This window comes from Triticum urartu, chromosome 2A (genome assembly GCF_056163025.1).
Source record: "Triticum urartu cultivar PI428250 chromosome 2A, HENAU_Tu73, whole genome shotgun sequence".
NCBI classification, from domain to species: Eukaryota; Viridiplantae; Streptophyta; class Magnoliopsida; order Poales; family Poaceae; genus Triticum; species Triticum urartu.
This window is the reverse complement of record NC_141874.1, coordinates 700985036-701110315: the sequence shown is the minus strand read 5'-3', so window position 1 is coordinate 701110315 and position 125280 is coordinate 700985036. Positions and strand designations below refer to the sequence as shown.

At 48.6% G+C, this 125280-nt stretch overlaps 5 protein-coding genes and 1 pseudogene across 5 annotated transcripts; 3 read left to right on the top strand and 3 right to left on the bottom strand.

Annotated features, from left to right (window-relative positions):
• Nucleotides 1-444: 444 nt before the first annotated feature.
• On the bottom strand, nucleotides 445-3172 carry LOC125530241 (organic cation/carnitine transporter 4). The gene is made up of 3 exons (XM_087540201.1): nucleotides 2753-3172; nucleotides 987-1812; nucleotides 445-898 (listed from the first exon to the last, which is right to left on the bottom strand). Exons 1-3 carry the CDS (start codon nucleotides 3123-3125, stop codon nucleotides 547-549), a joined length of 1551 nt encoding a protein of 516 aa, XP_087396327.1. The 5' UTR covers nucleotides 3126-3172; the 3' UTR covers nucleotides 445-546.
• A 55102-nt stretch (nucleotides 3173-58274) lies between these two features.
• Nucleotides 58275-88646, top strand: LOC147986927 (uncharacterized; annotated as a pseudogene).
• Nucleotides 88647-89268: 622 nt separating this feature from the next.
• LOC147986926 (uncharacterized) lies at nucleotides 89269-90321 on the top strand. Its single transcript, XM_087542208.1, has one exon. It carries the CDS (start codon nucleotides 89416-89418, stop codon nucleotides 90319-90321), a length of 906 nt encoding a protein of 301 aa, XP_087398334.1. The 5' UTR covers nucleotides 89269-89415.
• Nucleotides 90322-90494: 173 nt separating this feature from the next.
• LOC147986925 (organic cation/carnitine transporter 4-like) lies at nucleotides 90495-92468 on the bottom strand. Its single transcript, XM_087540200.1, has 3 exons — nucleotides 92057-92468; nucleotides 91130-91985; nucleotides 90495-91046 (listed from the first exon to the last, which is right to left on the bottom strand). Exons 1-3 carry the CDS (start codon nucleotides 92430-92432, stop codon nucleotides 90695-90697), a joined length of 1584 nt encoding a protein of 527 aa, XP_087396326.1. The 5' UTR covers nucleotides 92433-92468; the 3' UTR covers nucleotides 90495-90694.
• Nucleotides 92469-104598: 12130 nt separating this feature from the next.
• On the bottom strand, nucleotides 104599-108873 carry LOC147986924 (organic cation/carnitine transporter 4-like). Its single transcript, XM_087544995.1, has 3 exons — nucleotides 108293-108873; nucleotides 105235-106081; nucleotides 104599-105146 (listed from the first exon to the last, which is right to left on the bottom strand). The coding sequence occupies exons 1-3, from the start codon at nucleotides 108825-108827 to the stop codon at nucleotides 104828-104830; spliced, it is 1701 nt and encodes a 566-aa protein (XP_087401121.1). The 5' UTR covers nucleotides 108828-108873; the 3' UTR covers nucleotides 104599-104827.
• A 12678-nt stretch (nucleotides 108874-121551) lies between these two features.
• On the top strand, nucleotides 121552-122788 carry LOC147986923 (uncharacterized). The gene is made up of 2 exons (XM_087540199.1): nucleotides 121552-122031; nucleotides 122132-122788. The coding sequence occupies exons 1-2, from the start codon at nucleotides 121552-121554 to the stop codon at nucleotides 122786-122788; spliced, it is 1137 nt and encodes a 378-aa protein (XP_087396325.1).
• Nucleotides 122789-125280: the final 2492 nt, after the last annotated feature.

The following is a 125280-nucleotide window of genomic DNA, read 5'->3' as shown; positions in this document are numbered from 1 at the left end:
GAAGTGTGCGGCAAATTCAAGCCAAAATGGCCTCCGAAGATTAGTATGGAATAAAGTATGTTTTTAGTCATCACAAGTATCCTTTGGTTAATTGATAACATCTTGAAAATTTGTATCACAAATAAGCGCATAGACAAGTGAAGGCATCATGACATTCGTTTGACATGTATTATGTAGACAATAGACCTAAGAAGATTTATTTTTTGTTATTTGACAAATCGAATGATTTTACTCTTGAACTTGTATGTTAGTGCTAGGCAGATTTGGAAGCTAGCCTTTTCCAACAACAAACTTGTGTGGGGTGATGTTAGGACACAAAAAAAAGACCCACAAAAATAGCTTGTGCGGGCACACAAAAGTATAAACATACTACAAATAGAAACCCTCTACTAAAATCTTTAAAAGTAAGAGTATATCTGCTAGCACATGCAAAAATAGTAATGCAGATGAGAAAACCAACACGCTCGCTCTTTGTGTGCAACATGATTCCATTGGTAATATCTTGGGTCCAACAATACTTATGGAGAAAGTTCTTATGAAAACTGGTCAAATTTCGGAGTTTCCTCTTATAATTTCCCCTTTAGTTACAAATTCTCCCTCTCCTTTCTCCAATCCGAACATGGTATCATATAATGGCTTATGCATAGTCTCTGGGAGGCAGAACACGAGTAGCCCACCGATGATACCCAACATGCCAAACACTGCAAATGGCATCCGCTCCCCAAGTAACACTACCATGGGTGCTAGTATGGCACCCATCTTGGAAGCTTGTAACGTACATCCCATCGCCGCGGTACGCACCGTCGTAGGGAACAACTCTGCTGTGTATACAACCAATAGGTTGTATGTCGCGGCCATTCCGAAGATTCCTACCACCCCACATGCCATCCTCACCGCCCTACAATGAGACGCAATTGTCTGCAGTTAAAGAAAATCTTCTAACCCATCATGTCACGTACATGCAAAAACAAGAAGGATTTAATTACCTCATGGCACCAACGCCGGTAATAAGACTGGCAGATGTACAGAAAACACCGCTGAGAAGCATCGAGCCAATGGCGAGTGGCTTCCGACCCAAGTGTTGGAGGAGCATCGTAGTGAGAAGAAATGCGGGCATCTCGGCGAGAGAGTTAACAGCCACACTGATGTAAAGGTTAATCTTTAGATTGACCACATTGAGACTCAGCCCGTAGTATACCACCGAACAAAGGAAACTGATGAGCACTGAGAGCACCAGCCTGCCCCGCGTCGTTCGTGACCAAAACACATCTAGGATCGACGACGATGACTCCTCGGTCTTCTTGTTGATGTCATCCTCATCGTCGATCTTGAGTGTGATGCCATCTGGGATGCTCTTTCCATTGGTGGACGCAATGTCTCGTACGACATGCATTGCATCCTCTGCGCGCCTCCGCACAAGGTACCAACGTGGGGATTCAGAGACAAACGGCATGACGGTGAGCATGAAGGCGAGGGAGGGCATGGAGGTGACGACATAGAGGAGGCGCCAGGAGGACTGGAACATCGCGGCGATGCCGGCGAGGATCGCGATGCCGCCGGAGAAGAAATAACACGTGGACATGCCAACAACGCCACGATAGGAGGGCCCTACGGGCTCTGTGGCAAGGATGAAGGAGCAAAGGCAAATGCTGCCGGCGCTGAAGCCTGTGAGGATGCGCAAGGCCACGTAGACCCAATAGTTGGGAGAGAGCGCGGTGAAGAGGCCGAAAATGGCATTGAGGGAGCACACCACAAAGAGGGATCCCTTCCGACCCAGAGAAGAGTCCGATAAGTGACCAAAGACGCCAGCGCCTGCAACAAGCCAACCATATGGTCAAGTACATGAAACAAGAATGCCAAATAAATTGATAAATAAATAAACAGTTTGATCAAACTTTTTTCAACAAAGTGTGTTTTTATTGACTCATAATGTAGCATCGAGCGATACAAGCACAATGAGTACACACACGGCCTTTGCATAATTAAGATGCACACAAGCAACACTATGCACACACACGCAAGAATCACGCCGGCAAAACAGTTTGACCAAACTAGATTTTGGATTGTAATCTAGCTCTTTCTTTGAATGAAGAGAGCTCAAATTGGTGCAAAGTATAAGCCAATGCTCAGATTATTAGTACTAATAATTGTGTGGATGTAAACACAAAATAAAATCGTCATTACTTGCTCCACATACTAGAAACACACATGTTACTACTCTAGTTGCGGTTTACATTATTTTAGAGAAAAGATATATGCCTGACTTCAAAATTAAGCCACCGAACAGAGTATAACAGACGCTAAAGCAACCACGAAAAGGGTCGAGCAAATAGAGTATCAGGCCATCAACCTAGAAACGCAGGCCAACATAGTTCACGGCACGCAGGCCAGAGAAGGAACGATAAACAGACACGTAGGTCAACAACTTACTACCAAAAGAAGAAACGCTTCTAAGATTGAGCTTGGGCGTCCGAGTTTTGCGGTGATAAGGAAACGGCAGAGGCTCAAACCATCCCAATCAGCACCTCCAGAGCATCGCGATCGGCAACTTTGCTAGTGGAGAGGGAGCCAGCGAGAGTCAAATGCAACTACAACTATCCTCTTGAACTAGTAATGCGTCGATCCAGTGATTCGAATGATGGAGGCAGACAGCATGTGATGTAGAGTAACGGCTATACGGGAGCATCAAAACGGCGGAATCATCCACATAATAGATCACCGACGGGAGCACAGCACTATCGCATGTACGTACCGATCATGGCGCTGGCGAAATAGAGAGCATGGACGAGGCCGACCTTGTAGCTCTCGCCGCAGACGAGGCCCCACTCCGCCACCGTCGACGAGCCGCTCCCCTGGTCCCACTGCCACCCGGCCGCGGCGCCCGCGCAGCGGTCGCCGCACCGCCCGTCCCCCGCGGGGCACGACATGGCCGGCTCGCGGTCGGCGAAGATCATGACCATGGTGTGCATCGCCTCCAGAATCCACGCCGCCGTCACCAGCAGGAAGTGCCGTAGCTGCCACCGCCCGAACTCCCCCGCGTGCAGCGCCAGCGCGTCGTCGATGCTCAGGCGCTCGCCGCCGCCGACACTGCCCGGGCCGGCGAGGAGCACCTCGGTATTGGACATCGCGGCGCGTGCGTCGTGGAGCGAGCGTGGTATGGGCAATACTTAATTCCCTTGGCGCTCGTGGTGAGCTTGACCGCGTGCTACTTATAGGCGGAGCGAGGCATCTGCGTTCATCAACCGCCAAACAGTACACACCTAATCCACTGTAGCGCCCACCGAGTGAATCATGCGTATCAAATCAAATTGAAAAATGGAGATGTGCATCCGCATGGCAAGTACTTTTGGCATCCGTATCGACGACTGAATTGATTACGCTAGCTGCACAGATGTGATTTGCCGCATGCAGGCATCACGAGACAGCTACTCCATTTCCATGATCTGTGCGTGGAATCGACTGGCGTATTGGCAGGTCCTGCACTATGCTGTACCATGCCCAACCACAAACATCTAACAAATTTTATACTATGCCACCCGAGCTTCGCTACACTTACGTATTTATTTTTTACTTAAGCACCTTACGAAAACATCATGGCACCTGGCGAATAATATATTTTTTGAAACTTTGGCATCTGGCGATTACGTTACATGCCCGTAGGTGTAGAATTATTGATGCGACCACCAGTGTTTTTTTTCCTAAAAAAAACCCTACTAGTGTTTTCTCCGTACAACCACTGTTCCTGAATTAATGAAGCTTTACCTAATAGAGTACTACATCGAAGAGGCATTAATTTCTCTCTCACATTCAGATCTGCGATCTGCTGCAACGCGGTCCAGCCTGCTGCCGTCGAATCCACTCAGCGTAGTACTTCTGCATTATAAGGAAGCAAGTCCACCCGATCCAAGATGCGTCACCAGATCGGGCAAACTGCCATGCACGACACCTCTTCGCTGCTGACTGTTTAGGGCGTCTACAACCATAATTTTCAAATTTGACACCTCAAATGTCCGAGGTCGTGTCCGGGCCTATGCGTTTCAAGCCTTCATTTTGTGCATGCATGCAAGCATGTCTTCTACCCTGTTCCCAAATTTCCCGATCAAATGCATGTGATTAATGAAGATGGAGAGAGAGGGGTGGAAAAGAAAGAGAAAAGATTGTCCGAGGTGGCCACATCTTGCATGGAGGACTGCCCGGCCACACCCAGACATCCACATATCCTCCCAATATATGTTGTGGATATGGGGATTTGCCGACATCCCGTGCATATGGGACAAAGTGGGGTGTGGGGGGGGGGGGGGGGTCTGGTTGGGTAATTTTTTTTCTCTCTCCTGTCCGGGCTGTGATCGGGCTGTCCCCCGAACGCCTAGGGAGGATATGAGTGGTCCGGTTGTAGATTCTCTTATGGCCCAACCGACTCCTCCTGCAAAGATGCTTTCGTCGCCGGGCTCATAAATCGAAAGCCGCCTTGTGTCTGTGTGTGTGTGTGGGGGGGGGGGGGGGGTCTTGACTGCCTCTGGAGACTTCAATCAAATCTATCGTACGAGGGACAAGAATAAGAGAAATGTGAACCAGAGTCGGATCAACCATTTTCTTGCAACGCAGCAAAACCGTGAGCTAAAAGAAATCTACCTTTCAAAATAGGTGGTTCACATGGAGCAACGAGAGGGAAACCCCTACTTTGTGCAAGCTCGACTCGTTCTTTTGAAACGATGAGTAGTACATCATCTTCAACACACATGTACTTCATGCCCTCTCTTCCTCCCCCTATCCGACCATTTCCGGTCTTGCTTGCCGACGACAAGGTGCCTAGGAGGCCTAGGACTTTCAAGTTTGAGAACTTTTGGGCATCAATGCCCGGCTTTGATGAGATGGTCCAGAAGGCGTGGAACGAGCATGTTGACAACACTGAGCCATACCAAATTTTATTCCACAAACTCAAAAAGGTGGCGCTTCCCCTCACCAAATGGAGTAGGGGCCTTTTTCTAAGGCAAAGATGTGATCTCCATGCCGCTCTCTTGGTGATCCTATGCCTTGACATTGCCCAAGAAGACCGGCATCTCTCCTACGATAAACACGATCTTCGGGCTAGGGTAAAGGGGAGGGTCATAAGTTTGGTCATGCTTGAGAGGGCTAACAAGAAGCAATGTGCAAGAATATCCAGCCTTAAAGAAGGCGATGCTAGTAAAAAATTCTTCCACCGCCAGATCAATGCAAGAAGGAGAAAGAATCACACATTCATAGAATCAAGCATGAGCAAGGTTGGGCCACCGAGCTGTTGAGGAACGTAGTAATTTCAAAAAAATTCCTACGTACACGCAAGATCATGGTGATGCATAGCAACGAGAGGGGAGAGTGTGTCCACGTACCCTCGTAGACCGAAAGCGGAAGCGTAGCACAACGACGTTGATGTAGTCGTACGTCTTCACGATCCGACCGATCAAGCACCGAACGCACGGCACCTCCGAGTTCTGCACACGTTCAACTCGATGACGTCCCTCGAACTCCAATCCAGCCGAGCTTTGAGGGAGAGTTCCGTCAGTATGACGGCGTGGTGACGATGATGATGTTCTGCCGACGCAGGGCTTCGCCTAAGCACCGCTACGATATGACCGAGGTGGATTATGGTGGAGGGGGGCACCGCACACGGCTAAGAGATCCAAGAGATCAGTTGTTGTGTCTCTAGGGGTGCCCCCTGCCCCCGTATATAAAGGATCAAGGGGGAGGAGGCGGCCGGACAGGGAGAGGCGCACCAAGGGGAGTCCTACTCCCACCGGGAGTAGGATTCCCCCTTTCCAACTTGGAGTATGAGAGGGAAGGAAGAGGAAGGAGGGAGGAAGGAAAGGGGGGCCGGCCCCCTCCCAATTCGGATTGGGCTTGGGGGGGCGCCACCTCCCTTGCTCCTTTACCCTCCTTTCCACTAGAGCCCAATAAGGCCCATATACCTCCCGGGGGGTTCCGATAACCTTTCGGTGCTCCGGTATATTCCCGATCTCACCAGAACCATTCCGGTTTCCAAATATAGTCGTCCAATATATCGATCTTTATGTCTCGACCATTTCGAGACTCCTTGTCATGTCCGTGATCACATCCGGGACTCCAAACTACCTTCGGTACATCAAAACACAAAAACTCATAATATAATTGTCATCGAAACTTTAAGCGTGCGGACCCTACGGGTTCGAGAACTATGTAGACATGACAGAGACATGTCTCCGGTAAATAACCAACAGCGGAACCTGGATGCTCATATTGGCTCCTACATATTCTATGAAGATCTTTATCGGTCAAACCGCATAACAACATACGTTGCTCCCTTTGTCATTGGTATGTTACTTGCCCGAGATTTGATCGTCGGTATCTCAATACCTAGTTCAATCTCATTACCGGCAAGTCTCTTTACTCGTTCTATAATACATCACCCCGCAACTAACTCATTAGTTACAATGCTTGCAAGTCTTATAGTGATGTGCATTACCGAGTGGGCCCAGAGATACCTCTCCGACAATCGGAGTGACAAATCCTAATCTCGAAATACGTCAACCCAACAAGTACCTTTGCAGACACCTGCAGAGCTCCTTTATAATCACCCAGTTACGTTGTGACGTTTGGTAGCACACAAAGTGTTCCTCCGGTAAACGGGAGTTGCATAATCTCATAGTCATAGGAACATGTATAAGTCATGAAGAAAGCAATAGTAGAATACTAAACGATCAAGTGCTAAGCTAACGGAATGGGTCAAGTCAATCACATCATTCTCCTAATGATGTGATCCCGTTAATCAAATGACAACTCATGTCTATGGCTAGGAAACATAACCATCTTTGATCAACGAGATAGTCAAGTAGAGGCATACTAGTGACACTATGTTTGTCTATGTATTCACACATGTATTATGTTTCCGGTTAATACAATTCTATCATGAATAATAAACATTTATCATGAAATAAGGAAATAAATAATAACTTTATTATTGCCTCTAGGGCATATTTCCTTCAGTCTCCCACTTGCACTAGAGTCAATAATCTAGTTCACATCGTCTTGCGATTTAACATCAATAGTTCACATCTTTATGTGATTAGTTCACATCTCCATGTGACTAACACCCAAAGGGTTAATAGAGTCAATAATCTAGTTCACATCACTATGTTATTTACACCCAAAGAGTGATCATGTTTTGCATGCGAGAAATTTAGTCAACGGGTCTGCCACATTCAGAGCCGTATGTATTTTGCAAATTTTTCTATGTCTACAATGCTTTGCACAGAGCTACTCTAGCTAATTGCTCCCACTTTCAATATGTATCTAGATCGAGACTTAGAGTCATCTAGATCGGTGTCAAAAGATTGTATCGACGTAACTCTTTACGACAAACTCTTTTATCACCTCCATATCCGAGAAATATTTCCTTAGTCCTCTAAGCATAATTTTGACCGATGTCCAGTGATCTACTCCTAGATCACTATCGTACTCATTTGCCAAACTCAGGTCAGTGTATACAATAGGTCTGGTACATAGCATGACATACTTTATAGAACCTATGACTGAGGCATAGGGAATGACTTTTCATTCTCTTTCTATTTTCTGCCGTGGTCGGATTTTGAGTCTTTACTCAACTTTACACCTTGCAACACATGCAAGAACTCCTTCTTTGACAGTTCCATTTTGAACTACTTCAAAATCTTGTCAAGGTATGTACTTATTGACTTATCTAGCGTCTTGATCTATCTCTATAGATATTGATGCTCAATGTGTAAGCAGCTTCATCGAGGTCTTTCTTTGAAAAACCTTTTTCAAACACTCATTTATGCTTTCCAAAAAATTCTACATTATTTCCGATCAACAATATGTCATACACACATTCTTATCAGAAATGTTGTAGTGCTCCCACTCATTTTCTTGTAAATACAGGCTTCACCGCAAGTCTTTATAAAACCATATGCTTTGATCACTTTATCAAATCATATATTCCAACTCCGAGATGCTTGCACCAGTCCATAGATGGATCGCTGGAGCTTGCTCACTTTGTTAGCACCTTTAGGATCGACAAAACCTTCAGGTTGCATCATATACAACTCTTCTTCCAGAAATCCATTCAGGAATGCAGTCTTTACATCTATTTGCCAAATTTCATAATCATAAAATGCGGCAATTGCTAACATGATTCAGACGGACTTAAGCATTGATACGAGTGAGAAAATCTCATCGTAGTCAACACCTCGAACTTGTCGAAAACATTTTGCGACAATTCGAGCTTTGTAGATAGCAACACTACTATCAGCGTTCGTCTTCCTCTTGAAGATCCATTTATTCTTAATGACTCACCGATCATCGGGCAAGTCAATCAAAGTCCATACTTTGTTCTCATACATGGATCTCATATTAGATTTCATGGCCTCAAGCCATTTCGTGGAATCTGGGCTCATCGTCGCTTCCTCATAGTTCGTAGGTTCGTCATGGTCTAGTAACATGACTTCCAGAAAGGGTTTCCGTACCACTCTGGTGCAGATCTCACTCTAGTTTACACTACTAGGAAAAGGGCTATAGATGGAATTGACAGTAATGGCGCACCAGACATGTGGTGCGCCATTACTATATACTAATGGCGCACCATCTGTTGGTGCGCCATTAGTGTGGAAGACACTAATGGCGCACCAGGCACACGGTGCGCCACTAGTAACAAAATGTTTTTTATTTTTTCAAACATACTAATGGCGCATCCGGGCAGAGTGCGCCATTAGTAGTTAGAACTACTAATGGCGCACCAGCCATAGAGTGCGCCACTACTGTATTTTTTTATTACTTTTTTGCAAAACTACTAATGGCGCACCGTGGCACAGTGCGCCATTACTAGTTTGAACTAGTAATGGCGCACTGTGCCACGGTGCGCCATTAGTATAGAATTTTTTTTACTTTTTTTACAAAACTACTAATGGCGCATGTCTATGTGGTGCGCCATTAGTATGTTGGGTTAGTAATGGCGCATGTCTCTGTAGTGCACCATTAGCACCCCCCGCACCCTCCCCCGCTCCACCGCCGCCGACGACCCCCGGGCCCGCACCCTCTCCCCCGCTCCATCGCCGCCGACGACCCACCGCACCCTCCCCCGCTCCACCGCCGCCGAGGACACCCCCGCACCCTCCCCCGCTCCACCGCCGCCGACGACCCCCCACACCCTCCCCCGCTCCACTGCCGCCGCCGACCCCCCGCACCCTCCCCCGCTCCACCGTCACAAATGAATGCAACTAAAAATCCAAAAAAACAAATTTGACTATATTTTCAAATAACAAATTTGATGATATTTTTTAAAAAATTATTATTGTTTTTATACAAAATTATTACTGTTTCATATTCATATTCATTTTCTAAAAAAATATTAGATGCAACAAAAAAAAATTACTTATGGCGCACCGCTGGCTGGTGCGCCATTACTATCTAAAAAAGATTACTTATGGCGCACCGCTCGGGGGTGCGCCATTGCTATAAAAAACATACTAATGGCGCACCGCCAGGGGGTGCGCCATTAGTAATCTTCCCCCTAGTTATTCGCCCAATCCCTTCGTCCCTCCCTCGCCAGATCCACTCCCCCCCTCACCACACCATCACGCCCCCTCCTTCCGCTCCGACAACCCCCGCGCCCCGCCTCGCCGTCTCGGTCCTCGCCGCCGACGGCCTGCCGCCACGACTGCCAGCCCGACACCGCGGCGCACCCAGCCGTCCGAAGCCTCCGCTGCCCCGCAGCCGGCATAGGAGCCCAGCAGCGCCTCCCTCCATCAAGCAGCCGCTCCCACCAGCAGCGCCTCCCGCCTAGTAACGCCTCCTCCCGGAGCTACGCCGGCGACCAATCCATAGGCAGGTAGCCACCACTCCTACGTCCCCCCTTCTTCCTCCTCCCTCTTCCCTCACCCCTCCCTCCTTCCTCTTGCATCCTCTGTCTGTTCATTTTCCCCCTGATTTTTGCATTGGATGAGTACGTGCGCTAGATTGGGTATTGTGAGAATATAACGATGGCCATTTCCTGATGAATACTTGCTGCACGATTTTTTTCCGGTGCATGTTAAAGTTTACTTGTGAAAGGATTTTGCATGATAGGTGTTTGTGATAATGCTTCAGATGAGCAAATGTTTTGGTTTAAACATGTTAGCAGTGAAACGTGCAATGACTGGTGATATATGAAAGGAAAAAGGTTAAGTTGTTTTATCTGCACCGTCTTGACCTGAAATCAAAGCTTAGCAGTAACATTCAGTTTGAGAGAGCAGGAGCTTTGTCTTGGTTATACACTTATACTGGCCGAAATTTGTTAACACATTAGTACTGCTGGCCGTCTTGATGCAGGAGCTCAAGAACCTGCGGCCGCAGCTCTACTCCGCCTCCGAGTACTGCGAGAAGTCCTACCTCAACACCCACCAGAAGCAGATGTGAGTAGCCACCTCTGCTGTTCCTCCTCTCCTCCATTAGAAGTAGTCGCAAAGTTATTGAGTGGACGGACAAGCTTAGATAGGCCTGGAAGACAGGAAGAACATTTAACTTGAAATGGTCATGAATTGGAACTAAGTGTGTGTAGAACAACAATGACTTACTCTAGTTTTGTAGCCTCCAACAAGTTTACGAGCAAACATAATTTTCCTTCTCTTTTAGAAATATGCAGGCAGCTCCCTGATCAGTGTTGTTGTTGGTTGCTGTAAAAAACTAGTTACCAGTGCACAAATGAGTCTGAGACATGCCAAGCTAAGCTACTCACCATTTGAACTTTTTGCGCCATCATGAGTTATCTGGATGTTAGAGTACTTTAGTACAGTACTCCTATTTGTATGGTAAATTTGGTGAATGAACAGTCAACAGTGTAGTGAATGAACAGTTAACAGTGTAGTGATTTAAGGAGGAAAGTTATCCGGTTGGATTTTCTTCTTCTTAAAAGCTTCAACTTCAAAGTATAGTTTTACAAGCTTCTACAACTTTTTCTTAACTGCTGCTGCTGCTGTTATGCCTGTATTCACTGCTGCTGCTGCTTCTGTACTTGTGATGATGTTGTACTTGTGACGATGCTACTTGTGATCTTCTGAAATGACCCATTGGCGACTTCATTATGCGGGGATAATGATTTTACAGGTACACCGAGAGGCCCTTGAGTTTGCCGGAATGTCGATTAACTTCCGTTCCGGCAAATTCGGGTACTCCATATGTCCTATTTTCAGCAAAGGTCATGCTGAAATTTTCCGTGAATTTTAGCATGACTTTGCTAAAAATAGGACATATGGGGTACTTGCGACTAATGCATGGGCCGGGGTATCTTAGTACTTAGTTAAGTAGGATCAACTACCCCGCCATTCTTGTTGCATTAAACCATAGGTGGCAATAGAGCCAAGTGATTAGGCCCAACTTAGAATTCTCCTTAGCATCGATAAACCCTAGATGATAAACCCAACATAGGTGGCAATAGAGCCAAGTGATTAGTGCCAAGTGATTAGGCCCAACCTAGGGTGCCTCGGCATCGATAAACCCTAAATGATGAAAACTTAACTTGGCTTCTATAGGGTGCCTCGGTGTCGATGAGAACCTAAATGATGTACGCTTAGGCTTTTAGGGTGCCTCGGCGTCGACAAACCCTAAATGATAAAAGCTTAGCTTTTAGGATGCCTCGGTGTCGACAAACCCTAAATGATGAGACCATGATCTTGTTCCTTGACAATAACCAACTTTTTTGACCAAACTTTTTTCCTATTTAGAGCGAAACATGGCCCACAACGATGAGGCCGGCGGTTCGGGCGGCAAGCAATTCTGGGAGCTGTCCCAGGAGTTGGAGGAAGACACCGATCCTGACTACACAACCCCTAGTGGCGTCGGGGATGACACCATTGATGATGGCGGCGCACGCACAGATGGCATCCAACCGAAGAGGCAACGGAAGGACCGGCGCCCGAACATGCTCGGCACCGTCAGGGAGGAATTTACTAAAGTGAACTCCGACGGGCATCCGATGGCACCCAAACACATAGTCAAGGGGTACTCGATTCAGCTCAGGTGCATTCTCCGGAGCACCGCCTCGATCAACACCGAGAACCTAAGGCATAAGGACCGAGGGAATTTGCGCAGCCTCCTCTTCACGAAGCTGCACGAACGATACAAGTTCCCCACTGAGTTCGCAAACACACGCCTCTCGGGTAATAAAGTGAACGGTGCCGCCCTCACAACGATGAGCACGACCCTGTCTACTTGGAAAAGCACGGTGAAGGCAATGATTGACAAAGGTGATAGTTATGAGAAGATCAACGTGAAATATCCTTTGATTAGCGAAGATGACTACAAGGAGTTCAAGATCAAGTGCAAGAGCCTCGCAACCTCCGAATCAAGTCAGTGGGGGAAAGAAATGCGGCAGTTGAACATAGGGGTCCACCAACTCGGTCCCGACGGTTACAGAGTGGCGGAGCCTGTATGGGACAAGGAGGACGCGGAGCGTGCCGAGCAAGGCCTACCGCCCCGCTTCGAGAAATTCAGAGACAAGCAGACCAGGAACTTTCTCAGGGCCCGGTACAAGGAGGACCCGGTAACAAAGGAGCATACCACGGATCCGAAGACCAAGGAGCTTGAGCTTGTTCTGGTAAGGAATACACCCCCACGTAATTAGCTCCATATTGTTGCATTCTAATTAATCTCCAATATTTCTAAATGGTTCACGTTCCTTCCACAGGACAAAGAAAGCAGTAGCGCGGGGTCGTCTCAGAGCTCCCCTTTCGACACCCCTTTGAATAGGGCGTTGAACGTAATGAAAAACAGGGATAAGCTCAATAAGCCGACGTCAGCTGGTCGTGTGGCCGGCAAAGGCTTGTCCACAAAATGGTCGTCATACTATGCCGCTGGTGGGCGAAAGGAGAAAAAGACCAGCTCGGAAAGCCAGTCGCGCGAGGTTGAAGCACTCAAGGCGCAAGTGGCGCGGATTCTGGAGATGGTCCAAGAGCAAGTGAACAACAACTGGGGTCGACGCTCACCGGCATTATGCCTACCCTGATTCATGGGATAACGACGTGGATAGCGGGTGGCCAACAGGGGCCGCCCCCGATTCCCAGCTTCACGGCCAGCAACTCGCACAACGCGCAGGCGGCGCCATTGGTGTCTCCGGCGGCGGCTGTATTGGTGTCTCCTGTGGCGGCGGTATTGGTGTCTCCGACGCCGGCATTGGAGCTTAATGCACCCGGGTGTACGCCGGCCGGCACCTCGCCAGCAAGCGGCCCCTCCGTCAGTTGCACGCCCGCCGTTGGCGGTGCCTCGACATTAGCCGAGCTCGACGGCATCACGGTAACTAAGCCTCTCGGCCGAGGACTTCATCTCCTTGCCTTTGACTGGGCATCCCTGACGCCCTACATGTTTTCTCAGGGCGCCGCCGACGTTCCTTGCACTCTCCTGCACTTCGTGGACGGCGAGTTGGTCGATGTCGCCAAGGGCAGAATCGTTCAACCGGGCAACCCCGTGTTCCATGGTAATCCGATGCCACCCACAATGTATAGGGTTGAAGTGGTTCGGGTGCTGCCAGGCTGCGACGAGCTATTACCTCCGATTCGACCCGCTGGGGCCGACAAAGAAGATGAGATGACCCTCAGCGCCTGCGTAAGCTGGCCCCTGCTTTGGCCGAAGAGCCAGATTCGTTTGGGGGCGGGGGACACCACCCCACAGACAAGACCGCCAGTCGTGCCGGCGCCAAGCCATGGCAAAAACGCCGCAACGCTACCGGACATGCCGGACATCCCTATGGCGCAGGATCCGGACATGCATATGGCACAGGATCCGGACGACGACGACAACGATGATGGTACATTTACCAACGTCGATAAGTACTTTGCCGAACATGGGTATGGTGACGAGTTCTGCGGGCCTCCTTCTCAAGAACCCAAACAAGACGACCGCGATCTAGCTGGTACGACGGAGAAACCCAATTGCAACAGGGGTCGTCTGGCGTTCAGTTCTCAGGAGACGCCTCCAGCTGCCGCCTTCACCGAGCCTCAGATAGCGGAGGTGCCAAATATTATCAGCCCCAACACGCTCAAGAAGGCGGTCTGTGAGCAGAACTCGGTCCCATTACAACAGATCAAGAAGAAGGGCCGGAAACGGCAGACTAAAAAGGCCGCCGGTGCGAGCCAGCCGGCACCGAGTACGATCCGTGCTCAGGACGGGCCACCTTCACCTAAGGATATCTCGAGGAGGGTGCATGTGGCGGGTAGGGCGATGCTACCGACAAATATGCTCAATGCTGCAACCGGTGGTATGCGGAGTCTGCACAACAGTGTTCTTTCTTTGGAGAAGCGGCGTCTCAGAGAGAATGATGTGGCATACCCGGTTTTCGTGGCCAAGGTGCCAGAGGGCAAGGGCTTTGTGGATGGCGCCATCGGGGGTACATCGTCCTGCGGTTTGATGACATCTTTGCTATGTTCAACCTTCATCCGCTGCACTACACCTTCGTTCGGCTGTTTTCGCTGAGTATGGAGATGCGGATCATTAGAGACAAGACCCCGGACATCGTGATCGTCGACCCCTTCTACATGCGTGCCAAGCTCTTGAGCAGCGCTGGGGACCGCCAAGTCGCGAGTTCACACCTCGAAGACGTCATTCTGGCAAACCCAGATAAGGATAACTTCCTTGTGGCTTACTTTCCCGAGTAAGTCATCCCTTAACCGCCCCGTAACATATGATTTCTTAGATTTCGATCGTTCTTTTTTTTCTAACATTCCGTGTTCTGTGCAGTGACACACATTGCACACTCATCCTCTTAAGCCCGAAATATTCCATGGCCACGTATTTCGACCCGAACCGTAACTCCAAGATAGACTACACAAATATCAAGAAAGTTCTTGATGATGTTCTCCCCGTCTACGCCAAATCTGGAGGCACCTTCACCAGGGCAGTTTGTAAGTACGGCAAGCACGTGTTCGCCCACAATACGACGTTCTGCTGCGTCAAGCAGCCGCCTGGCGGTCAGAAGGATGCCTACTACGCCCTCCATCACATGCGGGCGATCGTAAGGGACCATCATCACCTTCTGCTACCAAATAATCTCAAAGATTGGGCCGCGAGCTTGTCGGCAATCCAGGACGCGGACATCAGACAAGAATTCTTTCGCATCCGGTCGGAGTTTGCGGACATCATCCATCAAGATGTCCTTCATACCTCGGGGCAGTTCTTCCTTAGATATCAACCGTCCAACATTGAGATAGACGGAATGCTACAAATGCAGGCTGACACGCCCGCGATTTCATGACCATCGCGACAGACGGCGGCTTCATCCACGCTCCTGTCCATGAGTCGATTTGAAAGTAGTGATGTGTAGTTCTGAAACATTGATTGGCTCATGTTGTAATTAAACTTCAATGAATTGTATGTCTCTTTGGTTTGGACAGTCGTTCAACTTAGATGTAATCGATGCTATTTATTAGTAGGACCATGAATCGTGCTATTAATGTCTTGCTTTTCTCTTCCGATCCTTTTGTTGCATACTTATATATTGCTTATGTATGTATTGTCTGTTGTTTGGCTTGTGCATAGAGATGCCGTCGTATGTCGTGTACAAGGGTAAGGTTCCCGGAGTCTACGACGACTGGGAGGAGTGTCGGAGACAGGTTCACCGTTTCAGCGATAACAGTTACAAAGGGTACACCACTAGGGTGGAGGCGGAATCTATATACGCCCGCTATCTAGCGGGAGAGAGGAGGGAGCGTTGGAGGAACCGGATGAAGACCAGTTTCATTGCGATGATGCTCATCATGATGACCACAGCTCTCTTCTATGTGATGGTAGTTTATATGATCGATATCGACTTGTAATGTGAAGACAAACTCGATACTCGCGGTCTCGAGACTTGTAATGTTTTATCTTTGTTCGGTCTTTTGAATTCGGAGACTAATATGATGAATTGTATTCGGAGACTAATCTTCTATTGTATTCGATGAATCTGCTGTTGCTGTGTGCTACTGTCTATATTCTGCCAAATAATATATTTTGTAACCTATGCAAAAATCAGAGAAGTAAAAAAAACCTAATATTCATACTAATGGCGCATCACTACAGAGTGCGCCATTAGTATGCCAAAGTATACTAATGGCGCATCACCAAAGAGTGCGCCATTAGTATGCCAAGTATACTAATGGCGCATCCATCCGCAGTGCGCCATTAGTATGCCAAGTATACTAATGGCGCATCCATCCGCAGTGCGCCATTAGTGTGCCAAAGCACATGGTTAAATATGGCCCCTGGGAGGCATACTAATGGCGCATGGTGTTATATACTAATGGCGCACTGTGTGGTGTGCCATTATTATACCAGATACTAATGGTGCACCAGTGGTGCGCCATTAGTAAAAAATACTAGTGACGTGATACTAATGGCGCACCAGTGATGCGCCATTAGTAGGCAAAACTGGTGCGCCATTAGTAGGCCTTTTCCTAGTAGTGTTACCTACGAGGTTCGGTAGTAACTTGATCTGAAGTTACATGATCATCATCATTAGCTTCCTCACTAATTGGTGTAAGAGTCACAGGAACAGATTTCTATGATGAACTACTTTCCAATAAGGGAGCAGGTACAGTTACCTCATCAAGTTCTACTTTCCTCCCACTCACTTGTTTCGAGAGAAACTCCTTCTCTAGAAAGGATCCATTCTTAGCAACGAATGTCTTGCCTTCGGATCTGTGATAGAAGGTGTACCCAACTGTCTCCTTTGGGTATCCTATGAAGACGCACTTTTCCGATTTAGGTTTGTGCTTATCTAGCTGAAACTTTTCACATAAGCATCACAACCCCAAACTTTAAGAAACGACAGCTTAGGTTTCTAGCCAAACCATAGTTTATACGGTGTCGTCTCAACGGATTAGACGGTGCCCTATATAAGTGAATGTAACTATCTCTAATGCATAACCCCAAAACGATAGTGGCAAATCGGTAAGAGACATCATAGATTGCACTATATCTAATAAAGCACGGTTACGATGTTCGGACACACCATTACGTTGTGGTGTTCCAGGTGGCGTGAGTTGCGAAAACTATTCCGCATTGTTTCAACTGAAGGCCAAACTCGTAACTCAAATATTCTTCTCCACGATCAGATCGTAGAAACTTTATTTTCTTTTAACGATGATTTTCCACTTCACTCTGAAATTATATGAACTTTTCAAATGTTTCAGACTTATGTTTCATCAAGTAGATATACCCATATCTACGCAAATCATTTGTGAAGCTCAGAAAATAACGATACTCGCCGCGAGCCTCAATATTCACCGGACCACATACATCAGTATGTATGATTTCCAACAAATCTGTTGCTCACTCCATTGTTCCGGAGAACGGCGTTTTAGTCATGTTGCCCAAGAGGCATGGTTTGCAAGCATCAAGTGATTCATAATCAAGTGATTCCAAAAGCCGATCAGCATGGAGTTTCTTCATGCATTTTACACCAATATGACCTAAACGACAGTGCCACAAATAAGTTGCACTATCATTATTAGATTTGCATCTTTTGGCTTCAACATTATGAATATGTGTATCACTACGATCGAGATCCAACGAACCATTTTCATTGGGTGTGTAACCATATAGGGTTTTATTCATGTAAACAGAACAACAATTATTCTCTAACTTAAATGAATAACCGTATTGCAATAAACATGATCAAATCATATTTATGCTCAACGCAAACACCAAATAACACTTATTTAGGTTCAACACTAATCCCTAAAGTATAGGGAGTGTGCGATGATGATCATATCAATCTTGGAACTACTTCCAACACACATCGTCACCTCGCCCTTAACTAGTTTATGTTTATCCTGCAACTCCCGTTTCGAGTTACTACTCTTTACTAACTGAACTAGTATCAAAATACCGAGGGGTTGCTATGAACACTAGTAAAGTACACATCAATAACATGTATATCAAATATACCTTTGTTCACTTTGCCATCCTTATTATCCGCCAAGTATCTAGGGCAGTTCCACTTCCAGTGACCGTTTCCTTTGCAGTAGAAGCACTCAGTTTCAGGCTTGGGTCAAGCTTTGGGCTTCTTCACGGGAGCAGCAACTTGCTTGCTGTTCTTTTTGAAGTTCCCCTTCTTCCCTTTTGCCCTTTTCTTGAAACCAGTGGTCTTGTCAACCATCAACACTTGATGCTTTTCTTGATTTCTACCTTCATCAATTTCAGTATCACGAAGAGCTTGGGAATCGTTTCCGTTATCCCTTGCATATTATAGTTCATCATGAAGTTCTTGTAACTTGGTGATAGTGACTAGACAATTCTGTCAGTCACTATCTTATATGGAAGATTAACTCCCACTTGATTCAAGCAATTGTAGTACCCAGACAATCTGAGCACATGCTCACTGGTTGAGCTATTCTCCTCCATCTTGTAGGCAAAGTACTGTCAGAGGTCTTATACCTCTTGACACGGGCATGAGTATGAAATACCAATTTCAACTCTTGGAACATCTTATATGCTCCATGGCGTTCAAAACATTTTGAAGTCCCGGTTCTAAGCCGTAAAGCATGATGCACTAAACTATTCAAGTAGTCATCATACTGAGCTTTGCCATGTTGGGGAACGTTGCAGAAAACAAAATTTTTCCTACGGTTTCACCAAGATCCATCTAGGAGTTCATCTAGCAACGAGTGATTAGATGCATCTACGTACCTTGTAGATCGCGAGCGGAAGCGTTCAAAGAACGTGGATGAGGGAGTCATACTCGACGTGATTCGAATCACCGAAGATCTTAGCACCGAACGGACGGCACCTCCGCGTTCAACACACGTACGGAACAGCCACGTCTCCTCCTTCTTGATCCAGCAAGGGCAGAGGAGAGGTTGAGGGAGATGGCACCAGCAGCAGCACAACGGCGTGGTGTTGATGGAGCTGCAGTACTCCGGCAGGGCTTCGCCAAGCACTATGGAGGAGGAGGATGTGTTGGAGAGGGAGAAGGAGGCAACCAAAAGCGTGGATCAAAAGCCCTCCATCCCCCACTATATATAGGAGGGCCAGGGGGGGCGCCTGCCCTAGGAGATCCAATCTCCTAGGGGGGTGCGGCCAAGGGGGAGGAATCCCTCCTCCCCAAGGCACCTAGGAGGTGCCTTCCCCTCCTAGGACTCTTCCTCCCTTGAAACCCTAGGCGCATGGGCCTCTTGGGGCTGGTGCCCTTGGCCCATGTAGGCCAAGGCGCACCCCCTACAGCCCATGTGGCCCCCCGGGACAGGTGGCCCCACCCGGTGGACCCCCGGGACCCTTCCGGTGGTCCCGGTACAATACCGATAACCCCGAAACTTGTCCCGATGCCCGAAACAGGACTTCCCATATATAAATCTTTACCCCCCGACCATTCCAGAACTCCTCGTGACGTCCGGGATCTCATCCGGGACTCCGAACAACATTCGGGTTACTGCATATACATATCCCTACAACCCTAGCGTCACCGAACCTTAAGTGTGTAGACCCTACGGGTTCGGGAGACATGTAGACATGACCGAGATCGCTCTCCGGTAAATAACCAACAGCGGGATCTGGATACCCATGTTAGCTCCCACATGCTCCACGATGATCTCATCGGATGAACCACGATGTCGAGGATTCAAGCAACCCCGTATACAATTCCCTTTGTCAATCGGTATGTTACTTGCCCGAGATCTGATCGTCGGTATCCCAATACCTCATTCAACCTCATTACCGGCAAGTCACTTTACTCGTACCGTAATGCATGATCCCGTGACCAGAAACTTGGTCACTTTGAGCTCATTATGATGATGCATTACCGAGTGGGCCTAGTGATACCTCTCCGTCATACGGAGTGACAAATCCCAGTCTCGATCCGTGTCAACCCAACAGACACTTTCGGAGATACCTATAGTGCACCTTTATAGTCACCCAGTTACGTTGTGACGTTTGGTACACCCAAAGCACTCCTACGGTTTCCGGGAGTTACACGATCTCATGGTCAAAGGAAAAGACACTTGACATTGGAAAAGCTCTAGCAAACGAACTACACGATCTTGCGCTATGCTTAGGATTGGGTCTTGTCCATCACATCATTCTCCTAATGATGTGATCTCGTTATCAATGACATCCAATGTCCATAGTCAGGAAATCATGACTATCTGTTGATCAACGAGCTAGTCAACTAGAGGCTTACTAGGGACATGTTGGTGTCTATTATTCACACATGTATTACGATTTACGAATAATACAATTATAGCATGAATACAGACAATTATCATGAACAAGGAAATATAATAATAATGCTTTTATTATTGCCTCTAGGGCATATTTCCAACATGCCAAACGTTCATAACGTCTGCATCTGCTCCTGCAATAGGTCCGTCACCTAGCGGTGCATCAAGGACATAATTCTTCTGTGTAGGGATGAGGATAATCCTCATATCACGGATCCAATCCGTATTATTGCTACTAACATCTTTCAACTTTATTTTCTCTAGGAACATATCAAAAATAAACGGGAAGCTATATCATAAGCTATTGATCTATAACATAGATATGCAAATACTATCAGGACTAAGTTCATGATAATTTTAAAGTTCAATTAATCATATTACCTAAGAACTCCCACTTAGATAGACATCCCTCATATCATCTAAGTGATCACGTGATCCATATCAACTAAACCATGTCCGATCATCACGTGAGATGGAGTAGTTTTCAATGGTGAACATCACTATGTTGATCATATCTACTATATGATTCACGCTCGACCTTTCGGTCTCAGTGTTCCGAGGCCATATCTGCATATGCTAGGCTCGTCAAGTTTAACCCGAGTATTCCGCGTGTGCAAAACTATCTTACACCTGTTGTATTTGAACATAGATCTTATCACACCTGATCATCACATGGTGTCTTAATACGTCTCCAACGTACCTATAATTTTTGATTGCTCCATGCTATATTATCTTCTGTTTTGGACATTATTGGGCTTTACTATATACTTTTATATTATTTTTGGGACTAACCTACTAACCGGAGGCCCAGCCTAGAATTGTTGTTTTTTTGCCTATTTTAGGGTTTCGAAGAAAAGGAATATCAAATGGAGTCCAAACGGAATGAAACCTTCAGGAACATGATTTTTGGAACCAACAAGATCCAGGAGACTTGGACCCTACATCAAGCAACCAACAGGGAAGCCACGAGGTAGGGGGCGCGCCTACCCCCTCCCCCCCAGGCGTGCCCTCCACCCTCGTGGGCCCCCTGTTGCTCCACCGACGTACTTCTCCTCCTATATATACCTACGTACCCCCAAACGATCAGAGACGGTGCCAAAACCGTAATTCCACCGCCGTAACTTTCTGTATCCATGAGATCCCATCTTGGGGCCTGTTCCGGAGCTCCGCCGGAGGGGGCATCGATCACGGAGGGCTTCTATATCAACACCATAGCCTCTCCGATGAAGTGTGAGTAGTTTACCTCAGACCTTCGGGTCCATAGTTATTAGCTAGATGGCTTCTTCTCTCTTTTTGGATCTCAATACAAAGTTCTCCCCCTCTCTTGTGGAGATCTATTCGATGTAATCTTATTTTGCGGTGTGTTTGTTGAGACCGATGAATTGTGGGTTTATGATCAAGTTTATCTATGAACAATATTTGAATCTTCTCTGAATTCTTTTATGTATGATTGGTTATCTTTGCAAGTCCCTTCAAATTATCAGTTTGGTTTGGCCTACTAGATTGATCTTTCTTGCAATGGGAGAAGTGCTTAGCTTTGGGTTCAATCCTGCGATGTCCTGTCCCAGTGATAGTAGGGGCAGCAAGGCACGTATTGTATTGTTGCCATCGAGGATAACAAGATGGGGTTTTCATCATATTGCATGAGTTTATCCCTCTACATCATGTCATCTTGCTTAAAGCGTTACTCTGTTCTCTTGAACTTAATACTCTAGATGCATGCTGGATAGCGGTCGATGTGTGGAGTAATAGTAGTAGATGCATGCAGGAGTCGGTCTACTTGTCTCGGACGTGATGCCTGTATACATGATCATACCTAGATATTCTCATAACTATGCTCAATTCTGTCAATTGTTCAACAATAATTTGTTCACCCACCGTAAAATACTTATGCTCTTGAGAGAAGCCACTAGTGAAACATATGGCCCCCGGGTCTATCTTCCATCATATTAATCTTCCAACACTTAGTTATTTTCATTGCCTTTTATTTTACTTTGCATCTTTATCATAAAAATACCAAAAATATTATCTTATCTTATCTATCAGATCTCACTCTCGTAAGTGACCATGTAGGGATTGACAACCCCTTATCGCGTTGGTTGCGAGGATTTATTTGTTTTGTGTAGGCGCGAGGGACTGGCGCGTAGCCTCCTACTGGATTGATACCTTGGTTTTCAAAAACTGACGGAAATACTTATGCTACTTTGCTGCACCACCCTTTCCTCTTAAAGGGAAAACCAACGCAAGTGCTCAAAGGTAGCATGTCTCAGCACGAAGAACTTTCGCAACGGTGCATACTCAGGGAGAACACTTATACCTTGAAATTTAGTGAGAGATCATCTTATAATGCTACCATCGATCTAAGCAAAATAAGATGCATAAAAGATAAACATCACATGCAATCAAAATATGTGACATGATATGGCCATCATTATCTTGTGCCTTTGATCTCCATCTCCAAAGCATCGTCATGATCTCCATCGTCACCAGCATGACACCATGATCTTCATCATCTTGATCTATATCAATGTGTCATCACATGGTCGTCTCGCCAACTATTGCTCTTGCAACTATTGCTACCGCATAGCGATAAAGTAAAGCAATTATTTGGCACTTGCATCTTGTATATGTAATAAAGAGACAACCATAAGGCTCCTGCCAGTTGCCGATAACTTCAACAAAACATGATCATCTCATACAACAATTTATATCTCATCACGTCTTGACCATACATCACAACATGCCCTGCAAAAACAAGTTAGACGTCCTCTACTTTGTTGTTGCAAGTTTTACGTGGCTGCTACGAGCTGAGCAAGAACCGTTCTTACCTATGCATCAAAACCACAACGATAGTTCGTCAAGTTAGTGTTGTTTTCACCTTCTCAAGGACCGGGCGTAGCCACACTCGGTTCAACTAAAGTTGGAGAAACTGACACCCGCCAGCCACCTATGTGCAAAGCACGTCGGTAGAACCATTCTCGCGTAAGCATACGCATAATGTCGATCCGGGCCGCTTCATCCAACAATACCGTTGAACCAAAGTATGACATGCTGGTAAGTAGTATGACTTGTATTGCCCACAACTCACTTGTGTTCTACTCGTGCATATAACATCTACGCATAAAACCTGGCTCGGATGCCACTGTTGGAGAACGTAGTAATTTCAAAATTTTCCTACGGACACACAGAATCATGGTGATGCATAGCAACGAGAGGGGAGAGTGTTGTCCACGTACCCTCGTAGACCGAAAACGGAAGCGTTAGCACAACGTGGATGATGTAGTGTATGTCTTCACGATCCGACCGATCCAAGTACCAAACGTACGGCACCTCTGAGTTCAGTACACGTTCAGCTCGATGACGTCCCGCGAACTCCGGTCCAGAAGAGCTTCACAGGAGAGTTCCGTCAGTAGGATGGCATGATGACGGTGATGATGTTGCTACCGACGCAGGGCTTCGCCTAAGCACCGCTATGATATGATCGAGGTGGTATATGGTGGAGGGGGCACCGCACATGGCTAAGAGATCAAGAGATATTGTTGTGTTTATGGGGTGCCCCCCTGCCCCCGTATATAAAGGAGAAAGGGGGAGGAGGCGGCCGGGCAGGGAGAGGCGCGCCAAGGGGAGTCCTACTCCCACCGGGAGTAGGATTCCCCCCTTTCCAACTTGGAGTAGGAGAGGGAAGGAAGAGGAAGGAGGGAGGAAGGAAGGGGGGGCCCCCCTCCCAATTCGGATTGGGCTTGGGAGGGCACGCCATCTCCCTTTCTCCTTTCCCCTCCTTTCCACTAGAGCCCAATAAGGCCCATATACCTCCCAGGGGGTTCCGATAACCTTCCGGTGCTCCGGTATATTCCTGATCTCACCCGAAACCATTCCGGTATCCAAATATAGTCGTCCAATATATCGATCTTTACGTCTCAGCCATTTCGAGACTACTTGTCATGTCCGTGATCACATCCGGTACTCCAAACTACCTTCGGTACATCAAAACACAAAAACTCATAATATAATCGTCACCGAAACTTTAAGCGTGCGGACCCTACGGGTTCGAGAAGTATGTAGACATGACCGAGACATGTCTCCGGTCAATAACCAACTGCGGAACCTGGATGCTCATATTGGCTCCTACATATTCTACGAAGATCTTTATCGGTGAAACTGCATAACAACATACGTTGTTCCCTTTGTCATCGGTATGTTACTTGCCCGAGATTTGATCGTTGCTATCCCAATACCTAGTTCAATCTCGTTACCGGCAAGTCTCTTTACTCGTTCTGTAATACATCGTCCCGCAACTAAATCATTAGTTATAATGCTTGCAAGGCTTATAGTGATGTGCATTACCGAGTGGGCCCAGAGATACCTCTCCGACAATCGGAGTGACAAATCCTAATCTCGAAATACGCCAGCCCAACAAGTACCTTTGGAGACACCTGTAGAGCTCCTTTATAATCACCCAGTTACGTTGTGACGTTTGGTAGCACACAAAGTGTTCCTCCGGTAAACGGGAGTTGCATAATCTCATAGTCATAGGAACATGTATAAGTCATGAAGAAAGCAATAGCAGAATACTAAACGATCAAGTGCTAAGCTAACGGGATGGGTCAAGTCAATCAAATCATTCTCCTAATGATGTGATCCCGTTAATCAAATGACAACTCATGTCTATGGCTAGGAAACATAACCATCTTTGATCAACGAGCTAGTCAAGTAGAGGCATACTAGTGACACTATGTTTGTCTATGTATTCACACATGTATTATGTTTCCGGTTAATACAATTCTAGCATGAATAATAAACATTTATCATGAAATAAGGAAATAAATAATAACTTTATTATTGCCTCTAGGGCATATTTCCTTCACTCTAACTATAGTACTATTAGCCTCATCCACGTGATTGCCAAGATTATTGTGAAGTTTCTCTCCATTTGGCTAGGCCCACAGATGAACACCCTCGTCTCCAACGGTCAAAGCGCCTTCATCAAAAGGACAAGCATTCATGATAAATCATATGTTCAAAACCATGCTCGTCGGCTTGACAAGTACAATACCCAATCCCTTCTCTTTTAAGCTTGACATTCTCAAGGCTTTTGATTTGGTCAAACTGGAGTACACACTTCATCTCCTCCAACAGAGAGGGGTCCCAAGCAAGTTTGTAAATTGGATCACGACACTCCTTCTGTTGGGGATATTACTACTGGGCATAAACCGGCCTACCTGGGCCGGATTAACTCCATCAGTAGTTCAAAGGTGTTAAAGCCCAAAGAGGCAGATAAAGGCCCAGGGCCCGTAGTCGGTTTACAACCTGCAGCCGTACATCAGCTTTGTGCACATACTTGTAATATGAGTTAGGAACAAGGAGAGACCAACTCGGATACGAGTATGAACCGGTGTTGGGACTCTCTGAACCGGCAGGCGTCACCCATGTATATAAGGGGACGACCCGGCGGCGGTTCAGGGACGACAGACAACGACTTGAGACATAGGCGAAGCTTATTCGCTCCCTAGTCATCGAAACACCCATCAATTCCATCACAACTAGAAGTAGGCTTTTACCTTCATTGAAGGGGCCGAACTAGTATAAACTCTCTTGCGTCCTTGTGTCCGCTTTAACCCCTTCAAGCTAACCCGTAGCGATGGCTCCACGACTAAGTCCTTTCTCTAGGACATCTGCCGTGACAAAACCACGACAGTTGGCGCCCACCGTGGGGATATCGCACGATGGTTTCCGGTTCTTGGAGGGCCGCTTTGAAGGACTCGATGGCTATGCTGTAGGCCGGATGACTAAGAGTCGTCGCGGTAGGCTCTACATCGACGATGCAGGCTGGGGCCCCGAGGCCGGCTCAGTTGAGTACGGGTACCGGGTCCCCTTTGGTAGCATTCACGTTTTCATTGGGAAGATTGGTGAACCGGGCCCTGAGCCAGACATCTGCACCGACCTCGTCGAGACGGCTCAGCGTGCGCAATCCGCCCAGGTTAAACCGGCCATGAAGCGTGCCTTCGTGGGAGTCATCCATGGAGGAAGTCATGAGGATGGATCGGGATTTCGCGGGGCGACTGTCATTTGTTCCGGTGACGAGTTTTCGACCGGAGAAACTGAATCTCTTTATCAGCTACAAGATGGCCGGATTGGGAGCTGTTCCGATGGCGACAGTATTCCGGACCCCTCTGATCTGCCCAACCGGGTTGGAGTATTCATGGCCGGAACACAAGCAGCGCTTCATTCTTCGACAGCTGCGGCAACGATTTCCGGTTCAGCAGTAGCAACGGCCGCCGGGGCAGGAGGCCCAGTGCGCCCGCCGGCTTAGGTTCTATCAGAGCTATTTGATGCGTTGGCTGTGCTTATGGCGGAAGTTAATCCGCCAGATCAGGACGTTCACAATACGGAGATTGCGAAGGTAAAGGAACAGATCACCCAGGCCAAGGCGGATCTGGCGGCTGAGGACACCAGGATGGCCCCAGAGCGGGCTGCTTTAGACGCACAGGCCTACAGGCTTATGTTAGACCAGAGCGCATCACATGAAGTCATGAGGAGGAAGCACCGGTCCCGCTTACCTCCGGTTTTCAAGGCCAGAGACCTTTTCAACACTCCAGGGCCAAGAGCCGGCAATCCGCTGGAGGGGAACCGGGCAGAAGCCCCTGGGACCGGTGCACTGGTTCAGCCTCGTCAGATCGACCCGCCTCGTCAAAACACCATTGTACCTCAGGCTGCTTTAACACCCCCGGGTCACTACTCCAGCCCAATGGACAATCTTGTTGCCGCTGCTGCATGGCTGGAGGCCATTCCAATTGAAGGTGACTCTCCACAGGCAATAGAGACACGGCGGGTCAAGGAACTTTTGAGGACTGCTTTGGCCCAACAGGAAGCATACTCGTACAGCCGCGACCGGATCCACTCGACCCCTCGTCCAAGCCGGAGCTATAGCAGACATATGGATGAACCGGCAGTGTCGAGTAATGAACGACATGGGGCACCCCGGGACAACAACCCGACGGGTGGTGCTGATGACGCTCAGGAAGTGGTGAACCGGGCCCGAGCGCGTAGGGAGGCCGAGTTAGCCGCACAGCATCAGGCTCGGCAGCTCACGCCGGTTTGTCCAACCATTTCGATCGAACCTGGTGTTACTTCTAGTTCTTTGGGGGTGCCTTGCCTCGTCCCCGCTTTACGCAAGGTGCGCTTGCCCAAGGATTTCAAAGGCCCACGCAAGGTACCAAATTATACGGTGGATCAACCACCAGAGACATGGGTAGAGAGCTATGAGATGGCCATGGAGATGCTTGATGTGGATGACACGGCGTGTGCGAAATACTTCACCATGATGCTTGAAGGAACGGCCCATACTTGGTTAAAAAGCTTGCCCGCTAATTCTATCGGTTCATGGGCCCAATTACGAGCCCGATTTATCAACAATTTCAAGGATACCTGTAAACAGCTATGTCGATAGTGGACTTAGCTGCATGCGTCCAGGAGGAAGGAGAGTCAACGACTCATTGGGTGCGCCGGGTTTTACAAGTGTTGCACTCCTCAGACCGCATCAACGCTGACACCGCAGTATTAACCCTAGAAGGTAACTGCCAGTTTGGGCCCCTGAAGTTGAAATTGGGACGGATGAAGAGTCATTGCACCGACATGGGGACCCTCATGGCCGCTTTGGTAAAATATGCTGATTCTGATAGTACCAAGGATCCCGAATCTGATGATGACAAGACAGGGAAGGGGAAGAATAACAACAGCTCCAAAGGTCAGCAGCATCACTGGGTAGGCAATGGCGGAGGAGGCAAGCATAAAGCGGATGGCAACATGGATTTTGTGGCTAATACCAACGTACAGGACAATGGCCAGCGGCGCGAGGGTAGGCCGAAAAATCGTAGTGGAGCGCCCAACCCCAACCCAAACCGCCTGAACTATCTGCTAAGCCAGCCCTGTCCAAGACATGGGACGAAGGAGGAGCCAGCAAACCACCTTTGGAAGGATTGCTTTATTATGGAGGAGTTCAAAAATTCTAATAATTTCCGGTATGATCACGGATCTAGCGGTGGCTCAGGGTCCGGGCTGGGTTACGGTGGCGGAAGTTCCGGCTCAGGATTTAATGGTAATCCGGGCGGACATAATGGTCAAAATAGTCAGAACAACCAGGGTGGTTACAACCAACAACAGCAACAGTCAGGTTACCAAAGCAACCCAAAGTAGTTGAGTAATGGGCAGTACCATGTCTTTACCACTAGCTTGGACAAGCGAGACCGGAAGGTTCAGAGGCGGGCAATCAATTCTGTTGAACCGGCCACACCCCGTTATCTACGTTGGTCTGAACAGCCAATCATATGGAGCAGAGAGGATCACCCACTCCAGGTCGATAATCCGGGACAGTTGTCTCTGGTGGTGGCGCCTCAGGTGGGAGGTTATAAGTTCACCAAGGTGCTCATGGATGGAGGGAGCAGCATTTACATCCTATACTATGAGACCTTCCGTCGTATGGGACTTACAGATAAGAATCTCAAACCATCCAATATAGTATTCCACGGTGTAGTGCCTGGCAGATCAGCATATCCCGTTGGTAAGATAGCTCTTGAAGTGGCCTTTGGGGATGATCATGATTCCAGGTCGGAGACATTAACGTTTGAAGTGGTGTTAATCCAAAGTCCATATCATGCCCTGTTTGGGCGTCCGGCATACGCCAAGTTTATGGCTCGGCCCTGTTATGTGTATTTGCAGCTCAAGATGCCGGGTCACAAGGGGACAATAACGGTTCACGGAAACCGCAAAATCGCTTTGGAATGCGAGGAAGGAGATGCGGCTTATGCAGAGTCGGTTTGTGCCACCGAGGAGTTGAAGTACTATAAAGACAATGTTGATCCGGCGGACATGACTCCGTTGAAGAAGCCAACTACGGAGCATGATCCGGCCCTGAAGTTCAAATCGGCAGCAGAAACTAAGCTTGTTGACTTCGTACCTGGCGACTCGTCCAAGCAGTTCAGCATTAGTGCCAACTTGGATCCGAAATAGGAAAGCGCGCTCATCGAGTTCATCCATGAGAATCGGAACATTTTTGCATGGAAGCCCTCTGACATGCCAGGTGTACCGAGGCAACTCGATGAGTACACACTTAATGTGGATCCTAAATACAAACCGGTGAAACAGTTCCTCCGTCGGTTTAACTAAGAAAGACGCAAGGCGATTGGAGAAGAGGTAGCCAGGCTCTTAGCAGCTGGTTTTATTGTTGAAGTTTTTCACCCTGAGTGGCTTGCCAATCCAGTGCTAGTCCTTAAGAAAAACGACACCTGGCGTATGTGTGTGGATTACACAGATCTTAATAAAGCTTGTCCAGCAGATCCTTTTGCCCTCCCCCATATTGATCAAATCATTGATGCTATGGTGGGTTGTGAGCGTTTAAGTTTTTTGGATGCATATTCTGGCTATCATCAGATCAAAATGGCAGTTAGGGACCAGGAGAAGACGGCATTCATAACTCCCTTTGGAGCCTTCTACTATGTGTCTATGCCCTTTGGGCTCAAAAGTGCCCAGGCAACTTATCAACGGTGTGTACAAAATTGTCTTCACAAGCAGATTGGCCGTAATGTACATGCTTACGTGGATGATATCGTGGTTAAATCCAGGGAGAAGGAGACTCTAGTTGATGATTTGAAAGAAACCTTTGATAACCTAAGGACGTACAAGATGATGCTTAATCCGGACAAGTGTGTCTTTGGTGTACCGGCGGGCAAGTTATTGGGTTTCCTGGTGTCCAACAGGGGAATTGAGGCTGATCCGGAGAAGATCACAGCCATCACCTCCCTGGCTAAACCGAAGTGTATCAATGATGTTCAACGCCTGGCAGGCCGGATTGCCGCGTTAAGCCGGTTTATCAGCCGCCTTGGTGAGAAGGCGATCCCTTTGTATCAGATGTTGAAGAATACAGATCAGTTCGTCTGGAGTTCTGCTGCTGATGAAGCGTTTGAGGACTTAAAGCGGCAATTGGCCAATCTGCCTGTGCTCGCCGCTCCCATTGACAAGGAGCCGTTACTGCTATATGTTGCTGCTAATGCTCGTGCGGTCAGCGTGGCTGTTGTGGTGGAATGAAAGGAGGCAGGTAAGGAGCATCCGGTTTAACGTCCGGTCTATTATATCAGCGAGGTACTCATTGAGTCCAAGCAAAGGTATCCGCATTGGCAGAAGCTGGTGTACGGAGTTTTTATGGCAAGCCGGAAGCTTAAGAAATACTTCCAAGGGCACCCAATTACGGTGGTCAGTTCTGCTCCTTTGGGAGATATCATTCAGAACCGGGAAGCAACTTGCTGGATTGCAAAGTGGGCTATAGAACTGGGGCCATACGGTTTGAAATATGTGCCTCGAACAGCGATTAAGTCTCAAGCACTTGTTGATTTCATCAATGATTGGACGGAAATGCAAGCACCTGAAGAAAAGCCGGATCATACATATTGGGCCATCCATTTTGACGGATCCAGGCAGTTGGAAGGCTCGGGGGCTGGAGTCGTATTAACTTCCCCACGAGGTGATAAGTTTTGTTATGTTCTCCGTTTAATGTTCCCTTGTACTAACAATGCAGCTGAGTATGAAGCCTTGCTCCATGGTCTTCGGATGGCTAAGGAGATGAATCTAAGTCGAGTTAAGTGCTTCGGTGATTCGGACCTTGTGGCTTAGCAAGTGTCTGGCACTTGGGACTCCAAGGACCCACTCGTGGCAGCATATCGTCGTGAGGTGGATATTGTTGCATGTTATTTCAGAGGCTATCAGGTGGACCACGTGGACCGGCGGAAAAATGAAGCGGCAGACGCTTTAAGCCGGTTGGGCTCTCAGCGCAAACCGGTCCCACCCAATGTTTTTCTGGATGTGCTGCACAACCCGTCGGTGAAGATCCCTGGTGAAGAGGATTTGGCCATTCCTGATCCGGAGGCTCAATTGGTGGCAGTTCTTCATGTTATTCCGGATTGGACGCTTCCTTATCTGGCGTACAAGAACCAGGGCGAGTTGCCAGAAGATGAGATTCTGGCCCGGCAGATAATCCGGCGATCCAAGTCCATGGCTGTCATCAACGGTGAGTTGCATCATTGCAGTGTATCAGGAGCTTTTCAACGTTGCGTGTCTCCTGAAGAAGGCCGTGAAATTTTGCGGGAGATCCACGAAGGAGATTGTGGTCACCATGCCGGTATAATATCTCTGGTGGCTAAAGCGTTTCGCCATGGTTTCTATTGGTTAACTGCTCATGCTGATGCGAAGGATCTGGTCAGACGATGTGATGGTTGCCAAAGGTTTTCAAGACGTGCTCATGTACCAGCTCAAGAATTGAGAATGATTCCAATTACTTGGCCGTTTGCGACTTGGGGGCTAGATATGGTTGGGCCTTTCAAAAGGTCCAAAGATAAGAAGACCCACCTCCTGGTGGCGGTGGACAAGTTTACAAAGTGGGTGGAGGCAGAACCTGTTAGCAAGTGTGATGCGGCCACGGCGGTTCAGTTCATCAAAAAGGTGATTTTCCGGTTTGGCTTTCCGCACAGTATTATCACAGATAATGGTACCAATTTATCCAAAGGTGCTATGAAGGAGTTCTGTGAACGGGAGCACATCCGGCTCGATGTTTCATCAGTGGCACATCCACAGTCCAATGGTCAAGCAGAAAGAGCTAATCAAGAGATCTTGAGAGGCATCAAGCCCCGGCTCATGGTTCCTTTGCAGAGAACGCCGGGTTGTTGGGTAGAAGAATTACCATCTGTGTTATGGAGCATCAATACAACACCCAACAGATCAACAGGATACACACCCTTCTTCATGGTTTATGGAGCGGAGGCGGTTCTCCCCAGCGATATCCATCATGACTCACCTCCTCAAGGATCCTTTTGAATGGAGTGGTCGGCCTCCCATCAAACATGGCCATGGTATTTTGCAAGGGGACCCCCTTTCCCTTCCTCTTTCTTATCGTTATTGACCCGCTACAACATATTTTTGAATTGGCAACACAGAAGGGATTTATCCATAAGATTAGTGGAAGGGGCTGCCATGGCACAAACCTCCCTCTACATGGATAATGCAGTGGTGTTTATGGCCCCAACTAAAAGACATATTGACAATCTTTCGTTCATCTTGAGAGGCTTTGGGGAGGTCAGAAGCCTATGCAACAACTTCCATAAGAGTTCGGTGGTGCACATTCCGCGCAACCATCTAAACTTCTGTTATATTTTTCAAACCTTGCCGACATCTAGAACTTCTTTCCCAATGAGATATTTGGTCCTCCCGCTCTCTGTTTGGCAACTGAAGCAGGTGGACCTTCAATTCTTTGAAGACAAATTTGCAAATAGATTGGTCACTTATGAAGGGCAAAAAAACACCACAATTGGGCGTACGAACCTTGTCAAGTCCCTGATCGCCTCCCAAGCGGTCTACATCATCACACATCTAGTTATTCTGCCAAGTTCCCTACATAATATCAAGATTAACAGGAATTCCTTTGGTCTGGCTATGATAGTACAATGGGTGCAAAATGCTAGGTCAATTGAGAGGTCATTTGTCAGACGCATGAGTATGGTCTCTTAGGGGTGCTCAACACAGCCAATTTTGTGTGTGCTTTGCGCTTGAGATGGCCTTGGTACGAGTGGAAGGATCTAACCAAGATGTGGGATGGAATGGAAAACCCATGTGATGAGGAAGACCTCAACTTTTTCTAAGCCTCACCAACCATCGTCGTGGGGAATGGTGCGAAGACCCCCTTTTGTGACTCTCGATTGCTCCTTGGGAGCAAACCCAAAGACATCACTCCTATAATATTTGAGGCCTCCTTGGAAGGAATTGGAAGGAACGAGAAGCCCTAAAGAACAATGTGTGTTTCCTCAATATCAACCCATCCACCATCGTTTCCATTGAGTACATCCACCAAAATTTCATCCTTTGGATGCTTGTTCATGACTTCCATCTTGATCAGCACTACGATGATGACATCGTAGGAAACACACGGTTGATGCGCACTACTCAACAACCTCTGCATACAAGGCGCAATTCCTAGGCTTGATTCTCTCTCCTATGGAACAAATCGTGGATGCTGCCTAAAGTTAAGGTCTTTTCTTGGTTGGCCATCCAATATAGGATTTGGAACGCCAATAGGTTGACCAAGCGGGGTGGAAAATTGTGGTCTTTGCCCCCCTTTACAATAGGGAATAAGAATGTGGGACACATCTTTTCTTCAAATGTCGATGCTCCCTTAGGGTTTGGAACTTGTGAAGGAAATATGACCTAGAGGCAATAATAAAGTTATTATTTATTTCCTTATATAATGATAAATGTTTATTATTCATGCTAGAATTGTACTAACCGGAAACATAATACATGTGTGAATACATAGACAAACAGAGTGTCACTAGTATGCCTCTACTTGACTAGCTCGTTGATCAAAGATGGTTATGTTTCCTAACCATAGACATGAGTTGTCATTTGATTAACGGGATCACATCATTAGGAGAATGATGTGATTGACTTGACCCATTCCTTTAGCATAGCACTTGATCGTTTAGTTTGTTGCTATTGCTTTCTTCATGACTTATACATGTTCCTATGACTATGAGATTATGCAACTCCCGTTTACTGGAGAAACACTTTGTGTGCTACCAAACATCACAATGTAACTGGGTGATTATAAAGGTGCTCTACAGGTGTCTTCGAAGGTACTTGTTGGGTTGGCGTATTTTGAGATTAGGATTTGTCACTCCGATTGTCGGAGAGGTATCTCTGGGCCCTCTCGGTAATGCACATGACTTAAGCCTAGCAAGCATTGCAACTAATGAGTTAGTTGCAGGATGATGTATTACAGAACGAGTAAAGAGACTTGCCGGTAACGAGATTGAACTAGGTATTGAGATACCGACAATCGAATCTCGGGCAAGTAACATACCGATGACAAAGGGAACAACATATGTTGTTATGCGGTCTGACCGATAAAGATAATAGAATATGTGGGAGCCAATATGAGCATCCAGGTTCCGCTATTGGTTATTGACCGGAGACGTGTCTCGGTCATGTCTACATTGTTGTCGAACCCGTAGGGTCCGCACGCTTAAGGTTTCGATGACAGTTATATTATGAGTTTATGAGTTTTGATGTACCGAAGGAGTTTGGAGTCCCGGATGAGATCGGGGACATGACGAGGAGTCTCGAAATGGTCGAGACGTAAAGATCGATATATTGGAAGACTATATTCGGACATCGGAAAGGTTCCAAGTGATTCGGGTATTTTTCGGAGTACCGGAGAGTTACGAGAATTCGCCGGGGAGTATATGGGCCTTATTGGGCCATACGGGAATAGAGGAGAGAGGCCAAAAGGAAGGAGGCGCGCGCCCCCCCTCTGGTCCGAATTGGACAAGGGGTGCAGCCCACTTTTCCTTGTTCCTCTCCCCCTCTTTCCTTCTCTCCTACTCCAACAAGGGAAGGAGGAGTCCTACTCCCGGTGGGAGTAGGACTCCCCCCTTGGCGCGCCCTCCTCCTAGGCCGGCCGCCTCCCTCCCTTGCTTTTTTATATAGGGGGGCAGGGGGCACCCCATAGACACAACAATTGATCATTGATCTCATAGCCGTGTGCGGTGCCCCCCTCCACCATAATCCTCGATAATATTGTAGCGGTGCTTAGGCGAAGCCTTGCGACGGTAGAACATCAAGATCGTCACCACGCCGTCGTGCTGACGGAACTCTTCCCCGACATTCTGATGGATCGGAGTCCGGAGATCGTCATCGAGCTGAACGTGTGCTAGAACTCGGAGGTGTCGTAGTTTCGATGACGATCCCCGGACTCAGATCTAGCAAAGTGTCAGGGAGGAGTTCCGTCAGCACGACGGCGTGGTGACGATCTTGATGTACTACCGTCGCAGGGCTTCGCCTAAGCACCGCTACAATATTATCGAGGATTATGGTGGAAGGGGGCACCGCACACGACTAAGAATATGATCACGTGGATCAACTTGTGTGTCTAGGGGTGCCCCCTGCCCCCGTATATAAAGGATCAAGGGGAGGAGGCCGGCCGGCCCCTATGGCGCGCCAAGGAGGAGTCCTCCTCCTAGTAGGAGTAGGACTCCTACTAGGAGGGGGAAAGAAGTGGGGAGGAAGAAGGAAAGGGGGGCGCCACCCCCCCTCTCCTAGTCCAATTCGGACCAGGGGGGAGGAGGCGCGCGGCCCATCTTTGGCTGCTCCTCTCTCTCTCCACTAAGGCCCATATGGCCCATTACTTCTCCTGGGGGGGTTCCGGTAACCCTCCGGCTCTCCGGTTTTCCCCGAAATCACCCGGAACACTTCCGGTGTCCGAATATAGCCGTCCAATATATCAATCTTTATGTCTCGACCATTTCGAGACTCCTCGTCATGTCCGTGATCACATCCGGGACTCTGAACTAACATCTCTACATCAAAACTCATAAACTCATAATATAACTGTCATCGAAACCTTAAGCGTGTGGACCCTACGGGTTCGAGAACAATGTAGACATGACCGAGACACGTCTCCAGTCAATAACCAATAGCGGAACCTAGATGCTCATATTGGCTCCTACATATTCTACGAAGATCTTTATCGGTCAGACCGCATAACAACATACGTTGTTCCCTTTGTCATCGGTATGTTACTTGCCCGAGATTCGATCGTCGGTATCTCAATACCTAGTTCAATCTCGTTACCGGCAAGTCTCTTTATTCGTTTCGTAATACATCATCTCGCAACTAACTCATTAGTTGCAATGCTTGGAAGGCTTATGTGATGTGCATTACCGAGAGGGCCCAGAGATACCTCTCCGACAATCGGAGTGACAAATCGTAATCTCGAAATACGCCAACCCAACATGTACCTTTGGAGACACCTGTAGAGCACCTTTATAGTCACCCATTTACGTTGTGACGTTTGGTAGCACACAAAGTGTTCCTCCGGCAAACGGGAGTTGCATAATCTCATAGTCATAGGAACATGTATAAGTCATGAAGAAAGCAATAGCAACATACTAAACGATCGGGTGCTAAGCTAATGGAATGGGTCATGTCAATCAGATCATTCACCTAATGATGTGATCCCGTTAATCAAATAACAACTCTTTGTTCATGGTTAGGAAACATAACCATCTTTGATTAACGAGCTAGTCAAGTAGAGGCATACTAGTGACACTCTGTTTGTCTATGTATTCACACATGTATTATGTTTCCGGTTAATACAATTCTAGCATGAATAATAAACATTTATCATGATATAAGGAAATAAATAATAACTTTATTATTGCCTCTAGGGCATATTTCCTTCAGTCTCCCACTTGCACTAGAGTCAATAATCTAGATTACACAGTAATGATTCTAACACCCATGGAGCCTTGGTGCTGATCATGTTTTGCTCGTGGAAGAGGCTTAGTCAACGGGTCTGCAACATTCAGATCCGTATGTATCTTGCAAATCTCTATGTCTCCCACCTGGAATAGATCCCGGATGGAATTGAAGCGTCTCTTGATGTGCTTGGTTCTCTTTGTGAAAACTGGATTCCTTTGCCAAGGCAATTGCACCAGTATTGTCACAAAAGATTTTCATTGGACCCGATGCACTAGGTATGACACCTAGATCGGATATGAACTCCTTCATCCAGACTCCTTCATTTGCTGCTTCCGAAGCAGCTATGTACTCTGCTTCACATGTAGATCCCGCCACAACGCTTTGTTTAGAACTGCACCAACTGACAGCTCCACCGTTTAATGTAAACACGTATCCGGTTTGCGATTTAGAATCGTCTGGATCAGTGTCAAAGCTTGCATCAACGTAACCTTTTACGATGAGCTCTTTGTCACCTCCATATATGAGAAACATATCCTTAGTCCTTTTCAGGTATTTCAGGATGTTCTTGACCGCTGTCCAGTGATCCACTCCTGGATCACTTTGGTACCTCCCTGCTAGACTTATAGCAAGGCACACATCAGGTCTGGTACACAGCATTGCATACATGATAGAGCCTATGGCTGAAGCATAGGGAACATCTTTCATTTTCTCTCTATCTTCTGCAGTGGTTGGGCATTGAGTCTTACTCAACTTCACACCTTGTAACACAGGCAAGAACCCTTTCTTTGCTTGATCCATTTTGAACTTCTTCAAAACTTTGTCAAGGTATGTGCTTTGTGAAAGTCCAATTAAGCGTCTTGATCTATCTCTATAGATTTTAATGCCTAATATGTAAGCAGCTTCACCGAGGTCTTTCATTGAAAAACTCTTATTCAAGTATCCCTTTATGCTATCCAGAAATTCTATATCATTTCCAATTAGTAATATGTCATCCACATATAATATCAGAAATGCTACAGAGCTCCCACTCACTTTCTTGTAAATACAGGCTTCTCCAAAAGTCTGTATTAAACCAAATGCTTTGATCACACTATCAAAGCGTTTATTCCACCCCCGAGAGGCTTGCACCAGTCCATAAATGGATCGCTGGAGCTTGCACACTTTGTTAGCTCCCTTTGGATCGACAAAACCTTCTAGTTGCATCATATACAACTCTTCTTCCAGAAATCCATTCAGGAATGCAGTTTTGACATCCATCTGCCAAATTTCATAATCATAAAATGCGGCAATTGCTAACATGATTCGGACAGACTTAAGCATCTCTACGGGTGCGAAGGTCTCATCGTAGTCAATCCCTTGAACTTGCCGAAAACCTTTTGCGACAAGTCGAGCTTTGTAGACAGTAATATTACCGTCAGCGTCAGTCTTCTTCTTGAAGATGCATTTATTCTCAATTGCTTGCCGATCATCGGGCAAGTCAACCAAAAGTTCATACTTTGTTCTCATACATGGACCCCATCTCAGATTTCATGGCTTCAAGCCATTTTGCGGAATCTGGGCTCACCATCGTTTCTTCATAGTTCGTAGGTTCATCATGATCTAGTAGCATGACTTCCAGAACAGGATTAGCGTACCACTCTGGCGTGGATCTCACTCTGGTTGATCTACGAGGTTCAGTAGTATCTTGTTCTGAAGTTTCATGATCATCATCATTAGCTTCCTCACTAACTGGTGTAGGTGTCACAGAAACAGGTTTTTGTGATGTACTACTTTCCAATAAGGGAGTAGGTACAGTTACCTCGTCAAGTTCTACTTTCCTCCCACTCACTTCTTTCGAGAGAAACTCCTTCTCCAGAAAGTTTCCGAATTTAGCAACGATAGTCTTGCCTTCGGATATGTGATAGAAGGTGTATCCAATAGTTTCCTTTGGATATCCTATGAAGACACATTTCTCCGATTTGGGTTCGAGCTTATCAGGTTGAAGCTTTTTCACATAAGCATCGCAGCCCCAAACTTTCAGAAACGACAACTTTGGTTTCTTGCCAAACCACAGTTCATAAGGCGTCATCTCAACGGATTTTGATGGTGCCCTATTTAACGTGAATGCGGCCGTCTCTAGAGCGTATCCCCAAAACAATAGCGGTAAATCAGTAAGAGACATCATAGATCGCACCATATCTAGTAAAGTATGATTACGACGTTCGGACACACCATTACGCTGTGGTGTTCCGGGTGGCGTGAGTTGCGAAACTATTCCACAATTTTTCAAATGTACACCAAACTCGTAACTCAAATATTCTCCTCCACGATCAGATCGTTGGAATTTTATTTTCTTGTTATGATGATTTTCAACTTCACTCTGAAATTCTTTGAACTTTTCAAATGTTTCAGACTTGTGTTTCATTAAGTAGATATACCCATATCTGCTTAACTCATCTGTGAAGGTGAGAAAATAACGATATCCGCCACGAGCCTCAACGTTCATTGGACCAGATACATCTGTATGTATGATTTCCAACAAATCTGTTGCTCTCTCCATAGTACCGGAGAACGGTGTTTTTGTCATCTTACCCATAAGGCACGGTTCGCAAGTACCAAGTGATTCATAATCAAGTGGTTCCAAAAGCCCATCAGTATGGAGTTTCTTCATGCACTTTACACTGATATGACCCAAACGGCAGTGCCACAAATAAGTAGCACTATCATTATCAACTCTGCATCTTTTGGCTTCAACACTATGAATATGTGTGTCACTACTATCGAGATTCAATAAAAATAGACCACTCTTTAAGGTTGCATGACAATAAAAGATATTACTCATATAAATAGAACAACCATTATTCTCTGATTTAAATGAATAACCGTCTCGCATCAAACAAGATCCAGATATAATGTTCATGCTTAACGCTGGCACCAAATAACAATTATTTAGGTCTAATATTAATCCCGAAGGTAGATGTAGAGGTAGCGTGCCGACTGCGATCACATCGACTTTGGAACCGTTTCCCACGCGCATCGTCACCTCGTCCTTAGCCAATCGTCGCTTAATCCATAGTCCCTGTTTCGAGTTGCAAATATTAGCAACAGAACCAGTATCAAATACCCAGGTGCTACTGCGAGCATTAGTAAGGTACACATCAATAACATGTATATCACATATACCTTTGTTCACCTTGCCATCCTTCTTATCCGCCAAATACTTGGGGCAGTTCCGCTTCCAGTGACCAGTCTGCTTGCAGTAGAAGCACTCAGTTTCAGGCTTAGGTCCAGGTTTGGGTTTCTTCTCTTGAGTAGCAACTTGCTTGTTGTTCTTTTTGAAGTTCCCCTTCTTCTTCCCTTTGCCCTTTTTCTTGAAACTAGTGGTCTTGTTGACCATCAACACTTGATGCTCCTTCTTGATTTCTACCTCCGCAGTTTTCAGCATTGCGAAGAGCTCGGGAATAGTCTTATTCATCCCTTGCATATTATAGTTCATCACGAAGCTCTTGTAGCTTGGTGGCAGTGATTGGAGAATTCTGTCAATGACGCGATCATCTGGAAGATTAACTCCCAATTGAATCAAGTGATTATTATACCCAGACATTTTGAGTATATTCTCACTGACAGAACTGTTCTCCTCCATCTTGCAGCTATAGAACTTATTGGAGACTTCATATCTCTCAATCCGGGCATTTGCTTGAAATATTAACTTCAACTCCTAGAACATCTCATATGCTCCATGACGTTCAAAACGTCGTTGAAGTCCCGATTCTAAGCCGTAAAGCATGGCACACTGAACTATCGAGTAGTCATCAGCTTTGCTCTGCCAGACGTTCATAACATCTGGTGTTGCTCCAGCAGCAGGCCTGGCACCCAGTGGTGCTTCCAGGACGTAATTCTTCTATGCGGCAATGAGGATAATCCTCAAGTTACGGACCCAGTCCGTGTAATTGCTACCATCATCTTTCAACTTTGCTTTCTCAAGGAACGCATTAAAAATCAATGGAACAACAGCACCAGCCATCTATCTACAATCAAGCATAAACAAGCAAGATACTATCAGGTACTAAGTTTCATGATAAATTTAGGTTCAATTAATTTACTTAAAGAACTCCCACTTAGATAGACATCCCTCTAATCCTCTAAGTGATTACGTGATCCAAATCAACTAAAGCATGTCCGATCATCACGTGAGATGGAGTAGTTTCATTGGTGAACATCACTATGTTGATCATATCTACTATATGATTCACGCTCGACCTTTCGGTCTTCGTGTTCCGAGGCCATATCTGTATATGCTTGGCTCGTCAAGTATAACCTGAGTATTCTGCGTGTGCAACTGTTTTGCACCCGTTGTATTTAAACGTAGAGCCCGTCACACCCGATCATCACGTGGTGTCTCAGCACGAAGAACTTTCGCAACGGTGCATAATCAGGGAGAACACTTCTTGATAATTAGTGAGAGATCATCTTATAATGCTACCGTCAGTCAAAGCAAGATAAGATGCATAAAAGATAAACATCACATGCAATCAATATAAGTGATATGATATGGCCATCATCATCTTGTGCTTGTGATCTCCATCTTCGAAGCACCGTCGTGATCACCATCGTCACCGGCGCGGCACCTTGATCTCCATCGTAGCATCGTTGTCGTCTCGCCAATATTATGCTACCACGACTATCGCTACCGCTTAGTGATAAAGTAAAGCATTACAGCGCGATTGCATTGCATACAATAAAGCGACAACCATATGGCTCCTGCCAGTTGCCGATAACTCGGTTACAAAACACGATCATCTCATATAATAAAATTTAGCATCATGTCTTGACCATATCACATCACAACATGCCTTGCAAAAACAAGTTAGACGTCCTCTACTTTGTTGTTGCAAGTTTTACGTGGCTGCTACGGGCTTAAGCAAGAACCAATCTTACCTACGCATCAAAACCACAACGATAGTTTGTTAAGTTGGTGCTGTTTTAACCTTTGCAAGGACCGGGCGTAGCCACACTCGGTTCAACTAAAGTTGGAGAAACTGTCACCCGCAAGCCACCTATGTGCAAAGCACGTCGGGAGAACCGGTCTCGCGTAAGCGTACGCGTAATGTCGGTCCGGGCCGCTTCGTCCAACAATACCGCCAAACCAAAGTATGACATGCTGGTAAGCAGTATGACTTATATCGCCCACAACTCACTTGTGTTCTACTCGTGCATATAACATCAACATATAAAACCTAGGCTCGGATGCCACTGTTGGGGAACGTAGTAATTTCAAAAAAATTCCTACGCACACGCAAGATCATGGTGATGCATAGAAACGAGAGGGGAGAGTGTGATCTACGTACCCTTGTAGACCGATAACGGAAGCGTTAGCACAACGCGGTTGATGTAGTCGTACGTCTTCAGGGCCCGACCGATCAAGCACCGAAACTACGGCACCTCCGAGTTTTAGCACACGTTTAGCTCGATGACGATCCCCGAACTCCGATCCAGCAAAGTGTCGGGGAAGAGTTCCGTCAGCACGACAGCGTGGTGACGATCTTGATGTACTACCGCCGCAGGGCTTCGCCTAAGCACCGCTACAATATTATTGAGGATTATGGTGGAAGGGGGCACCGCACACGGCTAAGAATATGATCACGTGGATCAACTTGTGTGTCTAGGGATGCCCCCTGCCCCCGTATATAAAGGATCAAGGGGAGGAGGCCGGCCGGCCCCTATGGCGCGCCAAGGAGGAGTCCTCCTCCTAGTAGGAGTAGGACTCCTACTAGGAGGGAGAAAGAAGTGGGGAGGGAGAAGGAAAGGGGGGCGCCGCCCCCCCTCTCCTAGTCCAATTCGGACCAGGGGGGAGGAGGAGCGCGGCCCACCTTTGGCTGCCCCTCTCTCTCTCCACTAAGGCCCATATGGCCCATTACTTCTCCCGGGGGGGTTCCGGTAACCCTCCGGCTCTCCGGTTTTCCCCGAAATCACCCGGAACACTTCCGGTGTCCGAATATAGCCGTCCAATATATCAATCTTTATGTCTCGACCATTTCGAGACTCCTCGTCATCTCTGTGATCACATCTGGGATTCTGAACTAACTTCGCTACATCAAAACTCATAAACTCATAATATAACTGTCATCGAAACCTTAAGCGTGCGGACCCTACGGGTTCGAGAACAATGTAGACATGAACGAGACACGTCTCCGGTCAATAACCAATAGCGGAACCTGGATGCTCATATTGGCTCCTACATATTCTACGAATATATTTATCGGTCAGACCGCATAACAACATACGTTGTTCCCTTTGTCATCGGTATGTTACTTGCCCGAGATTCGATCGTCGGTATCTCAATACCTAGTTCAATCTCGTTACCGGCAAGTCTCTTCACTCATTCCGTAATACATCATCTCGCAACTAACTCATTAGTTGCAATGCTTGCAAGGCTTATGTGATGTGCATTACCGAGAGGGCCCAGAGATACCTCTCCGACAATCGGAGTGACAAATCCTAATCTCGAAATACGCCAACCCAACATGTACCTTTGGAGACACCTGTAGAGCACCTTTATAATCACTCATTTACGTTGTGATGTTTGGTAGCACACAAAGTGTTCCTCCGGCAAACGGGAGTTGCATAATCTCATAGTCATAGGAACATGTATAAGTCATGAAGAAAGCAATAGCAACATACTAAACGATCGGGTGCTAAGCTAATGGAATGGGTCATGTCAATCATATCATTCACCTAATGATGTGATCCCGTTAATCAAATAACAACTCTTTGTTCATGGTTAGGAAACATAACCATCTTTGATTAACGAGCTAGTCAAGTAGAGGCATACTAGTGACACTCTGTTTGTCTATGTATTCACACATGTATTATGTTTCCGGTTAGTACAGTTCTAGCATGAATAATAAACATTTATCATGATATAAGGAAATAAATAATAACTTTATTATTGCCTCTAGGGCATATTTCCTTCACTGAATGTGTGCTAGAACTCGGAGGTGTCGTAGTTTTGGTGCTTGATCGCTCGGGCCATGAAGACCTACGACTAGATCAACCGCATTGTTACAACGCTTCCGCTTTCAGTCTACAAGGGTACGTGGACAACACTCTCCCCTCTCGTTGCTATGCATCACCATGATCTTGCATGTGCATAGGAAAATTTTGAAATTACTACGTTCCCCAACAGTGGCATCCGAGCCAGGTTTTATGCGTTGATGTAATATGCACGAGTAGAACACAAGTGAGTTGTGGGCGATATAAGTCATACTGCTTACCAGCATGTCACACTTTGGTTCGGCGGTATTGTTGGATGAAGCGGCCCGGACCGACATTACGCGTACGCTTACACGAGACTGGTTCTACCGACGTGCTTTGCACACAAGTGGCTGGCGGGTGTCAGTTTCGCCAACTATCGTTGTGGTTGTGATGCGTAGGTAAGAACGGTTCTTGCTCAACCCGTAGCAGCCACGTAAAACTTGCAACAACAAAGTAGAGGTCGTCTAACTTGTTTTTGCAGGGCATGTTGTGATGTGATATGGTCAAGACGTGATGAGATATAAGTTGTTGTATGCGATGATCATGTTTTGTTGAAGTTATCGGCAACAGGCAAAAGCCTTATGGTTATCTCTCTATTGCATAAGATGCAAGCGCCAAATAATTGCTTTACTCTATCGCTATGCGATAGCAATAGTTGCAAGAGCAATTGTTGGTGAGACAACCATGTGATGACACATTGATATAGATCAAGATGATGGAGATCATGGTGTCATGCTGATGACGATGGAGATCACGACGATGCTTTGGAGATGGAGATCAAAGGCACAAGATGATGATGGCCATATCATGTCACATATTATGATTGCATGTGATGTTTATCTTTTATACATCTTATTTTGCTTAGTTCGGCGATAGCTTTATAAGATGATCTCTCACTAAATTAACAAGGTATAAGTGTTCTCCCTGAGTATGCACCGTTGCAAAAGTTCTTCGTGCTGAGACACCATGTGATGATCGGGTGTGATAGGCTCTACGTTCAAATACAACGGGTGCAAAACAGTTGAACACGCGGAATACTCAGGTTAAACTTGACGAGCCTAGCATATAACAGATATGGCCTCGGAACACGGAGACCGAAAGGTCGAGCGTGAATCATATAGTAGATATGATCAACATAGTGATGTTCACCATTGAAACTACTCCATCTCACGTGATGATCGGACATGGTTTAGTTGATATGGATCACGTGATCACTTAGAAGATTAGAGGGATGTCTGTCTAAGTGGGAGTTCTTAAGTAATGTGATTAATTGAACTTAAATTTATCATGAACTTAGTCCTGATAGTATTTTGCAAATTATGTTGTAGATCAATAGCTCGCGTTGTTGCTTCCCTGTGTTTATTTTGATATGTTCCTAGAGGAAACTAAGTTGAAAGATGTTAGTAGCAATGATGCGGATTGGGTCCGTGATCTGAGGTTTATCCTCATTATTGCATAGAAGAATTATGTCCTTGATGCACCGCTAGGTGACAGACCTATTGTAGGAGCAGATGCAGACGTTATGAACGTTTGGCTAGCTCAATATGATGACTACTTGATAGTTTAGTGCACCATGCTTAATGGCATAGAATCGGGACTTCAAAGACGTTTTGAACGTCATGGACCATATGAGATGTTCCAAGAGTTGAAGTTAATATTTCAAGCAAATACCCGAGTTGAGAGATATGAAGTCTCCAACAAGTTCTATAGCTAAAAGATGGAGGAGAATAGCTCAAGCAGTGAGCATGTGCTCAGATTGTCTGGGTACTAAAATCGCTTGAATCAAGTGGGAGTTAATCTTCCAGATAAGATAGTGATTGACAGAATTCTCTAGTCACCATCACCAAGTTAGTAGAACTTCATGATGAACTATAATATGCAAGGGATAACGGAAACGATTCCAAGATCTTCGTGATGCTGAAATCAACGAAGGTAGAAATCAAGAAAAACATCAAGTATTGATGGTTGACAAGACCACTAGTTTCAATAAAAGGGAAAAGGGAAGAAGAAGGGAAACTTCAAGAAAAATAGCAAACAAGTTGCTCAAGTGAAGAAGCCCAAGTCTGGTCCTAAGCCTGAGACTAAGTGCTTCTACTGCAAAGGGACTGGTCACTGGAAGCGGAACTGCCCCAAGTATTTGGCGGATAAGAAGGATGGCAAAGTGAACAAAGGTATATTTGATATACAGATTATTGATGTGTATTTTACTAGTGTTCGTAGCAACCCCTCAGTATTTGATACTGGTTCGGTTGCTAAGAGTAGTAACTCGAAACGGGAGTTGCAGAATGAACAGAGACTAGTTAAGGGCGAGGTGACGATGTGTGTTGGAAGTAGTTCCAAGATTGATATGATCATCATCACACACTCCCTATACTTTTGGGATTAGTGTTGAAACTAAATAAGTGTTATTTGGTGTTTGCGTTGAGCATGAATATGATTTGATCATGTTTGTTGCAATACGGTTATTCATTTAATTAGAGAATAATTGTTGTTCTATTTACATGAATAAAACCTTCTATGGTCATACACCCACTAAAATGGTTTGTTGGATCTCGATCGTAGTAATACACATATTCATAATATTGAAGCCAAAAGATGCAAAGTTAATAATGATAGTGCAACTTATTTGTGGCACTGTCGTTTAGGTCATATTGGTGTAAAGCGCATGAAGAAAATTCATGCTGATGGGATTTTTGGAATCACTTGATTATGAATCAGTTGATGCTTGTGAACCATGCCTCATGGGCAAGATGACTAAGACTCCGTTCTCCGGAACAATGGAGCGAGCAACAGATTTGTTGGAAATCACACATACTGATGTACGTGGTCCGATGAATATTGAGGCTCGCGGCAGGTATCATTACTTTCTGATCTTCACAGATGATTTGAGCAGATATGAGTATATCTACTTGATGAAACACAAGTCTGAAACATTTGAAAAGTTCAAAGAATTTCAGAGTGAAGTGGAGAATCATCGTAACAAAAATAAAAGTTTCTACGATATGATCGTAGAAGTAAAATATTTGAATTACGAGTTTGGCCTTCAGTTAAAACAATGTGAAATAGTTTCACTACTCACGCCACCTGGAACACCAGAGTGTAATGGTGTGTCCGAACGTCATAACCATACTTTATTAGATATGGTGCGATCTATGATGTCTCTTACTGATCTACCACTATCGTTTTGGGGTTATGCATTAGAGACAGCTACATTCACGTTAAATAGGGCACCATCTAAATCCGTTGAGACGACACTGTATGAACTATGGTTTGGCAAGAAACCTAAGCTGTCGTTTCTTAAAGTTTGAGGTTGCAATGCTTATGTGAAAAAGTTTCAACCTGATAAGCTCAAACCCAAATCGGAGAAGTGTGTCTTCATAGGATACCCAAAAGAAAATGTTGGGTACACCTTCTATCACAGATCCGAAGGCAAGATATTCGTTGCTGAGAATGGATCCTTTCTAGAGAAGGAGTTTCTCTCGAAAGAAGTGAGTGGGAGGAAAGTAGAACTTGATGAGGTAACTGTACCTCCTCCCTTATTGGAAAGTAGTTCATCACAGAAATATGTTCCTGTGACTACTACACCAATTAGTGAGGAAGCTAATGATGATGATCATGTAACTTCAGATCAAGTTGCTACCGAACCTCGTAGGTAAACCAGAGTGAGATCTGCACCAGAGTGGTACGGTAATCCTTTTCTGGAGGTCATGTTACTTGACCATGACGAGCCTACGAACTATGAGGAAGCGATGATGAGCCCAGATTCCGCGAAATGGCTTGAGGCCATGAAATCTGAGATGAGATCCATGTATGAGAACAAAGTATGGACTTTGATTGACTTGCCCATTGATCGGCGAGCCATTGAGATTAAATGGATCTTCAAGAGGAAGACGGACGCTGATAGTAGTGTTACTATCTACAAAGCTAGAATTGTCGCAAAAAGGTTTTCGACAAGTTCAAGGTGTTGACTACGATGAGAGTTTCTCACTCGTATCTATTCCTAAGTCTGTCCGAATCATGTTAGTAATTGCCGCATTTTATGAAATCTGGCAAATGGATAAACAAAATTGCATTCCTTAATGGATTTATTAAAGAAGAGTTGTATATGATGCAACCAGAAGGTTTTGTCAATCCTAAAGGTACTAACAAAATATGCAAGCTCCAGCGATCCATCTATGGACTGGTGCAAGCATCTCGGAGTTGGAATATACGCGTTGATAAGTTGATCAAAGCATATAGTTTTATACAGACTTGCGGTGAAGCTTGTATTTACAAGAAAGTGAGTGGGAGCACTACAACATTTCTGATAAGTATATGTATGACATATTGTTGATCGGAGATGATGTAGAATTATTCTGCAAAGCATAAAGGAATGTTTGAAAGGAATTTTTTCAAAGAAAGACCTCAGTGAAGCTGCTTACATATTGAGCATCAAGATCTACATAGATAGATCAAGACGCTTGATAAGTTTTTCAATGAATACATACCTTGACAAGATTTTGAAGTAGTTCAAAATGGAATAGTCAAAAAGGAGTTCTTGCCTGTGTTACAAGGTGTGAAGTTGAGTAAGACTCAAAACCCAACCACGGCAAAAGATAGAGAGAGAATGAAAGTCATTCCCTATGCCTCAGCCATAGGTTCTATAAAATATGTCATGATGTGTACCAGATCTATTGTATACCCTATACTGTTTTTGGCAAGGGGTACAATAGTGATCTAGGAGTAGATCACTGGACAGCAGTCAAAATTATCCTTAGTGGAATAAGGATATGTTTCTCGATTATGGAGGTGGCAAAAAGGTTCGTCGTAAAGGGTTACGTCGATGCAAATTTTGACACTGATCCAGATGACTCTAAATCTCAATCTGGATACATATTGAAAGTGGGAGCAATTAGCTAGAGTAGCTCCGTGCAGAGCATTGTTGACATAGAAATTTGCAAAATACTTACGGATCTGAATGTGGCAGACCCGTTGACTAAACTTCTCTCACAAGCAAAACATGATCACATCTTAGTACTCTTTGGGTGTTAATCACATAGCGATGTGAACTAGATTATTGACTCTAGTAAACCCTTTGGGTGTTGGTCACATGTCGATGTGAACTATGGGTGTTAATCACATGGTGATGTGAACTATTGGTATTAAATCACATGGCGATGTGAACTAGATTATTGACTCTAGTGCAAGTGGGAGACTAAAGGAAATATGCCCTAGAAGCAATAATAAAGTTATTATTTATTTCCTTATATCATGATAAATGTTTATTATTCATGCTAGAATTGTATTAACCGGAAACATAATACATGTGTGAATACATAGACAAACAGAGTGTCACTAGTATGCCTCTACTTGACTAGCTCGTTGATCAAAGATGGTTATGTTTCCTAACCATAGACATGAGTTGTCATTTGATTAACGGGATCACATCATTAGGAGAATGATGTGATTGACTTGACCCATTCCGTTAGCATAGCACTTGATCGTTTAGTTTGTTGCTATTGCTTTCTTCATGACTTATACATGTTCCTATGACTATGAGATTATGCAACTCCCGTTTACCGGAGGAACACTTTGTGTGCTACCAAACGTCACAACGTAACTGGTGCTCTACAGGTGTCTCCGAAGGTACTTGTTGGGTTGGCGTATTTCGAGATTAGGATTTGTCACTCCAATTGTCGGAGAGGTATCTCTGGGCCCTCTCGGTAATGCACATCACTTAAGCCTTGCAAGCATTGCAACTAATGAGTTAGTTGCAGGATGATGTATTACGGAACGAGTAAAGAGACTTGCCGGTAACGATATTGAACTAGGTATTGAGATACCGACAATCGAATCTCGGGCAAGTAGCATACCGATGACAAAGGGAACAACGTATGTTGTTATGCGGTCTGACCGATAAAGATCTTCATAGAATATGTGGGAGCCAATATGAGCATCCAGGTTCCGCTATTGGTTATTGACCGGAGACGTGTCTCGGTCATGTCTACATTGTTCTCGAACCCGTAGGGTCCGCACGCTTAAGGTTTCGATGACAGTTATATTATGAGTTTATGAGTTTTGATGTACCGAAGGAGTTCGGAGTCCCGGATGAGATCAGGGACATGACGAGGAGTCTCAAAATGGTCGAGGCGTAAAGATCGATATATTGGACGACTATATTCGGACATCGGAAAGGTTCCGAGTGATTCGGGTATTTTTCGGAGTACCGGAGAGTTACGGGAATTCGCCGGGGAGTATATGGGCCTTATTGGGCCATACGGGAATAGAGGAGAGAGGCCAAAAGGAAGGAGGCGCGCGCCCCCCCTCTGGTCCGAATTGGACAAGGGGTGCAGCCCACTTTTCCTTGTTCCTCTCCCCCTCTTTCCTTCTCTCCTACTCCAACAAGGGAAGGAGGAGTCCTACTCCCGGTGGGAGTAGGACTCCCCCCTTGGCGCGCCCTCCTCCTAGGCCGGCCGCCTCCCTCCCTTGCTTTTTTATATACGGGGGCAGGGGGCACCCCATAGACACAACAATTGATCATTGATCTCATAGCCGTGTGCGGTGCCCCCCTCCACCATAATCCTCGATAATATTGTAGCGGTGCTTAGGCGAAGCCTTGCGACGGTAGAACATCAAGATCGTCACCACGCCGTCGTGCTGACGGAACTCTTCCCCGACATTCTGCTGGATCGGAGTCCGGAGATCGTCATCGAGCTGAACGTGTGCTAGAACTCGGAGGTGTCGTAGTTTCCGTGCTTGATCGGTCGGGTCGTGAAGACGTACGACTAGATCAACCGCGTTGTTATAACGCTTCCGCTTTCGGTCTACAAGGGTACGTGGACAACACTCTCCCCTCTCGTTGCTATGCATCACCATGATCTTGCATGTGCGTAGTAAATTTTTGAAATTACTATGTTCCCCAACAACTTGGTCATTGAGAAGCTTCGCCTTGAGAACATGGACACATCTTCCTGGCCTTCCAAGTGCTCAGTCAAGGATTGCTATTGGTGGAAAAATAGAACCGGCATTGTCACGCCTCGTAGAAAAGCTATCGCTTCACTGACCATGTTTGTGTCCTGGACCATTTGGAATGAGAGAAACTCCCATGTATTCTGTCATAGGAGTGCCCCCACTACCAATCTTGCTCAACATCATCATGACCTAGAGGCGAGCCTATGGATCACCGCAGGCAGGGGCGGAGCTAGGGTGAAAAATGAGAGGAGGCAAAGATGTGTAGAAACTCTTTTGTAGGTTGATGTGTAGTTCTTTTGTGGATTGATGTATAGGAACTTACGGGTAAATCGTATACAAAAATTGATGTATAGGTCGAGACATAATCTTTGTATCTTCTTTCAGGAAATCTTGGGATGTCATATTGGTGCTCAAAGCGCAGAATTGTCGTTATGGAGTCCAAGAGTCCAGCAGCATAGGTTGACCCAATAACTCGCTCGCCCCATCTCTGGTTCGATCCATATTTTCCCCGCTTTTGTCTTTTGGTGTTGCTACCCTGCTGTCACAGAAAAAGAGCCGCTACTATCTTTTTTTAAAATTTCACGGATTTTAGAAAATGCTCACGAATCTGAAGAATGGGTAGGAATTAAATATCTTTATGGATATTAAAAATATCAGCAAATTTTAAAACTGTCTACAAATTAGAAAAATGTATGTGAATTTTAAAAATGTTCATGAATTTGAACAACTATTAATGGGATTAAAAATGTCCATGAATTTGAAAATATGTTTGCAAACCTTTAAATTTCTATGAATTTAAAAAATGTTCTTGAGTTTGTAAAATGATTGCCGATTTAAAAAAGGATCATGGGTTTGAAAAAATGTTTAGAAATAATAAAAATGTTCATGAATTTCAAAAATGTTCAAAAACTTGGAAAATTGTTATGATTCTGAAAAATGTTCACCAATTTAAAAGTATGGCGATGCTCGGATTAGTCGGGTCGCTTGCGGTTGGATCTTCCCCGTGTAGCTGCTGGACAATGAAGAAGTTTGCAATGCAAGCCCCACGTCTCTACTTTCACCATCCCTCTTCATCACGTTTCGACAAGCCGGCGCAGCACCATGCCAGCAGTACCTCATCCACGCAAGTCGTCGCAAGCACCATTGGTCATCGTTGCAACATCATATGATGCCATCGCACCATCACTGAGGTTGCGATCATCGCAGTCGCAGCATCACTGCTGATGTGGTCGACGCCATTGCAGCATCACCACTCTTGTGGTTGTTATCGCCATGGCAATGTCGTCGTTGCTGAAGAAGCACTGCCGACGTTTTGCGGGGTCGCCCTTGTTGCAAAAGCACGAACACCATCGTTGCAACGTTTCACCCCCAACATTCTAGAATCACTCCATTGGAGAAGTAGACCCCTCCGCCACCGCCTGTCTTTGTAGCCCCACTATAGTTAAAGCAGAACAATCGTTGCAGTCAACTGTTTCTGAAGAACCGCCATGGTTGTAGCATTCCGGTCGCACGTTGTTGCTGAAGCTCCGTTGACGTTACTAAACCACCATCATGGTTTCTAGCATCATCGTCGTCATTGAAGAAATCAACCATCTTTGCACCTTAGGGATTTAGACCCTCGAAACATGGTCAGGCAGAGCAGCAACGCCTCCCGGTTTGCAGCAAAATCGTCGCCGAAATCATTTGTCTCACCACAATCGTGTTTGTCATCACCCCAATCTATGGTGGTCGGCCCTCGCACAACAAACATCACCTCTCACAGCGGTGCGTGACGAGCCCTGTCTGCTCATAGGGGAGAGAGCAGGAGGGATGGGGAGGCTCTTGGGGCAACATCTCCAGTGGAATGATCTTGGGGAAAGAGAAGAATGGTGGAACTAAGCGGCAGGTCAAGTAGAGAGACGCGTCAGAGACGCGGCGAGCAGATAAGGAAGAAAAAGAGAAGAGCGGTGTGCTTGGGGCCATGGGATACATTTCTCCCGCATGAGGCAGTTGTGTTTTCAATTGGGTGAGGGAAAGTGTTTTCTGAAAGCTATTCAAAATTTTAAAAGGAAGAAAAAACAAAAAGAAAATGAGAAAAAATGACAAAAGCAAGTACAGCACAACACCAGAAGAAAAACACGGGGTGTAAGCTTCTAGAAACTTTCTAAAACCGGTACTAGGAAGAAGCTTACATGGATCAGACCATGTGAAATCTATGGGCTCTTTTGAGACTATTTGGCGCCTAAGAATTTCCGAAAATCATATGTGATGCTGTCTATGGACACGAGAATGTGTGTTTGGGCTCCAAGAGCTCGCCGCGGCCTTAAGGACTTATGCAATTGTTACTGTTATGCATAGACTTTTTGTTGATCCTGTTTGACACCCACACGCATCAAATGGACAATGCAACACTCGTAGGCGAACCAACTTGTGGTTGGATGGTTAGATGGACAGTGGTATCCCCAGCTATCAGGGTTCAAATTCTGGTGCTCGCATTTATTTCTGAATTTATTTCAGGATTTTCGGTGATGCGTAATAAGTGGGAGGAGACGTTCCTGTCGATGACGAGGTGCCTAGCATTCATAGGGATGAGTGTATACGCGTGTATATGAGCGCTTGCGGTTGTACTGTGTTAAAAAAAGAATTGGACCAACGTGGGGTATTTCCTCGTCTAACTAACGCCTGCGTGCGTCATATAGGAGGACTCAGACTTTCCTATGGAATGATGCACGCTGGGAAAGAAAAGATACTAAGAAACCACGATTCCTTTAAGGCGAACGGGCCCGTGGTGTTTGGGCCTTCCTGCTTGTACAACAGTGCGTGCACGTGCGAGCTACCTAGCGTTGGCGTTTCCCTCATCAGAAGTAGCGTTGGCGAGTTGGACACTCATCCAATACCTTATACTCCGGCGAACTTTTGCAGCCAGCACGGCAGCACCTCCGCAAGTCAGAGACGGCGCCGCTGCCGCAGCCAGCGCCACCCCAAACCACAGCGGCTACGTCATCGATCTCCGGTAAGAAGTGTGGATCACTTTCTCATCTCATGTGCTCGTGTCCTATCTAGGGATCTTGGAGTTGGTATAGATAAGTTCCCTGTCAAAGCTGTTCGTCACTGCCTATAAGTTCCACGGTTGTGTCTCATCTCATGTAACGATTGCAGTAGTATGGAATTCGTCCGTTGTTAGCTGCGGTTCTCGATCGTCTTGGTTGTTTGTTCCATTGAACGAATATTTTTTCAGCGGAGATACTGTCTTGATTATCTTTATGGATAGCATAGTGTGCTAATACTGTCTTGATTAGCTCTTTGTACCAGTAAGATCTATTCGCACATATTCGTCAATATACTAATGTCGAATGATTATATAATGTCTTGATTTTACTCATCTCTAACGTGGGCCGTTTGTTACTTTTTTTTTCAGGTACATACAACATGGGAAAAGAGAAGAGACACATCAACGTCTTTTTTCTTGGTGAGATGAACTATACCATGTATAACTCTCTCATGAGAGAGCTGGGTGCTATCAGCAGGAGTGTCATAGCGGAACTTGAGAAAAATCCCCAGGGTCCACTTAAGTATCTCCTTGAGGTTGCCAAGAAGGAGCTTAGAGATCAATCACTCCTGTGGAAGTTCGAGGGCAGCAACTATATTTTTTGTGTGATCGATAAAGCAGAGAAAGCCGATTGCATTGTTGTGATGATGACTGAATCCACAACCAGTGGTTTTGAGGCTAATAGAACAACATGGCTTCCTCAATGGTGGTAAGCAGATCATCTGCTGCTGCAAGGTTCGTATAGATCTGCCATATTATATAGAGTTTTAGTATCGTAGTTGTTTACTTTTATCAGTTTATGTCACATTCTGGTGTTTATTATCCGTGTAGATGGATGAGCACAGTTACAATGCAGTAGAGGGACAACTCTCTTCGCATTTTGTAAAATCTGGGTCCAATGTCATAATTGTGACAATAAGTTGTGATGAAGAAGGTAACAATATCTCTAAGAGAGGCTCTCATCTCGATTGGTACAATGGTCCTACTCTTTTGGAGGCCTTGAATCAATTAAAGGAACCAATCAGCACTCAAGGTGAATGCCGCTTTATTTTGCATTGCTTATATTATATTGCATGTCCTTTTTATGTTATGTGTTCACATATTAACTAGTAATAATTTGCTATGTAGGTTATTATTACAGAAACAAGTTAGAGACTTATTGTTTGAGGACGTACCAGATGTTTCCTGTCTATGTCACAAAAATTGAAGGAGAACTGCATAACCTGAAATTCAGGTCTGAGGTCAAAGTGAATGATGATATTTTCTGTTCACTGGAGGCCCATCTACAGCGCAAAGAGGCAGAATTAGATGCTGCTCAAGTTGCTTGCACAAGCCTGTTGGGTAAATGCGACGATGTTACCTTGAGGATCGAGAAGGTATGGGGATTCTGTTTTGTACTTGCACAAACCTGTCTTACCATACTTCATAGCTGCAATCGTTTACATCTGATAAATAGACCTCAAATTGGTAGCTCTTCTTCACGCCTATCCAGCTTGGAGATGGAGTAGTTATCCTCCAAGCTTTCTGCTATAATGTTCTAGCATAAAAAAATTAAGTTTTGTATCAATTTTACAACTAATGCCTTTATGTTTATCTATATAATATCATCTGCAAATTAGCCCCTGAAACTGACTTTGAACAGTAATGGAAGGTTAGTCTGGTAAATAAACGTGCAGCTTGAGTTGTATCAATGTTATAACTCAGCATTACTTTATGTTTGTCCATCATGTGCAAAGTAGTAGCATGTTAAACTGACTTTGAACAACGATAGAAGGTTGTGTGTCTGATAAGTGTCAAATAGACATCCAGCCTGGAGATGCAGTATTATCCTCGCTAAGGGCTCATTCGGTTTGGAGGAAACCAAAACGTAGGAATTAGGAGTAGTATAGGAATTTGATAGGATGACACTTGCCATCCTAAGAAATTGACTTGTGTCGTTCCTATATGCAAAATGAGCTTTGAGTGGATGTGTAGTTTTCTCCAAAAACACAGGAAATAAATAGTATTCCTATGAAATTCCTGTACCCATTTCCTACAAACCAAATGCATCTTAAGTTTAAAGTTGTAATGCTCTAGCATAACAAATTAAATATTGTAAGTACCAATTTTGCAAATAAGAACAGCTGTATGTTTGCCTATCGTACGAGAAGTAGAAGTCAACTCTCATACTCTCAACTTCATCTTGCTGAACAAGTGACTTAACATTACAAGTAGCCTTTTTGTAAGCTTATATATGTTAATCCATATTTTATCTTCCTGTTTTACTATCCAGCCTACTACTGTATTCTTCTAGCTAGTCTGAATATATGGGCTTAGCCAGATTACAACTTATTTTATTTTAGGATGAATTATGCGCGAAATCTATTCTGCGTGAGTTTGCACTTAAATCCAAGTCAAGCCTGCCTGTCTATTCTTCCTCCATAGTCAAAGAGCTTGAGATGACATACTGGAAATCAAGTGTTCTCTTTGAGGGCGTTTCCTATGTCAGCGACGACCGTGCTAAGAATAAAAGGCTGTCCGAACAGAAGGCTGCATGTGCTGCACTCAAGTCGATTCTTGCTACAGAAGATCATCTCTTGCCCTCGATCCTGGTCGCTAAGAGAAAACCGACGAGTGCAGTGCCGAAGAGTTCCCGGGCGGCAAAAAAGCAAAAGATTGGTTCTGAATGATTTTCGTGCTATCTGCATTGCTAACTTTCTCTTGTGCGAGTGTTATCTTCCATGTGAAAAGAGGTGGGTAAGACGGAGCATGTTCAAATTACTCTTTCTCAATACCATACATGTAGTGCCTGGATGTGAACCGTTCGCTTGTCACCTCTGCGAATCGATTTGTTTTAGTGCGCCATCTGTAGCGCTTGGGTGATACCCATGTGAATTGATGTGTTTTAGCTAGGATGCTTTAACGGTTCATTTATCTCCGGAGTGCTTTAGCGTGAAACTCCATGATGTGACCTTCGATGGTTCGTTCCGGGGATAGTGTTGTTTGGTCATCGACGTTGTTGCTGAAGAACATCTCTTGTCGTCTTTGTGATGTCAAAAGATGGTTGATGTTGATGGTCGTTGTTATAGTTCGTCGATCTCTATCTTGATTGTGTCATTTCTTTTCTTTTTCGTTTTCCTTCATCTAGATAGATATTCGGTTTTGTATAATTTTGCTCTTTGTCGGCATCTTTCTTTCTCTCCATGGTCGTCAGATTTATGGTGGGAGCGCACTCTAGAAGTTTCTGGTAACAATTGGGGAAGAGGGGGGCACGTCATTGATGTGGGTCATGCCACTGTAGGGTACAAAATGGGTGCACATCATTGGCAATTGCACTATCAGTTTGTCTAATTCACATCTGAATGTTCTTTAAGGATGTTATATCTATTCCGCAAAAAAAAGATGTTATATCTAAGTTTTCACAAACAAATAACACGTCAACAAGAAACAAAGACAAATTAAGAAAAAATATAGACCACAAACATAATGGACATCAGGTTAGATGTGACATAACTATGTCACACCCATTAATTAAGGGACACATCACTGCTATTTTTTCTAGTTACTCTTACTCATGACATGTGAGTGTCACCGATGACCATTCACTCAAAGTTTCTGCGGTAGTTGAACATATAAGGGCCTCTTTGATTCACAGGATTTTGAAAATATAGGAATAGGAAAAGTATAGGATTGCAGTGGCATGTCAACTTGAATCCTATAGGCATTCTCAGGCCATCCACGCGTCCACCCTTTGCAAATCTTGTTCATTTTCACGTCACTCCCTCCCTAGCTTATGTCGATGACGCCTGGGCCCGGTCGTGTGGCCCTTTGCGTCCCGCACGTGAAGCGAGCGAGCGCACAAATATCTCTCTCGCCAGCCCGTCTCTCTCTCTCCCTCGTCTCTTCTCATCCCCCTCCTCCCATCTGTTCGCCCCTCTTAACTGCAAGCAGCGGCACCGGCGTGCCCTCTCGGCCGCAAGAGCCGGCACCGGCGTGGGATGGAAGCGGCCGCCACCGAGAGAAGCTCTGGCCTCCCCTCCTCACCCTCCATGTCTCCTCTCATCCACCGGGACAAGCCGAGAAGCGGAGGAGAGGGCCAGAGGCTGAGGAAGGACGAGCGGCGCACGCGAGAGGCTGCCCTACCTATATATCTAAATGGACTCGGAGCTCGGCCATGCCGGTACCCTCCCTCCCGGGATCCATCGATTGGATCGAATCGCTCTGCGCCAGGTTTCGTGGCTGATTGATTAATTTGCCGGTTCTTGCGTGCGTAGATTGGGCGGGGATGGACAAGCCGGACATGGACGGCGACGAGAGCGCGGCCAGGCCCGACTTCGCCTGCCCCTACTGTTTTCAGTGGCTATAATTACAACTGCAGTTTTAACTCATGCGATTGAAGATGGTGTTGATCGGCAACGTCCAGATTTCTTTTGGCCCTGTTCTCCTGACGGGGAGGTGCTCACATTTGGTTGATCCTTTAATGATCGTTTGATTGGATCCCTTTGCATGATTTCATCTGACCTATATGTCTTCATTGAAGATGGTGTTGGTCGGCAACGTCTAGATTTCTTTGTGCTTTCTGGTACCTCTGAAGAAAGGGTGGTAGGCATTCTCAGGCCATCCATGCGTCCACCCTTTGCAAATCTTGCGTCCCGCACGTGAAGCGAGCGAGCGCACAAATATCTCTCTCGCCAGCCCATCTCTCTCTCTCTCCCTCGTCTCTTCTCACCCCCCTCCTCCCATCTGTTTGCCCCTCTTAACTGCAAGCAGCGGCACCGGCGTGCCCTCTCGGCCGCAAGAGTCGGCACCGGCGTGGGATGGAAGCGGCCGCCACCGAGAGAAGTTCTGGCCTCCCCTCCTCACCCTCCCTGTCTCCTCTCATCCACCGGGACAAGCCGAGAAGCGGAGGAGAGGGCCAGAGGCTGAGGAGGGACGAGCGGCGCACGCGAGAGGCTGCCCTACCTATATATCTAAGACTCGGAGGTCGGCCATGCCGGTACCCTCCCTCCCTCCCGGGATCCATCGATTGGATCGAATCGCTCTGCGCCAGGTTTCGTGGCTGATTGATTAATTTGCCGGTTCTTGCATGCGTAGATTGGGCGGGGATGGACAAGCGTGACATGGACGGCGACGATAGCGCGGCCAGGCCCGACTTCGCCTGCCCCTACTGTTTTCAGTGGCTATAACTACAACTGCAGTTTTAACTCATGCGATTGAAGATGGTGTTGATCGGAAACGTCCATATATCTTTTGGCCCTGTTCTCCTAACGGAGAGGTGCTCACATTTGGTTGGTCCTTTAATGATCGTTTGATTGGATCCCTTTGCATGATTTCATCTGACCTCTATGTCTTCATTGAAGATCGTGTTGGTCGGCAACGTCCAGATTTCTTTGTGCTTTCTAGTACCTCTGAAGAAAGGGTGGTAGGCATTCTCAGGCCATCCACGCGTCCACCCTTTGCAAATCTTGTTCATTTTCACGTCATTCCCTCCCTAGCTTATGTCGATGACGCCTGGGCCCGGTCGTGTGGCCCTTTGCGTCCCGCACGTGAAGCGAGCGAGCGCACAAATATCTCTCTCGCCAGCCCATCTCTCTCTCTCCCTCGTCTCTTCTCATCCCCCTCCTCCCATCTGTTCGCCCCTCTTAACTGCAAGCAGCGGCACCGGCGTGCCCTCTCGGCCGCAAGAGCCGGCACCGGCGTGGGATGGAAGCGGCCGCCACCGAGAGAAGCTCTGGCCTCCCCTCCTCACCCTCCCTGTCTCCTCTCATCCACCGGGACAAGCCGAGAAGCGGAGGAGAGGGCCTGAGGCTGAGGAGGGATGAGCGGCGCACGCGAGAGGCTGCCCTACCTATATATCTAAATGGACTTGGAGCTCGGCCACGCCGGTACCCTCCCTCCCTCCCGGGATCCATCGATTTGATCAAATCGCTCTGCGCCAGGTTTCGTGGCTGATTGATTAATTTGCCGGTTCTTGCGTGCGTAGATTGGGCAGGGATGGACAAGCTGGACATGGACGGCGACGAGAGCGCGGCCAGGCCCGACTTCGCCTGCCCCTACTGTTTTCAGTGGCTATAACTACAACTGCAGTTTTAACTCATGCGATTGAAGATGGTGTTGATCGGCAATGTCCAGATTTCTTTTGGCCCTGTTCTCCTGACGGGAGAGGTGCTCACATTTGGTTGATCCTTTAATGATCGTTTGATTGGATCCCTTTGCATGATTTCATCTGACCTCTATGTCTTCATTGAAGATGGTGTTGGTCGGCATCGTCCAGATTTCTTTGTGCTTTCTAGTACCTCTGAAAATAAGATTATTACTATGAATTCATCAGTTAAGCTTCTTCTCTATTCAAATTGAATCTGAGAAGACCCTGGAGCAATGACCTCTATGTCTTCATTCAGTTATTAGGCTTGGGCAGATCAAACCTGCAAAGTTCAGTGAAGATTTCAAAATACAGGTAGATTACTTTGTGTTGCCCATAGTCCTATAACTAATATTGTTTCATTATAAACATCCTTTATGTGTTGCTTCAGTTATAAGGCTCGGGCAGGCCAAATCTGCAAAACTCGACAAAGATTTCAAACTACAGGTACATTATATTGTGTTTCCTACAATCCTAGATTTCTCTAGGATGACCCAAACAATAGACTGCGGGTAGGCTGTGTATGAGACTATAGACATGCACATGATGTGGGTATGCTTACAATAATTTTGCAATGCCGAGATTTGCTTAATAATTGTTTTTGTGCCATATACGCATTAACTTGCGTCATGCCAATCAGCACACCCTGGGAGTCCTCTCCTCCAACGCCTCTGCCTCACCCAACTATCTAGTGGTAATTAGTTTGATCTGCTTCGGGTGAAGATGCCCTCTAACATGTGGCTTCTTAGTTGGACACGTTTATGTTCATGCATGATGCTCTTGCGGTGTTTATTGATTATCAATAGATCTGAGAAATTCTTTTTTTGCTTAAAAGTTTAATTATGCGTCTTTTCCTGCAGTTAAGTTCCTGAAAAAATGGTGAGTTCAACTTAGAGTTGTAGCAGTCCATGTTTGCTGACAATAGGAGCGCCCATGTATTATAAGCTAATATATGATTCAGGTTGTGATCATTGATTCATATGGTTAGTTGGTTTTTGAGAAAAATATACACACGCTTTCTTGACGGTCAAGGAGTTTCAGATAGATATGAGAAATTCTTTTTTTTTGCTTAAAATTGTAATTATGCGATTTCTCTGCATTTAAGTTCCTGGAAAAAATGGTGAGTTCAACTTAGAGTTATAGCGGTCCATGTTTTCTGACAATAGGAGCACCCATGTATTATGACTCGGGTTAGTAAACAGTCATCCATACCTTAGGTACGTGTGTTAATGCAGAAGCACCACTATTGAAATAAACGTAGTAACCGTGTCAGTTTGAATATTTTAGCAAGTTCATGCATTAACCTTAGGGTCCATCAGTGAAACAAAGCCAATCATATGAATTGAAGTAGCTACTGAAATAAAATGGAAAGAACAAAGAGAAAATTGATGGTTATCTGTATGACAATTCAGAGAATGGGATAGGAGAGGTGGTTCTTCCCAACAGGAAAAAGAGTGGAGTATAGTACTGTTATCCTACCGTTTCTACTACAATCCCAGTTAGCATAATAATGTGACATGTAAAATCATATTATCCATTCAATTATGATTGAAGCGACATGAACAATTATCCGTGAAATTCACTTCTAAACCGATGTATAGCATTTCACTTTCTAGAAAGGCGCTTGACTGGAATGTATATGTATATAGTTAATAAAATCATAGTGACTGATTTTTCAATTCCTCTATTATTTAGATTAGAGGTGTCTGCATGCCTATTAGCCAAGTGATTGGTATTTCCAGCTCAAAAGAGAAAGTGACCAATGTTTTGGCATATTTTCCTATTAGGAATAAATGGATGTGCCCATGCACATATGCACACAGATTTCAGGTTACAGTGTAATTAGGAAACAAATGATACCTCATTGTGTCGTCTTGGTCTGAGAAGAGAAAAGGACATGCACTTCAATAGCAAAAAATTGATTGTCATTGTACTATCTATAATGCTAAGCATTTATTTGCTAATATCTCCTCAACTGAATTTGTATTTTGTGCCATTTGGCCTTTTAACTATATGGGCATCTGCAGATGGTCTGAAAACCAAGATATGCCAGAGATAATAACTATACGGGCTGCTCCAGATGGACTAAGGAAGGAAACATATCCTAGGCCTACATGCTAATATTGTACACCAATGAATGCTTCACTTATTTATACTTAATCGGTTGTGTAACAATAAGCGCGATATTAGCTTTTGTACCCATCTTCATGGTTGAAATGCTTTTCTGCAATCTGTGACACGTTTGCTTCAGTTTCCATATGTCTTGCTTCATGCTATCAATATTGTTAATAGTTTATCTTTATCTTTCTTTCCCTTTATAGCCTACTTGAATGGATATGGTTCCTGAGAGGCCATTTCTTATGCAGCAAGTCATGAAGATGGATGTTGCTTGTTTAGATATCTATGATTCCAGATTATTAAAAACGGTTCATGTCATAATGGACGCTATTTTATTGAGAGTGGCTTCGAACAATATGGCATGAACATATTTGTTTTCTCTTTGTCCAATAATGAAATGATCTTTGTGCATATAAAATGGTTATCGATACAATAATTCTTAGTTTTAATTAGCATCTTATGTTAACTGGTTTAAGCCATTCTACTATCTGTAATACAATCCACATTCCACATTGCGTCATCTTTCCATTTATGTCTCCTACTTATTCACTACGAGCATCGCTTCTAACTCGCTTCTTGCGCCATTGGCGCAACGAGGTCATCTAGTGTGAACAAAGGTTAGTGGCCATTAATTAAGGGACACATCACTACTATTTTTTTCTAGTTACTCTTACTCATGACATGTGAATGTCACCGATGACCATTCACCCAAGGTTTCTGCAGTAGTGTGAACAAAGGTTAGTGGCTGCGATAATTTTAACTAGTGTTTTTTCTCCTATACAACCATCGTTCCTGAATCAAGCTTGCCAAATTGCTCGCAGTACTACTAACTTAGAGCATCTACATCCAAATCGACTTGACAAATCCGATCTCTCAAATGTCCGCGGACTCGCTAGACACGTTCATGGACAGTGACCGATCACGCCTCAAATAATCCATTCTATAATCGGATATCTCGAATTAAAAATCTCAAATATATACTATTACATGCAACGCAAATCAATTTTAAGCAGAGCTTGCCTGGCTCCGCCGTGCCTATGTTCTGCCGGCTGCGCTCCCCAGATTGTTGGTCCCGTCGCTGGCAAGATGGAGTATGGCATGGGACACGAGTCCGCTCACGGGAATCAACGCGCCGTCGTCTCCCATGCCCTATTATTCCTTGTCAGAGCCCGGAACCCTGACGGTGCCGGTGGACGTCAGATCAGTGATGGATCCGTCTTGGGACAACTCGGCCACATCCACCACGACGCGGATGCGGCACCCAGACTTGTGCAACATATAGGGTGCCGATGAATGTGCCTCCGCATCACCAACGTCAACCGCCGCGAGAGCTGTCGCCGCCTCCCGCGTATGTTGTCTCGCACGGCGGGCACGCCACCCCATGTTTGCATCGGACGATGCCCATGGTGCGTAGATCGCCCTGGCTCACCAATGGACGGATTCTGCGCCCGCCACTGCGTTCGGATGCCAAACAAACCGCATTGTCTCTAGTGAGGCGACGATGACACACCAAGCGTCGGATCCATGCACCATTTGGACGGACGCAATAGATTCCCGACGGAAGGATCCGAGCACTGCCGTCGGGAGGCCTCCTCCCGGGAGCGGCGGAGTACAAGCCGAACGACCATCTCCTCCTCGGGGCCGCGTGGGATGAGCTCGCGGTCGACGGATCTGGAGGTGTATGACTCGGATCCACTGCCCACCATGCTGGAGAAGGCCAGAGATCGGTGGACGGGAGTTTGGGTGGCGGAGGGGAGTGGAGTGAAGTGGTTAGGGTTTGGTCCAGCGAACAAATAATGAGAAGTGGTCGGGTGGGCTAGCGTGGATCGGGTCCGGTATGATGAACGAGCACGTTCGCGCCCGGGGGCCTTAGATTTAGGCTGCATATGAGGGGTGTCAATCAGCCGGACGTTTGAGTCCCATTAGAGGCGTCCATCTGAATCGTTTTTTGTGGCCCGTCACTAATCAGGCCGTTCTTCAGGCGGATTTAAAGCGTTCAAATGTAGATGCTCTTATCTCTCAGCTAGATCTGCGATCTACTGAAACGTTGGTCCAGCCAGCTGCTGCCGACCGCCTCCATGGCAGCCGCACCTCAGATCCGTACATGAAGGAAACAAGGCATATCCATGATGCATCGCCAGACCGTTCAAGCTGCTATGCACCACCTGGGTTGGTAGCCGCTACTTCTTGCCTGCCGTATTCAATACGGGGATGCTTCAAGCTAGCTGCACCAAAACTGAGTGAGGCGTCGCAGAGGCCGGGCTCCATGGAACCCGTTTTATCAAAAAAAAATCAGAATATATTTAAAAGTTTCAAAAAATATCAAATCTTTTTATACAAATACATATGACTGTTCATCAAGTTACAAAAAAGTTTCATCAGGTAATTTGATTATTTGCATGCTACACAAAAAAGATAAATATCTGGCCCAAAAACGACAAAGATAAAGCCCATTTTAATCTGTGTATTTGTCTTTTTTGTATACATTACATGTTAACATATATGTTCATGAAATTTTATACATGTATACTACAAATAAACATCTATGTATATACTTTTTTTCAGATTTTTTCAATGTGTGGAAATAGTATTTTCGCTGAAAAGAAATAACGAGCTATGTGGAGCTCGGTCTCTGCTATGCTTTTTCGCACCAAAACTCCCGTTTTCATGCATGCTCTTGACGAGTGACGACGTCTTGGCAATGTAACGCAACGATGAACCTGGATATGGAGTATCACCAGCTAGCTATTGGTATCTCCGCGATATTAATGTACACTCTTTTTAAAAAATAACATCTCCGAAAGATAATGCCTATAAATTCTGAGAATGGACCAAGTGGTATCTCATAGAGCCATAGTAAACGGTATGTCAACTTTTATTGGACAAACAACCCTAAAAGATCTAGAATAAATTAAAAAGAATACAAACACCTATACCTTCTTTTTTTTTGCAGGGGAAAACGAGTTTATATTACTGAATCAGAGTGTTACACTCGTTTTGGCATTTGCTTACAACAACATCAGGCCCTGAGCCGAGCCAAACTACTGTGCGTTGTGAGCATCTTCCCATGTTTGCCAAACAATGCAGAACATCATTAATTCGCCTATTGATAGTAACAATCTTAGTTTCCCTTTCCTGGAGTAACATTTTAATCTCGCCGACCATGGAAGCTGCAGGTGGACGATTGACACCAGCCTCCTGAATGTATATGACAGATACAAGCACCTATACCAGCTTAAAACATGATGAGTTGATTCCATCGTGAGGATCTAACTGTTTGAAATACACTCAATTTGCGAGACCTTTTTCTATTTGTTCTTTGTTGCGTCTGCAATACCAACGCGCTCGAGGAGTAAAACCGTACCCAGCGCACACGGCATCTTCGCCGATGTTGCCTCTGGTGTTAACTCGCAACCTCAGGTGCCAGCCTAACAACACCCCGCAACCTCCGCCTCCTCCTGCCCCAATTCGATCTGCCTACCGGTTGCCACCGCTGCGAGTCTTGACACATAGCTCCGCCGTTCTCACCTCGACCGCGTGCCTTTAAAAACCGTCATAGTTGCTTCGTTTGTTACAAAATGAAGCTAGTGGATGACGGAGATGACGTAGAGCACCCGCCGAGGAGCATCGTGGCAGCGTGATCGAGGCAAGAGAGGTGATCTTTGTAAGCAACCGGCGAACTTTGTCGTCGGTCGGGGAGTTTGATTTGAGGCCCGTCGTCTACTACCGATCGTGTACCGCCCCGCCGTCAACTGTCGTTCATCTATCGCCCCGCCCACCATCCACCCTGAGCTTTATATTCGGCTCACCGCCGTCGGCCGGTGCTCTCACCTTCTCCAACCACAAGGTGGTTAACAAATTGATTGTTGAGCATCGAGAACGGAGAAGTTCATACCCAGCTCCAAAATGAACTTTTTGAGAATTCAGTGGCTACTCCATAGCACTAGTTGATTTACTTTTGAAAAAATCAGCAGTTGATTGTTGTCCTTCTATCTCTTTAATTCATTTGGACCATGTCATGTGTTTGAATTTGAATAATTTGGTTTATGAACTTTGAATTTTTAATATTCGTGAATTATGTGAACTGCGATTATTAAGTTTGGATATAATATGTAGTGCGTATACAAAAACATAGAAGAATTCGAGAAGGAATTTTAGGGAGTTAAGTTTTAGTGGATCGGCTAGGAACTGCTTTTTTTAGCGGGTCAAATATAAGGAGTTAACATATAAGGGGACGTTAGTCACTAATACGCAAAACTTGCGTATCTTTTCACTGATAGAAGGGATTAGGATGAGTACAAGAATAATAGGGCACATGGCACAAAACGCAAGGCAGCGTGAACAGTTCCGAGAGCAGAGGAACAAGTAGTGCTCAGCCTGGCCAGAGGATAAAACACAGCTAAACCCACAAAGCCCCGAACAAGAGAGGCAGGCCTAACCAGCGAGATGTCCAACATCATCAAAATCAACCCCAAGGACGCCGTGAGCGAGTAAGATAGCACCTTCAAGAAGGAAAACACCGCCGTCCTCCGGTCTGCAGAATTAGACCAAGGGTTTCCCCTGAGCTCGAAGAGGGGCGCTGTCGGTGTCAGAACCGGCGGATCTCGAGTAGGGGGTCCCGAACTGTGCGTCTAGGCCGGATGGTAACAGAAGGCAGGGGACACGATGTTTTACCCAGGTTCGGGCCCTCTTGATGGAGGTAAAACCCTACGTCCTGCTTGATTAATATTGATGATATGGGTAGTACAAGAGTAGATCTACCATGAGATCAGAGAGGCTAAACCCTAGAAGTTAGCCTATGGTATGGTTGTATGTTATGGTTGTTGTCCTACGGACTAAATCCCTTCGGTTTATATAGACACCGGAGAGGGTTAGGGTTACACAAGGTCGGTTACAAAGGAGGAGATATCCATATCCGTATTGCCTAGCTTGCCTTCCACGCCAAGTAGAGTCCCATCCGGACACGAGATGAAGTCTTCAATCTTGTATCTTCATAGTCTAACAGTCCGGCCAATGGAGATAGTCCGGCTGTTCGGAGACCCCCTTATCCAGGACTCCCTCAGTAGCCCCTGAACCAGGCTTCAATGATGATGAGTCCGGCGCGCAGTATTGTCTTCGGCATTGCAAGGCGGGTTCCTTCTCCGAATACATCACAGAAGAATTTGAATACGAGGATAGTGTCCGACCCTGCAAAATAAGTTCCACATTTCACCGTAGAGAGAATAATATTTTCGCAGATCTAATTTGCTGGCTTGTTTTTGCAGCATGACGTTATGTCATGGCCCGGTGATTATTCGAACCATTTCCTTTAACCAGCCCCGCACATAACGCGAGGCAGTTTTTCGACACGTCTTGTCAAAGCAGAGATCGTGTCCCCTTATTACGGGATTCTCATCAATACGGGCGTGGGTAACCCAACCGCGCCATCAATTGCGGCGCTTGGGGGATAAGAGAGTTTTACCAGGCAAGTGGGGACGCTTAGTTTGGTCCGCCCATATAAAGGGATAAGGATTCACCTTTCTATCCACGCCTTCTTCCTCCTTTGCTCATCCGTTTTCGCACACTCGAGCTCTAGCGCCCAAGCCCACACTTCCACCTCAACCTTCTCCAACCATGTCCGGAGCGGGAGGCAAGTGGATGGTCTCCTCCGTCACGGAGGGAGACATCAAGAAACTGAGGAGAGCCGGATATCTGCCTGACGACATCGCGCACCGGCTCCCAGATGAGGGGCAGCTCATCCCCACCCCCAGGTGATGAAGACATGTACCTAGGGTAGGGACACGGACCTGACCGAAGAGTCCTACCCTAGGACACCCCTGGGAGAAATCACCTTTCAATCGACTTGAAGGCATCCCACTCGACAGGTTCAAAACACTCGACCAAGAAGCTACCACTCGACCATGAAGCTATTCACTCGACTGCCCGAAGATCTACAGTCACTCTGTAGGCAAACGGTCAGCTGTTAAGTAGTCTTCAGGGTCATTACCGCACTTTATTAGAGGCGTTACCAGTAACGCCCCATCTTAAATGTACTTTAAACCCTGCATTACTGAGGGCAGGAGGGGGTCGGCGAACTCTATATAAGCCTCCCCCCTCCTCAGTAGGAAGGGTTCGCACCCCTGTAACCTATACACGCATAATCCAGTCGACCGCCTCCGGGCTCCGAGACGTAGGGCTGTTACTTCCTCCGAGAAGGGCCTGAACTCGTAAACCTCGCGTGTAACAACTTCCCCATAGCTAGGATCTCGCCTCTCCATACTCACCCCCCTACATCACTGTCAGAGTTAGAACCACGACAGTTGGCGCCCACCGTGGGGCAAGAATCTTAGCGCTTAGTTGGAGAAGTTGTGATTTTTCTCGATCCCTTTGATCATGTTTTCTTGCGGAGTTTTGGTGGAGGACCGCGAGATCCGTCTTGGCGCGTTCACCTTCATCATCGACGACTCTGCCTGGCTTCAGGAGGCGCCGCTCGACATCGACGCGCTCCCCGCCCGCGGTGCGACACATTTCCGCGCATGCGTTCGCGGCGTCCTCCTGCGGCAACCGTCGACCCAATATGGGTCGGCCCCCGTATCGTCTCCCCGCCCTGTCTCCCACCAGCGCAAGCGCTCCGGTCGGTCGAGACTTCAGCGGTGGGTGAGGCACGTCGTGGCCCGCCAATCGGCAGCCCCGCAAGTCACGGCCATCGAGCCCGTTGAATCCCTCTACGGCCTGTTCGATCTGTCGACTGGCTCCGTGGAGACCGCATCCGAGTGCGACAGCAGCGATCCAGCGGCTGAGGTACTGGCGGTCGATGGAACACACAGTCCCCCCGGTTTCCCTCGCACTGACGGAGGCGCGGGTGGGGGCGATCCGTCGCATCCCCACGACGAATATCTCCCCGAACCTCTCACGTCATTGCAGCGAGAGGAGCCTCGCCGCCGGAACATGGACGCGCTCCGCACTCCTATCGTCGGAGAGACCCCCGAGGCCCGGGCCTTGAAAGACGCGCATTTGGCCAACTTGGCCGAGCGCACTCGACTGGAGAATCTCCAGCGAGCACTCGACGAGCAAGCGCGTCAGCGGGCTCCCGAGTCTAGTCGACGCCAGCTCTTCCCGCCGACGCAGGTATATCAAACCCCAGTTCAGAATCTTGCCGCCGCGGCCCGTATAGCAGAATCGATTCAGCCCTCCCAGTCGGAGGCTGGCAGGGGCTTGTTACAGATCAGAGCATTGCTCCGGGCGGCGGGAGACCAGAATTCCGCTGTCTCTCAGTCGCGGAATAGGATCCACAGTCGGTCTGTCGCAACAGATACAGTCGAATCAGCTCACAGCCCGAGATCGCCCCCGAGGCGCGAGGGACGTGGTGGCCAGTATGATCAGTACAGGAGGAATGAGCAGTATGATCACCGATTCGACCGTGATGATCGACGTCGAGTGCCAACCCCTCCCCCGAGGAGTGGGTCATATGCGCCTCGACGGCAAGATGACAGACGCCCTCATAGCGTTGGGCAGAGGATTCCAGTCGACCCCAGAGACCCAGGCTTTGATGCGAGATCCATCCTCGTTCAAGGTTTGGTTAACAGGAACAGAGCTCATCGAGAAGGCCACAACAGAGATGCTCCTGCCAGCAGCAGAGTACGCGCTTCAGGGCCAGAGTGTTTCAGTCGAGCCATCAGAGCCGCAGTGATACCTCCCAATTTCAGGTTGGCGACTGGAATCGGCAAGTTCACCGGTGAATCTAAGCCTGACACCTGGCTCGAAGATTACCGAGTGGCTGTACAGATTGGCGGTGGCAATGACGAGGTGGCCATGAAGCATTTGCCTCTCATGTTAGAGGGCTCGGCCAGAGCATGGCTAAATCAGTTGGCACCCAGCAGCATTTACACTTGGGAGGACCTCTCCCGAGTGTTTATCACAACCTTTGAAGGAACATGCAAGCGACCCGCAGGCCTAACCGAGCTGCGGTCTTGCGTGCAGAAGCCGAATGAAACTCTGAGGGAATACATCCAGAGGTGGATCACACTGCATCACTCGGTTGAGAACGTGCCGGACCATCAAGCGGTTTGTGCCTTCAAGGAAGGTGTTAAATACAGAGAGTTGAATCTGAAGTTCGGTCGAACTGGAGAGATGTCTCTGAATCGGATGATGGAGATTGCCACCAAGTATGCTAACGAAGAAGACGAAGATCGACTCCGGAGTGGCAAGCAGAAAGCAGTCGCCCAGGAAACTGGAGGCAATTCCAGTCGGAAGCAGAAGCGGAAGGCCGAGCCAGCCGCTCCTGGGGAGGCCCTGGCCGTAGCCCAGGGAAGCTTCAAGGGAAAACCCAAGGGCACCTGGAAGCCCAAAAAAGTCAAGGATCAAGATGGAAACGATGTTTTGGATCTGCCATGTCACATCCACACCAAGAAGGATGAAGAGGGTAATTTCATTTACCCAAAGCATACCACTCGACAGTGCCGGCTCCTGATCCAGCAGTTCCAAGGAAAACAGTCCAAGGACAAGGAAAAAGAGTCGGACAGAATCGAGGATAAGGAAGACAGTGACGATGGATACCCCCAAGTCAATTCCACCCTGATGATTTTTGCCGATGTCGAAAGCAAAAGTCGACTGAAAGTCATCAACCGAGAGGTGAACATGGTTGCCCCGGCAACACCCAGTTACCTGAAGTGGTCCCAGACTGCCATCACATTCGACCAGTCTGATCACCCGACGCACATTGCCACCCCTAGGAGGCAAGCTTTGGTGGTCGACCCAATTGTTGAAGGCACTCGACTGACTAAAGTCCTGATGGATGGAGGTAGTGGCCTGAACATACTGTATGCTGAAACATTGAAAGGAATGGGCATTCCGATGTCCAGACTCAGCACCAGTAACATGAGTTTCCATGGAGTCATTCCTGGGAAGAAAGCTCAATCACTCGGCCAGATCGCTCTTGATGTGGTTTTCGGTGATTCAAAGAATTACCGCAAGGAAAAATTGGCATTCAAGGTCGTGGACTTCCAAAGTGCTTACCACGCCATTTTGGGCAGACCAGCTTACGCACGCTTCATGGCCCGGCCATGTTACGTGTACCTCAAACTGAAGATGCCTGGCCCCAAAGGTGTGATCACTATCACAGGCAATCGGAAGAAGGCAGAAGAGTGCTTTCAGAAGGGCTCAAAGATTGCAGATGCTCAGATGGCAGTGGTCGAGCTGCAAGAGTACCAAAAGACTGCCGACCCAAGCGAGTTGCTACGAGCCAAGAAGCCTGCTTCAGAATCAGCTTTTCAGTCGTCCGGTGAAACAAAAACAGTCAACGTTCACCCGACCGACCCCGATGCTGCCCCGACTCACATCTCAACGACGCTTGACTCCAAATAGGAGGAAGCGCTCATCCAGCTCCTCCGTGAGAACTGGGACATCTTCGCATGGAAACCCTCCGACATGCCTGGAGTTCCCAGGGGGCTGGCTGAGCACCGTCTACGGGTCGACCCAAAATTCAAGCCTGTGAAGGAACATCTTCGGCGGTCCGCCGTCCATAAGAAGCAAGCCATTGGCGAGGAGGTGGCTCGGCTCTTAGCAGCAGAGTTCATCCGAGAAATTTACCACTCCGAGTGGCTCGCCAATGTCGTCATGGTCCCCAAGAAGGACAAGTCACTTTGCATGTGCATTGATTTCAAACATATCAATCGGGCCTGCCCGAAAGATCATTTTCCTCTCCCTCGCATCGACCAAATAGTCGACTCGACTGCGGGGTGCGAGAGATTGTCTTTTTTAGATGCTTATTCCGGATACCATCAGATCCGTCTGTATGGACCCGACGAAATCAAAACAGCTTTCATCACCCCATTCGGATGCTTCTGTTATGTCACTATGCCGTTCGGCCTCAAAAACGCCGGAGCCATGTTCATGAGAATGATTCAGAAGTGTTTACTCACTCAAATCAGTCGGAATGTGGAGGCATACATGGATGATATTGTGGTCAAGTCACGCAAAGGTTCCGACCTGCGAGCTGACCTTGCCGAAACTTTTGCCAACCTCAGGAGGTATGATATCAAGCTCAATCCATCAAAATGCACATTCGGAGTTCCAGGCGGAAATTTACTCGGTTTTCTCGTTTCCGAACGAGGGATCGACGCCAATCCTGAGAAAATTGGCACCATACTCCGGATGAAGCGTCCTGTGCGCGTGCACGATGTCCAAAAGCTTACAGGTTGCTTGGCCGCTTTGAGTCGATTCATTTCTCGCCTCGGTGAAAAGGCATTGCCTCTCTACCGACTGATGAAGAAGTCTGACAAGTTCGAGTGGACTCCAGAAGCTGACGCAGCGTTTGCAGAACTCAAAGCTCTGCTCTCCACCCAGCCGGTGCTTGCTGCCCCAATCAGCAAAGAGCCTCTGCTGCTGTACATTGCGGCCACAGGACAAGTTGTCAGTACAGTACTCACGGTCGAGCGGGAAGAAGAAGGAAAGGCCTTCAGAGTTCAGCGCCCAGTCTATTATCTGTCTGAAGTTTTGACTCCTTCAAAACAAAGATACCCTCACTACTAGAAGCTTGTATATGGGATTTACATGACCACGAAGAAGGTTGCACATTACTTCTCTGACCACTCTATTACAGTCGTCAGCGACGCCCCACTGTCAGAGATACTGCATAACAGAGATGCAACTGGTCGAGTGGCCAAGTGGGCGATTGAACTCCTTCCCTTAGATATCAGGTTTGAAGCAAAGAAGGCTATTAAGTCCCAAGCGATCGCAGATTTCGTCGCCGAGTGGATTGAACAGCAGCTTCCGACTCAAGTTCACTCGGAGCACTGGACCATGTTCTTCGATGGATCTAAGATGCTGAATGGTTCCGGTGCTGGGGTAGTTCTAGTCTCCCCCCCGAGGAGATAAGCTCAGATATGTTCTCCAGATTCACTTCGATTCCTCCAACAATGAAGCAGAGTATGAAGCACTTTTGTATGGGTTGCGCATGGCCATTTCACTCGGCGTCCGTCGCCTCATGGTCTATGGCGACTCAGATTTGGTGGTTAATCAGGTGATGAAGGAGTGGGACGTCAGAAGTCCAGCTATGACTGGTTACTGCAATGCAGTGAGAAAGCTAGAAAAGAAATTCAAGGGGTTAGAGCTTCATCACATCCCCCGACTGAAAAACCAAGCAGCTGATGACCTGGCAAAGATAGGCTCCAAGCGAGAAGCCATTCCCAGCAATGTGTTTTTGGAGCACATCCGCTCGCCGTCAGTCCAGGAAGATCCTTTCACAGAAGAAGCCCCACAACCGAAAAGTGCCACAGAGCCGACTGAAGTCGAAGTTCCTGTTGTGGTTGACCTGATCATGGAAGTCTTGGCCATCACTCCCGACTGGACGATACCATACATCGCGTATATCCTAAGGAAAGAACTCCCAGAGGACGAGGAAGAGGCTCGACAGATCGTCCGCCGATCTAAGGCCTTCACAGTTATAAAGGGGCAGTTGTACAGAGAAAGCGCGACTGGAATCGGTCAGAAGTGCATAACTCCGGAAGAAGGTCAGATGATTCTTGATGAGATCCATTCGGGGACCTGCGGTCACCATGCGTCCTCCCAGACCATTGTGGCCAAAGCATACCGAGCGGGATTTTACTGGCCAAGAGCGAATGAGATGGCAAAGGAGATAGTTGACAAGTGTGAGGGGTGTCAGTTCTACTCCAACATGTCCCACAAACCCGCATCAGCCCTGAAGACCATTCCACTCGTCTGGCCCTTCGCTGTCTGGGGACTGGATATGGTCGGCCCTCTGAGAACAGGCAGGAGCGGATTCACCCATGTGCTTGTGGCAATCGACAAGTTTACCAAGTGGATTGAAGATAAACCCATCAAGAACCTCGATGCTAGCACTGCTATTAGTTTCGTCAGAGGACTAACGTTCAGATATGGAGTCCCTCACAGCATCATCACTGATAATGGGTCAAACTTTGATTCAGACCAGTTCAGAGCCTTTTGCGCCTCTCAAGGCACTCGTGTCGACTATGCGTCAGTCGCCCACCCCCAGTCGAATGGACAAGCTGAAAGGGCAAATGGTCTGATCCTCAAAGGACTAAAGCCTCGGCTAAAGCGTGATCTCAAGCACGCAGCAGGTGCCTGGGTCGACGAGCTTCCGTCAGTTTTGTGGGGATTAAGGACCACCCCTAACCGGTCGACTGGAAGAACCCCATTCTTTCTTGTTTATGGAGCCGAAGCCGTTCTGCCAAGTGATCTCCTTCACAACGCTCCCCGAGTCGAGCTTTACACCGAAGACGAAGCAGAACAGGCTCGGCAAGATGCAGTAGACCTCCTGGAAGAAGAAAGGGAGATGGCCATGATCAGATCGACCATTTATCAGCAAGACTTGCGTCGGTTCCATGCCCGACATGTGAAGAGTCGAGCCTTCCAAGAAGGAGATTTGGTCCTCCGAGTGGATCAACAGAAACCACACAAGCTTGCTCCCACTTGGGAAGGTCCCTTCATCATCACCAGAGTCCTCCACAATGGAGCGTATCACCTCTTCAATGTTGATCGCTAGATCGACGAGCCTCGAGCTTGGAATGCAGAACTACTCCGCCCCTTTTACACTTAAGTTCCTTCCCATAAAGATGTAATAAGAGAAACTTCTACAGTTCATTTTTATCAAGGTCAAGAGTGTTCCAATGATTGTTGTCACTCCTGTTTACATACGAGAACCCCCAGTGGGTGACTTAGCCGCGAACCCGTTTCGCCTAAGTTCAAAAAAAAATCCTACCGAGTGGAGAGCAAACCTCCCACTCGGGGGCTTAGCTGCAGTTCAGCACTCGCCTAAGCTCTCCTACGAAGAGACTTAGCTGCGGTCAGCACTCGCCTAAGTTTAAAAAATCTTACCGAGTGGAGAGCAAACCTCCCACTCGGAGGCTTAGCTGCAGTCCAGCACTCGCCTAAGTCCTCTTACGCAGAGACTTAGCTGCAGTCAGCACTCGCCTAAGTTTAAAAAATCCTACCGAGTGGAGAGCAAACCTCCCACTCGGGGGCTTAGCTGCAGTTCAGCACTCGCCTAAGCTCTCCTACGAAGAGACTTAGCTGCGGTCAGCACTCGCCTAAGTTTAAAAAATCCTACTGAGTGGAGAGCAAACCTCCCACTCGGGGGCTTAGCTGCAGTTCAGCACTCGCCTAAGCTCTCCTACGAAGAGACTTAGCTGCGGTCAGCACTCGCCTAAGTTTAAAAAATCCTACCGAGTGGAGAGCAAACCTCCCACTCGGGGGCTTAGCTGCAGTTCAGCACTCGCCTAAGCTCTCCTACGAAGAGACTTAGCTGCGGTCAGCACTCGCCTAAGTTTAAAAAATCCTACCGAGTGGAGAGCAAACCTCCCACTCGGGGGCTTAGCTGCAGTTCAGCACTCGCCTAAGCTCTCCTACGAAGAGACTTAGCTACGGTCAGCACTTGCCTAAGTTTAAAAAATCCTACCGAGTGGAGAGCAAACCTCCCACTCGGGGGCTTAGCTGCAGTCCAGCACTCGCCTAAGTTTAAAAAATCCTACCGAGTGGAGAGCAAACCTCCCACTCGGGGGCTTAGCTGCAGTTCAGCACTCGCCTAAGCTCTCCTACGAAGAGACTTAGCTGCGGTCAGCACTCGCCTAAGTTTAAAAAATCCTACCGAGTGGAGAGCAAACCTCCCACTCGGGGGCTTAGCTGCAGTCCAGCACTCGCCTAAGTTTAAAAAATCCTACCGAGTGGAGAGCAAACCTCCCACTCGGGGGCTTAGCTGCAGTTCAGCACTCGCCTAAGCTCTCCTACGAAGAGACTTAGCTGCGGTCAGCACTCGCCTAAGTTTAAAAAATCCTACCGAGTGGAGAGCAAACCTCCCACTCGGGGGCTTAGCTGCAGTCCAGCACTCACCTAAGCTCTCCTACGAAGAGACTTAGCTGCGGTCAGCACTCGCCTAAGTTTAAAAAATCCTACCGAGTGGAGAGCAAACCTCCCACTCGGGGGCTTAGCTGCAGTCCAGCACTCGCCTAAGCTCTCCTACGAAGAGACTTAGCTGCGGTCAGCACTCGCCTAAGTTTAAAAATCCTACCGAGTGAAGAGCAAACCTCCCACTCGACGGGTCATCCACAAAGAGATTCAACGACAAATCAAGTTCAAATAAAGCCTAAAAGATCCGAGAGACCTCAGATCAAAGTACTCGAGCCCACAGCTCGGCAGAGTTAAACTGTTACACTTCCACTCGGCATTCCGAGGCGAATTTAAGGCAGAGTTCAACGGATTACAAAATACACTCGGCATCCCGAGGCAAGTTTTTTCATTCCTCAGGAGGAGGAGGACTAGTAGGGCGACGAACTCATCCAAGTCGATCCCATCTGCGATACGGGTAGCAGCAGCAATGAATGTCTCCATGAAGTCCTGGAAGTTGTGCTTCCTCGTGTTGGCGACTTGGATGGTGGCCAGCTTCTCCTCCCGCACCTCCTTACAATGGACGCGGACCAGGGACAGAGCCACGTCAGCGCCACACCAAGCTGAAGACTTCTTCCACTCCTGCACTTGGTCAGAGATCCCATTGAGTCGAGTCATCAGAGACTCGAGATCGTTTTGGGGCATAGATTCTGGCCAAAGTGTCGAGTCGATCCGCGTCATGGCAACCTTCAGTCGAGCTAAGTAATCCACGATGCCGTCAACACGAGACTCCAGATGGAGCACGTTCATTGCGGCCTCGTCCTTCACAAGAGAGTTAACAGGGTCTAAGCTCGGCTCTACTCCACTGGTCTCCTCTTCAAAATTCTGGCAAAGCTCTGCATACAAGATTCAAGGATAAGACAATTTTCACAGAATGAGTCGACTCAAAAACCAGTCGGAACTGAATGCGCACCTTCAAGCTTAAGGTACAACTTCTTGGCGAGGCTCCCCAAGTAGCTCTCTAGGTCGTTTCTCCCGCGAGCGAGGCCTTCCAGCTTCTCGCTCAGGGTGAGGTGCTCCTTCTTCCAACGCGAACATTCCCTGTTGGCTTCCTTCAGAGCGGTCTTCAACTTGGTGTTCTCCCCTTCCAATTGGTCGACCGAAGCCAGCTTCTGCGCAGCCAGAGCGGTCTTGTCATCAGCCTCCTTACGGGCGGCAGCCAAGTCCTGATCCTTCTTCGCCAGAGCTTCTTTCAGTTTTTCTGCAAAAATGACGATTGAGTCGGAGAAAGCGAAAAGATACTCAAGCCTAAAAACTAACCAGTCGACAAAGGTGTCTTACCTGCGGTGCCGTCTCTGACATTCTGCAGCTCTGTCCTGGCCAGCTCCAGATCAAGGTTCATTTGAATTTTCTGCTTCTCCAAGTCAGCCAAACGGGTTCCAGGATCACAAGATTTCTGAAGACAAAGAGGAGGAGTTACAATTTCGGTAAAAAGGAAAAAGCAACAAAGGCAGTAAATACTAAGACTACGGTCGACTGCCAGCAGTCCACCATAGTCTCGGGGACTACACCCAGTGGGTGCACTTAGCGTGCCCCCACAGGTTCCTATCTCACTAGACCGATCCCCGAAGTCGAGTCCAAGACAAGCTGCTTCCGAGCAGTTAAGAGACAATAACAGAGTTTCTAAGACTACAGCCGAAGCAAAACATTCGACAGTAGTCTCGGGGACTACACCCAGTGGGTGCACTTAGCGTGCCCCCACAGCAAAAAAAAGAAAGAGAAGAAAGAGAGAAAAGACGTCGACTGCTCGCAGTCGACGAGGTTCCATTCGACACGACCCGATCAGACAGAGCGGAGAAACTCAACTACGACTCAATTTAAAAAGACTACAGTCGACTGCCAGCAGTCGACCGTAGTCTCGGGGACTACACCCAGTGGGTGCACTTAGCGTGCCCCCACTCGTCCAAGAATTGGCAAAAACACCCACTGGGTGTGCAAACTTAAAGATCTTCGGAAAAGAGATTCTTCAAAGGACATATCAAAACAGACCAAGTGTTGAAGTCGACTGACCTGGACATTGCTCTGAAGAGCCGAGCTTGCGTCATAAGCTGCCTGACAAGCCTCCCGAGCCACTCTCACCTGTTCCATCATGACTCCAGCCTGGCATACAGCCTCCTTCGCAGCAGCCGCTTGGTCCTCAGGGACGGGGTACGCAGCAAAAAGCGAAGACGGATCTGCAGTCGACGCTGAAGGCTGCACACTCGTCAAAGGAACAGCGAAAGTCACGGAAGCCCGAGTGGGTTCGCCATCATCCCGAACTGCAGCCTTTGGCGCGGGAGTAGATTGCGGAGCCTTGCCAGCCAACACCTTCTTCTTCCTCTTCACCCTCAGTGGTGTGTTGTCGTCGTCATCCGGGAGGTCGATGACATGGGGAGGAGCTGCAAGGAAAACATTCAATCGACCAACGCTTCAGTCGACTCGTAAGCAGGACGGCAGTGATCGTACCAGGGTTGGAGGTGACAGCGTCCTCCATCTCTTGGTCATCGTTCCTGGCGGAGACCTCAGAAGTTGCACCACTGCAAATCTCGAAAGTTAGTCAGTTGGCCCAGCGAATCGACCAAGGATCCGTCCACGGTCGACAAAGGAAAGCAAGTATTGTTGTTACCCCGAAATGGTGGGAACAGCTATCTTCATTTTGGGCAAGGCCTTGGGCGGCTTAGATGGCGCCGTTCGTGGGTGCTTGGGAGCCTTCCCGGTCGGCGGAGGTGAAGAAGTCCGAGGGCGTTTCGACGACTGCCCAACAGGAGCGGCCGCCTTGCCACGTTCCTGCGCTGGATCGTGGGCGAGCTTGGACCGTCCCTCCGGGCGGGAGGGTTCAGCCTCCTCCTCCTCCTCGCTGGAGAAGATGTCGTCGCCCTCCTCCCCCTCTCCATCGGACTCCCACTCGACCTGGTCGTCCCCGCTCTCGCCTCCGCTCCCCTCACCTTCCTCGGTCGACCCCTGTGCCCCGCTGGGCGTCGAGTACATCTCAGTGGTATCCTGGAGGACAACGGACAGGACGAAAGTCAGTCGACTTATACAAAGAAGACTAATACAGAAGGCCGGATATCCGACACAAAGACATACCTGATCCACTTCATATGAGTTGTCGAGTGGAATCACCCTCCTGGCTCCTCGGGGGTTGTCTTTGTTCCCCGTGATACTTGACAGCCACCCCGCCAGCATCTCATCGGTGACCTCCTCCGGGTGGATCCGAGTGGTGTCGTCAAGGCCAGAATACAGCCACATTGGGTGGTCTCGCGCCTGGAGCGGTTGAATGCGCCTCTGGAGGAAGACCTCTAACAGGTCCATCCCAGTCACCCCCTCACGGACAAGCTCAACCACTCGACCCGCCAACACCTTGACCTGGGCCTTTTCCTCCGGCGTGACTTTCAGAGAGACAGGCTTCTCGGCTCGGTCGAGGGAAAAAGGAGGAAGACCAGTCGACTGTCCGAGGGTCACCTGGTCCTGGCAGTAGAACCAGGTCGACTGCCAGCCGCGGACCGATTCCGGGAAGGTGATAGAGGGAAAACAGCTCTTCCCCCTCGTATGGATCGCCAGGCCCCCGCATAGCTGGATCACTTGCATCTTTTCATCACTCGACTTGGCCTTTTTTACCGACTGGGAGCGGCAAGTGAAAATATGCTTGAAAAGCCCCCAATGCGGACGGCAACCCAGGAAGGCCTCGCACATAGAAATGAACGCGGCAAGGTAGACTATGGAGTTGGGGGTAAAGTGATGGAGCTGTGCTCCGAAGAAATTCAAGAAACTCCGGAAGAAAGGATGGGGCGGCAAAGAAAACCCTCGGTCGATGTGGGTGGCTAGGAGCACGCACTCACCGTCACGGGGTTGAGCTTCGATCTCCCCCTCCGGAAGACGCGCAGCTTCGTGGGGAATAGCTCCCCCCTCGACCATGTCGTCAAGATTGTCTTGCCGGAGCACCGAGGGCATCCAGTCGCCCTGGATCCAACCTTTGGGCAGAGCGGTCCTGGAGGAGGATCCACCCCGAGCGGATCTCTTCCCTTTCCCCGCCGCCGCCGCCTTCTTCGCGCGCTCCAAAGCGGTGGTCTTGCCCTTCACCATCGTCACCGGGGAGATCTCGCACGGGCTCGCAGCGCTAGGGTGAGAGCAGAGGTAGCAGAGAGACTGGCAAAGGGAGAGAGGAAGAAGGAAGGAGAAGAGAGCGTGCGGCTTGGAAACCCCGAGCCGGCAACTTATAAGGGGCCGCTCCCGAGTGGCTGACCGGTAGGCCCGGGCCATCCAGTCAAATCCCGCAACAGACGCGCGCGCAGTACGTGGCGAAAAAGGCGATGCGGAGATCGAGGAACTTCCGCTTTATCGCTTCCGATTACTGCGGCTGCTCCCATCCCGCGCGCTTCCGATTACAGTCAAATCCCGTGAGATCCGCGGGCCGCAGAACCACTTGCCAAAAACAGAAGACCCCGATTGCGACGGCACTCGGTATGGCACAAACAAAGAAATTCACTCGACGGGAGGCCTAGAATGGATCAAGGCGACTGAAAAAAGTTGGCAATGTCATCCGTGACGATTGTCCCGAAACGAGGCGCTCCCATAGCCCGAAGAACCAGTCGGAAAGATCTCCAACTCTTTCCCCACTCTAACCTCGATCCATTCGGGGGCTAATGATGAAGACATGTACCTAGGGTAGGGACACGGACCTGACCGAAGAGTCCTACCCTAGGACACCCCTGGGAGAAATCACCTTTCAATCGACTTGAAGGCATCCCACTCGACAGGTTCAAAACACTCGACCAAGAAGCTACCACTCGACCATGAAGCTATTCACTCGACTGCCCGAAGATCTACAGTCACTCCGTAGGCAAACGGTCAGCTGTTAAGTAGTCTTCAGGGTCATTACCGCACTTTATTAGAGGCGTTACCAGTAACGCCCCATCTTAAATGTACTTTAAACCCTGCATTACTGAGGGCAGGAGGGGGTCGGCGAACTCTATATAAGTCTCCCCCTCCTCAGTAGGAAGGGTTCGCACCCCTGTAACCTATACACGCATAATCTAGTCGACCGCCTCCGGGCTCCGAGACGTAGGGCTGTTACTTCCTCCGAGAAGGGCCTGAACTCGTAAACCTCGCGTGTAACAACTTCCCCATAGCTAGGATCTCGCCTCTCCATACTCACCCCCCTACATCACTGTCAGAGTTAGAACCACGACACCAGGCCCCATGAGAGGGTAGTATTCCTCACCCATTTCCTCCGCGGACTGGGATTCCCTCTCCATCCCTTCGTCCGGGAGCTCATGTTTTATTACGGCCTGGATTTCCACGATCTGGCCCCGAACTTCATCCTCAACATCTTGGCGTTTATCGTCGTGTGTGAGGCCTTCCTTCGCATCAAGCTCCACTTCGGCTTATGGCTGAAGACCTTCAATGTCAAGCCGAAGGTGGTGGGCGGCCGCCAGGCGGAGTGCGGAGGCGCCATGGTGGGCAAGATGCCCAACATAACATGGCTCGAGGGCTCCTTTGTGGAAACCATAAAGGGGTGGCAATTGGGGTGGTTCTATATCACCGAGCCGCGCGACCCTGCATGGGTAGCGGCCCCCGAGTTCCGATCTGGCATCCCCACGCGGCTCACCTCCTGGAAAGAGAAGGGCATGTCCTATGGTAATTCGAAAGAGCTGACCGGACTCCAAACATGTATTCAAAACATGGTGGACAAGAAGCTCAAGCTTGTCAACATAGTCCAAGTTATGCTCATCCGCCGGATACTCCCGTGCCAACAACGGGAGTTCAACTTGTGGGAGTTCAATCCGGCGCAGCACCGAACTCTGAACAGGCTCTTCGACACGACTCATGAAGACGTCTGGAGGGTGCTGTTCAAAAGTGCTGAGGTCCCCCCCCCCCCCTATTACGGAGGATCACGGATTCAGCACGAAGCGCCAAGCCAGTGCGGTAAGCTGCTCTACCTTTCACAGGATACTTATTTTTTCATATAGATTGACTCTATGCGGGATCTAAATTCCCGTACCTTTGACAGGACTGGCAGAAGATGGCCGGACAGATCGGCTGTCCGGCTCCTTTGCCCGAAGGCCCCGCAGACGCTCTTCTGGCGAAGATGTTGACTCCGGCCCCTTATAAGGTGCCGGAGAAGACCAAGAAGGCCAAGGGAACTCAAAAGAGTTCCCGACGCCAGGCGTCGTTGGACTCACCGTCCGATGACTCTGCGGCACACTCTTCCCCCGAAGACGAGGAAGAAGAAGAAGAAGATGCTCCCCCACCGACTGGGGGAGACAGAAAAAGGAAGACCGCCCCAACTGGGGGAGCGAAGGGTCCAAGAAGGGAAGGACTCTCCTTCCGGACAGCTCCACCGCCGCCGACGAAGGCAAAGACGAGTGGTTTCCCAGGGCCAAGCCTCCGGGGAGATCGTAAGTATTCGGATACCAAAGTAACCCATATGATTCCTTTGTCGCACTGCTTTCCCTAATGTCGAACACAATTATGCAGGCCACCCCGAGCCAGTATCGATATATCGTCGGACGGCTCCTTGGGCTTGTCGGACATGGATAGCGATCCAGTCCCGACCGCCACCTCCCCTCATCCTGCCGACGACGCCGAGATGTTGTCTCAAGTGGCACCGGATCGAGGGGAGACAGTCCCGGAGGCGCCTCAAGGCGACCTTCCGGACTCTGGGAGCCGAGGGGACGGGGCCTCCGAGAGCTCCGAGTTCGGCCCTCAGTCGAACACCACGCCGGACCCTCCAGCGGTTCCGGGCTCGGGCATGCGGCCTCCTTCTAAGAGGGGCAAGAAGCCTGTGCCGGTGACCTTTGCCCATCCAGAGGCGCCGGACAATCTGCTGGAAGCGCTTCACAGCGCTTCCATCGACGAGGAGCACCGCACTATCATGAGTGCGGTGATCCAGAAGGTTCAGTCCGCCAAGAGCGGATTGACTGAAGCCTGTGCCTTCTAACAGGCTTCGAGGTAAGTGTTTTAAAATGTAGTAGAAATATTACCGCATAGACAGTAGCCCCTGATGCTTTGTTCGGTGTTCACAAAGAAAAGCCGAACAAAGGATCAAATAATATCGCAGGAGTCTAATATAGGTGTGTCAATATGCGTATGCAGGCTTCGCTGCTGGCGTCTGTCGCACTGACTGCGGAGGTCGCCGTACTGAAGCAAGACCTCGAGGGGTCCAGGAAAGAGCTCGGCCTTGCCAAGAGGCAGCTCGAGGAGACAAGGGTAAGTAATACCCCGTCTATAGATATGTAAAAAAGGACGCCATTGCAAAATGATAGGATCATCGTATGTTTGTCAGGGGCCACGACCGAGGTGGCGACCCTGAAGCAAGCGCTAACCAAGGCCGAAGATACAGCGGCCAAGGAGCGCACCGAGCGAGAGAAGCACGAGGCTCGGGTGGGCGAGGTGCAGCAAGAGCTCCAGGCTCTCGTGCCAAAGCACGAGGCGTTGGAGCTTGACTCGAAGACGCGAGAGTCTGAGCTTGCCGCGGCCCTTGAGAGCGTAAAGAGTGCCAAGGCCGAGGCCCAGAAGGCCCTGCATGAAGAAGATAGCGGCGGGTAAGGCTTTCTATATGCAAAGCAAGCATGTAAAAGTAAATTACCGATTACTTACCCGGATCCGGAGCTCTTCAGGAGCATTCGCAGATTTGCCCCGCAGTGTGTCCGATGTCGCACAATTTTACCAGGCCAAGGACGGAATCTTGACGGAGAAGCTATTCTGGTCTCAGTATACTGAGGCCGAACATCCGGTGCCAATGAGCGACCAGCTGAAGCAGATGGTCGAGCTACATAAGGCGGCCGATCAGGCCATGAAGAGCTTTATAGTCCGGCTGTGGCCTGGCGACGCCCTTCCGAACAGCTTCTTTGGCCTGGTGAGGCGACTTGTGGATGCCTGCCCACGGATGGAGGTCGTCAAGCGATCTGTCTGCATTGAAGGTGCACGCCAGGCTTTCGCCCGTGTGAAATTGCAGTGGGTCAAGCTAGACGCCGTGAAGCTGATCAAGGAGGGGCCGCCGGAGGGCAAGGAGCACCGCCACCCTGAGATGTACTACGAGGGTGTTCTGCCGGGTGCCCGCCTTATCGTGGATGAGTGTTCAAAAGATGTAATATTTGAGTAAACTCGCTCGTTTTATCATGTATTTATGAAAACATGTTTCATATGTGCTATGCAACGCTTGTTTGAATTTAAAATATTACCTTCTATTTGGTTGTTTATCCAATCTGAGAGATGGCTAGTCCTCGGCTTTTGCCCCCATGCCACGAGTGCTGGGGTGTTCGGGATAAACCTGAGCACTCTTGTTCTCATATTTGGGTCCTTCGAGGGAGGTGCTCAGCACAACGAACAAGGCAACAGAACTAATAATGCTTTATCACTCTCACTTAGCCATAGAATTCTATAATTTTAAATTTCGGCGAAGCCCCTGGTATTCGGAAGGCCGAATTCGGGGCGCGATACATGCCTGTAAGCCGGACAGGGCCGGCCCCTCGCCCTAAGCGGCATAAGTCTTTAGGGACTCGAAAAACCTCGCCGAACAGCGACCAGTCTCTCGCCTTATCATGACAGTCAGTTTTAGCTTTCTCTACTGAGGTGCTAAGCCCGGCAGAATCGCAGTAGTTCTCCTAGCGCTATCTTAGCCGATAGAGCGGAACGTAAGGTACCAAAACATAGGAGCCGGGCAAACCCAACATTTGACCAAAGACATGATTCGGAGCTGATGCATATAATGCTATAAGTTCGGGGTGCCGCACTTGTGAAAGTGTTCGGACTTTTCACACCGCATTGTGGGGTACGTAAGCCCCTGGTGTATTCGCCGTACCAAAGTGTACGGTTGCAAGGCGTCATTAATGAACACACACACACACATATAACAAGAATGCAATAATAGTCGTAATGTCATGCATTGTTTATTAAAAAATTGCGTTAAAGGAGAGTGATACAGATAGTGCGATAAGCAAAGAGTAGGACTATGTCCCTTCCAAGGGCAAGCTGAGAATGATATTAAATTGAATATTTCACTCGTTACTGTAATCAACCTGGTAATTCCGTGGTATAACATAGTTGTCTGCCTCCTTGGTTGCTGCATCATGTGTTCGGCAACAGTGCTGCCGGAAAGTGTTTCCAGAGATTAAGGTCCTGAAAGAAAAAGGAAAATAACCAAACGAGAAGCCCCTAGTGTGGTTTAGGCCGCGTTTTGGGGCGTGCCGCAGTTGTGCCCCCCTCCCCACCTGTGCCCATGGTATTTTTAATGCGTAATTATGTACGCGCGGCACGAGTTTCGCCGCTGGGCTGGGATTGGGGTGGCCGCCGTATTGCTACGCAAGCTCAGATCACGCCAGGCAGTCTATTTGCCGATTGCCCCGAGCGCGCTTGAAGGTGTCCGGCCTTTTGAAGCGCCGAACTGGTTGATTGCCTTGAGAGGTTGCTTTGCGCTTCTGCTGCGAGGGCCGCGGTGTGCTCCTCTGTTCGGAGAGAGCGCTCTGTGTTTCCATTGACTGTAATAACTCCGCGAGGTCCTGGCATCTTGAGCTTGAGGTATGCATAATGCGGTACCGCATTGAATCTAGCGAATGCGGTTCGCCCGAGCAGCGCGTGATAACCACTGCGGAACGGGACTATATCGAAGATTAACTCTTCGCTTCGGAAATTATCCGGGGATCCAAAGACCACTTCCAGTATAACTGAGCCTGTGCAATGGGCCTCTACACCTGGAATGACACCCTTAAAGGTCGTTTTTGTGGGTGTGATCCTTGAGGGGTCTATACCCATTTTGCGCACCGTGTCCTGATAAAGCAGGTTCAGGCTGCTGCCGCCGTCCATAAGGACTCGAGTGAGGTGAAATTCGTCGATGATTGGGTCTAGGACCAGTGCGGCGAATCCGCCATGACGGATACTAGTGGGGTGGTCCCTGTGATCAAAGGTGATCGGACAGGAGGACCAAGGGTTGAACTTTGGGGCGACTGGCTCCAACGCATATACGTCCCTGAGCGCACGCTTCCGCTCCCTCTTGGGGATGTGGGTTGCGTATATCATGTTCACCGTCCGCACTTGCGGGGGAAACCTCGTATGTCCTCCAGTGTGCGGCTGCCGGGGCTCCTCCTCGTCATTGCTATGCGGCCCCTTGTCCTTATTTTCGACAGTTAACTTACCGGCCTGCTTGAACACCCAACAATCCCTGTATGTGTGATTGGCTGGCTTGTCTGGGGTGCTGTGTATTTGACATGAGCGATCGAGTATATGGTCCAAGCTGGACGGACCTGGCGTACTTTGTTTGAATGGCTTTTTCCGCTGACCGGGTTTAGAGCCTTTGAATCCGGCATTAACTGTCGTATCCTCAGTATTTTCGCTGTTAATGCGGCGCTTATGTTTGTTGCGATGTGACCTGCTATTGCCGTCCTTGGTATCTGAGGTACCATGGTTCTTTGATATGTTATTTCTTCGTCGTCCGCATCCCAATCCTGTTGGCCATAATCCGGCCAGGGCTCTCCTGACAAAGAGAGAGACCTTAGTGAATTCATAATGTCGCCGAAGGGCGAGTGCTGAAAGACATCCGCGGCGGTGAATTCCATGATCGGCGCCCAATCGGATTCAATTGGCAGGGGCGCGGGCGGTTCGGAGTCAGAAAAAGAGTCCGGCACCTTAGAGTCACGGGCTGCGCAGAGGATTATGCTGGTGTTCGGCTCGATCGCCGTTGAGACTGCAGCCCCTGAGGCGGTGTCGAACCACCCGTCCTCGATTGGCGCAGTTGGCTCCCAACTAAGGGTCGAAGCTGATGCGGGCGCGGCCTCTGGGGTACTGTTCGGTGGTAGAGCTAGGTCATACCCATCGCGACAGTGCGGCACGCCCGGCTGTGGCTCGAATCCGTCGGAGATCAAGTCTCCGCAGATGTCCGTCGTGTAGTTCAAACTTCCAAATCTGACATGATGGCCACGGGCATAGCTTTCAATCTGCTCCAGATGGCCAAGCGAATTAGCCCGCAGTGCAAAGCCGCCGAATACGAGGATCTGTCCGGGGAGAAAAATCTCACCCTGGACCGCATCGCTATCGATGATAGTAGGATCCATCAAGCCTAACGGCGATGACACAGAGGAACTCTCAATGAAAGCACCAATGTCGGTGTCAAAACCGGCGGATCTCGGGTAGGGGGTCCCGAACTGTGCGTCTAGGCCGGATGGTAACAGGAGGCAGGGGACACGATGTTTTACCCAGGTTCGGGCCCTCTTGATGGAGGTAAAACCCTACGTCCTGCTTGATTAATATTGATGATATGGGTAGTACAAGAGTAGATTTACCATGAGATCAGAGAGGCTAAACCCTAGAAGCTAGCCTATGGTATGATTGTATGTTATGGTTGTTGTCCTATGGACTAAATCCCTTCGGTTTATATGGACCGGAGAGGGTTAGGGTTACACAAGGTCGGTTACAAAGAAGGAGATATCCATATCCAGATTGCCTAGCTTGCCTTCCACGCCAAGTAGAGTCCCATCCGGACACGAGACAAAGTCTTCAATCGTGTATCTTCATAGTCTAACAGTCCGGCCAATGGAGATAGTCCGGCTGTCCGGAGACCCCCTTATCCAGGATTCCCTCAGGCGCAGATGAAGGCCATGTCAACGCCTCCGAAAATGGAAAACGACACACATGAGCATCGCCGCTGCTAGCATAGGCTAGCCGAGCAGAGATTTCCCCTGGCCAAACTCTGAGCAATTCTAAAGTCGCCGGACCTAAAATCGGAGATGAGGAAGCAACGGTTGATTGGAACTGCCACATCGGAGGGGCCGGGGTTGGATAGGTCGCACCTGCCGTCGGAGGGTGGCACCTGGCACTACGAGACACATGAGCATTCGATCTTGCACCAGGCATGGAGTGCAGGTGTGCAGGGTCGGGGTGCGGTGAGGCAGAAAGAACTGGCATAGGGGAAGCGACGGCGACCGACAACGCCGACAAGTTGGGATTGGAGAGAGCATAGATCCGAGTTGCTAGGGCCATAGCCATCAGGACGTCAACAACAGTGTTGGCTAGGGTTCCCTCTTTGTTGTCAGCGGGTGCAACGTGAGAGCTTAAGTATAGGTGTGGGCTATAAGGGTCGTTTGAGAGGTTAAATTATATACATCGGCTAGAGATGCCCTACCAACCGTTGTGAGCTTGGCCTACATAATATGTTCTCCCCAGCCTTAGTGCGCGCGCATACTCTCTCTCTCTCTCTTTGATAGTCATGCAATATTTAAGCTAGAGAACCCATAATTTGATTTTGTCAACACGTGATATTTTTTATTGCGATGAAACACGTGAACCAATAAACAAACCTTCCCCGGCATAAAATGGAACACCCGAGGACGTGTGAGTCGCTCTGGTCTGCGACATGGTGTCAGAGCATCTCCAACAGCCGCGCTAAACTAGCGCCGCGCCGCAAATTAGGCCGTTTTAGCGCGCGCAACGCGGCGGGTCGCTCCAGCGGGCGCGCAAAAACGGCGCGCGCGCTATAACGGGTTGGGCGCGCGGTTGAAAACACTTACCCGCGCGGCGTATTTCGGGCGCCAGCTACAGCGCGCGGCACACTCGAGCGGTCGCGCCGCACTCTCTCCTCTCCTCGTCCTACGCCCCCCGCGCGCCGGCGCCGGCGCCCTGCCACCCACCCATGGACGCGCACACCGGCACCCCACTCACCCTGTTGTACAGCCGCGACCCACCCGCCGCCGCCGCCGCCGGAAACCCTAGCGCGGGAAGCGCTGGCGTCGCCACCGCCGGAGCTCCGCCGAGCGTCGGCCTCGCGCGCAGCCTCTTCTTGCCGCCGCGGATGACCACGGCGCCGGGTGGCGTCGCGCCGGCGCCGTCCAGTGCCGCCGCCGGACCGTCGAAGAAGGTCCCCAATGCGACGCGGACGAAGAAGGGCAAAACATCCGCGAAGAAAAACAAGGCGGCGGACGGCTCCGGCACCACGAAGGCGAGGGGAAAGAAGCTTGCAGGGCGTTCGACGGCCGCGGCGGCTACCGAAGCGCCGGCGAGCTCCCTCGTTGAGCCGGCCGCCGACGCGCACCACGTGTTCGACGAAATGCCCCCAAGGTGAAAAAATTTCCAACTTTTCTTTTCTTCTTATTTTTTCAATGCATCATCATCACATATAGATAGCTTATTTGCATTGTTCAAAAAACTTTGTAGTCTCAACGATGATGCATACATGTCCACTATGGGTGTTGGTCCAAAAATTCGCATTGGTCTCAAACCAATGACATCCATTTCGAAGACCATGAGTTTGAGGTGGACGAGGAGGGTGAGGGAATTGTCGAGGCGCCGAAAGGAAGAGCGGGCAATTACTCAACCAACGATGACAAGTTACTATGCCATACTTATTTGCAAGTGTCGAGGGATCCATCCATTGGAGGTGATCAAAGTAGAGACGCGTATTGGGGGCGAATGAAAGAACACTTTGATGCTCACAACTTGAGTGGAATTGACCGCTCCGAGAGATCACTTCGGTCCCGATGGTCGACAATCAACTCAGATTGTCAAAAGTGGGCGGCCGTACAAAAGGCAGTTGACAAGATTAACCCAAGTGGCACAAATGAGGATGATCGAGTAAGTGGCATCTCATATATGTTCATCATACTTGTTTTTGGTGACCGAAGTGCTAACTTGTTTTGTTTTCCTTGTAGTACAACATTGCACAAAACTTGTTCAAAGAAGAGACAAGGACAACCAAGAAGGGGAAGATCAAGAAAGGCAGGGTCTTTACCTTGCCTCATTGCTATGAAGTGTTAAAGGATGATGAGAAATGGAAGAAGCGTGATGGTTTGGAGGATTTGCATTTGAGCAACAAACGGAAGCGAGCAATTGAGATGAATGATGATGAGGAGGAGGATGATGCATCAAGTGATGACGGCAAGAGAAGCCCCACACCCAACTCGGTTTCATACTCGAAGCCAAAACGACCGGATGGGTGCAAGAAAGACAAAACCGAAAAGAAGAAGAGGAAAGGAGATGATGAGCTCAAAAATGCTATGGAAGCTATTGTGAAGGCAAGGGTCGAAGCCAATGAGGTGAGGAAAATGGCAAGGAACCAAGATGCCGTGGCCGAGGAGAGGAGGTTGGCGGCTGAGGAGAGAAGGGTGGCGGCCGAGGAGAGAAAGGTGGCTTTGGAGGAGAGGAAAGTGAGCAACGAGGAGCGAGCTAAGTTGTTGGAATGGGAGAAGCATTTATTCTTCTTGGACACATCTAACCTCAATGCGGCGCAAAAAGAGTATGTCAATCTTGCCCAACAAGAAGTCTTGATCCAAAAAAGAGCCTTGGTTCGTGCAATGGGTGGCGGTGGCCTCGGCGCCATGGGTGGCGGTGGCCTCGGCGCCATGGGAGGCATGGGTGGCTTCGGAGCCATGGGAGGCATGGGTGCACATCCGGCCGCCATGGGAGGCATGGGTGCACATCCGGCCGCCATGGGAGGCATGGGTGGCTTTGGAGCACCCTCCGACGCTATGGCCGCCATGGGAGGCATGAGTTTTGCTTCTCTCATGGGAGGCATGGGTGCACCTCCGGCCGCCATGGGTGCAATGTCTTTCGATGTGCCTTCTCACACACATTTCCATGAAGATGCTGTTGAAGATCTTGACAACACCGTCGGAGCTTCACATGATGCGGTGCGTGATGCGGTGCGTGATGAGGAGAGGGAGGAAGATTCATCTTCGGAGGCGGAAGAGTCGTCTTCGGAAGATGAGGACGAAGACGAAGACGAGGAAGATGAAGATTGATGTGTCTTTCATGTCTTGAATTTTAGTTTGCATTTGAACTTGGTTGGATGAACTTGTGGGCATGATTTTGAACTTGTGGGCATGAACTTTTATTCATCAACTTGTTTGTTTCAAATTTCACATGTTCATTTTTTTTTCAAAATATCATATATGCAAAATGCCTGGCGAGTCGCGCGCGCTGTATTTTTGCGCTCTGCTGGAGCGGCGCGCGCGCTGCATTATAGCGCGGCTGCTGGAGCCAGCGCAGGCGGGCACGCAAAACCAGCCGTAGCGCGCGCGGTAAACAGGTTTTTTGCGCGTGGCGCTTAGCGCGGCTGTTGGAGATGCTCTCATATTTGACATTTTTCAGCACACCGACACACGCCGAAACTAACTAAATTTCGGAGTTCTCTGCTGCACCTTCGTCTTCACTTTTAGACACCCTCTCTCCTTTCTCGAGTCCAGCCATGGTGTCATACAAGGGCTTGTTCATCGTCTCGGGCTGGCATAAGAACAACAGCCCGCCGATGATCCCCGACATGCCGAACACCGCGAACGGCAGCCGCTCCCCGAGCACCACCACCAGGGGTGCAAGTATGGCACCCATCTGCGACGCTTGCATCGCGCATCCGAGCACCGCCGTCCGCACCACTGTCGGGAACAGCTCCGCCGTGTACACGGCCAACAGGTTGTATGTCGCCGATATCCCGAAGATCCCTACCACCCCGCACACCGTCCTCACCACCCTGCAGTGACATGCAACTGCATGTGGTTAATTGGAGCAAAAACCTGTCATTCACATGCTAACATACAAGAAGGGGTCAACTACCTCGCGGCGCCGGCGCCGGCGATGAGACTGCCCGCCGTGCAGAAGACGCCGCTGAGAAGCGTCATGCCGATGGCGACTGGTTTGCGGCCGAAGTGCTGAAGAAGCATCGCGGTGAGCAGGTAAGAGGGCATCTCGGCCAGCGAGTTCAGGACGACGCTGACGTAAAGGTTTGTCTTTAGGTTGACCACGTTGAGGCTCAGCCCGAAGTACACCACTGCGGAAAGGAAGTGGATGATCACCGAGAGCACGAGCCTGATCCGCGTCGTCGGTGACCGGAACGCGTCTATGATTGTGCCCGACGACGACAGCTCCTCAGCCTTTTCTCCGGTGCCAACCTGAGCGCCGTTGACGTCGTCCCCCTCGTCGTCAAGCTTGAGCACGACGTTGTCCGGGATGCATCTGCCGTTGGCGGACGCGATGTCGCCCAAGACGCGCATGGCGTCGTTGGCGCGCCCGCGCACAAGGTACCACCGCGGAGACTCGGAGACGAACGGCATGACAGTGAAGACGTACGCAAGGGAGGGCAGGGAGGTGACGGCATAGAGGAGGCGCCATGAGGACTGGAACATCACAGCGACGCCGGCGAGGGCTGCGATGCCCACGGAGAAGAAGTACATGGTGGACATGCCGGCGGCGCCACGGCGGGAGGGCCCGATGGGCTCCGTGGCGAGGACGAAGGAGCAGAGGCCGACGCTGCCGGTGCTGAAGCCCGTGAGGAGGCGCAGCGCGGCGTAGACCCAGTAGTTCGGGGAGAGCGCGGTGAGGAGACCAAAGACGGCGTTGAGGAAGCAGAGCACCAGCAGGCAGCCCTTCCGGCCGAGAAACGAGTCGGAGAGGTGCCCGAACACGCCCGCGCCTGCCGAACCCACGGGATAAGTCACTTATATGAGCAAATAAAACAGCACCGGAGACGAATGGCCGACGTACCGATCATGCACCCGACGAAGAAGACGGCCTGGACGAGGCCGACCTTGTAGCGCTCGCCGCAGACGAGGCCCCACTCGGCCACCGTCGACGAGCCGCTCCCCTGCTCCCACTCCCACCCGGCCGCAGCGCCGGCGCAACGGTCGCCGCACCGCCCGTCCCCCGCGGGGCACGACATAGCCGGCTCGCGGTCCGCGAAGATCATGACCATGGTGTGCATCGCCTCCAGCGCCCACGCCGCCGTCACCATTACGAACTGCCGCAGCTGCCACCGCCCGAACTCCCCCGCGTGCTGCGCGAGGGCATCGTCGATGCTCAGGCGATCGCCGCCGCTGCTGCCGGAGGCGGCATTAGCAAGGAGCGCCTCGGCGGCGGACATTTGATTCCTGCTTTCTCTGGCGCGGGGGTGTGTGCGTGTAGGTGCTCGCGATCGTTGGAGTATTTGTAGGCGGAGGCACGTGCGCATGTCAACGGTTCTTCACAGCTAATTAATCACGGGAGAGGGACTCGTGTAGTAGTGGCACGGCTTCACAGATCTGCGAGATACAGTTTCACATATTTGACTTGCAGTACAACAGTGTAATAGCATCTCTAGCAGATTCCGTATAACTTCGATGAAACGCGCTTTTTCCGGCCATTTTATGGGATGGCCCAAAAAACGGCCCGAACAGGTCCGCTAAAAAGGACCCGGCCCGTAAATTGTTTACGGAAGCCCGTAAACTGCCCGTGATTCCGGTATATATGCCGGCTCCGGGTCGATTTAGGGTTCCCGTCTTGTTTCTCCCCCCATCCACCTCCACCGCGAAACCTCTCCTCCGGCGAGAAATCCCTACTCAAGCTACGATTTGCGGCACCGTCCCCCACTCAAACTTGCAGAAGTGTCGATGACTGCTGGCAGTTGGGGTGGCCAAGGGGGACGCGTCGGGCTCGGCGGCGACCCACTCCTTAAGCACTGCCACGACGCGGAGGTCGGGAGCTCCTCCCTCCGCTCGCCGGTGGACGAACGGCGGAGGCAGCAGGCGCGCGACCACGCGCCCGCTCCCGCAGCGCCGGCTATCGGGCGTGGACAAACTTCTGCCGCCTCGACCGCATCTTCTCCCTGGCTGTCGATACTAAACCGGCAAATCTCGGGTCGAGGGGTCCCGAGTTGTGGATCTTCAAACGATGGTGAACATGAGACAAAGGGCACAATGTTTACCCATGTTCGGGCCATCTCGAAGAGGTAATTAAAACACTACGTCCTGCTTGATTATATTGATGGTGGAGATCGAGTACAGGTTGATCTATCTCAAGATCGTATGTTGTCTTCTAAACCCTAAGGCTGGTAATTATGATTGTGTCTCTATGGACTAAACCCTATGGCTTATATATGCACCAAGGGTATCTAGGGTTACACATGATCGGTTGCCAACTAGGGATAAGCATGCCGATAGATGAAGTAGTCCTTGAAGTACACGCCAAGTCTTCGGCAGAGTCCATCTTGGTGACGTCAGGGTTCGAGGCTTCCGGAGTCCTTCCTTGTGAGATCGGTGGGAGCTTCCCTTTAACGGGGCCGCCCGCTAACCACATGTTTTAAGGGTCATATTTTGACATCTGAAGCCTTGAGATAGCTTAGCCTCGAAGGCCTGCCGCATAGGTGTGAACAGTGTTCTGGCCTCACAGCTTTTACCGAACCGTCACCACCCGTGGCACTTAGGCAAGACAATTATTGTAGCTCGAATCGAGGAGTGAGGCAGTTCTTTCTTTTTTTTTAGAGAAAAGGCCTTGGCCCGACTTTATAAATAAAGCCATACGGCAGCGTCACAGACCTGAATAACCCAAACAGTTAGCGAAACACCGCGAATCCAGCGAACGAAAGCCTGGAGCAGGCGAAAGAAGTTTCAGAACGATACATGGCACCCAGCCATACTCGGCGCGCAGGCCGGAGGGGGAAAGGAGACTACCACCAAAGAGACAGAACCACTGCAGCAAAGATCATCCGTTTGGGCCCAGCCCTGAGAAGAAGGATGCCGAAGCCCGAATTTTGGCGATGAGCACGTCCAGGGCATCTCGATCGTCTTCTTTAGTCAATAATCTCCACTGCTGCAATATGATACAAGATTTGAAAAGAACGTCACCGGGTTTAGATGGAAAGATATGTTCAATAGTAAATTTGTTCCTAATAGTCCAAAGAGCCCAACATAAGGCACCCAAGCCAACCCAGAACACCCTCTTGGTGACCCCAACCAGAACCTTGGCTAGGGTCCTAAGCTCAGAGAAGGACGAGGGATTCCAAGAGACCTGAAGCCATGAACTGACACAGCTCCAAACGAACTTAGCCAGGACACAATGGAAAAAGATATGATCCGTGTTTTCCGAAGCACCACAGAGGTGACAAAATTCCGATCCCGGACCATTGCGCTTGCGAATCTGGTCAGCCGCAGGAATCCGACCTCTAAAAGCTTGCCAAAGAAATATCTTACTCTTAGGAGGCACTTTGGACTTCCAGATATTAGAGAATCTATTCGAGGGGGTACCTCCAATTAGCCTAGAGTAAAGTGACTTGACTGAAAATCTGCCAGAAGACGAATGAGGCCAAACAACAGAATCCGGAGCCTCCGAGAGCACAGGGAAGAGGGCAGAAAGACTTTGCCAATCCTCCAACTCTTCAGGAGACAGGGAGCGGCGAAAAGCCAGGTCCCAATTATTATCCGCCACCTCCGCGATGGAGATGTCCGGCTTAGGACAGTAAGAAAACAAAACCGGGAACTGAGCAGCCAGAGGAGCATCTCCACACCACCAATCCCGCCAAAAACGAACAGACCTACCATTGCCCATGATAAATTTAACATGCTCCAAAAAAATTGGTCTGACTTTGACAAGGTTCTTCCAGAATTGAGACCCTCGTCTAGCAGAAGCAAACAAGGGGCTAGATTGAGGGAAATACTTGGCCTTGATGATAGAGTACCAAAGAGAATCAGCCCCAGTAGTCATAATTTTCCATCACCACTTAATTAATAAACATTTGTTCATCACCAACGTATTAATAATGCCTAACCCCCCAAGGTTCTTAGGCCGACACATAAGCTCTACTTGACTAGTCTATATTTCCACTTATTATCCGCCGCATTCCAATAAAATGCACCTCTGTGTTTGTCAAAGCCAGCGTGAGTGCCAGCCTATAGGAGATAAAAGCCCATAAGGAACATAGGAAGGGATGAAAGACAGGAATTGATTAAGGCCACCTTGCCAGCGTTAGTATTGTATCTGCCACGCCAAGGAAGGACCCTGTTCCCCACTTTAGCGACAGTCGGGGCAAAGTCCTTAGCAAGAAGTTTAAGAGGGGAAATTGGGAGGCCCAAATATTTGAATGGAAAGGAGCCTAAAGAGCAGTTAAGAAGCCTGGCCACACGCAAGGCTTCCGCATCATCAACACCAGTAACTAGAACCTCACTCTTGGAGAAGTTAATCTTCAAGCCAGAGACCGCTTTAAAGCAAAGAAGGATGAATTTCAAATTGGCAATACACGCATCATCCAGCTCAACCATAATGATCGTATCGTCGGCATACTGAAGGTGAGAAACCCCTTCCGGAATTAGATGAGAGACCACCGGACTTATGTGACCACATTGAGCCGCCCTCGTGAGGATACAGGAAAAGGCATTGGCCACAAAGTTAAAAAGAACAGGGGAAGCAGGATCCCCTTGATGAAGACCCCTGCCATTGGCAAAAAAATTACTAATATGCCCATTCACCGACACGGTAGTGTGGCCCCCAGTGACCAACTGCATGATACGATGCACGTAAGCTCCATCAAAACCTTTCGCGAGCAGGACCTGCTTCAGAAAAGACCAACTGACCGAGTCGTATGCTTTCTCAAAATCTAACTTAAGAATAATCGCTTTAGAGCTCCGAGAGTGCAGGTCATGCACAATTTCGTGCAAGGAAAGAATACCATCTAAAATAAAATGGCCCTTAATGAAAGCAGATTGGAAGGGGCTAATAACTCTATGAGCAACAGGAGAAAGGCGGTTAGCAAAGCCCTTAGCTGGGAATTTGGAAAAATTATTAATCAGAGCAATAGGACGAAATTGAGAGATTAAATCAGCCCCCTTGACCTTGGGAATCAGAGTAATGACGGCGTAGTTCAAGCGGGAAATATCGATATAACCAAGGCAAAAGCCCTGTATGACACTGCAAACCAGCTGCTTTAACTGAGGCCAGAATTTTCGGAAGAAAGGGATAGAAAAGCCGTCAGGCCCGGAGGCCGCATTCGGGTTAGCAGAGTTAACAATGTCCCAGATTTCCTGATCAGATAGGGGGATCATCAACGAGGCGTTGTCCTCGGCCGAAACTTTTAAACCCATGTTCTAGAGAGAAGGGGAGATCGAGAAGCCCGAAGGAGGTTTCGCCCCAAGCAAAGAAGAGAAGAAGTCCTGCACGTGATCCATAATAACAAATTGGTCCGAAGATCGTGCACCATTGATGATGAGATTGTTGATGCCACAACGCCTCCTCCGACCGTTCGCTATGGCAAAAAATTGGCAGTGGGGGAATCTCCTTTAAGCGTCCAATTGAGCGTACCCCGTTGACGCCAATACACCTCAGCCTGATGGTGCAACTGCAGTAAGGCAGCCTCGAGGTTATACCTCACAGACCACCCATCCTCGGATAGTCCAGCAGAGTCGGCAGTCAAGTCTAGGGCCGAGATTTGGGTCTCGAGAAACTCTTTGGAGCGGCGCTCCTCCGCCACACGATTCCGAGACCAGCCTCTAAGAAACTTACGCAGATTGTAGGAGCAAGAGTGCCAATCATCCAGAGGACCGAAAGAGCGTGAATTAGAGGAGAGCAGGTGGGTTATCTTCACGGCTAACATATCACAAAAACCATCAACGAGAAGCCAAGAAGCATCAAATTGAAATCTGGCCGGGGGTCTAAGGTTAACAGAGCCATCGTCAACAATTAGAGGGGTATGGTCAGAATCGACAATACATTTGGCACCAAGGGAAGCCCTGGGAAAGAGGGAGTCCCACCTAGGACATATGAAAACTCTATCCAGAACAGATCTAATAGGGATAGCCTGGTGATTGGACCAAGTAAAGCGGGCTCCAACCCGGGGAAGTTCACGAATAGCATTGGAGCTAATAAACTCGTTAAAAGCATTCGCCAAAGGCCAAGAGAAAATATCGTTGCTTTTATCAGAAGGGTAGCGAAGGATATTAAAATCACCCCCAATAACCATCGGGAGGTTACAGGATTCGATCTTCACAGAAAGTTCGTTAAGAAACAAAGGAGCAATAGAGTGGTCAGCAGGCCCATATACCACGATTACCTCCATGAGAGTATTCAGCGCTTTAAGACAGAGTACAGCACTAACCCAAAAGATCCCATGGTCATAGGCAACAACATCAAAAATGTCCTTATTTGATCCTATCAAGATCCCACCCGAGTGGCCCGAGGAAGGTAAGACATGCCAGTCAAATCTATCCATACCCACGATAGCAGAAAGTTCATTAGGGGAAAAGGATTCCTTAAAAGTTTCATCCAACCCCACAAAGTCAATATGGTTCGAGCGGATCATATCTTTAATTTGGTCATGACGCCCCCTAGCGCCGAACCCTCTAATATTCCAAAACAAAGCTTTCATTTATATGAAAGATTCTTAATGCGGAGACTAGACCTACTAGGAGTTGCACAGGTTTTAACTCTTTTAGAAGTGCCCCTCCTGGAGGAACAGGGCTGGGGCTGGCCACAACCAGCACCCACACCCGCCTCCGGACCCAAAGGATTGATAGAAACAGTAGCGTCGGAGGCAATGGCCTCTTTAGCCTTAGCAATGGCCGCCTGAGCCACCTCGTTAGCCCGAATACTTGTAAGAAGAGAACTCGGAGAACCAACATTAGGATCAACCACCACTCCCACATCCGACATGACTTTAAAAAGATGGTTATCCGAGAGAGTAGGTAAAACCAGGCGAACCGGAGGAGAACCAACAGAATGAGAGGGATGATTACCTGGGGTAGGAAGATCCTTCGCGGCAGCCCGCTTTTCCGCCCGCTCCAGAACAGATCCACCCGAGTTGGCCACCCTCCGGCCTTTGCGAGCCGTAGACGCCGGCGACCAAATCGCCTGCGCCCGCGGCAAGGGGGAAGCCAAAGATGGACCAGAGCGAGACATGGACCCGAGATCCTTGTCGAGACGACGGTAGACACCGGCAGTGGATTTTTTAGAGCCTAGAGAATTCCTGCTCTTAGCTAAGAATTTGTGCACCAAGGATTTCTTCTTCCGCTGAGACTGGGCACCCACCATATCACGCTCAGGGGAGGCAGGCAGATCCTCAATCCCGGAGCGAGTGGGGGAGATCGGGCGAGCCAGGAGGTTGGAGCAGGCACCAGACATGGGGGTAGCCGACACAGGCGGGATCTTCAGAGAAGCATCATCAGGAGCATCCACCATGGAATCAGAAGGAGGGATCGCCAAAGCCTCCCGAGGGGCAGCACCAGAGGGAGCTTGAGACTGGAACAGTTCCCTTCTAGACTCAGCCAAGCCATCCCATTCAGATTGGGTGAAATGGAGATTGGAGCCATCACTCTAGTTGTTCCCACCCATCGATCCATCCCCGTCCTTATCGTGTTTATCCGAGGGATTAGAAGGAGGAGAAGGGGGGAGGGGGTTGATAGGCAGCCGCCCCCTCCACCCGCACCCTGAGCCTGATACCATTGGGAGAGGGGAAAACGTCGACCGAACCATGAACACGACCCGAATCCAGACACCAAATCTTCATCTTAGTGGGGCCAACCTTATTCAGAGATTCCAGATCCACCTCCACGGGCTTCCCAATAAGAACCCCCACCGCCATGAGAAAGGCAGACGAGCGGAGTCCAGCTGGTAAATCATAAATTAGAACCCAGACTTGAGAAAGAGGGCCAACCGCCGTACCATTGCAAGATGTCGGCTTGACCGAGACGACCGGTTGGTTGAGGGGGAGGGTAAAGCTAGTGCAAGAAGCAATCATCCGCAGACACTCCTTGGAAGGGAACACGACTGAAAACTCATGATCAGAAATCTGGGCCACTTGCCAATCCCAGATCCGGAGCCCATCGAGTAAGGTCTGGGGAGAGATCTTCTGGTCCTTCACCGAAACAATAGCAGCATTCGAAAGTGAGGGGGGCACCTCCAAAATAGGCAGATCAGAATCAAAAGCGAAGAAGGCACAACCAGGGAGGCCAGTGCCAAACTGGAGGAGCGAGGGAGGTTTCAGTCTATTAGAGCAGTTGACAGTGAGGTGCCCCTCAGATCGGCAAATCAGGAAAAACGGGGGGTTGGTACAGCGAGATTGGAAGTGGTTGGGTTGGTGGCAGGCGAAGCAGGTGAGCGCCGAAGAGTTGCTGTTGGAGGCAGATGAAGGGCGGGGATGCGGGAGGGGAGGAGGAGGAGGCCCCGTCCCCCACCACCGGAAGGGAGGAAGATCCAGGGAAGGGGCCGGAGGGGCGCCGCGCCGGCCCCATGAAGGACCGAGGCGGTGGACGGGACCCCACGCCCGCACCAGCCGGACGAGGAGGAGGGGGGAAACGCCCCGGGGCAGGCGCGCCGCGCCCCGCGCCAGGCACAGGCAAGGAGCCCGAAGAGGAAGAACCCCCACCACCAGAGGCCACCGCCGCCTCCCATGGATCCACCACAGGAGAAGGAGGAGAAGGACCAGACCCAGGACGCGGAGGGCCAGAACCAGGGCGCGTCCCCACTCCGAGCACTGCGACCACTCCGGACCCGCAGTCCAGGCCGCACGGTCCCGAGCCGCCTGCTCGCGGGCCGCCTGCTCCGCCTCCAGCTTGGAGCGGAGCTCGGCCTCGAACTCCAGATCCACCACCGACGCAGGTGACGCCTCGCGCGGCCGCTTACTGCCCGACACGGCCTCGCACGACGAGCCCCGAGATTTGTCCATGGAGAGCACCGCAGCAAATGAGAGGAGAAGGGGAGGAAGAGGGTTAGATCTGACGAGACGGCGGATGGGAAAGCGGTGGCGGGCAGATCTGCAGCGGAAGCTGGAAACCCTAGCAAAGGGGGAAATGAGCCACGAGGGATCCATAAGTAGCCGGTCGAAGCCGTGCCCACCTGGACCCGGCGGGTTGAATGGGCCAACGAAGAGGGGGGAGGAGGCAGCACAGCGGGTATCCTAACTGGGCCAGTAGAAATTAGAGGGGGGAAATCGACGATGGACGAGAGAAGGGGAAGAGAGGGCCCACCTAATGGGGCAACAGCGAGAGGCCCAACAGGCTCACCAGAGGGCCCATCCCGCGGCCCACTAACCAACGGAGCGGCCACCAGATCTAGGTCAAGCATCATCGGCGGCACCAACCGCCCCGGGAGCACCGCCGCCGGCGGCGCGGCAGACGGGGAAGCACCACCGGAGGAAGAGGATGATGGGGAGCCACCAAGCACCCCATCAAGGGCGGCGCCCAGAATCCCCAAACCAGAAGGGGCAGCCGAGCACTTACCGATCTTGCACCGACGACGAGAAACCCGGATCCAGCCAACATCGGGCTCCGCAGTCGCCAGAGGCCGTCCCCTCCCACCAGGAGCAAACTTGCGGGGACGGGGCGCAGGAGGAAGGGCCAACTGTCGCCCCGGATCCGCCGGCGAGCAGCGCGGGGTGGGAGGAGCAGACCACGGCTCATCCTCAACAGAGGCGAGAGCCCAAAAGCGAGATCCTAACGCGGGCAGAGGAGAGGGAAGAGGGGAAGACCGCACCGACACGCGGGCAGGGGAAAGGGGGAGGGTCGCATCAGCGAGGGGAGGGGAAGACGCCTGGGCCACCACCGGCGACGGGGAGGGGGATGGAGGGGCGGGGGAGGACGGAGAGCTCCTCGGGCGAGAGGGGAGAAAGGAGAAGGGAGAAGGGAGAGCCATCCCAGATCGAGGCAGTTCTTTCATTAGCACGTTTCATCAAAGCAGAGATTGTGCTCTGTATTTTGGGGGATATCATCAAGGATTGTTTCACTCCATGCACGTATAACGGCACCAAATACTGGAACGTGGCATTTCCTCTCGCCTAGTAAAAGGGACCTTCGGCCTTTCACTAACCTATAAAGGCAAGGAGCAGTAATCCACTTTCCCTCACGCCAGGCTCCTTCTAAACCTGTTTTTTCAAAAAACGCAAACATGATATTTCCAAGTTTTTTAAAAAACGTCTTGTGAAACTTATATGTATTCGTGACAAAACTGTAAAATTTCGTTCAGAAATATTGTAATTTGCAAGCTACGAAAATAATCCAGGCCCAACAATAAAAAATTTGGCCCATTTTCATGTACATATTTGTCTTTTTTGTCTAGCCACATATGCAAATATATTATTATGAAACTTCTCTTGAACATGTTATACATATATTTATAAATCTTTTCAGGTTTTTTGTGCTATGAAAATATGGTATTATAAAAGACGGGCTCCATGGGGCCGATCCTCCGTTGGTCATTCCCGGGGGTATCTAGGGTAAATATACAATTGTTGTTGGATAAATTGTAAAAAGATCACGACATTAATACTTTTTTAACTGACCACATTAATACTTTGATTGACTGGATTTGCTACCTCTAAGAAGATCGAGGTATTATAATTTCTAAACTGATCAAGTGGTACATCATGAGACTTGTAGCTGCACCAAAAATGGTTCTCACATTTTTCAAACCTAATATAGCGCATAATTTTATAAGTGTGTAACTATCTAATTTCCGCCCCTAAAAAAACAGAAATCTTATCAGCCGAATGTCAGCCAGGGGATGGTCCCAGGGAACGGCCTATCTCAGTAGGATTCATTTGCACCTATATTGGCGCACGATCCGAGCCACGTAGGATTTTCAAACCAGCTCGCTATAAGAAAGACGCAAAGTGTTCATATATAGGTGCATGCATTTATCTATATGAACACATACATACACATCTTACCCATATGAGCATCTTCAGAAGACTGAGTCAGCATATCATCTTAAGATTTTACAAAGTCACCTTAGACGTCTCGTAGTCGACGGAAATGAAAGAAGATGAATTTTGGAATAGAAAGAATTCCTCTTCTAGGTTTCTGCTTCAAGTAGTAAGCAAAGGATCCTACCTGCTAATGGTTGAAGACCTTGGCGGCCTCTAGTTCTTCTATCTAGTTTTTAGCCTAGCGCGAACGAATAAGCTTAAACAAATGGTTTCTTTGGCAACGGTTTTTCCTAGTTGATTTGTCCTTATATATATTAGCCGTAGTGTAGTTTAGCTCTTATCATTCATTTATCCATGCATAGACTGGGAATATATTAGCTCGCCCGAAATCCTGAAATAAATCCAGGATAAATGCAAGCACCAGGACTTGAATCTTGATAGGCTGGAGATACCACTGTCCTCCTAACCATCCAACCACAAATTGATTCGCGATGTCATTTTTGTTATTAAGAGATGGTTTTTTACGAATTTATAATGTGGTGGGTATCTTTTGGTTCATGGCGTTTTTTATCTAGAGGATCGCAATTTTAAAGTTTAAAGGATGTCAGTTTGAAGTTTGCATGCCAGTTTTAAAACAAAATACATTAAACTGGGCTTTGGGCCAATCGGGGGGTTTGATCTGAGCTTGCACCCCTCGCGAACGACAAGGGGATCCTAAACGGCGCCCGTTTCTTCACTTTACCTACCCCCCCCCCCCACACACACACACACACTGCGGCTACGTTGGGCCGACCCGTTTTTTCTTTTTTCCGTTCAAACAGAAGCAAAAAAGATATGCACAGGCGGGGTTTGAACTCCAGAGCTCTTTTATTCTTTCTTTAGGTCGTCGTCTTTATTCGGTTTTTCCATGTTCCCGTTTCCTTTCTCTATTTATTGTTTTCTTAAATGTATGAATTTTTTTCTATTTGCAGAATTTTTTTAGATTTATGAACTTTTTTCAAATTCATTGGACTTTTTTCGTACTATAATTGTTTTTCAAATTTATTGAAATGTTCTCAAAATTGATGTTTTTTTTCAATTTTTGGAACGCCTCCAATTTCGTGAACTTTTTTTGAAAATCAATGATTTTTTTTCAAATTTGCAAACTTTTTGTGACATTTGATTACTTTTTCAAAAACAGGTAAACATTCAATTTTGGTGAACTTATTTCAGAATTTATGAAGTATTTGTCCAAATTTATTAACTTTAGAAAAAATATTGTATGTTTTTTTAATTCATGAAATATTTTTCAACCCGTAAAATTTTCGCTAATTCGTAAGCGAGCGAGCGATCCTGTAGAAAAAAGGCTCGTGAACAAGCGAGTGGTACTTTTTCGTTTTTTAGGGAAGCGAGCGAGTTTTTGGGCCACGGCCCAGTAGGTACGGGCGTGAGCCCCCTCAAACGGCACTCAAACGTCCGGGTTGATCGGCACCCCTCATATCTAGCCCAAATATAGGATGAATATGCGGACGCCGGGATACGTCTGGGCACGCCCGTCACGTTGGACCTGGCCCACGCTGATCCATCTGACCCCACATATATTCCACGCCATCCGCTCGCCGGACCAAACCCTAGTCACTTCACTCCACTCCCCTCCGCCACCCAAACTCGTCACAGGCGCCTTCCGACGGTCTTCGGCAAGGCGGGCGGAGGATCCGAGTCCTTCACCTCCAGATCCATCGACCCCGAGCTCTTCCAACGCGGCCTTGAGGAGGAGATGGTCGTCCGGCTTGCGCTCCGCCGCACCCGTGAGGAGGCTCGTGCACGGCAGCACTCGGACTCCTTCTGTCGGGATCCAATTCGTCTGCACAGATGGCGCATGGATCCGGCGCTAGGCCAGCGGTAGCTACCTCGCCAGAGGCGCTGCGGTCCGTATGGCGTCTGAACGCACCGGCGGACGCGCAACCCCTCTATTGGTGCGCCGAGCATCGAGACGCACCATGGGCCTCGTCCGACGAGAACATGGCACGACATGCCCGCCGTGCTTGACACCGAGTGCGGGAGGCGGCAGCAGCCCTCACGGCGGTGGACGTCGGCGAGGCAGAGTCGCATTCTTCGGCGCCCCGCATGGCACATCAGTTCGGGCGCAGCACCCGTATCGTGGTGGACGTTGGCCGCTCGAACCAGGACAGATCCGGCATCGATCTGATGTCCACCAACACCCAACGGGTTCCAGGCTCCGGCGAGGAATAGTAGGGCATGGGAGATGTCGGCGCCTTGAGTCCCGTGAGCCGGCTTGTGTCCCATGCCCTACTCTACCTTGCCCGCGGCCGGGCCAACACTTTGGGGAGCGCAGCCGGCCGCCAGGCATGGCCACGGTAACCGGACGAGCTCGGCTTAAAAATCGCTATGTTGCATGTAATAATATGAATTTGAGGTTTCTAATTTGAGTGTCCGGATGTGGATTGCATTTTTTGAGGCGTGACCGGATATGTCCGCAGGTGTTTGAGGTGTTGGATTTGCCAAGTTCAGATGTAGATGCTCTGAAACGCCTATAGGAGGTCCCTCGCTGTGAGCTGCTCCCCGGGTGAACGATCGTTAGATGGGAGCAGGTCCATGGCGATCGAACGCCAAATATTGGCGTCCAATGAACAATGTCTCAACCAACTTAGAGAACAACATTCCTTTGATTTATTAACAGGTGAAATAATCTACAGTATATTCCAAAACAAAAATGTACAAACTCCACACAACAAGAAAATAAATCTACAAACAAAGCTACTTGAGCGATTCACCCCACCAGCAACATTTTCCACCGGCAACATGTTTCAGTATGAAGGTACACACGAAAACTGATACAGTTCAGAGTCATCCGCGCTGGGCGCTGCACCTTACTCTTACTTCAAGGGGGTCTTCTCTCCTTCCTCCAGGCCGGCCATGGTGTCGTACAAGGGCTTGTTCATCGTCTCCGGGAGGTAGAACACCAACAGCCCGCCGATGATCCCCGACACGCCGAACACTGCGAACGGCACCCGTTCCCCGAGCACGACCACCATGGGCGCCAGTATGGCACCCATCTGCGATGCCTGCGACGTGCACCCTAGTGCCGCATTCCGCACCACCGTGGGGAACAGCTCCGCCGTGTATATGAACAACAAGTTGTACGTCGCCGCCATGCCAAAGATGCCCACCACGCCGCATACCATCCTCACCACCCTGCAATGTCACATACTCAAACGTATTAGAACAAAGAACATGGAGGACACACGTAAATTTGAACGCTGACTTGAGCTCTTCAACTTACCTCATGGCACCGACGCCGGCGATGAGGCTGCCGGCGATGCAGAAGACGCCGCTGAGAAGCATGGTGCCGATGCCGAGTGGCTTCCGGCCGAAGTGGTCGAGGAGCAACGCGGTGAGCAGGTAGGCGGGCATCTCGGCGATGGAGTTCACGGCGACGCTGACGTAGAGGTTGGTCTTGAGGTTGACCACGTTGAGGCTCAGCCCGTAGTACACCACCGAGCAGAGCAGGTTGATGAGCACAGACAGCACCAGCCTGGCCCGCGTCGTCCTCGACCGGAACACGTCCAGGATCGACCCCGACGACGACGGCGACGACTCCTCGATCTGCTTGCCGCCGTCGACATCATCTCCCTCATCATCGAGCTTAAGCGTTACGCCGTCCGGGATACGCCGGCCGTTGGTGGCCGCAATGTCGCGCAAGACGCGCATGGCATCGTCAACGCGCCGTCGCACGAGGTACCAGCGCGGCGACTCGGAGATGAACGGCATGACGGCGAGCACGAAGACGAGGGAGGGGAGGGAGGTGACGACGTAGAGGAGGCGCCAGGAGGACTGGAACATGGCGGCGACGCCGGCGAGCGCCGCGATGCCGCCGGAGAAGAAGTAGAAGCTGGACATGCCGGCGGTGCCGCGGCGGGAGGGCCCAATGGGCTCCGTGGCGAGGACGAAGGCGCAGAGGCCGATGCTGCCGGTGCTAAAGCCCGTGAGGAGGCGGAGGACGACGTAGACCCTGTAGGTGGGGGCGAGCGCGGTGAGCAGGCCGAAGAGCGCGTTGAGGAAGCAGACCACCTGGAGGGAGCCCTTCCGGCCCAGGAACGAGTCTGACAGGTGCCCGAACACGCCCGCGCCTGCAAAGAGCCAACGACACTGATCGATCACATGGTGTTCTAAAAAAACAGTCGCGTGAAACAACAGAAAAATGACCATAAATATAAATGATAAAATGAATGACATGGCTACACTTTTTTTTCCTCAGAGAACCTGGCTAAAGTTTATTAAACGACGACGTTCAGTGGAACAGTTACACTGTTACAGTATCATGTGGCACGCCAAGCCAAACATGGCGGCCCACATCAATCAAGAGATAAAAAAAAAACTTTGCTAAGCCTGATTTTGGGATCAAACACATTACCATTTTCTTCTATAGCAAAATCCAGCCCATTACTAGCTACTTTTGTGAACTATACCAGTCTACTCAGCCAAAGCAGGGGAAAAGAATTATTCGCAGAAAAAGAAACAGAGGAGAAGAAAGTAAGGACCGGCGTAGGACTCTCTACTGTAGTGTCCAAAACTCGAAATGCGCTGCCCATTTCTGGTGCAATTCCCTCCCAGCAGGAGCATACCCCAGACCAGACGTATCCGGACGCCGGCGATAGATGACCTGATCTGATCCGGATCCGACTGACAGCCTAGAAGAACTGGCACGGCTCGAACAGCCACGTAGGCATGCTAAATCTACGGCACATCTGGGCGCGCGCGCGTCACCTCGCACCGCACGCCGTCATCCGGGACCAATCGCTTCGCGGAAGCTCTGAAGCAAGACGCGTCTTCCGATTTGGAGGGTTTATTACTGGGTCTTTCTAGGACACATCTAGATGTGACATAGTTATGTCGCATCTAAGCTGATTTTCATTCTGTTTGTGGTCTTTTTTTTGTCCTAGTTTTTTTTGTTTCTTGCTGATGCATTATGACATTTTTAAAAAACATCTAGATGTGAATTAGACAAACTGTTATTATTGAGAGCCTGAAGAAGCATACGCCGTATGCCGGTCACTGTCAACGCCCTATCAGAAGACAAATATGGAAATATAATTCTCACTGTTCTCTAATAACCGAATCCTACCCAACTCCATGCTGCCATGCATCAACACCACAGACTAAAAGGCGTCGAGCAGAATAAGGAACCTTAACGACGCGGCAGTGGCTTTTCTAGCGCAAGAGATGCTCAATCTACGCGCATTTCTTGAGGGAAAGTATGTTAATTTCACTGTTGTTGTATTGCTGCAACTTATTAAACTGTAATAATTCAGTAGACGGGCCACTAGTCACTGTTGGTTAGGCTTGTACAGTACTACTGTCCAAAGGATATACTACTAGACCACGGTTCTCATCCACATGCACTGGTTCAGTGAGCGGGATGCTTGGACGGATCGCCCAAGAGATCCCAAGCATCATATCTGATCCCCAAAGCACAAAAGACAAAAAGGGCTTGGAAAATTACTCCCTGGCACTACTAGTAGAAGAATGCGACACCAACATGCGAGGGTGAGACTAATCTAAACGGAGTACTTAATTAGTCTGCAATGCGCCTGAGATCACATCACCGAGACTGACTGACCCATTAGGCGATGCGAGACAAATTTGTACTTACCGTAACCAGCAAGCTGATTCGTGTTTTGCTTCATACTGGCCGGTCGGCATTCAGTACTGATGTCAGACCGGCGCCGTGCCGATGCATGCATGAGGTCGAGCTTGTACCATTAATGAAAATTAAAAAGCGCACTAGGCTCAGTAGAAAAATATGCAGCAGGAGTCAAAACGGGGCTGCTGAAGTAAACTAGTACAACAGTTTTCCTACTCAAGCAGTGACGCTGGCTGCATGCGTCCAGATGAGCAGCTAGCTAGACCTCAGTTTTTTCCAAAGAATACAGCTATTCGGCAGGCATACGGCGCTTGGCACGGAGCGGCTGGCGATAAAGACGGATCTCGGGAGGGAGGAAATTCGATTTGGCGCCGTCGACACGGCGAAATTGCACTGCTCCACGGCGGGACGCATGCCATGCCACGGCGAGCTGCGCCCCCAGACTCGGGGGCGCGGTCTGGGGCTGGGCATGCCATCCGTGTGACAGACAGAGCACGAGGCTCTGTACTTGATGCGTATGCTGGAACGCAAGACACTATCAACGGGACATCAGAGAGCGCACGCGAAGCCAACCGGCGGGATTAGTTAGGCTGACGACGAAGCAGTCATATGGTAGGCACATGTTTGGCTGACGAAAAAAGGCAGAATTACGATACCGAAAGGCGGTAGCAGAGAGAGCGGCGGCGTATGTACGTACCGATCATGCACCCGGCGAAGAAGACGGCCTGGACGAGGCCGACCTTGTACCGCTCGCCGCAGACCAGGCCCCACTCGGCCACCGTCGACGACGCGCTCCCCTGCGCCCACTCCCACCCGGCCGCCGCGCCGGCGCACCGGTCGCCGCACCGCCCGTCCCCCGCGGGGCACCGCATGGCCGGCTCCCGGTCCGCGAAGATGATGACCATGGTGTGCAGCGCCTCCAGCGCCCACGCCGCCGACACCAGCACGAAGTGCCGCAGCTGCCACCGCCCCAACTCCCCCGCGTGCTCCGCCAGCGCCTCGTCGATGCTCAGCCGCCGGCTCGCCACTCCCCCTCCGCCGCCGCCGCCGCCGCCGCCTTGGGCGGCCAGCAGCGCCTCGGTGGACATGGCCGGCTGTCGCACGCACGCACGAACGTCGCGGAGCCGCGTGGTCCCTTTCCCTTGGCGCGGGGTGTGTGCGCGCGCGCGTGTACTGGGGCCGTGCCTTCGACCGCGCGCTATTTGTAGTTGTGGGCAGCGCGCCCGAGGCATGTGCGCAAGCGTCCGCGGGTAATCGCGGCTGAGGAAGCCATTTACAGTTGTTCAACAGAAATGGAAGCCATTTACGGCGCCATTTTCACCACCCTGCTGGTGACAAGTTGTGAAAGCCGCCGCATTACTTGATGATCTACACGCCAGCCCTCATGATTAATATTGCTCTGCATTCGTCAACTGACTCGAGACGATCAAATAGCAAATATAAGATGTGCAGCATGAGGAGCTCTTTTGCACAAGATATTTATAGATAAAGGCACCCGTGTTTGCTATTACGGTGTTTTTTGTCATCGCTTTTTTTTTTCGGAAAAACTTTCAATCTATTCATCTTCAATCATGGCAGTACAACGAACATCCGAAAAAAAATTGCATCCAGATCCACATATCACCTGGCGACGGCTACAAGCACTGAAGCGAGCCGAAGGTGCGTTGCCGTCATCGCCCCTTCATCGCCGGAGTCGGGCACAACTTGTTGTAGTAGACAGTCGGGAAGTCGTCGTGTTAAGGCCCCATAGGACTAGCACCCCAGAACAGTAACCACCGCCGATGAAGAATAACGTAGATCGGAAGGATCCAAACCGAAGACACACGAATGTAGACGAACAACGACGAGATCCGAGCAAATCCACCAAAGATAGATCTGCCGGAGACACACCTCCACACGCCCACCAACGATGCTAGATGCATCGCCGGAACGGGGGCTAGGCGGGGAGACCTTTATTCCATCTTCAAGGAGCCGCCGCCGTCTCGCCTTTCCGAGAAGGACGCAAACACTAACAAGATTGAAAAAATAACTAAAAATGAAGCCCTCCCGTCGGCCCTTGCCAGGATCCACCGGAGACGAGGCGAACCTGTGCTGGCGCCGACGAGAGGCACGAACCCTAACTTTCTTTCTTGGAGAAGAAGGAGGCGGCTGCTGGTGTCTTGGTCAACGAGTATTTCGATGGGAAAAGAAAGGATGAGCAGGTCTGCCCTCGCCTATTTTGTTTTAACTATGAGATTTGAATCTTCGAGTACACTTTAAACTCTATTGGTCATGGTTTTGTTTCTAGAGTGGTGTTTGTGTCTTTGTGGGTGGGTGGGTGTTGGGGGGGGGGGGAGGGAGGGGGGTAATTTGCATTTTTTTTCCTTTAAGGTGACAAAATATGTGTAGAAAAACCATCACAAGGTACCCAAAAGTAAAGGCATCTTAACTATCCAAGGGACTCTCCTAAATCTCCTACAATTAACTAAATTGTATGGAATCTCCAACTCTAGTGTGAAATGAAGCGAGAAGTGGGATGTCTTGACTGTCCTTCACATAGGCGCTGACACCCCACACCCATCTGAAGGAGGGGGGCTAGCCGACTTGGAGGAGGGGAACTCCTTCCTTGAGGTGTTCTTATAGAAACAACATTGTATTCCATTAAAAAGTTAGGCTACCTAAATTGTCAGCTACAGATTTTACAACAAACTCAAAAAAATGGCCTAGCCAAGTTTCATACTCGCCAACTCCTAGGCTTTCTCCATGTGATGTAACCCGGCGTTAGCCAAGCTTCCATGCCCCCTTAGCTTGCCCAACAAGCCATAGGGGGCGCCACCTCCTTATTGGGCCTCTAGGACCAGGTGGCTGCCCCCTAATAGGCTATAGCCTATTTGAGCAGCTCATGGTGCGTAGAATAATCCCGGGGTGCTCCGGTAAATAATGTAGCCCTCCTATATTATTATTAGGTCCTCAAGTGTATGTTTCACCGATCCGGTATTACTCAATATTTCGAAACGCTTCCGTTTTCTATCAAAACAAATTCTTTTATGCCCGAAACATTTTCGGTAATATTTTTTCATATTTTCCTAACTCCAATGGAACTCAACATATCATAATCCCTTAAGCGTGTGACTCTACAGGTTCGGTGAAATATAGACATGAACAAAAACACCTTTCATTCAATAATCAATATCGAAACCGTGGGCAGCCATATTGACCCCTATATATACTCACACAAATGATATTTAAGTGAGCAATGCCAGATGATGCAATTGGCGCAGGACCTGTGGAGTGCATGCGCTTCATTTCTGTGGGAGTCCCGTTGCTACTTCTCTCATTGTAGTCACATATTCTTCTTTACGGAACTGGTAGAAGGCTCGCTTGTTTGGTGGAGCGGGGTTCCCGTTGCTTATGTATGTGTGGTGGGTGTTTCTTGTCTTGTTCGACATGTTGTCGATGAGAGTGGATTGACATCGTGTCCTTTGGTATTCAATAATGGATTTGACCCTTGATGTATTAGTTTTTGCCTGGTTTTCCCCCACTTAACTTAACTGGGCAACTCTCTTCTGGTTAATTAATGGATAAGGCGAACCTTTTTTGCTTCCATTTTGAAAAAATATGTTATTCCTTTTGCTTGACAATACTCTACAAAATCTGAGGTGAGATGTATCGGTATCCCCACGAGTCAAGCTCATGCTCACTATACCGGTCTCCTCATTACCGGTTTGGTTCTCTTTTCTTGTTCTCGTGTCCGGCATCCCCGTGATCAAATTCACGTTGTGTATGGACAGTTGATTGTGGACGCCGTCACACCGAGAGATGTTGGGGAACGTTGCAGAAAACAAAAATTTTCCTACTCGTTTCACCAAGATCCATCTAGGAGTTCATCTAGCAACGAGTGATTAGATGCATCTACGTACCTTGTAGATCGCGAGCGGAAGCGTTCAAAGAACGGGGATGATGTAGTCGAACACGACGTGATTCAAATCACCGATGATCAAGCACCGAACGGACGGTGCCTCCGCGTTCAACACACGTACGGAACGGATGACGTCTCCTCCTTTCTTGATCCAGCAAGGGGGGAAGAGAGGTTGATGAAGATCCAGCAGCACGACGGCGTGGTGGTGGATGCAGGGCGTCACAGTAGCAGGGCTTCGCCTATACTACGAGAGAGAGACGTAACGGGGAGAGAGGAAGCACCAAAGGCTGAGGTATGAAATCCCTCCTCTCCCCCACTATATATAGGAGGGCCAAGGGGGGGTGGTGCGCAGCCTAGGAGATCCAATCTCCTAGGTGCGGCGGCCAGGGGAGGGTTTCCCTCCCCCCCAAGGCACCTCGGGGTGCCTTCCACCACTTGGACTCCTCCGTGGTGGAAACCCTAGGCGCATGGGCCTAGTAGGGCTGGTGCCCTTGGCCCATGAAGGCCAAGGCGCACCCCCTACAGCCCATGTGGCCCCCCGGGACAGGTGGCCCCACCCGGTGGGCCCCCGGTACCCCTCCGGTGGTCCCGGTACAATACCGATAACCCCGAAACTTGTCCCGATGGCCGAAACAGCACTTCCTATATATAATTCTTTACCTCCGGACCATTCCGGAACTCCTCGTGACGTCCGGGATCTCATCCGGGACTCCGAACAACATTCGGGTTACTTCATATTCATATCTTCATAACCCTAGCGTCACCGAACCTTAAGTGTGTAGACCCTACGGGTTCGGGAGACAAGCAGACATGACCGAGACGACTCTCCGGTCAATAACCAACAGCGGGATCTGGATACCCATGATGGCTCCCACATGCTCCACGATGATCTCATCGGATGAACCACGATGTCGAGGATTAATCAACCCCGTATACAATTCCCTTTGTCAATCGGTATGTTACTTGCCCGAGACTCGATCGTCGGTATCCCAATACCTTGTTCAATCTCGTTACCGGCAAGTCACTTTACTCGTACCGTAATGCATGATCCCGTGATCAACCACTTGGTCACCTTGAGCTCATAATGATGATGCATTACCGAGTGGGCCCAGTGATACCTCTCCGTTATCCAGAGTGACAAATCCCAGTCTCGATCCGTGTCAACCCAACAGACACTTTCGGAGATACCTGTAATGCACCTTTATAGTCACCCAGTTACGTTGTGACGTTTGATACACCCAAAGCACTCCTACGGTATCCGGGAGTTACACGATCTCATGGTCAAAGGAAAAGATACTTGACATTGGAAAAGCTCTAGCAAATGAACTACACGATCTTTGTGCTATGCTTAGGATTGGGTCTTGTCCATCACATCATTCTCCTAATGATGTGATCCCGTTATCAATGTCATCCAATGTCCATAGCCAGGAAATCATGACTATCTGTTGATCAACGAGCTAGTCAACTAGAGGCTTACTAGGGACATATTATGGTCTATGTATTCACACGTGTATTACGATTTCCGGATAATACAGTTATAGCATGAATAAAGACAATTATCATGAACAAAGAAATATAATAATAATGCTTTTATTATTGCCTCTAGGGCATATTTCCAACAGTCTCCCACTTGCACTAGAGTCAATAATCTAGTTACATTGTGATGAATCGAACACCCATGGAATTCTGGTGTTGATCATGTTTTGCCCTAGGGAGAGGTTTAGTCAACGGATCTGCTACATTCAGGTCCGTATGTACTTTACAAATCTCTATGTCTCCATTTTGAACATTTTCACGAATGGAGTTGAAGCGACGCTTGATGTGCCTTGTCTTCTTGTGAAACCTGGGCTCCTTGGCAAGTGCAATAGCTCCAGTGTTGTCACAAAAGAGTTTGATTGGCCCCGACGCATTGGGTATGACTCCTAGGTCGGTGATGAACTCCTTCACCCATATTGCTTCATGTGCTGCCTCCGAGGCTGCCATGTACTCCGCTTCACATGTAGATCCCGCCACGACGCTCTGTTTGCAGCTGCACCAGCTCATTGCTCCACCATTCAACATATACACGTATCCAGTTTGTGACTTAGAGTCATCCAGATCTGTGTCGAAGCTAGCGTCGACGTAACCCTTTACGACGAGCTCTTCGTCACCTCCATAAACGAGAAACATGTCCTTTGTCCTTTTCAGGTACTTCAGGATATTCTTGACCGCTGTCCAGTGTTCCTTGCCGGGATTACTTTGGTACCTTCCTACCAAACTTACGGCAAGGTTTACATCAGGTCTAGTACACAGCATGGCATACATAATAGAACCTATGGCTGAGGCATAGGGGATGATACTCATCTCTTCTATCTCTTCTGCCGTGGTCGGGCATTGAGCTGAGCTCAATCTCACACCTTGCAAAACAGGCAAGAACCCTTTCTTGGACTGATCCATTTTGAACTTCTTCAAAATCTTATCAAGGTATGTGCTTTGTGAAAGACCTATGAGGCGTCTTGATCTATCCCTATAGATCTTGATGCCTAATATATAAGCAGCTTCTCCAAGGTCCTTCATTGAAAAACTCTTATTCAAGTAGGCCTTGACGCTGTCCAAGAGTTCTATATCATTTCCCATCAAAAGTATGTCATCTACATATAATATGAGAAATGCTACAGAGCTCCCACTCACTTTCTTGTAAACGCAGGCTTCTCCATAAGTCTGCATAAACCCAAACGCTTTGATCATCTCATCAAAGTGAATGTTCCAACTCCGAGATGCTTGCACCAGCCCATAAATCGAGCGTTGGAGCTTGCACACCTTGTCAGCATTCTTAGGATCGACAAAACCTTCCGGTTGCATCATATACAACTCTTCCTTAAGGAAACCATTAAGGAATGCCGTTTTGACGTCCATTTGCCATATCTCATAATCGTAGAATGCGGCAATTGCTAACATGATTCGGACGGACTTTAGCTTCGCTACCGGTGAGAAAGTCTCATCGTAGTCAATTCCTTGAACTTGTCGATAACCCTTAGCGACAAGCCGAGCTTTATAGATGGTCACATTACCATCCGCGTCTGTCTTCTTCTTGAAGATCCATTTATTTTCTATGGCTCGCCGTTCAACGGGCAAGTCAGTCAAAGTCCATACTTCGTTTTCATACATGGATCTTATCTCGGATTTCATGGCTTCTAGCCATTTGTCGGAATCCGGGCCTGCCATCGCTTCTTCATAGTTCGAAGGTTCACTGTTGTCTAACAACATGATTTCCAAGACAGGGTTGCCGTACCACTCTGGTGCGGAACGTGTCCTTGTGGACCTTCGAATTTCAGTAGGAGCTTGATCAGAAGTATCTTGATCATCATCAATAACTTCCTCTCTAGTCGGTGCAGGCGCCTCAGGAACATTTTCTTGAGTTGCGCCATTTTCCGGTTCAAGAGGCAATACTTCATCAAGTTCTACTTTCCTCCCACTTACTTCTTTCGAGAGAAACTCTTTCTTCAGAAAGGATCCATTCTTGGCAACAAAGATCTTGCCTTCGGATCTGAGGTAGAAGATATACCCAATGGTTTCTTTAGGGTATCCTATGAAGACGCATTTTTCCGATTTGGGTTCGAGCTTTTCAGGTTGAAGTTTCCTGACATAAGCATCGCATCCCCAAACTTTTAGAAACGACAACTTAGGTTTCTTCCCAAACCATAATTCAAACGGTGTCGTCTCAACGGATTTCGACGGAGCCCTATTTAAAGTGAATGCGGCAGTCTCTAAAGCATAGCCCCAAAAAGATAGCGGTAAGTCGGTAAGAGACATCATAGATCGCACCATATCTAATAGAGTGCGATTACGACGTTCGGACACACCATTACGCTGAGGTGTTCCAGGCGGCGTGAGTTGTGAAACTATTCCATATTTTCTTAAGTGTGTGCCAAATTCGTGACTCAAGTATTCTCCTCCACGATCTGATCGTAGAAACTTGATTTTCCTGTCACGTTGATTCTCAACTTCACTCTGAAATTCCTTGAACTTTTCAAAGGTCTCAGACTTGTGTTTCATTAAGTAGACATACCCATATCTACTTAAGTCATCAGTGAGGGTGAGAACATAACGATAGCCACCGCGAGCCTCAACACTCATTGGACCGCACACATCAGTATGTATGATTTCCAATAAGTTGGTTGCTCGCTCCATTGTTCCTGAGAACGGAGTCTTGGTCATTTTTCCCATGAGGCATGGTTCGCACGTGTCAAATGATTCATAATCAAGAGACTCCAAAAGTCCATCTGCATGGAGCTTCTTCATGCGTTTGACACCTATGTGACCAAGGCGGCAGTGCCACAAGTATGTGGGACTATCATTATCAACTTTACATCTTTTGGTATTCACACTATGAATATGTGTAGTAATACGCTCGAGATTCATTAAGAATAAACCATTGACTATCGGAGCATGACCATAAAACATATCTCTCATATAAATAGAACAACCATTATTCTCGGATTTAAATGAGTAGCCATCTCGTATTAAACGAGATCCTGATACAATGTTCATGCTCAGACATGGCACTAAATAACAATTATTGAGGTTTATAACTAATCCCGTAGGTAAATGTAGAGGTAGCGTGCCGACGGCGATCACATCGACCTTGGAACCATTCCCGACGCGCATCGTCACCTCGTCCTTCTCCAGTTTCCGTTTATTCCGCAGCTCCTGTGGTGAGTTACAAATATGAGTAACGGCACCGGTATCAAATACCCAGGAGTTACTACGAGTACTGGTAAGGTACACATCAATCACATGTATATCAAATATACCTTTGGTGTTGCCGGCCTTCTTATCCGCTAAGTATTTAGGGCAGTTCCGCTTCCAGTGACCCTTCCCTTTGCAATAAAAGCACTCTGTCTCAGGCTTGGGTCCATTCTTTGACTTCTTCCCGACAGCTTGCTTGCCGGGCGCAGCAACTTCCTTGCCGTCCTTCTTGAAGTTCTTTTTACCCTTGCCCTTCTTGAACTTAGTGGTTTTATTCATCATCAACACTTGATGTTCCTTCTTGACTTCTACCTCTGCTGATTTCAGCATAGCAAATACTTCAGGAATGGTCTTTACCATCCCCTGCATATTGAAGTTCATCACAAAGCTCTTGTAGCTTGGTGGAAGCGACTGGAGGATTCTGTCAATGACCGCGTCATCCGGGAGATTAACTCCCAGCTGAGTCAAGCGGTTATGTAACCCAGACATAGTGAGTATGTGCTCACTGACAGAACTATTTTCCTCCATCTTACAGCTGAAGAACTTATCGGAGACTTCATTTCTCTCGACCCGGGCATGAGCTTGGAAAACCATTTTCAGCTCTTCGAACATCTCATATGCTCCATGTCTCTCAAAACGCTTTTGGAGCCCCGGTTCTAAGCTGTAAAGCATGCCGCACTGAACGAGGGAGTAGTCATCAGTACGTGTCTGCCAAGCGTTCATAGCGTCTTGGTTCTGTGGGACGGGTGGATCACCTAGCGGTGCTTGTAGGACATAATCTTTCTTGGCAGCTATGAGGATGATCCTCAGGTTCCGGACCCAATCCGTATAGTTGCTGCCATCGTCTTTCAGCTTGGTTTTCTCTAGGAACGCGTTGAAATTGAATACAACGTTGGCCATTTGATCTACAAGACATATTGTAAAGATTTTAGACTAAGTTCATGATAATTAAGTTCATCTAATCAAATTATTAATGAACTCCCACTTAGATAGACATCCCTCTTCTAGTCATCTAAGTATAACATGATCCGAGTTGGCTAGGCCGTGTCCGATCATCACGTGACACGGACTAGTCAACGTCGGTGAACATCTTCATGTTGATCGTATCTTCTATACGACTCATGCTCGACCTTTCGGTCTTCTATGTTCCGAGGCCATGTCTATGCACATGCTAGGCTCGTCAAGTCAACCTAAGTGTATTGCGTGTGTAAATCTGTCTTACACCCGTTGTATGTGAACGTAAGGATCTATCACACCCGATCATCACGTGGTGCTTCGAAACGACGAACTGTAGCAACGGTGCACAGTTAGGGGGAACACTTTCTTGAAATTATTATGAGGGATCATCTTATTTACTACCGTCGTTCTAAGCAAACAAGATGCAAAACATGATAAACATCACATGCAATCAAATAATAATAGTGACATGATATGGCCAATATCACATAGCTCCTTTGATCTCCATCTTGGGGCTCCATGATCATCCTGTCACCGTCATACTCATCGACATATAAGTCGTGATTCCTTGTACAAGAACATGATCAATCTCATACATCACATATATCATTCATCACATCCTTTTGGCCATATCACATCACATAGCATACCCTGCAAAAACAAGTTAGACGTCCTCTAATTGTTGTTTGCATGTTTTACGTGGCTGTTATGGGTTTCTAGCAAGAACGTTTCTTACCTACGCAATGACCACAACGTGATATGCCAATTGCTATTTACCCTTCATAAGGACCCTTTTCATCGAATCCGATCCGACTAAAGTAGGGGAGACAGACACCCGCTAGCCACCTTATGCAACTAGTGCATGTCAGTCGGTGGAACCTGTCTCACGTAAGAGTACGTGTAAGGTCGGTCCGGGCCGCTTCATCCCACGATGCCGCCGAATCAAGATAAGACTAGTAACGGCAAGCATATTGAACAAAATCAACGCCCACAACGACTTTGTGTTCTACTCGTGCAAGAGAACTACGCATAGACCTAACTCATGATGCCACTGTTTGGGGAACGTTGCAGAAAACAAAAATTTTCCTACTCGTTTCACCAAGATCCATCTAGGAGTTCATCTAGCAACGAGTGATTAGATGCATCTACGTACCTTGTAGATCGCGAGCGGAAGCGTTCAAAGAACGGGGATGATGTAGTCGAACACGACGTGATTCAAATCACCGATGATCAAGCACCGAACGGACGGTGCCTCCGCGTTCAACACACGTACGGAACGGATGACGTCTCCTCCTTTCTTGATCCAGCAAGGGGGAAGAGAGGTTGATGAAGATCCAGCAGCACGACGGCGTGGTGGTGGATGCAGGGCGTCACAGTAGCAGGGCTTCGCCTATACTACGAGAGAGAGACGTAACGGGGAGAGAGGAAGCACCAAAGGCTGAGGTATGAAATCCCTCCTCTCCCCCACTATATATAGGAGGGCCAAGGGGGGGTGGTGCGCAGCCTAGGAGATCCAATCTCCTAGGTGCGGCGGCCAGGGGAGGGTTTCCCTCCCCCCCAAGGCACCTCGGGGTGCCTTCCACCACTTGGACTCCTCCCTGGTGGAAACCCTAGGCGCATGGGCCTAGTAGGGCTGGTGCCCTTGGCCCATGAAGGCCAAGGCGCACCCCCTACAGCCCATGTGGCCCCCCGGGACAGGTGGCCCCACCCGGTGGGCCCCCGGTACCCCTCCGGTGGTCCCGGTACAATACCGATAACCCCGAAACTTGTCCCGATGGCCGAAACAGCACTTCCTATATATAATTCTTTACCTCCGGACCATTCCGGAACTCCTCGTGACGTCCGGGATCTCATCCGGGACTCCGAACAACATTCGGGTTACTGCATATTCATATCTTCATAACCCTAGCGTCACCGAACCTTAAGTGTGTAGACCCTACGGGTTCGGGAGACAAGCAGACATGACCGAGACGACTCTCCGGTCAATAACCAACAGCGGGATCTGGATACCCATGATGGCTCCCACATGCTCCACGATGATCTCATCGGATGAACCACGATGTCGAGGATTAATCAACCCCGTATACAATTCCCTTTGTCAATCGGTATGTTACTTGCCCGAGACTCGATCGTCGGTATCCCAATACCTTGTTCAATCTCGTTACCGGCAAGTCACTTTACTCGTACCGTAATGCATGATCCCGTGATCAACCACTTGGTCACCTTGAGCTCATAATGATGATGCATTACCGAGTGGGCCCAGTGATACCTCTCCGTTATCCAGAGTGACAAATCCCAGTCTCGATCCGTGTCAACCCAACAGACACTTTCGGAGATACCTGTAATGCACCTTTATAGTCACCCAGTTACGTTGTGACGTTTGATACACCCAAAGCACTCCTACGGTATCCGGGAGTTACACGATCTCATGGTCAAAGGAAAAGATACTTGACATTGGAAAAGCTCTAGCAAACGAACTACACGATCTTTGTGCTATGCTTAGGATTGGGTCTTGTCCATCACATCATTCTCCTAATGATGTGATCCCGTTATCAATGTCATCCAATGTCCATAGCCAGGAAATCATGACTATCTGTTGATCAACGAGCTAGTCAACTAGAGGCTTACTAGGGACATATTATGGTCTATGTATTCACACGTGTATTACGATTTCCGGATAATACAGTTATAGCATGAATAAAGACAATTATCATGAACAAAGAAATATAATAATAATGCTTTTATTATTGCCTCTAGGGCATATTTCCAACAAGAGAGTCCTAAAAATATCTCTCCATCGTCGAAAGAGCAAATCCCAGTCTCGAGCTATCTAGTCCCTCGTCATATGTTTTCGATGAACATATAAGTTGTCGTTATGATCATCTTGTTATGGATGACGTTGGAACAACCCCAAAGCGCACCATCCAGTATGGAGTGACTCGATACTCTCATTCTCTAAGGAATCATGCATACATTAACTTCCCTGTTATGTAGTATAGACCGCAGGCAATGTAATCTCTAAGTATAACTAAGAACTTGGATCAATTCAACACGAGTGTTCTTCCAATATCATGCTCTCAAATGTTGTTGGCATTATGGTCTTGTCCATGATCAGGAAAACAGAACCATCAATCAACACTTTGAGCTAGTCCTAGAGGCAAGACTAGGAATCGTGTTTTACTGTTTTATAGTTCTACACGTGCTCATGAGTTTCCGTCTGAATCGCATATTCGAGATATCAATTATAGCATAGATATAAATATTAATTTTGAAGCTAGAAATAAACAATACTCAAATATTATTGCCTCTAAGGCATATTTCCAACATGCGTCCGCTCTGCACCGGCATGAATACAGTCCTAGCACTCTGGAGTGGCGTTGAGCGACATGAATGTGCGGCAACCGATCTGGGCAGGGGAGGGCGCAGGCGCAGGAGTGGTCTTTGGGTGAGTCCGGGTGTCTGACGCGTTCCTGACAGCGGTCTGGACGCCCATAAAGCCCTTTGGTTTTGCCTTCGGATTATGGAAAAATGGACTTCCAGACGGGTCCGCGTACCGATGAAATATCACGTTGATGGCAAATTGTGTCCAAACCGCTCGGTCCGGACAATTTAGGGATCCATATTGGAGAGGTCCTAAGACAGGAAAAAATAGCAAATTTCTCACCTTACGCCGAGCCGAGAGAAGAGAGACTATCGAGGTTTTGTGTCATGGTCATTGGGTTAGAGCATTACTAGTAGAGCCCTCAAACCCTCAAACCCCTAAAAATAACCGCTTTTTTACAGTTTTTGCCGAAAAAACGCCGTAGACTAGAATCTCTAAACCATCAAACCCGTAAAAAAATTTAGAGGTCCAACCCTCAAACCAATTTGCAATCTGTAGAAGTAGGGGTTGAGGGGAAAATCTCCCGGCCCCGCAACCCGCACTCCTCCTCGTCGCTCGCTCCGAGCTCGCGCGGGAGCCAACCGCTCCTCCTCCCGCCCGCGTCCCGCCGCCTGCTGCCGCGCTGGCCATGGAAGGCCCCGCCGCCGCCGCGCCCCCGCCCGCGTCGCCCGCCCCGGCGCCCGCCCCCGCCCAACCGACCGTCGTCGACGTGGTGGCGGCGACCCACGTCGGGGTCAAGCGGCGGCGGGCGGGCCTCGCACCACCTCCTGCCGCCCCGACCGCCTCGCCCGCACCGACTCCCGCCCTCGCCGCCTCCCCGCCGCCCGCCCCGGCTACCAAGAAGAGCCGGCCGAAGGCGGCCTCTCATGGGCCGCGAGGGGCGGCCTCCAAGGTCGCCGGCTCGTCCCCGGCCGTGACCAAGCCGCGGAAGAAGCCCGCGGCGGCCGCTGTCACCGAACCTCCTCCCGCCACGCATGAGGTGTTCGAGGAAATGGCAAACCCGTCCTCGTTCATGGACCTCCTCCAAAACGCGGAGGTGGACCTCGGAGCTCCGCCTCTAGACCCCTTTAGGGTTGGTGACGACTTGGAGGAGAAGGAGGAAGATGAGGAGGAGGTGGGGGATGACGAGGAGGAGGTGGCCGAGATAGGGGAGGAGGCATTCACCGCCGCTTCCCGCCCACACGCGCGATCGACAAACTACACCGAGGCGGAAGATGTCCTCTTGGTTCGTGCTTGGGCAGCTGTGGGAATGGATGCAACCACCGGCACCGATCAAACCGGTAAACGGTATTGGCAAAGGATCGAGGACGTCTATTGTAAGATCAAGCCGAAGAATAGTGGGTTCATCCATCGCTCTTTCCGGTCGCTTCAAGGCCGGTGGGAGTTGATCAAGCCCGCTTGTTCTCGTTGGAGTGCGGCCATGGACCAAGTGAGAGATGCACCACCTAGTGGAACCGTGGAGAGTGACTATGTGAGTACATATTTCTTCACTATTTTGATTATGTGTGTGCCATGGACCAAGTGATAGATGATATTGGTGGGTTCTTATGTGATTTATGTGTGGTTGATAGGAGACACTTGCCGGCATGAGGTACAAGGAGATGGCCGCTTCCCAGGGCAAGCCATTCCCATTTAAGTATGTTTGGTCAATTCTTCAAACCTTTGACAAGTGGAAGGTGAGGGATCAAGAGACCGCACCCAAGAAGTCGGCAATGCTAAGGATGGATGATAGTGAAGATGAGGAGGAGAGGAACTTGGGCAAGCCCGAGGGAAACAAGAAGGGCAAGCTAAGGGTGAAGATGGAAGAAGAGGCGTCAAGCCTAAGGGAGAAGATGGACCACATGATGAAGGCAAGAGAGGAATTGACAACGAAGACATTGGAGACGAAGCTTCTTATCACCGAGAAGCAGAAAGAGGTCAAGCTTGCACAAGTTGAAGCAAAGCGTGAAGAAGCAAAGCGCAAGGCCGAGTTGGAGGAGAGGATGATCAAGCTCAAAGAGGCAAAGGTATGGAAAGAACTCATGATGGAAGAGAAAGAGCACATGATGATGTCCAAGAAGGACATGGATGAAGACCAATTGCAATGGTGGAAGGACTACAAGGAAGACATCGCGGAGAGGAAGAGGATGTTCCGTGTTGCGTCCTCTACTTTTCAAGGTGACACTCCGATGAGTAGTTGTGGTGATGGCGGTGTGTACGACTCCACTGGTGCCGATGGAGATGCTTGATGGAGCCCGCTTGTGATCTATGAGATGGCGCCGAGGTGCAACTTTTGGGTGATGGTGCCGATGAAAGGAGGAAGATGATGATTTTGTGATGTAAACTATTAAACCATGCATCAATGATTGTCATTTGGTAGTTTGTTTGGAAGTTGATTGTGTTCTTGTTGTCATGAATTGTGAGATGTCCCTCAAATCCAATCCTTAAAGCAGTTTACGGGTTGGGTTTGAGGGTTCTAGTATTTGCCCCTGTTTTTTAACCCTTAAAAGTGTCAAAAAGTGGCACAACTCAACCCTTAAAATTGCTTTTAAAATTTGAGGGTTTGAGAGTTCTATTAGTAATGCTCTTAGTACCGTGCGGTATTTTTTTCTCTCGTTGCAACTCGAGGCTCTTTTGCTAGTAAGATTTATGAACGATGTGAGATGAACTTCTCGTAGTAATCGTTAACTAGAAATCCTGCTAAAACTGTGGTGCGAGGCTTGTCTGCATCGAGAGATAAAAAGTACTAGCTGGCAGTGGCAGAGAGATCGTCGTTTACCCGAACAGAGTACCAGTAACTCGCCTGGGCAAGCCGATTGATCCATCCGCTGTATGTATCCAGCCGACAGATCCACCGAGTGTGCTGCTACTACAGTGCTGGAGGCAAATCTGGCAGAGCCGTCGCCGAACCGCCCATGAGAGGTGATGCTGGTTGAACGACCAGACTTGATACTCTGCTTTTGGCTGCCAAATTAACACATCACGTGGGCCGACGTGTCTCGCTCGCATCATTTCCCTCGTCCTCCAGACTTGAGAGTACGTACCATGTATGCATGGCATGTCTACCATGATGATCTGCGTAGCGCGTCCTGCTCTCGCACAGGTGTTTGGCATGACCGCGCCGCGCGTCACAACCGTACGTCCAAGCGTGCATGGAGCACGTAGGCGTTCCCCGCCAACGGGATAAGGCCAACTTCAACGCACGACCCCAAGCAGACGGCTGTTTCTTTCGCTTTTCGTTTGTTTAGGACGATGATGGAGCCGCGTCCATCTGGATTTGTGGATGCGCCGGTCGTCGCCTAACACACGGCTGCATTTTGACCGCATCTTGCCCATTCGAGATCAACAAGCATACTAAAAATAAAGCATGGTTTTAAATAATTCAAATCAAACATAGCAAATAGTTTCACATACAAAATAATTTTACAACCCAATCAAAATAAAAACAATATCAAATAGTCTTTATAATCCAATCGAAACTTGTTTGCATGGCAAAGAAATTAAACCGATAGTTGTACTGGTTGTCAATGTGAGTTCACATGTGCTTAACCAAGTCATCTTGGAGCTGGACATGAGTACGCCAACCATGCAATTCACGATAAAAATGGACAAACTGTTCGAAGATTGCAGGAGGTAGATGCTCAGGCTCAGCATTTTCACCCTGGAAGTCAAACCCTTGGTCGTAGATGTTATCATCACGCTCATCATCCACCATTATGTTGTGCATGATCAAACAAGCAGTCATCACCTCCTAAATCTTTTGAGTGCTCCAAGTCAATGCAGTGCTTCAAATGATACCACATCGAGACTGAAGCACACCGAAAGCACGCTCCACATCCTTTCTTGCACTCTCCTGCATTTGGGCAAACCTCTATCTCTTCTCTCCTTGCGGATTGGGTATGGTCTTCACAAGAGTGGACCACTGTGGATAGATACTATCAGCAAGGTAATATCCATTGTTGTACTGGTCGCCATTGACCTCAAAGTTGACCTCCGGACAGTGGCCTTCTGCAAGCTTTGCAAACACTGAAGAACGCTGAAGAACACCGATATCATTATGAGAACCAGCCATGCCAAAGAAAGAATGCCATATCAATAGATCTTGTGAAGCCACTGCTCCAAGTAGGACAGTGGCACATTTCACATGCCCTTTGTACTGCCCCCTACCAAACAAATGGACAGTTCTTCCACTTCCAGTGCATACGATCAATACTACCAATCATATGCCTGGAAAGCCTCTCTCGGCATTGATCAGCAATAACCTCTCTATATCAGTGGTAGTTGGCTCTCTCAGGTACTTACGATAAACACTGTCACCACGACCTCGCAGAAACTATACATTAAGAGGAGACATGAGAGCTCATTCATACGAACATACCCATCCACAAGATCACTAGGAATCCCATATGCAAGCATGCAGATAGCCGGAGTGCATTTCTGATAAGAAGAGAAGCCAAGCTTGTCAAGGGCATCATCTTTGCACTCAAAGTATGAGTCATATGCTACCACTCCCTCCTGAATATGATTGAAAATATGTCTCGCCATGCGGAAACGGCGATGAAATTTGTGTGGTTTGAAAATTGCGCTATTATCAAAAGTAATCGGCATAGAGAAGGCCGTGACCTCTCTCCCTATTGCGGCTCAAGGCCGAAACATGGCCGGGTATTGGGCAAGGTTGGTGTTGGTGGGGTGGGCGCCCTGCGGCAATGCAGCACCTGCCAGAAGTTGTTGTGGTCGACGG

Bases quoted from the DNA above. Each gene is read 5' to 3' on its own strand.
- LOC125530241 (XM_087540201.1), bottom strand. From the start codon at position 3,125: ATGTCCAATACCGAGGTGCTCCTCGCCGGCCCGGGCAGTGTCGGCGGC. The intron at 1,813-2,752 runs GTACGTACATGC...GGCTTGTTGCAG, and splicing joins TTTCGCCAGCGCCATGATCG to GCGCTGGCGTCTTTGGTCAC. The intron at 899-986 runs GTAATTAAATCC...GTCTCATTGTAG, and splicing joins ACCGGCGTTGGTGCCATGAG to GGCGGTGAGGATGGCATGTG.
- LOC147986924 (XM_087544995.1), bottom strand. From the start codon at position 108,827: ATGCCTCGGGCGCGCTGCCCACAACTACAAATAGCGCGCGGTCGAAGG. The intron at 106,082-108,292 runs GTACGTACATAC...GGCTCTTTGCAG, and splicing joins CTTCGCCGGGTGCATGATCG to GCGCGGGCGTGTTCGGGCAC. The intron at 105,147-105,234 runs GTAAGTTGAAGA...GTGACATTGCAG, and splicing joins GCCGGCGTCGGTGCCATGAG to GGTGGTGAGGATGGTATGCG.
- LOC147986923 (XM_087540199.1), top strand. From the start codon at position 121,552: ATGGCAAACCCGTCCTCGTTCATGGACCTCCTCCAAAACGCGGAGGTG. The intron at 122,032-122,131 runs GTGAGTACATAT...TGTGGTTGATAG, and splicing joins GAACCGTGGAGAGTGACTAT to GAGACACTTGCCGGCATGAG.
- LOC147986926 (XM_087542208.1), top strand. From the start codon at position 89,416: ATGAATGATGATGAGGAGGAGGATGATGCATCAAGTGATGACGGCAAG.
- LOC147986925 (XM_087540200.1), bottom strand. From the start codon at position 92,432: ATGTCCGCCGCCGAGGCGCTCCTTGCTAATGCCGCCTCCGGCAGCAGC. The intron at 91,986-92,056 runs GTACGTCGGCCA...TGGGTTCGGCAG, and splicing joins CTTCGTCGGGTGCATGATCG to GCGCGGGCGTGTTCGGGCAC. The intron at 91,047-91,129 runs GTAGTTGACCCC...ATGTCACTGCAG, and splicing joins GCCGGCGCCGGCGCCGCGAG to GGTGGTGAGGACGGTGTGCG.